This window comes from Diadema antillarum, unplaced genomic scaffold, assembly GCF_040938485.1.
Source record: "Diadema antillarum isolate AM-2024a unplaced genomic scaffold, OU_Dant_1.0 seq00000635_RagTag, whole genome shotgun sequence".
Lineage (NCBI taxonomy): Eukaryota > Metazoa > Echinodermata > Echinoidea > Diadematoida > Diadematidae > Diadema > Diadema antillarum.
The window spans coordinates 330966-442414 of NW_027271552.1; the positions used below are offsets into that span (position 1 = coordinate 330966).

Here is a 111449-nt window from a genome sequence, read left to right on the forward strand (position 1 = left end):
GGACGACATTATCGTGATGGGGTCGTCGGTGGACGAACACATCGACCGTCTCGACGAAGTCCTCTGCAGACTGGGAGAAGCGGGCCTCAAACTGAAGCCGAGTAAGTGCAACCTATTGCAAACCGAAGTCGCCTACCTCGGACACGTCGTAAGCCAAGACGGGGTAAGGCCTGATCCCGAAAAGGTCGCTCGAATTCAAGACTGGTCGACTCCGACATCGGTAACTGATGTCCGCTCCTTCCTCGGCCTCTGCTCTTATTATAGACGTTTCATCCCGGGCTTCTCTACAATTGCTGCCCCACTTAACAAACTGTTGGAAAAGAAAGGTCGCTTCCAGTGGGACGCCAGCTGCCAAGATGCATTTGAACAGCTGAAATCGACGCTCACCAGCGACGTCGTGATGGCGTACCCTCAAGACGAGGGACTCTTCATTCTCGATACTGATGCTTCAGCGACAGGAATTGGGGCAGTCTTGTCGCAGATGCAATGGGACGAACATACCAGTAAGGAGGTTGAACGCCCTATTGCATTCGCCAGCCGAACACTGACACGAACTCAAAGACAATATTGTACGACAAGACGGGAACTGTTAGCCGTGGTCTCTTTCGCTCGTCATTTCCGCCATTTCCTTCTCGGGAGGAAATTCCTGATTCGCACGGACCATTCCTCCCTTCGGTGGATCATGTCGTTTCGAGAACGGACAGACCAGATGGCGCGATGGATCGAAATCTTATCGCAGTTCGACTTCGTGATCGAGCATCGGGAAGGGAAACGGCATGGTAATGCTGACTCACTGTCTCGAATACCGTGCGACCCCGACAAGTGTGAGTGCTATGATGGAGCTACCATACTGCGCGACTTGCCTTGCGGTGGCTGCTCTACATGCCAGCGACGACATCGGGAGTGGTCTGATTTCTTCAGCGTCGATGATGTCGTCCCTCTATCTGCAAAGCGAGTAAAGTACACATGTTCTAATAATGCTGTCGATGATAATTCTTGCCTAACTGTCAATGAAAATGAACGTAGAAAGGACTCTACTTGTCGTCTCGCCGTGGTCGTGGCCGCTTTCGTTCTTTCCCTGCTATCGTGGTCGATGTGTAAATCGCGACTTGCGGTACTATGTGGACTGACGTACCTGTTTGCAGTGGTCGCCCTAGTAATTCGCATGATGAGAAACGCACATCAAAGTTTGAGGTGGGGATGCAGGACATCTCCTAAATTAGTTAGTCGTGGAATAAATGTGGTGCGTGCATGGGCTTTGCGAATTAAGAGGAGGCGAGGTCGCGAAAACGAAGTCAGTGTCGAGCAAGACAACAACCCGCGCTGCGTCCCTGAAACGGATGCCTTTGCCGGAATGACTACCGGGCGGCAGGGTGTAATCTTGACCGACATCAACCGTGACGAAATGATCGCTGCTCAGAAGGCTGATCCCGACGTCGGGCTCATATATCGGTGGCTGAATGAATCCAAGGACAGGCCAGATCGAGGTTGCGTCCACGACAAGAGCCCTGTGGTTCGCAACCTTTGGCTCATGTGGGGACAGCTCGACATCGTTGGTGGACTATTATGTAAGAGATTCACGGAGGGCATGGTGACTTCGAGACTGCAGCTCGTTGTCCCAGCCAAGCTCCGTGATCGCATCGTGGAGTCCAATCACTCGCCAACAATGTCTGGGCACCTAGGACTGAAAAAGACCCTAAGCAAAATTAAAAGACACTTCTACTGGCTGGACATGAAAGAGACCGTGCGCATATTCCTCGCCAACTGTGCTAAATGTGGAGCTAGAAAACGCCCGACGACGAGACCGAGAGCTCCCCTCGGCGACTACTCCGCCGGGTCCCCCATGGACCGTGTCTGCATGGACATAATGGGACCATTTCCCGTGAGTAGCAAAGGAAACCGCTATGTGCTTGTCATTGGGGACACATTTACAAAATGGACCGAGGCATACGCCATACCCGACCAGACAGCTGCCACTATCGCTGACGTAGTCGCCAATGAATTCATATCACGATTTGGTACGCCACATGAAATACACACAGATCAGGGCAGAAATTTCGACTCAGATCTGTTTCGTGATTTGTGTAGTCTGCTACAAATTTCTAAAACTCGGACCACCCCGTACCATCCATCATCCAACGGCATGATCGAGAGGTTTAACCGCACACTAGTGGACATGATCACGGCGTTCGTCGACAAGCGACAAACCGACTGGGATGAAAATCTACCCATGCTGACGTCCGCTTACCGCAGCACTGCCCACGAGTCAACCGGGTTTTCCCCTAACTTCCTGATGCTCGGTAGAGAAGTTAGGACACCGATAGAGGTCGCACTTGGAGTAGGCAGCCCAGACGACGAGGGAAAATCTCCAAACGACCACGCCGCTGATATCGTCGCCACCATGACGGAGGCATCCCGTACGACGAGAGAATACCTAGGAAAAACAAGGGCTCGACAAAAGAAAAACTATGATTCTCGCCTATCAGTAAATAACTACCATGTTGGTGACCTCGTCTACTATTTGGATTCCTCTAGACGCAAGGGACTTTCCCCCAAGCTAAATCCCAACAAGTGGGTTGGACCTTGCGTAGTGACCCGGCGACTCAGTGACCTTACGATAGAAATTCGCACCTGTCAAAATGGAAGTACCAAAGTGTTACATCACGATCGCTTGAAACCGTACACGTCGGCAGAAATTCCCACGTGGGCAACAAACATTTCTGCTAAACTGAAGCTGTCAGGCGACCCCGCGAAGCGTCATGTTAATACGCAGACGAGGGATAAGGATCTTATCGTGCCGCGACGTTCCAGAAGGACCATCAAGCCCCCGGAGAGACTGATTTATGGTTAAAGCTCTCGATGTCCCCCCCCCCCCTCCCGAGTTGGTCCTATTGCCGATTCCATCCCCTCGTCTCACGTCACTTTTCACCTGACACTTCGTCGAACAACATTGATTTTATCCTCCTCTCCGAACGAGCCCAGTGCTGGATTCCTACCATTCGTCCCTCTTTTTAACATGGCCTTCCAAGAAGATTTTGTTTCTGGGCTTATGACAACCCCTCAGCAGCCAGAATACTCACCAATCTCTGTGAGTGGTGACTCGTCACCTGAAAAGTCAGCTCCTTCTCGATTTACACCGACCCCGTTGCCGACCAGGCCTGACGGCGTTAGGCAATTTTCCAGTCGCCAGCACCCAGTAGGCCTACCACACTGCAGCGCCCCGACCACGCCACATGCGCCTTCGAATGGCGACCTACTTGCAGCTTAGCGGGCCATGGAGGGAAGATTTTCGGCTGAGCTCAATGCTATTAGGGGAGAGGTATCCAAGCTCCGTCATGCCGTCGATGAGATGGGCAAAAAGAACTCCCAACTCGCCGCTGATGCCAGGGCCGACGCGGAGTGCCTCCAGAGTAATCTCCGCCATGGGATCAACCACGTAGCTGGTCTCGTCACAAACGAGAAGGAGACGATTCAAAAAGCATCTACGTTGCTACGGGGCCCACTTTCCAGTTAATGGGCTCTACCCTCGCCTGTGCCATTTTGGATTATTTCACGTCTGATGATCCCCGAGGAGGATTTCCCCCCAGTTTTGTTAGTTAAAACGAGTGTTTTCTTTTCTTTTCTTTTCTTTAATCAATGTAATACCTAGCGTCCCGATCCATTGCCGAGAGAGACCGCTGCCCACGCCCATCCGGATTACATAAGGATAAAATAATACTTTTTTGACTTGTTTTGTTTTCTCATTTGCGGAGATGACGATAACTGATAATTTTTTTTTCTTACACTACGTGAACGGGGAATATATGATTAACCATTTCACATTTCGTCTCAACGGATAAATATGGACTTCCATTTGATGAGTGCATGCCTGCATTCCCCTCCTTTGGACAGTGAACTCTTGTTGACCAAAGGGACTCGATTGATCATATTGACGTTTTGATGTGCATGGAGTCGGCATATGACATGCCTGTGCGGTTACATTTTGTTACGGTTGTATTTCGTCTGTATGATACATGTACTTTCTCCTCGTTTCATTCTCCTTATCCTCTACTCTGAGCCATTACTCTGTTTTCGCTTGTTTTTGTCTGTATTATCATTTCCTCGGTCCTGTCACATATTCTTCCTTCTGTATTCTTATGGTCCACCTCTCAATTTTGTTGCTTGAATCGTTTATTCGCTTTGTGTTCCAGTCATGAAAAGAATTATGTATCTATAACATTGTTGTTTTCTATTAGTTTTGATATTTTATTTTTCAATAATATACATACATACGTGACGAGTTAAATTCATACACGTACTATAGATTTATGTTTTGTGACGGTTCTCAAGTAAAGGCCTCTACTTGCCCTTACGGGGTATTATCGCTTTAAAGTTGATTCTCTATTATTGCAGAGGACTAATCGATTGAAAAAAAAAAAACGTGATCTGGCAGTACTCAGATATAATTCTCCAGTCGGTTTGTCTGCAAATCTCTTCTGCTGTATATAGATACGTGTATATATTAGTATGTTTAGCTTCGTTAACATTCACTCGGTGTGTTCTAAACGTAATAAGCCACCTAGTGTATAATAATTATGTTATTTTGCTGATACGACAAAATTACAATGACAGATTGCAGTAATCCGACTGTTTTAGTTTCCTTCTTTTCAAATGTCATATAAGTGACATTTCGTTGATTGCTGTCCGATTACCATTGCTGAAAACGAAAGCAAAAAAAAAAAAATCTTGTGACTTAATAGCATAGGCCTATCATGTTAGTCATTACAAGTGTAAATATAATTATGATGATATGCGCAGCTGATATTCAGATTTTGTTTCGAATTGTCACATTCTCTTGCCTCATGGCACTGATAACTTTCCAGTTAGGAAGTTATCGTGATCACTTTCGTACTATTACGACGTATCCATGATTTTTTTCTCTCATTTGTTTCATACGTTGATATTATGCCTCATATAAATACCGTCTCAGTTCTTACGTTGTTTTGTCATATTTACATTCATTGTGTTTCGCAGTATTAATGCATGTCGTTATCGTGTGATTCTGAACAGAGCCGATTTTAGTGATTGTTCCTGGATATCGTCGTTGGACCTATCAAATTTGGGTAGAAACAGGGCATTTCCGTATATTACCCGTTTTTCATGATCTATCTGAATTTTGGCTTCTTCTCTGAAATCACCTTTACATCTCACCCCTCCCTAGCGACCCTGGCTGTTTCTTTCCGTCCTCTTTCTCCTTCTACATCTCTCTGCCACCTGTTACGTAAGGCCTGATCTTGCAGTGTAATCTCTTTCTAAAGGCCGACTGGCCTTCGACTCAACGTTCCCTCGTAGTCAGTGCACTCTTACGACTGTTTGGATAGGTCATTGGTTACCACCCCCAGGGACAAAAGTAGAAAAGTGTTGTCGTAAAGAGTTCACAACTATGCCATTATTTGCAACAACTGTTAATTGTTCGTTGTTTATTTGAACGCCTTTTGAAGACGTTTTTTGTTTCTTTGGCTGAATTTGTGTACTATTATGTCGCTCGTCGGAAGCTGTATAGTTTTTTTTTAATAATTATGCTGTCATATTTTTTTTTCTCACTCACGGTAAGCAGTTAGTCGTAGTCTACATTTTTGTGTGATTGCCGTTGCTGCATCCAGAGTAAACAAAAGAGCAAACTTGAATGAAATGATATTGTTTTCCAATCATGCCATTCAGAACCAGCTTGTTGGGTGACATAATATGGCGGTTTTACGTTTTCTATGATATTGTGATTTAACTGACTCTGTTTTGAAGATTGTTCAGACGATTTTGAGTAGGCGTCATTGCCTCAAGTGTAACGGTATTTTAGTTGGATTTTCCGTCATTTTTCCTCTTGTGTCATATTCACACACTTTTTTTGTGCGTTCGTTTTCAGATGGATTATTTTATGTTATGCTTGCTCTGTAGTTGAACTGTACGTTATGTGTTATTGTAGTTTCGTATCCTACGATTTTTCCTATTCAACGCACTCCCTCTGTGAAAATTTAGGCAAGCGACGTATTTCTTTGACTATTGTTGATTTTACATGTTGCATTTCTCGTTAACACTGATTTGTTTGTGTGTGTGTGTGTGTGTGTGTGTGTGTGTGTGATTTGTTTAAGGGGCTACACCCAATTACTTGCCGCTGCTCTAAAAGTGTGTTTATTTCATTTAACCTGGTACTTGTAAATATTCTGTATATGCGTTTATCCGGACTGCTGTATTTTGTACAACAGCATTGCTTACACGGCATTTTAATGACATTACTTTGAACCTGATTCATTACTCTCTGGTATACGTCCATTTAAAGTCCTTGACACCCAATCCAATGGTCTCTACTAAGTTGTACATGTTTAGTGAATCTTCTGTTTAAAAAAAAAAAAAAAAAAAAAAAAAAAAAAAACTTCCTCGTCACTGAGGACAGTGACTTTTTCTACGGAGGGAGGTAGTGTTACGGATTTTTGATGATAATATTACAAATAACTACGTCCTGTGTGTCAGACTATAGCCTGCTATCATGGTTATGTAACGCTTTGGAATGTAACGGTCTTGGCCTCGCTTTCCCTTTCCCCCATCTGCTATTCTATTTACTCTGTCTGCGACAAGTCCTCCCTTCCAAGTCCCTTTGATTCTCCCGACTGTTATCTTCTCCTTCGGGACCACAGTGTCCTCGCTCCACTGACCTGACTTGGCCATGTCCTCAACTTGCCCTCAGCGAATTAGGTCAAGGACTAAGTTCTTAGGTTTAGCCTTGTGACCAATTAACTGTACTCTCTTGAGGCTTGGTCGCGTGCCGCCCAGGCCAGGCCCAGGGACGTATGAATGGTATAAATACTGGCTCCTTGCAGAAACTAGAGAGTGTATCGAGTAGAGTCAGTCGGATTGAGATTGCGGGGTCGGACTAAACACTTTTCATCTTAACACTGCGAGTCGGGCTGAAGAGTCAGCCGAGAGATTCTGTGCTGAATTGTGTAACACTGAGAGTTGGAATGAGACAATAAAATTGCTGTCAGGTCCGGAAGACATTGTGTCCCCTTCACTTTCTACTAGCCGACTGAACTGCGTGCTGAGTGTGTGGTGCGATGCGTTACAATACATTTCTTATTAACTGATAACGAAGGCAATTTACCCAACTTTCGTTACAATAGCATGCAATGTGCTAGAAAAATAAATGATAATGATGTCCCGGAGAGAACCACAAAAGGGTCTTTGGACGGGTGATTTTACCAGAACTTTGTCATTTTTGCATGGATAAGTTGAGAGAAACCTTTTATGTGAGTGAATTGTGACTCAAATACCAGAGACTCCAACCCCAAGCACCTTCTGATCTGGAGATTCTCCAGCCCAAAACCCCTAGCAAACGGGAGACTCCAAGTTGATGTGTGCGAAGCGCGAAGTTCCTAGGGTTCTAGATGTTCTCTGGTGCTATCTAAGGCTTATTTTTTTCAACATACGATAGCAATAAGTAAGAAATCCTTTCCACCGGGAGACACAGAGCCAGGGCGGGAGAAATCAAATCTCAAACGGGAGAACGGGAGATTTTGCAAAATTGGGCTTTCGGCGGGAGATCTCCCGTCGAAAACGGGAGAGTTGGAGTCTCTGAAATACAGTGGTGGCGTTTCATTTTAATGTTTTTTTTTCATTCTTTTAAAGATAAAATGGAGTTGCCGTTAAGGTGCATTTCACCGAGTGAAACCATGATTCAAAGTATCAGGATATAACTGCTAGTCAGTATGATGCTTAGGGAGCATTATAACTCATGTTTGATTATTAGAACGTCAATTTAGATGAGAACTGCAGTAGTGACTCTCGCAAAATAACGGCTCGTTTAAACGGAAGGATTTGGTCTCGAGCGCATGATTCACAACGCCCCCTTGCGGTCCCGAGAAGAAAGTCGGTTTTCGGATACTACTGATACTATACTACTTACAGAAGTCTTGAGAGAGCTCTGTGATATACTACTGAAGTGTACTGTACACAAGCGCGACCGCATCCCAGAGGCTACGATCCGCGATCCGTTTATAGCAGAGCAAGCTGTCGACAACTGCGTACATTGTGTGTATAGCCACTGTGTGCGTTTTATGTCCGACGTCCAGTAGTGTACGATCGAACGATACCCCTGTGCGGTGTATGTTGTGTGTACGTATCATGGGGGCATGGATGGGCCAACCGTATACTGTGCATGTGGGTGGCCATGAGCATGCTATCTAGTACCCATATTGTACACATGCCCCACGCGCTTTCCCCACTCTTTGCCTTCCACCATCTCACCTCCCTGCTTCCACCAAAAAGTCGATACTCTTTGCTAGTCATGCTTCCACCAATGAGTGGATTCAGTCCACTGAACAATGTAGTCCGTGGCGATATCGTACTGGCTTCCGTTCGCTATGACAATGCCAATCACTGTACTAGTGGATGGTACATGCGTGGCCATGATGGCAAGCGAGCTGGCTTCGTTCGTTCGCCCCGTTGCAAGCTACTAACGTATTACACGTATTATGTACTTGGGTACTGTTAGTATTCATACGACCAGCTGCGAGGTGCGTGTTAGTGGACTGTTCTGCAGATCTATATAGAGGCGGTCCGAAATGCATGTTCAATTGCCATGTTTTCATGCTATAATAAACAATAAGATTCTCTCGCCATATTATGTGTTGACAAGAACAGATAAAATAACTGAAACAAACAATCAAAGGTAGCCCTCCCATTTTTCTTGTTTTTGTTATTCTGTCGATAAATGAGCTTCCAAGTAAAAAAAAAAAAAAAGAGTAAACAATAGTGGGCCTGTACGTTTTGTGAAGGACATGTTTGTTGTTCGTCGGGTGATTTGTTGACAGGCCATGGACCTAATATAGGCCTACTAGTACAAGGACATTCATCGTACACATTTTTGCACACGCATAATACCTTCCCTACAGGATATACCTGTCCTCTACGAATACCGATCCTTTTTTTTTTCTTCTTTTTTTTTGTGCTCTGGAATATGCTACGGAAAAGTGAAATATTGAGATCACAAGTGACAATCATTCTTCCATCATTTCTTTTAAAAACTGCCTGCTTTTCCCTAGCGAAAGTGTTTGCTTTGAGGTATGATTTCCTAACATACACCTCAAGACTGCACATTCACTTCATTTGATTTTTCTGCGTTATTTTCTTCTGCGCATATAGTTTTAGATTTATCGAATCTCCATCTTGTTCTTCTCCCGGCTTGCTTGCGGTGACAATCATGGGATCAAAGCAGTACCCTAAAGCATGCTAAAACTGTCTTTGAGACGCTTTTGAGATGTAGGCCTACAGGTGGCCGTGCATGATTGACACAAAATTTCTCATGATCTCAGGTATTGCTGCTCCTCATCATCTGTATCTATTCAAAGACATTTCTGTCTGAAAAAGGCACATCTGCAAAACAAGACTGAAATGAGGGAAACGATCCTTTTGTTAGTGACGATACATGATCACACAATCAAGTAAAGAAAAAATGCCAAGTAAACCTAAGAAAGAACAACAGCTCTCATGTATTTATTACTGATGATCATCTACACAGCCAAAGTTGCCATGCAGTCGGTAGATGTTGACGCTTCCGCACGTACCACATGCTGTTCATTTCTAATTTTAATTTCTTTTTATTTATTTTTTTAGTTGCATAGGCCTGATTGTCAGAGAAAGACATAATCCGAAATCGAAAGGATTTTTGTTTTGCTTTTTTTCTGTTTGTTTTTTTTTTTTTTACTGATTGTTTGTAATTTTCAAATTAGTGGGGCCTATTGAGATACGTTTTGCGATTGTAGGACATGTTTGTTGTTGGTCAGGTGATTTGTCGAGAGAACTGACAACCAAATTTGCTAATCCTGTTTGTGTTATTGTCGTTTTAGGGTTTTTTTTTTTGTTTTTTTGATTTGTTTGTCCAGCATGGTAGGGCCTACCTGTGTTCTGTGCGTAGTTACTGCGGCCGGCGTGTAATGGCGACAGGGTCTTGTTCAATTTGCCATGGTTTTTACACTATATCATTTGTGATGAAAGAAAAGCAATTCTCTCGCCGTAAGTGCTGACAAGCCAAATCAAAAAATCAATAACAATCTTTGCATCGTTTTTGCCAACTCTGTCCATAGCCTAAATGAGCAGTCCAATAAAAAAAAAATGCACTAAATATCGTCAACTAAACCTACAGAAGTAAAAACAGCTTGATGATCTACACACGGTCAACGTTGCCATAGTTGACGCTTCAGCCTGTATATGCTGAGCATTTCTTTCTTAATTTCATTCCTTTTCTTCTTCTTTTTTTCTCAGCGTACTTTTACTGATTATTTTTCAAATTAGTTGGGCCTATATGCGTTTTATGGAAGACGTGTTTAATTGTGTTTTCGTTTTGTTTTGTTTTGTTTTGTCAGGCGATCTGTTGACAGAATAATATTGATGACCACTAATCCTGTTTTGATTACTATTAATATTATTTTGGTTTTTGTTGTTTGAAATCAAAAATTGTCTGCACTTTTTTCCTTTTTTTTTGGCCGATTATGTCGATAAATCAGCTGTCAAGTAAAAAAAGAAAACAATCGCCGACTAAACCTAACTAAAACATCAACAACAAACCAACAACAACAAAAACAAACCCAGCTCGGTTGTTACTGATGATCGTCTATACACTATACGTTGCCAGAGTTGGTGCAGTACATGACGCTTGGCACGAAGCATTAATTTTATTCAAATTCATGAAATTCTTCCGTCGAGATGTTTTCATTGCAGCTGATTGACAAATTGCCCTACATCGACGTATATCAGTTGCAACGTAGCATTTATGCTTGACATTTTTCCATTTGTCCATTTTTTCTTAGCGTAAATAGCATAGGTCTGAGTGTCAAAGAATTATATGGATTCCGAAAGGTTCGGGTTATTTATTTTGTTGTTGTTGTTTTACAGATTTAGTAGGGCCTATATCCGTTTTGTGCAGAACGCGACAATGTTTTTTGTTTGAGCAGATGATTTGTCGACAGATTGTACAGAAATGCTAATCCTGTTTAGATTATTATTGTTTTCGGGTTTTTGTTTTCGTTTTTGTTTGTTTTTGCTTCATTGCTCCATTCACGTGGTACCTGTGTACTGTGTGCAGTCAAAGAGTGTGTAATGGAACTGTGCTGCAAGATGGTATACATGTAGCGTTCTTCTAGAATAATGTTCAATTGCCATGTTTATATGCTTATCGAAGAAAAACACTTCTCTCGACATATGTGTTGTCAGGTCAAGATTTAAACAAAAAAATGAAAGAAATTATTTTTAAAAAAAGTCTTCACAGCCTTTTTTTTCTTTTGCTCATTCTGACAATGAATGGGCTGTCTAGTTAAAAAGAAAAAAAAATCGCTAACTAACATAATATAGAAAATCCGATTGTTAATGACGATTATCTACATGGTCAACGTTGCCATCAGAGTAGGCATAGGCCTATCATGGATATTGACGCTTGGCATGTAGCATTTTATGCCGGACATTTTTTTCTTATTTTTTTTTTTTTTTCGTAGCGTAGTATGCGCAGGCCTGATTGACCAAGAAAGACGTATTCCGAAATGTTATGTTTTCTAGTTGTTTTACTGACTGTTTGTTTTTACAATTAGTAGGGCCTAATATGCGTTTTATGTATAACATGTTTGCTTGTTGTTTGGGCAGGTGATTTGATGGAATTGATTACCACAGTCATGTGCTGGTTCTGTTTGTATTATTATTATTTTTTGTTGTTGTTGTTTTTGCTTAGCGGCCAATTTTGTGGAGAGAATTGGCAGAAAAAAATTAATGTGAAGAGGACTGGTTTGTTTGCTTATCAGGTGATTCTGTGAGACAATTTTGTCAACAACAACAACAACAAAGCAAATCAAAGACCTCTTCCATCTGTGATTGTGCGACCGTCTTTTCCCTTTTTTCATGATGACAAATGTCATGACAAGAGCATAATCTTATGCAATCTCTTTCACATAACACAATCCCAATGGAGATCGAGGGGGCTTCGTGTTATAGTAAGCTATAATCAGTAGTGATCGAGGTGGCTTCGTGTTCGACCGGTATAACAAGCAACGGTGGACAGCTCTACACGTATGCCATCAGGTATGTATCACACGTATATATATATATATATATATAAATATATAAGATATATATATTGCATCCTTTCTTTTTTATTTCTTTCTGGTGCCCCACTCGGGATTAATCGGCTGAATAGGAAAAAAAGGCTCCCCCATGCATTTTTTCCCCTTCAGTTTCTCGTGCCACCAATGCCCCCTCGTTACGGGGTTGTTTCCTTCCTAAAAACAAATATCAAAAAATAATATACCCGTGGTCACTGCAGAACCTTGATGATATACATTTTAAAAGAAAAGAGAACTAACTATACCCTATAGGGGGCATGGGGGCAGTTTTCTTTCGTTATAACGAAGTTTCGTTATAACCGAACAAATACAATATTAAACGAAAACAAGGAAACCGCGCATATAAATTATGATGTTCTGTTTGCTGAATACACTGGAAAGCTATGTAAAATGGAATGGGACCTTTTAAATTTCGTTTGAATATTACAATTAAAAGAGAGCATAAAGTTGTTTGTAATGTCCGAAGGTTCGTCGATCGGAAATTAAAATGATCAAGTTCGTCATTCCAAAGGTTTGTAATTTACTAACTGAGAAAGGATCACTATTCCGAAGGTTCGTTGTTGCGAAGGTTTTTTAATCCGAAAATGTAATAAAGTTTGTCATTCCGTGGAAGGTTTGTTAATTAAAAAAAAAAAATGACACAGGTTACGTATTTCGAAGGTTCAGTTTTCTTATAAGACGATTATAAGGTTTGCAATTCCTAAGATTTGTTAGTGGACTTACCTTTTCTTTTCTGGATTAACGAAACGTTTTTTGTTTGTTTGTTTGTTTTTGGGGTTTTTTTTGTTTTGTTGTTGTTTTAGGTTGTTGTTTTTTTAATGTTCCAATCAATGAATGTTTGGAATTCCTATCATTTTCGGACAAACGCACCGTCGTAATAAGAACCATATTTTTATTTTTTTTTTCGGAATAACGAATCTTTGGAATAACGCCAAAATGTTCGTGAACAAACACTGTTTCATTTCCGAACTAACGGACATTTAGGTGTACCAGAATCTTTGTGTTTTGTAATAAGGAACCTTACTCAATTTCAGATTATTGTCAGATTGTTTAACAATAATGCAAGTTCTCCTCGAAAACTTGTGCGTGACACACGGATCGAAAACGCAGTATTGTGAAGCATTCGCCCACGCAGAGACGCTATAAATGCTTGTTCCGCTACGTATTTTCGGAAGCGATCCGCATTTCGTTATAACAGAGCACATTTCTTTTGTTTTTCTTTGTCAGTGGCGCTCGGAAAAGACTTCGTTATAACGAAAATTTCGCTATAAACGTGTTCGTTATAAGCGAATTTTTTTAACACAGACTTTAATGGCGAACATTTTGGGAACAGAAGTTTTGCTTCGTTATTACCGTGTTCGTTGTAACGGGAGTGCAATGTATTGCAAATAAGCCATAAACATCACATCTCATTATTATTGTCATAAATTATCGGAGGATTGTAATTTCCTGTGCACATATCGTTATGTATGTTTTTTATATTGTTTTTAACAGATTGAACAACGCTCCGTAAAAACATGACATGCTGTCCCTATATAGCACCAGTAAATGAACGTCACTGGAAACACGTCCTGATGAACTTCAAGATGATGTCAAGTCAAGTCGCATCAATGATCATTGATGTACCGCAAAAAATATGAATAACACATTATCCCTTCCCACACATTGTCATAATAGGAAATTAATCATGGTGACGTTATTTTGTTTTTCTTTAATCCGGAACAACAGAGAAAACGTAAACTTTTCACCTTTGTCACGCTGAGTGAAATAGGTCAGCTTCTAATTATTTTCAGCATCCAGAAATGTACGGTATGACATTAATTTTGGTGAATGTATGTTACTAAAATTTGTAGATTCTTTGCAAAATGGTAACATCAAGGCGATGGAAATGTCCGACCACTATACCCTTTATACCATTGGCTAATGTTTCTTTTGTGTCCATGAGTATACGTATGTATCAAAGAGAGGTCAGTCTTTATGCTCCACTGACATTAATTCGCTCCGCGAGAATGTGCTCCACAACATCACCCCAACGACATCTGCTCCGTCGACAATGATTGCTCCGCCGACGACTGAACCACTGACACTTGCTCCGGTGATGTTTCCTTCGAAGACACCACAATGAATTGTCCCGCGCCCCGGCGACATTTTACTCCAAGGATACGGCAATAACATTGATCTACCATTAGTTCCAGTGGAAATGGCTGCATTTCATTTACCCAAATTCTGCTGGCATGTCCTCATGAACGAGATCCGAAGATATTTTATGACATCTGCTGAACTCAGCTCAATATTGAAATTGTTCTTATAACTCACAATCTCATGTTCGCATTATATCTTGCCACATTCAAAAAATATGCAGGAATTGTTTTGCACAAGACATATAGTTGTTTCTTGAAATACTTGAGGGGTGCTGCCGATTATTTATAGGCAATTATTAATTCGTTTAAATGTTTTATTGGTTATTTAGAAGGCCTAGCTAGTATACATATGCTACGATTGTTTTGGTTTATAGGTAATGTTTAGACACTAATCTTCAACATATATCCGAAGAGTGTTCTTCGTAAAATAGCATTGCGTAAGCTTGTGATTCTAATTCATCGGAGTATCAAGCATTTGTACTTCATTGTCGGATATCACCTTCGGAATAAACATTCTACATCCGGCACTGGTGGATGTTTCAGAAAATTATTGTCAGACGGGAGGGGAAATCTTAAAAGCAAAAATGAATGTCATTCTTAGTTTGATATGTTTTTCCTTGGGCAGTGGGAGATATTTGATTGTCTGTTAATAAATGATTCACCGTAAAGTCCCAAGGTAACAATGATACATTTCAACTATGATAACATGGTATTATAACCAAAGGTAAACGTATTGATTGCCCTGCTCGCAACTCGGCATTCATGGTCGTGATGGTCTTCCGAGGAATCCAATTTGACATGAATAATAAAATTGATTGAAACTCCATTTAAAATGAAACTCTTATTATACGCACATAATCTACACATAACGAAATCATAATTATACAAAACAGTATTCGAATACCACCCACGAACAGCCCTCTTCATGTAACATAATCATTTACATTACGTCGGGATACCAGATCACATACATTTTCACAACATCCAGTGCAAAACATAATTATTAATTGCTTTCTTATATAGGAATTACACGATGGTGAGGGTGAGGATATCATCCAAGGTAACAGTATTGCATAGATGCCCCACGATAGGCGAACATGCGTTTATTCTGTTCTTGTTTATTTTGACGTTGTTCATTTCTTTTTCTTTTTCTTTATCGAGCAACGAGAGACAGACCTATACTTCCGAAGTAGGAGCCTTAGTATTGACGGAAGGGGGAATTGGCGGGAAACTAATCTCCCTTTTTGACATCGTTAATTTCTTTGCACGGTATCTATTACTTTGGGGGATAAGTACACGTCATGTATAAGGTTCGTCAATCCGGGTCCCCAAATTCCTGTTCCAGATCCATTTGTTGCTCCGAATATGAAGGCGTTAGTTATAATCCGAACATTTTTATTCTGAAAACGAATTAGGTCCTATACGTGGTACGAAATTTATTTCGTTTCAGGATGAACGAACACCCGTGTTCGAATCAAGGAACCATAAAAATAACGAAAGTGTTTCTCTCTCAGAACAACGAACTTGCAGAGTGACGAACAGTAACATGATTTTCCCTTTTTATAATCAAGCACCTCTGAGTCACCGTCAGAAAAGAAAGAATAATGATAGAGAATCTTCCCCCTTTGGAGGGCAGTGGGATATATTTCAGGAAAGATATAAAGAAAATAGAAAAAAATGACATTATTTTACGTCAATTGATTGAAAGAAATGTAGAATCAGGTAACGATTGCAATCCTGCCAGTGGTCTTCCCCGGAGTCTTCGACTTGAGCTCGCTTCGAAACATCCTTTTCATTTCCGCAGGCCCCAGACTGTTTATGACCTCAGCAGGAATGCGCCACCGCGCGGATTTGTGGTTTACCCCCCGCCCTCCCCCCTCCCCCTCCCCCTCCCCCCCCCTCTTTGCCAAGTCTGTGGCACCTTGCTATCGTGGGATTTTGCTCTTTTCTCTTTTCTCCGCCAACGAAGTGGCCGGAGGCATTGTTTTCGGGGCGTCCGTCCGTCCGTACGTCCGTCCGTACGTCCGTCCCGTTTTGTTTTTGTCAATATCTCAAGAACCATGAGGTGGTTTTGCATCAAACTTGGTATGAGGGTATATCCTGGGGGATAATACTTTGTTTGGATTTTAGGGTCACGGGGTCAAAGGTCAAAGGTCAAAGGTCACAGGTTATTTTGTGAAAAAAGGTTGAAATTTCATGTTTTTCTCCATATCTCGCTAATGGTTCAAGGTATCTTCATGGAACTTAGTATATATATGAACCGATGGGCAGTGATTATCTAGGGAAGTTGGGGGTCATGGGTCAAAGGTCAGGGGTCAAAGTTCAAGGTCAACTCCTCAAAATATCACTACTTTTCTTATATTTATGCAATGCCTGAAGGATTTTTTTAACTTGATGTATGCATGTATAACCCAATATATATTCTGCGGGAAGTTTCGTGCCAAAAGGTCAAAGGTCAAGTGAAAGTGCTAAATTGCACTTCTTCCTCCATATCTCAAAAGTAACTCAAGGTATTATCATGAAACTTACATATTTATGCATGTTCTACCTAACAGTGATTCTCTTTGGAACTGTGAGGTCAAAGGTCAAAGGCCAGGTTTAGATAATACTATTTTACCATTTGATACTGAATTTATATTTTTTCTCAATACCTTGAAAATTACTCAATGCATAAACTTATAAAAGGGTCAAAAGTCCAGTAAAAATCATCAGTTCCCCCAAATACCTGCACTCTGACGTTTTAATCATTCATCCAATTGATAGTTCTAGGAAAGTGAACATTCAGCACATTTGTGGCAAACCTGTCATTTTAATATCTTGCCAATTGTGTGAAACTGTCATCACACATGGTCAAGACATTGTACTATAGACCTGCATTATTGCGGAGGCATACACCTGTCGCCGTAGCGACATTTTTTTATTTTTTTTTTAAAGAAGATGTTCGCACGCAGTGTCTTTTCCCCGTACCACTACGCGTTCTGTTTCAATTCGTTTGGGTTGTAGGTTTTTTTTCCTTGAATTTTCACTATGCCCTATAAACACGTGGAACACGCACCAGCCATACACCACAGGTAGCTCACCGCAATTTTTGCAGCCAAATACTCGACTTTGTCAACACGAAACCCCCTAAAACAATAAAGAGATGATGGAGTACCTTGTATCGATGCATAAACGAAATACCATTGATGGAGAATAAAATATTCTTTAAAAAAAAATGAAATAGAGTTCAGCCAACATATGAGTTTGTCGTCCCACAAGTTTTACACGTGTTTTTCACAAATTTGATAACACTTATATAGTTAGAACATGCATGTCGCCAATTCTCGAGGATGTCGCACACAATGTTGCAGGCTTCTGTTGTGTCGCACAATATTATTACAGCGACATGCTCATACCCGTGGCTACACTGGCGTCGTAAATAGGTAGTTCATAATTACAATCAAACTGAAGCTTACTAAAGTACTAGTATACCACCCACAAGATCTTGCGATATTCCTCTGAAACTCACAGAACTTGGATTTACTTATGTTACCTCAACCTCGGTATGCGCAGCTTGATTTTCCTCCCTTTGGAGTTGAATGTGGAGGTTTTGTGTTTCTCTGAAGGAAGAAGAGCGTGTTCGAAAGAAAAAAATAATCCGGTAAGTCCATTTTCCTTGAAAATTAATCGATTAATGATTTACACTGTCAATCTGAATATAATCTGTATGTAAAAAAAATAAAATAAAAAAAAACACGTAACTCGGATTATTTTCAGTCTAAAATCATGTTTTGGGGCCAATAGGCCACTTATCATAGGCCTACTATAATGCACCATCTGCATAATGAAAACACCAACGTAACTTTGAAATACAAAAAAAAAAAAAAATAAATAAATGAATAAATTAGTGCAGGCCGAACTAAAGGCCAAAGAGTGACCTACATATCCTAAGCCCGCCGCACACTATTGGAATACGACTCACGACTATGACTGACCGACTTTGGATTTGAAAAAACAAAACAAAACAAAAAACAACTCGTTTATGCTGAAGCTGCTGTGACTTGTTCAGGATCCAAACTCTGTCAGTCCTATAGTCGTGAGTATGGGATGGGCTTTATTCCATCAAGGAGCTTCAAGCTCTGATTCCATCCTCGACTGTATCATGGAGCTACTGGCACTGTTCTCCACGATTGCGTCATAACGAGGCAGGTTTGTGAAAATGTGTCTTTCCCTCTTCCTCTCTCTCTCTCTCTCTCTCTCCCTGCAATCTGATCACTCCATCTCTGGCGTGGTTTCTTCTTCCTCTTTTTTGTGAGTCTGACCCGACTCAAGGTCAATAAACGTTCGATCTATTTCTGTACCCGTGTCAAGACAGGTGGACTGGAACACTCCCTGGTGTCAGTGTGCTTGTGAGTATGTGTGTGTGTGTGTGTGTACTGTGTGTGTATGTGAGTGTGTGTATGTGAGTGTGTGTGTGTGTGTGTGTGTGTATTGCTGTTCCAAACGTAAACCAGCGCGAGCGGGTATTGCATTCATGCATGCATCTGGTCGGGCTGGGAGCTGGTTGAGGTAATGTCTTCCTTCATGTACAGTACTGAATGAATAGAGAGTTCCCGTCTCCCCGGTAAACCACCTCCCTGGTAAAACGATCGACTGCTGAACAGGGCATGCTAAGGCTGCTTACAAGGTAGATGTCATCTATCTCATAGCAAGTCCGCGTGATAGTCTAGCACTGTGGTGGAGCCTCTAAAATCACGAGAGTTTACCAACATATGAATTCAGACAATATTAAAAATATCTAACTACATTAAAATACCATGTAGGAACTACTGTCTTATTTGGCAGCACAGCAAGTCACTTCTCACCACCGCAGTGTTGTCAAGTTGTGTGCGCGTACAATCTGTATGTATAATCCGTGCTTCGCTGCATAACGAGCCTCGATCTAACCAGGGTGGCCGGTGGTGAGTAAAACGCAGCGCCTAGTAGTATACAAAGTATACTGATGCATATCTGATCGCCTCAAAGTTGCCGCAGCTATACTCGTCTTTTTTCCCCTCCGGCAGGATTGACCACTGTTTATGGTCTTCGTATTTGTTTTTGTTTCCCTCCTGCAATGGCTGCTCTATGTCAAACCCGTCTTCGTGTACCATACTACTAGTCCTAGTACACACAAGTCGTACATCCTCGCCTCATGTACCATAATCTGTGATCACGCATTGTCGGCACTGTACATACCGCTCGCATGCATGCACGCATTACCGCATCGCACAAACAGCTTCAGAGGAGTGTTAGCGCTGCGGCACTGCCCGGATAACTGGCGGTCACAGAACTCTACACAAGTTCTGTGCTGGCGATCCGGTTCTCACGAGTTACACGCAGAATGATCGTTGAGGGAGCTATATAAAGATTCGAACGATTCGAACGAGCCGTTAGTATTTATTGACGTTGTACAGCGTCGATAATATCCGAAACCATTATTGCATGATTACTAAGATATGAGAGCACTTTGGGGCGTGTAAGTCTCACTGTGTTGGTTATATGAAAGGTACTTTAACCTGAAACACAAACTAAGACAAGGCAATCTCAGGGAAACTTTGTAAAGGTACCAAAACTTCATATCTTTAACCTTTCCTATTATGATTTCGTGTTTATGGAGGGACAACATGTTTCAGTGTCGAGTTTCTTTCTTGTTGTTGATTCACCCATTTTAAGGCAAAATTTGCGATTTGACTTGACTTTTATTTTTGTGATGATAAATGTCCGTACGACATGATTCTGTCTCGTTTCATTTTTCTTCCCTGATTCAGAGAAATGCAACTGTGTGGACATCTGTCAGAGATTTCACGATAAAAAGCGGTTTGGAAATGACAGAGAAAACACATAATAGCTGAAAATTATCTTTACCTATTCTCATGAACACATATTAAGCATGATTTTCTTTTTTCAATGGGTAGGGTAAAATATACTTTTCTTCGTATGACTTAATCAATACATTGTAGTTGGATGCTATAGCAAACAGATGTGAATACTAAATGAGGATTACCATGGAATAATCTCTATGATAAACAACATGGAAAATGAGAAGTCATGGAAAAATATTCTCACACTCTTTTGTGTGAATTAACTTTTAGCCATAACGATCGAGTTAGCCACCCGCTTTCTGGCGGTATTTGATAGTCACATCACAAATCTGCAGGGCCGACCATATAAACTGCAGATACTTCACGTCCTTTTCTAAGTCCTCCTCATTATCCGTAGTGGTGTAGTTATCAAACATCCAGATTCTCTTCTTGCCTCTGAACCTTGATATCTGATTTCGAACAGTCTTCGGATCGGCAATATCATCTTTGTGGGTTAGCACAGTCAGTGAATTTGTGCCTGAAAAGAAATACGATACAAAAGTAGAAAAGACAAAATGCATACTTTCACAATCTAATACTAGCCGATAAGTGCGAAATTACATATTCCATCCAAATATCAACGTGGGATACAATCCTCAGATTATTCCCTCTCATGGGCGTCACGGGGGGGGGGGGGGTGCGTTGGGTGCGAACGCACCCCCCTTCAGATCCTTAAAAAAAAGAAGAAAAAAAAAACAGTCTGAGAGCGACCTCAACGCCGGACGCAAAATAATTATTCTTTTCTATTTTTTTTTCATATTTTGCACCAGGGACACACACACACACACACACACACAAAAGAAAATCGTCGGCAAAAACAATTCGCACCCCTGGTTCTGGCAGCACTGATTTTATACATATCTATTAGTATTCTACAGTGTTTACTATTTATCGACGTACTGTACATCCGTACGATACGGACCACTTATACACGTTTGCATGTACGTGTGCTACTTACAAGTATGTAGGGTCTATGTACGTTACTTCTGACCAATCCATATTGCCAGCCCAAGAGCGAGCCTTAGCCTCATTAAAAAAAAGAAAAAAAAAATAGAGGGGCAAGCATATTTTAGTTTTGCCCCCCCCCCATAACTAATAATTCCCGAAATGAGAAGATTTTCTTGCTTTTGAAAGAAAACAAAAATGTTGCCCCCATTAAGATATTGGAAGGCAAGCGCACCATTTGCCCCACCCCACATAATCATAATTCCCGCGATGAAAAGATTTTCTTGCTTTTTTGTTAGAATCAAGAAATCTGTCCAATTATTTCACCCAAAAGCAGTGGCGTAACTACGGAGGGGGGGGGGTGCGCCCCCTCCTAATCCGCTGGTAAAAAAAAAAAAATACCGAAATAGTAGTTCAAGTGTTAGTAAACTGCTTTTGAATGAAAGGGTGATCCAGAAATAAGATATTTTTCTATGATTTCTTTTAACCATAAGTAAATAGGTATATAGTGTGAAACATTGTTCAAAAAGCCCGGACCCGACAAAAGATTACGATTTCTGGTTGGCATTCTGCATATAAGCAGGATGTGCGCAGTGTACTCAATACATCCGAACGAAGAGTCGCTACAATGTTGCGCAATGTGATGTAGAATGTACACCTTTGTACCTTACGCTTCGTTTTATCAAAGCTAGATCATTGCATTTTGCAGTGTTGCTTTACATACTAGTCTATGTAAAAATGTCTTGCATTGCCAATAAAAAGACTTGACCTGGGCTAATTCCCAACTTTTCCATGTATATAATACACACACACAAACAAACACGCACAATTAGTTTAGGGGATGCTCTAAAGTGCAGATTTTGGACATCCTTTCCCCGCTTTGTCACTTCGACGCCACCTAGCTGGTCATACCTCCCCCAGTCATGAACATAAACCCACACCCTGGACTACCAGTGGCGGATCCAGGGGGAGGGGCGCACCGGGCGTCCCCCCCCCCCTTTAATTTCCAAAGCGAAAAAAAAAATAAAATAGTTGCAAACGGCAGTTTTTGGACAGTAAAATGTCAAAATTTTCAAGCTCGCTCGCTCCTCTCCTCGCATTTAGTCGTAATGCCATTCTCCGAAGTTGCTGCCAGTAATTGCCGGCAGTTGCGCCTGGTGCGCCCCCCCTTAATTTCCAAAGCGAAAAATATAGCTATACAAACGGCAGTTTGGGGACTGTAAAAGATGATGTCAAAATTTTCAAGCACGCTCGCTCCATTCGCTCGCATTTAATCTTTATGCCATTCTTCTGATGTTGCTGCCAGTAATTGCCTGCAGTTGCGCCCGGTGCGCCCCCCTTAATTTCCAAAGCGAAAAAATATTGCTAAGAACGGCAGTTTTTGGACTGTAAAATGTAAGATTTTCAAGCTCGCTCTCTTCGCTCGCTCGCATTAGTTGTTATGCAATACACCTGATGTTGCTGCCAGTAATTGCAGCAGTTCCGCCCGGTGCCCCTCCCCCTTAATTTCCAAAGCGAAAAAATATGGCTAAGAGCGGCAGTTTTTGGACTGTAAAATGTAAAATTTTCAAGCTCGCTCGTTCCGCTCGCTCGAATGTAATCATTATGCTCTCCTGATATTGCTGCCAGCAGTTGCGCCCGATGCGCCCCCTTAGATTCTAAAGCGTAGAAATATAGCTATACAAACGGCAGTTTGTTTTTTACTGTAAAATGTCAAAATTTTCAAGCTCGCTCGCTCGCTCGATCGCATTTAATTGTTATGCAATTCTCCTGATGTTACTGCCAGTAATTGCCGGCAGTTGCGCCCGGTGCGCCCCCCCCCCCTTACTTCCAAAGCGAAAAATATGGCTCCAAATGGCAGTTTTTGGACTGTAAAATGTCAAAATTTTCAAGCTCGCTCTCTTCGCTCGCTCGCATTTAATTGTTATGCCATTCACCTGATGCTGCTGCCAGTAATTGCCGGCAGTTGTGCCCGGTGCGCCCCCCCCCCCCCCCCTCCTTTATTTCCAAAGCGAAAAAATATGGCTCCAAATGGCAGTTTTTGGACTGTAAAATGTCAAAATTTTCAAGCTCGCTCTCTTCGCTCGCTCGCATTTAATTGTTATGCCATTCACCTGATGTTGCTGCCAGTAATTGCCAGCAGTTGCACCCGGTGTGCCCCCCTTAATTTCCAAAGCAAAAAGATATGGCTACAAATGGCAGTTTTTGGACTGTAAAATGTCAAAATTGTCAAGCTCGCTCGCTCGTTCGCTGGCATTTAATTGTTATGCAATTCTCCTGATGTTTCTGCTAGTAATTACCGGCAGTTGCGCCCGTTGCGCCCCCCTCCCCTCCTTTATTTCCAAAGCTAAAAAATATGGCTCCAAATGGCAGTTTTTGGACTGTAAAATGTCAAAGTTTTCAAGCTCGCTCTCTTCGCTCGCTCGCATTTAATTGCTATGCCATTCACCTGATGTTGCTGCCAGTAATTGCCAGCAGTTGCGCCCAGTGTGCCCCCTTAATTTCCAAAGCAAATAAATATGGCTACAAATGGCAGTTTTTGGACTGTAAAATGTCAAAAATTTCAAGCTCGCTCGCTCGCTCGCTCGCATTTAATTGTCATGCAATTCTCCTGATGTTACTACCAGTAATTACCGGCAGTTGCGCCCGTTGCGCCCCCACCCCTCCTTTATTTCCAAAGCGAAAAAGTATGGCTCCAAATGGCAGTTTTTGGACTGTAAAATGTCAAATTATTCAAGCTCGCTCTCTTCGCTCGCTCGCATTTAATTATTATGCCATTCACCTGATGTTGCTGCCAGTAATTGCCAGCAGTTGCACCCGGTGCGCCCCCCCCCCTTAATTTACAAAGTAATAAAATATGGCTATAAAACGGCAGTTTTTGGACTGTAAAATGTCAAAATTTTCAAGCTCGCTCGCTCCCCTCGCTCGCATGTAGTCGTTATGCCATTCTCCTGATATCGCTGCCAGTGATTTGTCGTTTCACACCGTCATTCCATAATCCATTTATAGGGGGTACAACCCCCTCCGGCACTTCCACACCCTCCCCCTACCCTTGCTCGCTCCCTCGCATACTAACCCCCCCCCCCCCCCCCCCCCAAGATGAAATCCTAGCTACGCCGGTGCCCCTTCCCCGCTTGGTTTCCCTCAAAAAAAAAAAAAAAACAGTAAAAGTCTAGGGATTGAGAGCTTCAATTGAGAGCTTCCTATATTCCAAATGTCTGTCCAAAAAATCTCGTAAACATTTAGTCTCAAAACGCACCCCCTTGAAAAAAAGCTGGTGACGCCCCTGCCTCTATGCGACCAATATCTTGTTACCCCTTTGTAACAAAGGATAAGACCCTCAAAAGAACTAATAGAAAGTGTCACTGTCGACTATAAAAGAGGAGGAAGCTTGTCAGAGGGTGGTCACAGATTAATTCTATTTTGTAAGACATGCATAACTGTACTGTAAAGAAAGAGAAAGTTCAATCAATACGTGTGTAATTAATTCACAAAGAAGGATTTCACCAATGTAGTTCCTATAGTGTTCTGAAAAACAATGGAATTTTACAACTCAAAGTGTATATCAAAATATCCTTTGTATTTCTTTTTTGCTATCTCCATTGTCATGGTGACTGCGTTACATGAATTATGCGCATTCAGTCAGTCAAATGAACACCTCTCTAGAAAAACCAAGCCGGTAGCCCCTTGAATCTTGTGTACATGTGCATTTCAGTGCTCTTATGTTTGTCTCAGTGACATCATTTTGCATCCAATAACGTATTCACTTCATTTGTTCATTGTGATTTTATACACCATTATATCTTTCTCCATTCTTGATTTTTTATTAATATTGACTTAATTCATTTGGTTAATTTAAATTGGAATGTGTATACGTCGAAAGTAATGTGCAACTGATAAATTTCCTTTGCAATTATGTGTGAATAATAGTATTTTTTTTTGGGGGGGGTAAAAATCAGGATATATTTTCATATCTAAAGCCAATCTATTATGTCTGATTCTGTGAAGAGAGCAGATGTCATCTCTTTGGTTCCATTTTTTTTTTACTTTTACGTTAACAGCTACTAAATAATGTGAAAGACCTTATGACTAAAGATGTAAGAGACTCTGCGTATAAGTACATACCGAGATGTTGCTTTACCATGTTGCAGAACTTTTTAATGAACGTTCTTCAATCTTCTCCAATGTCTGGTCTGGAAGTATCAAAAATATTATTGTACATTTGCTAGATGCTCAGCGCAAGTTGTGTCTTGTGATAAACACATGACATCACTGAACTTACAGCCCCTACAGTTTCCACGCATTAGTACATGCTGTTTCTCACACCTTACTTTGCTGCCACAGATCTTTGATACCAATGGTAGCATTTAGGACCCACTTTTCCTCAAACCGTTTATTACAATACGTATATGATAATGATTTTTTTGTCTTTATCTCTTTAAGCTTGCAATGGTCTTGCACTCGTTTTTATCATTATTATGATATGAATTATTATGATGGTTAATTTAGTCAACAAAAATCAAATATTATGCGGACGCTGTCAAATGGTCTTCATTATGAGAAGATGTCATTGTAACAAAACCAAGTCGTATGTTAAGTCTCTATGTTATGCAAAGGAAGAAAAGCATAGGGACATTGACAAAGTAGCCCGTCATTCATGGAGAAAGTATCGTGCAACGTCTGCATTTTATTTTGGAGTCTTGTTTCTGTTATATTCCAATAATCATCGTATGATACAAATTATTCTAACTGACCTGACAACACAAAGGCATACAAGACTTTCTTCCACAAAGATAATATCTCCCGGGAGAGATATATTCAAAACAATGTCGCAGAAAACAAATAAACAGTAAAATGGTGACAAATTGTGTCAGATTAAGTGACGTCGTGCGAGGCGATGTCATTTTAGGTATCCAGGTCACCTCACAATCAAATGTGATTATTAATCATGAAACTACTATCTGTAACCACTAGTAATGTTAAGAACTGCATTGACATCCTCTCACAACAGAACCCCTTCCCAAGTCCAAGTGCTTTATTACGTTGTTACAGTAAACTTAAACATATTAAGTTATTAATTAATGTAAAATGATGTATTAACCCGGTATTATAAAGAAGGAAACTTCTTACTTTCGATGATAGACAAACACAGCACAGTGACATTCTTCTTCTTTTCTTTTGACGCCAACTTCCAGATGATTTACACGGAATATTCCATCTGGAAAAAAAGGAAAATACAGAGATAAAGTAAGTAGACCTAATCCTATTTGATGGCAGGACTGTACCTTGACTATCTTATAGACAGCAATAATGATGTCGCAAACTAAATCGTTGTCATGACAATTGTGGAAAATCTCCTGAAATGAAATATAAGTAATATGCATGATGTACCTAGTGGACAATCTTTATTCCACTACCTGTGTAGAATATTACAAAAATATTGTTCTGTTGAAGCTACAGTGTATAATGAAACAAATAAATGCAGAAAGATTTAAACGAAAAAAAAAAACAACAACACACACACACATGTAGAGCGTCCGTAAATTCTAAATAAAGGGGGGGGGGGACTTGCAACGGAGACTCCATGTGGCCAAAATAAAGAAAAAAAAATCGTGGGATTCGGACGGCATACAAAAACAGATAATACATTCTTGCGGGGAAACTGTGGCACAGTACCATAAAGCTGCACTATTAACAGACATTGGTAGAATTGAGGTAACTAAATCAGATACAAAAGGGAATGGGGAAAATGGGGTAGACGTAAAGTGAAATTCCAATAGTTGACACAATCCTTTGTTGATTAAGTTGCTATAGTACAATATTTCACTGACTATAGTATTTAAAGGTAACGATTATATTTATTTAAGGAATACGTACCGCAGGGCTTTTGTTTGTTTTTTGATTGAAGTTGTGCCTTCAAGAATAATTATTTTATTTTCAAGTTGTGTACTTACTGCACTCCTCCTTTAGGCGTTCCAAAGTGTCAGATGAGAAATCCTGTATACCACATGTGTCAATCAAGTCGATTCTCTCGGCTAATATGTGATGGAAGCGGCGCCGGGTCTTCCTTCCCCCATCTTCTTCTATTCCTTCCTTAGTCACGGTGGAATAATTCCCTGTTAGTGGATAAAGGGACACAGAAGGCTCATGATATAGTACATTCAGTAAGAGGAAGAGAGATCGCCCTTTACCTTTCTTTCTCGCTTTTTGTCTCCATCTTTTTAACCACCATGACTTTGAAGTCTAGCTTACAGTTGGCATACACACAAAGAGGGTAAGTTGATATGAGTCTGAGTCGGTAAGTTGTTCGTCTGATTGAACTACCATCTTGTATTGCGACTTAGTTGCAAATAAGGAAGACTGTATTCTGTTGGTGTGGTTGAGTATATTAAATTTATTTGCCTTCATGTCTCACTAGCCAATAACGTGTTCACTTCCTTGCAGCCCGGCAAAGAAAACAAGAAAAGGAGTATTGGATGTTGTACAAGAAATATCTGACTGGTGTAAAAGTGTCCTAGTTACCGAGTGTTTCCTTTCTTTCTATGTTTTTTTTTTAACGAGGCAAAGTGTATCTCAAGGAAAATAAATGTAATAATAGCATAATTACAATTTTAATATTTATTACTTATAACACGTAATGTAATATTTCTGTTCGTAGTTGCATCTTATATGTAACGGAGTGAATTATGCCGCATCGGTTAACGTTTAAGATTGCTTTATGATCTTATCTACTAACCCAAAATCCTACACAAGAGCACATACGATGTAAGAAGAAATAAATAAACTGCGCACACCACAGCTATACCGATGGATTATTATTATCATTTTTTTGGGGGGGGGGATTGGGGAATGAGATGAAAAAAAAAAAGGTTATATTTAACGTGGCAGTATTTTGCCTATCAAAATAATCAATAATTCGATGTACTGTCATCCTTTTACTATTTACTGGGTTTTTTGTGCCTTTTGTTGTACACGGGAGAGCAGGGGCCATTTCATGAAGGGTTTTATCTTTTTTTCTGACAAACTGTTATACGCTACTGAAATCCTTGCATCTGACTGGATGAGAGCAAATTTGTCCCACAAGTTTGTCGGACAAAACGCTTTTGAAATGTCCCCAAGAACTGATTACTTTTGAAACGGATGCTGGGACAGAATATGAATTTTTCAATGAAAATATGATAGTCTGTGATATTACCCTAAGTTTTATAGATGATCACCATGCACAAGCGAAAAATGCCAATACAGTTTTGCTGTACGACATCCATGTATAAAACTCATCAAGATGAGCGTACATGACGTGAAATGAAAAAAAAAAAGAATATTGCGCTCCCGTTGTTTTTCAAAGTGTGAAAAAATTCGATTAACAAACCATTAACAATCAATTACCATTCAGGGCAAAGTTGAGCGAATTGATGAGACATGATTTGCCAGCAGCAATTTCACCGAAGAAGCTGATGTTCACCTTCGATGGAGCATCGAAACGCTTATCATACCGTGCCTTTCCTGGTTGGTATCCCCTGATTTTCTGCCGAAGCTCGTCTCGTTGTTTACGCAAACTGTTCACTATGAGCAAAAAAGGAAATCATAATGAATAATATTCAAGTCTAAATACTGTCAATTATTTGCAGATCGTTAGGGTCAATGACGCACTACGAAATCGTTTTGCACTTATCGTGCAGTTACGATTTTCGTTGACTTCTCACATTTCATTTTCAAATTGAATGTTTCCCTTGATCCTGAAAGTGCATTTAAGCTGAAAAATTAACAAAGTAAGAAACACAATTCCAGTTCATGTAAACCCAGAAACATTCCTTCCTCTCAACATATCTTAAAATGCTTTTCATAGACAATTTTTCCTTGATTCTGTTGTAGATTTTTATGTTGTATCCCTTTAAAGGGGATGGCTAGTAACCGATCGGTGGGAATCAGTGGGAATGCTGAGGGATGATTGTTCCAATCCTTGTGGGATTCATTTAAGAGTACATTATATATCTACTGTTGTGTGAAAATTATTTGCTTCAGAACGGTCTCATATTCAAGTAATGTGCAGATTAAGCCCCGTCACTGACCAGGGATGCTTACCTGGAAACATTAAACTGCACATTACTTGAATATGAGACCATTCTGAAGCAAATAATTTTCACACAAGAATAGATATATAATGTACTCTTAAATGAATCCCACAAGGATTGGAACAATCATCCCTCAGCATTCCCACTGATTCCCACTGATCAGTTACTAGCCATCCCCTTTAAGTATATAATCTGGATGAAAGTATACAGTTAATCATCATCATTCTGACAATGTACTGAAATAACAGTGATTGGATATCATTTCACAAGATTCAGGTAACCTGAGGTAAGCTATTATGATCACCAGCCTATCATTCAGAAATAATGAACAGATGAACAAATGAAGAAATGTGAGAATACTTATATACACACATGATATAATATATATATATATATATATATATATATATATGTATACATGTATATATATATATATATATATATATATATACACACACACATATTATGTGGGTTTTTTTGCAATAGTTTATTTATTTCCATCATCACAAAGAAAAGAAAAGAAAAAGTTGACATAATCCAAAGTGATACAATTTTTTTTTTCATTTCTCTTACACTCGTCCGATAAAGGATTTTTTTTTTAATACAATATAAATTATACACGAATGATGTCGTAAAAAAAGAAACAATGCACTTTGTCATGGCAACAAAAATAGTAAATAATCACAATGATGGAAAACAGTGTTCCACTAAAAAAGCCACGCTTGTAAAACGTGGAACACTGGAACAAAACAACAACAGCACCAATTTGTTATACCAATAAGACATATTCATTTTAAATTCTTCTATATACTATTGTACATTTTACTCATTGATATAATGATGTTGATACTATGAACAATACTTACTAGGATTTTAGGATGCAAACGTATAAACTATATAACATATCACATTTGTGGCACAGACACTATGGGGCCAGGTGTGCCAGGAAAATTGAACTGAAAGGAAGATATGCAATCGGCCACAAAAAAAAACATAACGACGACAACAACAACAATAACACAATACACAGAAACAACAGAATTTGAGGAAATGCACTCAGACAGATACTGGACAACGAAGAACGAGGAAAAAGGAGCAGGGAAGAATAGAGAAGGAAAAGGAGAGGGATGGAAAAGGTCTGTGGACACACTACAAAATCTCAAGGAAAAGTGAAACATGACGGGTTTTTTCATTGAACAGAATTAACTGGTATATTTAGAAAACAAATATTTTTTGAGTTTATACCTAAATGTAATTAACTTCACAGATTCTTTTAGATCATTATCTAAGATATTCCAAAATCTCGGTCCGGTATAAACAAATGTATTTTGAGTTTGTACAGTTCTAACTAAGGGAAGATGAAATTCTTTAGATTGTCTAGTGGGATAGTTATGTACGTGGCTGTTACGGTGAAATAAAGAATAAAATATTTTGGGTAGATGATTGCAGTTGTAATTAAACATAAATTGACCAAGTTGAAACAAATACAACTCTTTTATTTTCAGAATTTTGTGCTCAAGGAAAAGCTTGTCAATATGTGCTCGGATATGAAGGTTAAAAACGATTCTGAGCGCCATCTTTTGCAGAAGAAAAAGTTTATCTAACAATGTCGAATATGTATTCCCCCAAGCAAGAATTCGTGTTTGTGTGTGTGTGTGTGTGTGTTTGTGTCGGTGTGTTAGCGTGTTTTTGTATATTGTATACAAAAAGAGAAATAAAGAAATGTACTAAAATCTTTCAGCGTCATGATAAGGCGTGCATCATATTGGAAACTGTAGTGCCCCATCACCCTCTGGACACAAATTGTATGTTAAGTTAACTTTTCTCATACACAACTCTGCTTCCACGTCAGCCGGATCTGGTTTGGGTGGTCTCCGCCAGCAGGGATTCCAGCTACATCCTGTAAAACAAAGTTGAAACATTTCCATGAATTAGATTGTGTTCATTTTCTTTTTTGGAGCACGGTTTGTTGAATATTGACTCTAGAGGGGCTTTCTGCATACGTGCAAGAATTCACTTTCCCAATGTTACTTTCTAAGGAAATAAAAACGTGTAGGATATAAGAAAACGTTTGGTGTGTGTTTATGTGTGTGTGTGTTTAATTTTGAAGTGGGGAGTACGGATTACGTGTTGACTCTATAGAGGGGGCCTATCTGACAGTGCTGCACATAATTATATGTGCGAGAATCCACTTTCGCGATGTTACAAAAGTAGAAAGTCTGATGACGTATTCATGCTTATCGTGTACACTATAGTGCATTGCCTATTGATTTTAAATCACACATATTCATGTTGAAATTGTGAGAAAACACTTATGCAGAACAATTTGTTTCAGAATAATCATGCCTAAAATAATTCGAAGGAACTGATTTGTTTGATAATTATATCGTTATTCTTCTCGGTATTTGTTGTCAATAAATGTTAATCATCAATACCTTTCGCAGGTAGGCAGTCCGGATAGTACTTTTGAAGGATCTTTCCAACAAGGCAAAACAGCGTGACAAGGGCAACAGTAACACCGATGACTAGTCCAATGATGAGACCAGAATAGTCATGTTGTCTTGCTGTTATTTGTAAAGGGTAATGTAAAGAACGAAATAAGTAATATTGCATCTTCATTTAGTTTCTTTTGCCGTGCTACACAAATACTGCAAAATGTTATGTTTACATCGAGAAACTCATCATCCAAGCTTTGTATGTATTGAACAGAGTAAAATCCATGGTTACTCAAGTTTTTTTTTTTCATTCCTGAGGAAAACCCCGTAAGAATTTTGCAAAACCCTCACTTGGATAATCATGTAGAGTCTTCTAGTACAAACCTTTTAACAAATCTGCGTATTTACTTAACAGCTCTCCCAATAATTTTTTGTTTGTTTGTTTAAAAATACTATCGAGAGATTCGGTTTTTCTATTAGAGTACGTTTGAGAAATTGTATTTTTTATCTTGTCCTGTCCCTTTGTCTCTTGGTTAATATCGTTTTAAAGGGAGCATTTTACCTTCATTGCTTGCATCTGAAGGCTGTGAAGAGAGGCCGATTTAAAATCGAAAATTGATATCCTACCTCAGAACTATTCCTAGTTAGATGAACGACTGATCATTCGCCAAACTGAACGAAATGTCATTGTCTTCAGCTTTTTGCAAGCTAAAATACAGCCACTAAACATTCTGAAATTATTTCACTCATGACAATCATATGTAAAATCTCTTTTCCACCAACCCCTCATGATTACGACATGATGCCATTTTTTTTACTCACCTGTAACTGTCAGGAAGGTGGAATTCGAGAAAACCTCAAAATTCTCCTGCAGAATTTGGCAGTGGTAGCGACCCTCATCTGCCATTTGCAAGTCGGTGATGACGAGACTAAAATTCCTGTTCATTTCGAAGCGTTCGTCCTTGCTTACAAGATTCCCATCGAAGTATGATGCCTTCCTCATCTGTAAATGCTGATGTGAGCTGTTCTCCTTGACCCAGATCGCAGCGAGTGGCTCCTCTTTGAAGTGACATGGAAGTCGGGTGTCTTCCCTTGTCCATACCTGGAATTTGGGGGTGGTGGTTACCATAGAGGCTAGACGATAGGAAATAAAGAAAAAGTCCTTTTCAATGATGGCTTTTGCAAGTACATTTAATAATATGTGAGCTTCAGCTATCTAAAATGAAAAAAGCAAACCATCAATTCGCCTGAACTCCTTGCCTGAAATTTAGCAAAGAAACTAATGTTTACAGCCTTTTCTTCTTTTTTTCCTTCCGATTCCTTGAGTTTCAAAAATTTGGTAGGTTAAATGGATAGTACATTATTGGTGAAGGCGAGGATTAGGCATTTAACTTTTTGTGAAGAACCAAGAAACTACTTATGAAATAGTACAGAGCATACCTTTCTAAGACGAATTCAAAGTTAATTTGCTGAAAATTGGTTTTCGAATAGCTGAGACATCCAAAAACAAAGTAATACACAGCGATCATAATAACATATGGGTCCCACACTTTATTAGGATTGCTCTATTTTGCGTATCTCGGTCATTTCAAAACCAATGTTCATCAAATAAACTTTAAATTCCTCTTAGAATCGCATGCTCTTTCTTATTTCATAAAAGGTTTGTCATTATCTCACCCCAAAATGTTAGAAACCTGGGCCCCATTTCATAAAAGATGTTCGGATGACAACTCTTGGTGGAATGACCACTTTCCACAGCAAACAACCAATCAGGAAGCTGTATTCTTGTCGTTACCATGACAATAGTCATTCCAGCAAAGAGTTGTCATCAAATAAACTCTTTATGAAATGGGGACCTGATGTTACGTCTCAACGGAACCTATACGTTCCCTACAAGCATTATTTCGAAGGTAATCTAGAGCTTATGTATTGAAGTGAAATGGCAATGGCAGCTATTCAAACACTGTTTAAATTGTTTGATTCCGTGGGTTTGCTTTGAAACACAACAATAGCACTGACTGACAAAGAAAGCGAGACGTTGATTCCTCTCCATGATTTTTATAGTTCACCGTGATGAAAGCACAGTAAAGTAAAGTAAAAAAGATTCGAAGTAAAACATCGCTACAACTTTCAATGATTATTATCTTGATAGTGCAATCACCTGACAACTGAACTGTTCTTACCTTCTGCAATGTTCAATATTGATATCACTTTTTTAAACATCCCTATATATTATACTTGTGTCTGCTTCGCTCTAAACAGCCTAGTTAGCACATTTATAACATCAAGAATATCAGGATGCAAAACGATTCCCTGTAAAAAGAAATAAAAAACAGAAGTACGAAAAACAACAAAACACCAAAGCAAAGAGAACATAATCCATAGCAACAAAAGAAAAAGAAGCAACAACAACAACGAAAAATGTCCAATGATGCACTCTCACCTGTAATCTTATCACACCACACGCCGTAATCTTCAAACATTTTGAAAAAAAAAACACACTTTAGAATGATATAACATAAACATTGCTTTTAATACCAATCTCAACCTAACATTATTATGTTACATTGTTTAACAATTTCCAGTTTGCCTACCTGAATAAAAGCCTACCTGCTAAATGCACTTGTTATAGGAAAAGGACCTCGTGTGTGTTCAATACCTTCAATTTGACCTCAAATTAATTGATCAAGTGTTGTGTTGGTATGTTAATTCCAGAGCAGATGCATATGCGTCTTTGATAACATAATGCTCTTATATAGCGCGATTCAACACAAAATAGGTTTTCAAAGCGCTTTACATACATACATACATACATACATAATGAAACATAGTTACAACTGGAAATTGGCAAACCACATATCATATTAATTCTACTATACTACTGCAAAAGTTACTGAACGTTGCACGCTAAACGAAATAAGTGAGTTTTCATTTGTTTTTGGAACAGTTCAGAGTTTTCTTGGGATCGGAGTGGCTGAGGAAGGGAGTTCCAGAGGACTGGACCTGCATAAGCAAAAGTCCTTTTATCGTATCTCTTGGTCCTTCTTGTGTTGAGTTGAAGCAAGTGCTGAGAGGCAGATCGAAGATTTCTTGTAGAGACGTATGGAGTGACGAGTTCAGATATATCTTTATTACAGAACCACTTATGTGTACGATCATTTCGTAATGTTCTGTACTACCTGTAAACTTCCGCCTTATTCATCACGTTCATAACGTACAAGGTTCAAAGTGCATTTTAGAATCCCAACTGCCTCAGGGCTGCCTCAATAGTCTCAATAGAACAAGTGCTTCGGTGACTGTGCGTATCATTATAATTGTATTCAATATGTCGCCAGACATATGCCAGACAGAACCCTTACCAAATGATATAGAGATAGGACCTAACTGCATGATTGGTCTCTCTCTCCCACTCCCCCCCCTCTCTCTCTCTCTCTCTTAAAACATAATGAGGAGTAGCCTCAAATGCACATGCACGTTGGCACGTTTGAACGTCTCAAATCATACTACACAGTAATTGACTTGTGAGTGGTAATTACAGACATTTACGAACTTGAACATGCAAAGCATTCACACATTCTGTCAGCTTTGCTTTAAAAAAAACTACAGACTTGAGAAAGAGATTTTTAGAATTATTGTATATTCCACATGTTTTTTTCATTTCTTTTTGTTTTATAATTATACTTTTTACAACTAGTATTTTTGTGAGAGAGGATCACAATTTGAAACTTCCCAACTTGATGTACAAAATGTCAACTACATTCACGGTATTCCTAGACACACACACACACATACACACACACACACACACACACTTAAAAATACACCTACTTCCATGATGCTTCTTGTTTTATCAGATACAGCCAGGTTCTGTCGTCCCTATCATCTCATCAGAGCTTGGTATATGATTTTTTGGTTTACTATAACAGTTTATTTCTTTGTTGGTGTTGTTGTTGTTTTCATTTTTTATTATAAGCTACATACACAAGCGAATAAAACATTACTAGCACTGTCTGCGAGCCATGAGACATAAAAATGTCATCTTGATTTAAAAAAAAAATCCTGTGCTCGTTTTATAAGAGATTACTGCAACATCGTACAAAAGGTGTTTGCATTAATTCATGCTATTCTTAGGAACATCACATATTGCAGCAGAACTTTGAGAATAAACCCATGAATCTGACCAATTTAGAGATAAACTTAGCTTGATGTAATAAAAAGTATATAACACACGATATAAATGGTTATCTAAGAACTTAAAGCAGAATACTAAAGAAAATACATATTTTGTTGGATTATTCCCCCATTTCAAGCATAGAGCATGTTAATCACAGCGGCCTTTAATTCATCCATTACAGAAAATTGCGTTTTGTAGAACGGCTGCTCAGAAAAATTGTATCCTGAATCATGCTCAATCGGTGGTGATCCGTGGTTATTTTGGGGGCGTGTCCATGACGTCATGGGATGAAAGGCAAACCCGGAAGTATCACACAACAGCCTAAGCTTACCTATGTATGCTCTCGATGAGAGCGTGATGTCGAGGCTCATACCCGAAATCCCAAGACATTTTTTAACAGAATGTCACACAAAATGAAATAATATTGTTTTCTACTTCAAGTCTCCTGTGAAATCACACATTTCCTCATTTAAATAGAGTCTGTTACGTGTTATTTAGGCCACGAATACAGCAGCTGTCAGGCCTAGTGCCTGTACGATGGTGCTTCGTAGTCGATCAGTCACATGCATGCGCCCATCACCGGCCACGTAGGTCGCAGTGCAGTAGCCTCCGTGTATCAAAGAGCGGAGAAGCCTGAGCTTCGTACCTCTTTGGTACATACAATGTATTATATGGGCAGTTCCTAGGTAGTACTACAGCTGTGTACTCCATATACATGTATTTAGCGAGTCTATTTTTTCGCGAATCGGGACTTGCCAATAATTTCGCGAGTGCTTAAATTCGTGGTTGTGGAGTACACCACGGAAGGGGAAATATATACGGAAAGAGAGTTAATATTTTCTCGTGTTTTTAAATTCGCAAAAAGCACCAGGTTCGCGAAATTGGCGAAAATAATAATTAAAAAAAAAAACTCGCGAAACGTTCGGCGTACGTGGATCGCTAATGCTAGATATCACGCAATCAATGCGCGGGCATCGGCTAAGTCGAAGTCTTGACTAGGCCGGCCTACCCATCTAAATTTTGAAGTCTACCTGGCATTGGTCCTGCGTCACCAACATTGTCCCCTGGCCTGCCGTGTGGCAAGCGCTCGTACTGCCAATCTCCGCTAAGTCCGTCCGCTTCAACCGGACCGCCCTGGGCCTTCCCCGCTAGCTCGCCCGTAGCGTCTCCCTCCTGCGCCCCGCCGTGCGGCTCGTCAGCAACATCTATCTCTCCAACTTCACCAGGGTCATCATCACTAGTTTCATCATCGTTATCATCACTAGTGTGTACTGTATCACTCAGTTCATCATCGCTCCCACATTCAAATTCCACCAAGAAATCATCCTGATCATCACTGCATGGCCTTAACGTACGATGTCGTGCATTATCGAAAAACAAACTTTTAAACGTTGTATGCAAATACTATCTACAACAATTTGTATGATACAATGCATGCATTATGCGCGCGGGGGCCTGCGGCGCTCGAGTCATTGCGCGATTCCTTTCATCCCGTGACGTCATCGGTAAAGCCTCGAAATTTACGCTGTGACCTAGATTTCAGGGGGTGACAGGTGTAAATTTTCAAAATCCTCTAACTCCACTTCAAAAAGGCCATTTTAAACGATGTAAACGACAAATTGTTCTATGTGTCCCACTCTTTCACTTCATATATAATTCTATTTCTTTAGTATTCCTCTTTAACCTTTCAATATGGAAAAGAATTGGTGTTGTGATTCCCCCTCTCATTTGTTATTCTGGATTATGTTGAATATTTTTGTTTTTTTCACAGACTAAAAAAAAAAGTTTTAGGGTGTTAGGGAGCACACCCTCAACGTTTAGCAGCCCTTTGTAAGGTTGAGCTTCAGTGGTTATCTCAAGAAGCAAAGCAAAATAGAATCTAAATCTTATGGATGGATCCTAATTTGTGGTTTACATTATTGTTCATGTAAGCAGCTTAAGAGGGAAATAATCTATAAAAATAATGACTTATCCTTCCAACTAGCACAAGAAGATCACCATGATGTCATATCTAACGAACTCTCTAAAATTTGAGACAACTTTTTTTGAATCTGTATTCGACATATTCTTTATATTTTGTTAATAAAATTACAAATCCTTCAACTCAGGTTGACTAATGTTACCCCGCACAAGCACGTTTTGCAAGACTGCATAGATCCAACCTTACTTATTATGTCGTTTTTACCCGTTTACATTTCAGCGACATGTCGGATCAAAGTTTTTGTGTATTTCAGAGCCCGAAACAATGTTAGTGTATGTAACAACGTTTTGTACTACGGCTGTACTTGGCAAAACATGCGAACACGACTTCCTTGTTCCACCACAAAAACTGCTCTATCTGGTTCCTGTGTGGAGCGCATTCAGTAAGGGCCTACAACCTTTGCACAAAGCACATGAGCACATCCGCATTGTACGATAAACAATTTTGATAGGAACAATCCTTATAAATGTCTACATACTTTTTTAAGGAAGGCGTTGATATCATTTGTAATATGCAGACTAGAAACTTACTCAGCTGACAACAGAATTAAATTGTATCACAGGAATTTTACAACATTTTCAGATTTATTCCAATCCACGTAATGATCAGTCTCGATGTCCTAACTTAAACACAATACCTTGTAACATAACACGAAATTGAATATGCTCTTACATCAATTATACCTACGCTTATCCTAGAAATTAGAAACAATGATCATCGATAGAATTCTGAAGCCAAACAAGGAACATAAATTCGTGTTTTTGGATGAATTTCGACATACAAACCACGGAATCACTGCTCAAGCAACATAAGCGAAAGGAGAGTTTTGCACATACCGCCTTACGGTCACATTTGTGCAGAATGAGTGTAATATTGTTCATGCGTTTGAAACAACGTATGACGTGTAAAAGTAATCTGTCTTTGTGAAGCAAATACAGATTTCCAAAATTCGTTATAGTCACCTTACATTGACGGGTTTATATTAATAACATATTTTGTTTTATTATCTAGAGATAAATAAGGCTAATGCCGACTATGATTACCGAAACATTAACCGACGATTCTAATAAAAAAAAACTTCCCAAATTCAGAGTCAGATTGTTCTGATTTATATTTCATCCCTCCCTCCATCAAACCTTTTCATGACGTCAGTTCTGTTATTCTCAAAGATGTTATGTACCACTGGTATGATTTCTATATATCTTCATTTTTTTGTTTGGTGACAATAAAGTTAATTATGTTTGTTTCTACTACCACCATCAGTTGACACAGATTAAAATGTATGACGGATTGTTGCATTACCAAGTGAACCCGCTGTTAACGTTGTAGAGATAAAGTTTAAGAAATTGAATGTCTCACCTCACTTTCCCCTGTATTCTGGCTTTGATATAATTCTCATAATTTCTATAATTTTCATATGTCTCTGAGAAGACATGACAATTGAATGAAATACATATATATATATATATATATATATATATACACGCACGCACACACGCACACACACACACACACACACACACACATGTTTGTGACCGTGCATCACAAAATGAACAAAAAGTCGCACGCACTGATTTAATGTCTGGCGACTTTTTGTTTGTTTTGAGGTGCAGGGTCACATATATACATACATATAATATGTGACCCTGCACCATAAAACAAACAAAAAGTCGCCAGACATGAATTTTTAGTTAAGACCATATTCTTAAAGAGCAGACTTTAAGCTTTAAAATGATGTATAACTCAAATCGAATAGACTCTCCTAACCTATCTAAATATTGGAAAGAAAGCACAAACTCAGGAAAAGTGTGAATTGAGAAAAGAGGCTCTGAAGTACAGTGTCTATCCACGCGCTTAATCTTTACCAAACCGCGCTGGATGTGCGATGAATGGGACAAAAAAAAAAACAGGAAGTAAACCACCAGACTAACAACAATGAAGAGATTATTAGATTGAACTGAAATTAAAATGCCTCATTAACACATTCTGTCCATAATCAATGCCAACTTTCAAAGCAGTAGCGCTATCCTTTCAAAAGTTATTAGAGTTGAAAGTGAAGAGTGTGGACAAGGTTTTTCAGAAATGAAAAAGGAACTCTAAAGACACACCTAATCACACTATTCTACCAAAAATGTTCGAGATAAACTGCTAAAAAACACACTTTCCCGCCCGTTTTATGATACCACATTTTAGCATAATGTAAAAGAAGACGTGCACTTTCAGAAAATATGGAAAGTCAAGATCGGCTAGGTAGACCCATTTCACTTATTTTCAGTCCTCACGCAAAATCAGTGTGTGCGACTTTATGTTCGTTTTGTGGTGCACGGTCACAGATTAAATATATATAAATATATATATATATATATATATATATATATATATATATATAGAGAGAGAGAGAGAGAGAGAGAGAAATAGAAATAATGCATACTCCCATTAATTCCACTCGTGCACAGGAACAGTTGTAAGGGGAATGGTAATTCCAAAGCTACATAGGCACCATTTTCTCTTTCGTTATATCTAATACGTAATACTGTATGACCATCAAACAGGCCAAACGTTCTATCGTGTTAGCAACAACATAAATCTTCACCTGGTCTTGTAGTATGTAGTACAAATCAATCAAAGAGGTTACCGTCACTTACCTTCTGTAACGTGTAGGTAGACTATAGAGAAGCAATCACAACTGACTGCAGCAGAAGAAGCTTAGTGCAGTATTTATCCATCACAAGATAATTTCCTTTTTCATTTGTCAAAAATCAGTATATTTATTTTCCCTACACAACCTATAGAGCGTGAACTTTCTGCTGACATCGGTAACACGTACGTAAACAGGCCGTCAACTGATCAGTTCTTTCACGCATGCAGACCCACGTTGTGTATAAACTGCTACGTGCGTGTCATTACTATCATTAGCGACCTTGTGGTTGGGTGGTTGTGCGTAATCACTATGAATGGATTTTGTAACTTTTGTATAACGGTACGAAGATACTGTATTGAGTGCGTGGAATTTATGATTGTGTGCACATCTTACTACTGGCGGAATGATGCATATTGAGATAATCTCTACCTCATCGTGATTTCATATTCAGCCTTTATGAACGTGCATATTACTCCAAAACAATTTTAACTATTTTCTTTTGGATCCGTATTTACACTTTAATGCTCATATTTGCATACTACGTGCTACATAAATGTAGGTACAAAGTTCCCTGATTGAACTTCAGAGCTCGACTGCGTTTCATGTTGCACATTAATACGACTTGGTCTTTTATACAGAAAACGACGCCATTGAGCCATTGCATGATACAGACTCGTTGTTGTTTATGTCGTTTGTATGTGTTGTATGCGTTACATTCTGGTATGCATTTATACTCACATGAACACATTTAAATGGCTGAATTTTAAACAGGTGTCTTCCTTCTGTTTCTTTGGTCACAATTTAATCTTAGCCACATAGAATTATTAGATATGTGTGTTAGTTATGTGTTGCTACTGAAGGTAATTGGTGGGGAAACACTAATGAGGGCAGTGTCCTACTTTGAGTGCGGTGTCACCTGAATGAGGGACGCTGTAAAATCCGAAGTCATTTGCTTATACTATAGTGATAGCCGGTGATAGCGTTGAAAGAGGAAAATTAACATTTGGATGCCATGGCAAGGTCACAACATTATCTCGGAACTCGATGAAATCAGCCCTAAAATCAGTTTCTACATGACAGTGGAGTTTGTGTATGGTTATGCGAAAGAAACATAACAAGTGATTTCATTATCACATCACTACAGAATGCTTCGCACCAGTCCCCCCACATACAAAAAGTAGGAAAAAAACAAGAACAAAACAAGATAAAGCAAAAGAAAACACAAATAAACACAAAATCGAAAAAGAAAATATACCATTAGCAAAATGACAAACATGAATTTACTCATATCGATAGCTGCATTAAAGAAAATGCAATACAAACGCACAAATACGCATTCTTGCAGCATCTGTCTAACTGCCAGAAATATCATTTCTGATTATTCTGTGGTCTTCCTTGAGGGTCTGTGATGATGTTGTCGTTTTCTTGTTTCACTGACTAAATATTGTTTGTTTTATTCATTTGATATAGAGGTATGCGAAAGTGATGGAGTTTAACATTCTCATAATAATTATGTCACAATTATACAATCATTGGTAGAATTACACGTTAAACTGTATAAAGTGAATGATGTGATGGCCACAAGACATTACAATAATTATTTTGTAGATGGAATATCATTTCCTCCCACCAACCTACCCCCCCCCCCCCACACACAAGAGAAATGTATAATTGCATCGGCATTTTCTACTGCTCTTATTTCTCAAGAATCAAGTGATGATGAGGCACGTAAACGCAAGGATTACAAAACAACACAGTCGAGAATAAATTGGATGCTATGAAATTCCAGTCAACTGAAAGGCATTGACATAACTCTATCTTTATATGGCGGGTATTGGAACACTTTTCTGTTGATATAATTCAAACATTCTTAACTCTTTATGTGCCATGGTGGAAACCCCCTGTGTGCCACGTTATTCTGAGACACGAAGGTAGTCATGCTTTGAGAAAGAATTTTGTTTTTCCAATTCGTATAACTTCTACAAATTTCTGTTAATTTCTGCTCTGTTTAGGCGGCTTTGTTTGTTGAGCAGAATATGCGAAGTTGGCACGCCGTCGACTGAGTCGGATGTGCGAACGTGGCACATAAAGAGTTAATTATGGCAGATTAAAATAATCCCCTCTTTCGCACCTATCTAAGTTTATACAGACCCTAGGTACCGTCACAATGGAGGAGAAATCTTTTGAAATATACCACAAAAGTCTCGATGAAGCTTTGCCTAGCAAAAATGTGGAGCTTAGTTTTAAATGAAAACGCGTGTTTAAAATGTTTGTAAGATCCACCCTCCCTCATCCCCCAATTCTTTCAAAATACAGGAAAATCAACCTCTTTAGCTAAGTTATTCATCTAGATTAACCAAAATGTAAAGGGAGTGGCCTTGAAATCAACGATTTTGAATCTTATTTGCCCACTCGGGCCACAAAAAAAGAGAAAAATAATAGCCTCAATGGATAGTTGGTGGTCCGGCACCTTTTTTATTTGTGTGTGTTTGTGTGGCTGATGTTTTAACCCAGATACATGTATGTAAGTATGCTTGTTCACTTTCAATCACACAGTTTGCCCAGTACACTTGTATGTAATTATTTTTTAAAGACTATATTATATACTGTACTCTCATACTCTACTGTCCACGTTTTCATGACAAAAAAAGGAATAAAGAAGAAAGAAAGAAAAAGGATAAAAAAGATAAAAAAAGGTTTTAAACAACGAAATCAAAATTTCACCGCCTTATCAGTGCTAAATTTCAGAACCTGACTTCACCAATAAACCACTGTCATCATCGACATCGCCAGCAAGGCATTACATTAATTTGTCTTCCGCACCTTGCATATAGGTCATTGTGAGGAACCGTCCTGGTCAGATCCGCACGCCGGATATTCTCTAGTACTCGACTGCCACAACGCCCACATCGAATGCAAGTTTGACACTCCACTGGAGAAGATTGACCGGTGGTCGGGAAAGAAACTGGAGGACAACCCAAAGATGGTCAAGAGTGGTGATTCCTGCATGGTCAAATTCGTGCCCTCGAAGCCGATGTGCGTGGAGACCTTCTATGAGTTTCCGCCGCTGGGACGTTTCGCCGTCCGCGACATGAAGCAGACTGTAGCCGTAGCGTGATCAAGGAAGTGGAAAAGGATGACGGCTCTGGAAGCAAAGTCACCCAATCTGCTTAAAAGGCTCAGAACAAATAACATTTTGATAAAATCGTGTAACCTCAAGGCCATACCAAATCACAGAAAAGATAGTTCTCTCTTTATTTGGGGCTTTCGAGGCTCTTTATTTTTGTGCTAATAAATTTTGGAAATAGAACACCAGAAAGATCACAATTTTGAGAATAGTTGTTGAAGTTAAACTACGCGTACACGAGATCAGAAATGCGTCGGTACACGGCATTGCGATAACATAATTCTTAAAAGTACCCAAACAAAACCCAACTTTTGATTTGAGATTACAAAAGTAGTTCAGATTTCTCTAGATTTCCCAATGTATATCAAATTATGTAGTTCTTTCCCAGCCAAATCGCGACTTCTCATTATTTTTCTTGTCATCAATATTATTTGTACCTTCCATCATGATACCATAGTGAAGATAACAAATATGTCGTATATAAGTCTTGATCCTTAATAATATTCCTTCAACGGGCATTTTCTCACACAGATGTCCATTTCATTGTGCTGATCAAAAGAAAAGACCTTAGTCGACTTTACCTAGTAAGTGTGTCATGCATGTTAAACATGTGAAGTTATGAGAAGTCAAATCACGCAGCGTTTGCGTATTGGAGAGATCATTAAGTGTGCAAATCACTTATGACATCTGCTGAGCTATTCAACATGATTTGATTTAACCTTAATCCTGAGGCAAAATACAGGTACTTGTATAGGCCTACGTAACAAATAAATTAATGAAACTGGCCATAAACGCGTTTCCTGCTGGTGTTTCGCTATGGAGTTGTAACCTAACATGCAAAGGTCAAATTACAATACCTGACGTCTCACCCATCAAGTCCTGGAAAACATTTATTTTTTATTTTCTATTTTTCAGGAGGAGGTGGTTTTATGCCGTATTTTCTTTTATGATTAATTCATTATCCATTGGTATAGTGTTTCACAGGATTGACTAAAGATTCTCTTTTGCTGGTGTCTTTTGTGAGACCTCTAAGTCGAGTTGGATTAACGACAAACACGAGTGATGTCCTTCTAAGCGTTCTCTGTCCTCTATTTGTTGATAATGATAACTAAGATTTATTTCATTTCTCAGACAAAAGTCATTAGGTATACTTGATTACAATTATGCAATGGGACCTTATATAGCAATGGTAATTACTGTTTATGATCTTAAAGTTACCCAGTTATGATTCAAACCAATGATTCTATAACTATAGCTTTCTGATTCTATAAAATCAACTTTAAAAAAAAAAATCTTTCTCCAAAGCAAGGTATGCAATACATTTAGAAAGTACAGTTTATATGAAAAGAAAAGGCAAGCTGTCTTCATGACTTTATCTGCCCGACAAGGTGTCTTTCGGAGATAAGTGTTTAAGGGTAAATAAATGGTGGTGCTTGATAGCACTTGACATTGCGTTACAATATCCATTGGCATCAACCATAGTGTGTACATTTATGCTGTATAGCTATATTGTACCTGTGTACAGTACTAGTCCTATCTGTTAATGATCTTGGTATGGTGACACGCATACAGACCCAACCATGTAATTTCATACGTCTTTAATGTAGGCTACATACTTCGAGCTTTCATAGTTTAAAATACAACGGTACCCGGAGAGATAACCTGGGATTAGCACAACTCAGCAGGATTGGGTCGCTAAGTAGTCATCCGTAAATATAGTGGATAGAACAACAGAAAAAGACGATTGAAAATGAATTGGCCATTCTCTTGAGCGAATCTTGGCGCTATGTCAAACACCAATGGAGAGTCATCATGGTTGTAGAGAGTAACCAAATCACACATTCACTTATCTAAATGTGATCTTTTACTTTGGGAAATAGTAATCACATGAGCAAAATAAGTTGTGTATACTTCCTATGGTAATAATTATAAATGTATATATATGTATATATATATATATATATATATATATATATATATATATATATAATTATACATACATATGTCTTTGATGACCACTATAGCAAATCGGATGGATTTTGCTGTAAGATGTGGATGATAATAGTTTCATACCCTGCAATTGTTTTTGGATTGATTTACTATATTTTAAGTTATCGTGGCGGATGGTTACGTTGTTGTTTTTTTCTTTGTTTTTTTTTTTGGGTGGGCCTATACGGTTTATATATATAAATATATATATATATATATTTTTATATATAATTATAATCATATATCATGTGTGTGTGTGTGTATGTGTGTGTGTGTGTGTGTGTGTGAATATAGTACCTGGATTACTCAAGTAATAATTACTAAAAATGAGGGTCATCATCAGCATTACGAACAGCTGATAAGGGTACAACCGTTATGTCTGCCAAACTCTTGGCACGCTTGGCATTCCGGCAAATCGACACAAAAAGGTTTGAAATATTCTATTTCAAGCATAATCGCGTTGGAAAGAAATGTCTCTACAATACCCTCTCACGGCAGCCTTTATCTTTTCCGTGTTGCATCCGTTTCATCTTACAGATATTCATGGTAAAAAAAAAAAAAGAGAACGGGCGAGAGTCGAGTGTGGTGGTTGATTCGTTTGTGCGTGTCTCATGTATTTGTTGTGTATGTTAGATTGCTTTAAAACAATACTGAAATCATACAGACATAGTTTGGTGCAAAGAGCAAATATTTATTGTTAGAAGAAATTTTGTCACAAAAACGGTAGGCAGTGGCGATATAACAAATGCACATAATATATCATGCTTGAAAAAAAAATACATTGTAGTTATAACATGAAAAATAGGTTTATTACTTCTTTACAAAACCTTAATCTATACATATCAGGAAAACTTGCACACGGTTTATTTAATCACACTCGAACTTGTCCAGAACTATAGATTTTTGGTGAAATGTTGGGAGCACAGACGTTCTCCATCATTTGTCACTTCCGTACTTCTTCCGCACTGTTATTATTGATCACAGAATATTAACATTACTTTCTTAATTGTCCATAGCTTCAGTCATGTGCACCTCATCGGGGGACGATGGACGAGAGCTTTGATACATTTATTGCATACGTTATAATGCTATTAAACAAGCAACACAGATCTAGTAATTCAAAGCCAGTGTGTTCTTAGGTCTGCAGGTCTTGCCCGTCTTGTGTAGTTTAGGTGCAAAATTGCCTGCTTCCCACTTTTTTTAAGGTGCTGAATACAGAACAGAGAAAAGAGAAGATAAAAAAAAAAATAGAACAAAACGTAGAGAGTCAAGCGAATTAAGGGGAGAGTCCATGAATCGCACTGGCTTTACAATAATGTCTTTGAAGAAAGAAGAAAAGAGACAATGCAAACACGTCATCTTATTAATTACATTTGCTACAGGAAAACAACCCATACTATAGCCATTGGTTTTCATGTCAAGATTGGCAGGGTAATGTTATGAAGCAGCTGTGCACATCAAATTTCTTTGACTCTGTTTGCATTGATAATACTTCAGAAATCAGTTACACAACAATCAATATTACTAGGCACAAATTTCGGGGAACTCGTATCAACTAAAAGTGAGAGAGAGAGAGAGAGAGAGAGAACGAGAAAACAATGTTCTGAATAAGACATGACTCTGCAATCGTACACGTTATACAGCGCAAGAACGATCTTAAATATTGTTCCTCCTGACTTCTTGAATGTACTTTCCCGAAACCCGAAAGTTTTTTCTTTCCTTTTTTTTTTTTTTACCCCAGTGTAAGCAGCAATGTGTCTGGCAAGGACCCACTCGGTATGCGTCTTTTAGCATGAATTGTGCAAACCCCTTACAATGTGCAATGAACGTCATGCACGAAATAATATCACATGCATAGATATATCATTGTTTATTTTATGAAGATAGTCGAAATTGTATTTTTGTTGTTGTTTCTTAATAGCTATTGATTAGAATGCCACTGACCGCCTCGATATATTTATTCCAAGCTGTTTGTAAGCATCGCCCTTTTTATGCAAATACTGATTCCCTCATATAAAAGAAAAGAAGAACATCAGTATCGGCTTTTACTTTTTTTTTTTTAAGCGAAACTATTTTTTTTTTCAATCATCCAAACAAAGATCCATGTTGTTTCATTAAAAACTAGTGGTATGTGCTTGGAACGTTGTTAACAGAGAGAGTTTTGCCTATACAGCTGTGGGTAAATTTTACCCGACCAACGTGGTGAAACGGGCCTTGACTAAAAAAAAAAATCAAGAAACGAAAAGATATATATATATATATATATATATATATATATATATATATATATATATATTTATATGTATATTGTACGAGAGAAAGAAAAGGAGAAGAACAATACAAAATTAATGTATTAGAGTGTGGTGTTAATAATAACCCCTAAAAGTTTCTCATGTTCAACACATTGCATGCTCCGTATTTCAATGCTTGCCACACAAATCTTCATTAATCCATAACGGATTTAAGAGGCTGTTAATCAACATCATTACTTGAAATCATTGGCATTGCTTGGTGGAAAATGAATAAGCTATTTACAACATTATACACCTAAACAGAAACATGCGAAGCAATACCCTTTTGCATAGGGACTTTTAAAGGAATATTTTCTGAATGATGTAATATGACTTTCATAGGTTTATTCGTAGGCAAGTCACCGATATCTGAGCGTCCTGTCGCACCTTTTCAGTGCCTCCCAAAGGAATTCTAGATACTCAATGTCTTTCTCAACGTCTTCCTTATAGTTTGCTTGGGTATAGTTTTCAAACATCAGGATTGTAGGCTTGCTATACCACTGTCGGAAGAGACTGTATATAACCTGACGAACGGCCTTCACATCGGGATATTCGTTCTTGTGGGTTACAAAGATGATCGGAGCAGCTAAATCTGAAAGAAAATGAAACAAACAAACAACAATAACATAACCGCCACCTGATTGCGCTAGGTCGTGATGGTTTAAATTATCTGACTGATATCTGACTGATAGCTTGGGACCTTCAAGGAACACGCACAAAACGACTGGAATCAAATCAAGCAAAAGAGTTCTGCTTGGAAATGATTGGAGAACTATAGTAAGAGGGAAACAATCGTGTTTAACGTGGTAAAGAGAGAACTCGCGGTCTCGATTGGTACTTTTTTTAATAAATTAATTTCATTGTTGTTAATTCATGACGTTATTAAAGGTCATGACAATATGTATGAATTGAACACAGGCCCCTGACATTAAATATGCACAAAACTTGAGTGATTTAACATTTATCGATACATCCATTTCAAGCCATAATAACCTTACAATGTCTATTTAGAGCAAGAAAATGAACAAAACAAGCATTGTCCTGCTCATGCTTCGACAACAAACCCTAAACAACTTATATCGACCAGAAACGACGCAAATGATACAAGACTGTAATTTCTCTCGCCGTCATGTAAGTGGTGGCCCCAAATCTGCTTCCCTGCAAAATGCTTACTCCAACCAAAACAATATTATTTTGTTGCCGAACTCAGTTACACTGTATACTATATCTTTTTTTTTTTCTATCAACTCATCCCCATTCAGGTATCTCCTTCTTGGTTCCTTAGATAGTGTCTGTCTCGTTATGTTCCTCTTGTGTTGTCTTCGTCGACTAAGTGATACTGAAAATATTTGCATGATCAAGTTTTATTTTTCTTTTAAACTGTGTGTATGTGTTTTGTTTATTCAGTTGAAAATAAAGAAACATTGTGAGAAACAATATCGCACAGTGGCCGCTTATCGATAATGGTCTCCACCTGTAAATACCTAAAGACAAGGTATAGGACCCCGACATGTACGTATTACATACGTAATCCTATACATTTCTTTTGAGTACTCTTGTCTGTATGTTAATGTTAACATTGCTGATGTTGTCATAATGATTTTGTAAAAGTGGAGAAAAATAAACCCACTGAAATTCAAACTAAAACTGAAACTGTATCGCCTTCCACATAGTGAATAACCTATAAATGGCGTCAATTACTAGACTGACTATCATCGATGAAAACTAAATATCATGACGCACTCGGAACGCACATCATCTATTCACGCGCACGGATATGTAGGGCGTAATACAATGACTTCGTTAATTCATTTCCTTCGTTACGCAAACTGAAATAATGTGTCCACAGCATGTCAATATCGGCACTACGTTGAGACCTTCGCAATAGATAACGCCCTCTACGGGCCAACGTTTATTTTTCGAGGAGTCACGCACCTCCCCACTGAGATGTAATGACGGAGCTCAGATTTAGCTCTGACATGATAATTAGTAAAATTTGACAATCAGTTCTGATATTAGCGTAAGACATAAATAGACTGGGCTGTTAAATTTAACAGTTAGTTTAACTGGGCTGGGAATTAAAATATACATAGTCGGGGGTTCTGTCAGTACTACGATCTTATCGGTCTTAATATTCTGCCCGGATAAATGATAAAAAAAAAAACACAAGCAAAGAGAGCGCATTTCATTTTTCCACTCACGTTTCCAGGTTCCCCAATCCAACATACAGTAATTTAGTTCCAACTGAATTTGAACAAATTGATATGGTTATACACTGTAAAGGCCAAGAGTATCTTTGACGCTTATTGTCCCTTACCTCTCAAAGATATTTACGCATCTAAACAAAAAAGGCCGTTTTAACACGTGAGTCATAAACACGTGTAAAATATCACGTTCGAAACAATGACATGTACAACCCACTTCATGGAGAGATTTGGTAGGAACTATATTCGTCATAATGTTTTTGCCCTACAGGAAACCTTGGCCTCGTCCTAGCCCACTGTCCTCAACCCTACCTGATTTCTACTTCATCCATTTAAATACCAAACGTGCGGCCTTATGCAGACCTGCGAAGAAATCGAAGGTGCCACTGACATGATGTAATAATGTTCTGTCAAGCCACGTGTAATTATCACGTTGTATTGGACTTCTGTTCATGCTACAGACGCTGTAACCCCCCCCCCAACAACAGAAAAATAAAACGTTCTTTGCAGCACGTCGAATATAATCGGCAGTAAAAATAAGTTCTGCTTAGTATGTGCGGAAGGATTAATTTCATTCATTGGGAAGTATAGCCGACTATAGGATTGAAGCTAAAGATATAAGATGATATAAAAACAGTGAGTGATATCAACAATCTTAATAGATTATGAAATCTTTGACTATTATTATGTAGCTATATAATAGAGAGAGAGACAGAGAGAGAGAGACAGAGATTACTAGCACTGCAAAAATGCATGGTATACTCTTGCTCACTTTCTGTGTGTTTTCTTTTTTGAGAAATTTGTGTCGCCCATATTCCTCTGCAGGGAATAACCTCTATTTTTGCCATGTATAGAGGAAAAAGAAGTATCTGAGCTGGAATGCGACTATTCACCAGTTCATTCATTTGCAACGACTTGGACTGACAGGTGTAATGTAACTTTAATTTTCATAGACCATTAACTTTAATTTCAACACAGAGATACCGTATGGCGGTCAAGTCGAATAGATTGTGAAATGTCTGCAAAGATTATACTCTACAAATTACAACATAAACTAGAGCACTCGCAATCGAGCACATGTATCCCATACCCCATCTGGATTACTTTTTTGGCCAGAATGTTGTATAATAATTATGGCAACTGTCACAGGATACAATAAAATCCGACGGGAAATGAGGTTAGTATATATAGCACATACAAGGAATATGACATGTCATCCTATAAAAGTTTGAACAATGATAGCACTGGTAATTAAAAGTTTTGTTACCTAAAATAACTCCCCATAAACCTCCATAGCAAGTTTGAATAAAATCCAACAAGAAATGTGGCTTATACAGCATATACAAGAAATGTGACATGGCCTCCAGGTCGGAACACTGAGGGCGCCGTCACCACAAACAGTTGTGTCCTTCATGTAGAATGATCACCCATACACCTCTTTAGCAAGTGTGAGTATAATCCAATAACAATCAAGCTATTGCCTAAAAAAGCATGCATTTTTGCAAATTTTGACATGATCAGGGTGACCTTTGACACTGCAAAAGGTGGAACAGTGAGGGCAGCATTATCAATAGAGTAGGTGTATAGTTTTGACTACGATGCATTTACATACCAAATTCGAAAAAAAAAAAAAATCGGTAAAGAAACAAGGCAAGCGTCGCACACACAAGCAGACCCTGTTGAATTTATCTTTTCTTGTATGAAGACGAAACAAGCGAGGGCGCCACCACCAAAAACAATATAGGCATCTTCATTTCACTATAATGCACCTTTTTGCCAAATTTGAAGAAAATCTGATAAGAAATGTGGCTGATAGAGCACACACAAGAAATGTGCATTGGCATCCAAGTCGGAACACTGAGGGCGCCGTCACAACAAACTGTTGTGTCCTTCATGTAGAATGACCACCCATACATCTCCTTAGCCAGTCTGAATAACATCCATTGAGTAACGATCAAGTTATTGCATAACTCTCACTTCTGCAAATTTTGGCATGATCGGATGACCTTTGACCCTTTGAAAGGTGGAACAGTGAGGACAGCATTATCAATAGGTATAGGTGTATAGATTTGACTATGATACATTTACATACCAAATTTGGAAAAAAAAAAAAAAAATCGGTTGAGAAACAAGGCCAGCGTCGCACACACAAGCAGACCCTGTTGAATTCACATTTTCATGTATATAGACGGAACAAGCGAGGGCGTCATCACCAAAAATGATAGCCTTCTTCGTCAAACCATACACCTTCATGCCAAATTTGAAGACGATCAAAGAAGAACTGCAGCCAGTAGAACGCCCACAAGAATATCTCTGCGGCGGAGGCGGCGCATTATGTTCGGGGGATACAATAACCACTGTCCGTTTAGGTATGTGTAACATTGAAGAAGGTATACATGCCATTGAGGGTCTTTATTTTGTACTAAAGATACTCCTTTTTAAAGCTATGAAATACCAAAAGAAATATCTATCCATAGCAATAGCAAGTGTGATGGTAGAGCTTTTGTTCGTCTTGTTCCATGTTTAGAGAACGAATTTCAAAACTCACTTTAAATATTATATACGTGGTTGCCAATACTATTGAAACATACCCATTTGCTCGATCCAGTTGATATGCTGTATATCTTTGAATTGTTTCATGCTTTAGCAGATTCAGCTGTTTATCTAGATTCTGATGCTTAACACTAAATTTGTAAATATTTGAATATTGATTAAGGTGTTTGGCAATAGAAATTTAAGGCAATAGAGAGAGAGGGAGAGACAGAGAGAGAGAGAGAAATCCTTACTCATGAATTCTAAGATTTATTGCTGACGAGATACAGGAGACTGCGTACTTACCGGCTTGGTAATACACCATGCGGCAGAAATCGTCTATGAAACTAATCGCGTCTTTTCCCGTGTCTGGTCTGAAATTAAAGTATCCAGGCAGATTTATATACAGGTGAATATGCCACTCTTTGGTAGATACTAAGGTCATCGGGTTACTGAGTCTATTGAGAGGATTTGCAACAGCAACTCCCTACAGAGTCAGACAGCCCCTCACACACCCGCACACAAGCACCCACACACCTATCATTTTTTTTTTAAATTCTGAGAAATAGAAGAAAAATACATTTGAGATCTGGAAAAAGCTAATTATCCTCTGAAAAGTCGTCTTTACTTGACCTAACGATGGACCCATTCACTCCTATCCCTAGGAATAGATCAGCCCAAATTCCTCTTCCACGTTGAATAACGTAAACGTCCACATTAAAGAATATAAGACCCATAATTTATGTACAACGACTCAAGGTGTGATTTCACGGAGCACGCGAACGATTTGCTAAGGATGCGAATGGGAAAATCAAGCATTCGTATTTTAGTCTGCAAAAGATCGCCAGACGAGCGTAAGGGTTCGGAAGCGTCGTCAATTGTTCGCGAATGTCGTTTTCACTTCGGCGAGAATTTAAAAATAAAAATAAAAAATGTTTGTGTGTGTGTGTGTGTGTTTGTGTGTGTGTGTTTGTATTAGGACAGCCCAGTGCTGATGCGGGTGCGGGTGCATGTGCAAGAGTGCAAAATGCAAGTGCGCGGAGCCCCCTGCAGACATGTTATTGTGTACGCAAGACACGAAAAAGTAAACAGATTCCTACGAGCAAAATGATTTTTGGAGGTGAAAAATCAATACAGCATTATTCCTATGAACCATACAAACAAAAAAAAGGGAGGGGTGAGATTCCCCTCCTAGTCCCGCAACCGAACCTTTCTTCCTCTGATGAGGTGCAGGTAAATGTCCATATTTCCCGGCGTCCAATGAAGAAAGCACAGCAGAATGCAGTGGATACTCAGTCAACAGTATATAACTGAGAAGAAGAGGAAGCAGCCCCCTCAGCTCCGAGTAAACTTGTTCTTTTTGTTTTGTTTCGTTCTTTTCAGAAATCACATTAATTTGCAGGATTTTTAATACAGTAGTTGCCATAGCAAAGTACATCGTTTTTCAAGTCACCGCCCAGCTCAAATACGTATATGTCAAACTACTAAGTTCTAAGCTTGAAAAATTATTTAAGTTATTAGAATTGGACCCTCCTAACCCATTCAAAGGGGACCAGGACTACTGCTATCTGAGAATCTCTCATAGCTTATATTGGAAGCAATAGGGCAAAGTTAATTTCAGCTGGTGTGATCGACCCCCGTCACGGTTAGCAGTTAAATAAGAAAAATCGAAAGCCGGCTTCCAGTTTATAACCTGTCCTATTTTCTTATACTTTCCGCATACCTAACCTATGTTGTCGGCAAGTCATCCTAATTGTCCTCTTTCATGATTTTTTTACCACTCCTGTTGTAATCTTAGATGTGTCCGCACTGTACGGCTACAATTATCATTTTCCGGGGTATTTTGCGCTCTTCCTGAGTGATTGGTAAAACACTCCTAGGAATGTCTGCAGTCAGTCCGCAGTGATTCCAAGGAATGTCCCAAGACAAGCCGATTCCCCACACTTTTCCAAATATGACGAGGAAAAGATGCCGAAATGACAGAATTTGATTCTGCAACCCTTTCTAGGCTTGTCCGCGCCCTAGTGGACGTCAGCCCTAAGGGTAATGCCCCTGTACTTTTAAACAAGATGCTTGCAATACACTTCTGTTTATTACATAAAACTGTAAAAGTAAAAGAAGTAGAAGAAATAAAAATGAGCTACACATGTACTTCCAAACCAATACAGTAAAGAAATATTATCTGAATGAGTTACATTGTGAAACGTGTAATGTGTAAAAGACACACTAAATTTGATTGCAGTCCTTGTTGTAAAGGTGTCTTATGATTTCAAAGGGATAGGGAAGGCTGCTCGAATTTCTTCATTTTTCACTTTTTTCTTGAATTACCAGGGTTGTGAAAATGTGTACATTTCGTCTCCCAGATACGTTGGTCCGGGCGAATGATCAGGGAGATGAGTCCCTTTTCCACCTCAGTGGAGTCAACTAAATCTGCGTTTCTCATTAGAAATCGGACATGGCTGTCTTTGACGTCCTCCTAGTATTAAAGTGAACAATTGCCATTGAAAATAGGCAGCAAGACCTCCGCACACCGAGTTCAGTAATGGCAACGGTTGTTGTTGTTGTTTTTTTTTGATTTGGTGCGCCAAAAGAAACCATGTCTTCTGCAGTTACAAAAGCACTTCCCCACTTACAATTTTGTTACAAAATAAATCTTCAAGTGGTGATTTTGTTGCTCTTGATTTTTATGAAAAGAATACAATTTTTTATTATTTTGTTCCCCGACATGGTTATTTTTGGCGCGCCATAGAAAAAAAAAAAAAACTTGTTCGGTGTGAAGAGATATTTAGAAGGTTTTAACATGCCAGTTTTAGTGAAATTTCACTGTATATAAAGGTTGATATCAATTTAATAGTATATATAGATCAAGACAAAGAACGATATGACATGATATGTTTTGTGAAAATGTTAATGAAAATCTGCATGATATGAAATGGGCGTCTTTACACACACACACACACACACACACACACACACACACGTACACACACACATACAAACACACTGTATTTTTTTTCTTTATTTATTTTAAGTTTTGCACGAAAAGCTGCATCACCGGTTGCTGTCACACAACATGTGATTACCTCATCTTGTTCATGTATCATAATAGGTGGTAGTTGACGCAATGATGTTATCACTTTAAAAATCTCATTAGCTTGCATTGCACATACATTAATACTGCATCATTTGAAATCACATATTTTTTGAATGACTGTCTCAAATTTGATAAATTATACAGACTATGCACAGCTCACTAATCAAGTGATGAAATATACGTACCTGAATCATTTTAGTCTTTATTCTATCTAAAATAAAAGAAAAAAGGTGTCGTTCTAATAACGCATATACCTTTTATTTTATTTTCTTGCATTAGGTAGACTGAAGACGAATAGCGGGATTTGACATCATTATCTCACCTTACGTGCTAACATACATTGAGAGTTGTATAAAAACATACCAGAATATGACGTTCAATATCAATATCTACTTTGGTCATATTCTCCGATTCTGTTCAATTGATGCTACTCAAATACATTCAGCTTAAGAATGTAGTGGCATTTTACTGTATAATGCCGAACATTTACTGCACTATTTGCCAAGAAAGAAAACGACATACAGGTAAATACAGTGGAACATTGTCTAATGAATCTCTCACCTGTGATGATAGACAAACACAGCGCAATGACATTCCGTATCCTTTCTCTTGACAGGTGTCATACCATTAACTGGGAATAAACCCTCTGGAGAAAAGGCAAGGGAGTAAGGAATTCATTGTTATGATAAATAAAGACAGTTCAAAAACTCAATTGTTGGTATGTGGTTTTATCATCATAATAATGAAAACGATCTAGTGCAGTGCTTCAGAGTTCAGAGCTGACTGCAACTTTGATACACAACCGTTGCACAATGTCAACTTCGAGAAAGTTTGTGAAAATGGACCCTAGCGCTGAAATAAAAATGGAAGTCTTTCGCTTCCTCGTGTTTGTTTCTTATTGTTCTCTCTCTCTCTCTCTCTCTCTCTCTTGAATAGCAAGATTGTTTTCGAACTGACAGCTTATCCGCGGTTTGCTCGAAACATGAACATGAAAACTGCATTCACGGAATGGAAATGATTGTGCCATGAATAACGCATAATTATTACGCCTGATTGAACACATTGCCAAACCTCTTTGAAAGGTTTGCGCTTCTCATTCAGACACTCGATATATCATTAAAAAGAAATGACAGTCTTCACAGTAATCCGGTTATCCTATCGTAGTATAAATATAAAACGTGCATTAATGTCGTTGTTTACGTTGATGGTAAAACATCAGTTATTATCTGCTCTTTTTCAAAGTATAATTTAATGATCTTGTAACCGAAGCGTCGGAGAGTTTACTACAATTGCTACATCGGTAAACAAACAAACAAACAAACAAACAAACAAACAAACAAACTAAAACCTCAGTAGATTAATATCACTGTCAACGGTTCATGTAATCAATGTGGTCAAACTCAATGTATGGTCATTTTAATGGATTTAAAAATATTGTAATGCAACAGATATTATCAGATACGGAAAGGGCTATAATCATTAAGCTAACAGAAAATACGGACAAGGGCCAATCATTGAACCACACATACCACGCAAGAACTGATTTCATCGCCATTCAAGTTAAAAGTAATTCATTTCCCCCCAACAGAACGTAGAAATTTTTTTATACGAAAACATAATGGAAATGACTCCTGAAAAGCTTACAAAATATACAGGTGTTTGACTGTACAATGGATCATGTCATAGAAAATATGACTTGTAAAAAATACATAGTGACATTTTCTTACAAAGCAACGTCTTTGCTACTTGGATGAACAAAAAATAGACGTAGACTCTTAAGCAAATTTGGCTGTAAAGGAAATATGTTTTCAAATAAAGAGTCACAATGACAAAGATTGAACAGAGAAGTACCATAAAAGATATGAAATATTTACAGTTTAAAACAGCGCTATGAATAGAATGGAGCAGCAAGTACACATGCAAAAGAGATAGGAAAGAAGAGAAAGTATAGGAGAGAGGTCGAATTTTAGTGACCAACGATTTGGTCGTTGGTGCGTAAAAGCATCCACATTGGAACGGTTACTGTATGGAAGCTATAATAGTGATAGCAATGTACACAGTCGTATATTTTGTATGCTACAAGTGAGTGATTACAAGATCGATAAGTAATGTTCCTGTTACATAACTTTACTCAACTAATTTCGTCCGTAAGGCGTTGTAAAGTCCAGTATGAGAAGTCAGTTATGCCACAAGTCTCGATCACATCAATTCTGTCAGTCAATATGTGGTGGGTTTTTCCTCCTGAGTGTTCTGTATACCCTTCTTCTGTTACCGTGGAGTATTTTCCTGTATGTTATCAAAATAAAGGAAGCAGCAAACATTGCGAAGTTCGGTGACTCGAAATCTAAGTTCTTTTTTTTCCCTTCCTCTTCTTCTCTCTTTCTCCCTATCCGTCCCTTTCTCTCATTCCTTCTCTCTCTCACAAACACGCACATATAGGTCATATACACGTAAGAGCGCAAGCACGTGCGAGAGACCGTGCATTTCAACTACTACTTCGGGCATCTCATATTTTAAAAACGCAAACCAAGCCAAACCAAACAAACACAGCGAAAATGTATTACAATATTTTATCGCCGATGTCCAGGGAAAGTACTCTGCTAACGGGGGTAATGGGTAAAAGCTTTATTAACAATATTCTTGCTTCAAAAGAAAGCGCTCAATAGGCAATGGGCTCAGACTGGCAAAAGATCGCGAAGTTCACGATCGCGAAGTCTTCGCGATCTTTGGGCAGTATGACCGCGGCTTGTGTCTGTGCCAAGAATCATCATTTTTATTTCACTCACTGAATGTTATGACTGTAATTTCGCTTGAAAGATGCTTCTCTGATGCATAGGTATTTCACTAAAGTTTTCTACCACACTTCACTGAAATGCTCTGTTTGAACGAGCACGATACAACACCCGGCAGTCAACTAAATTTCTACCGCTGGAAAATGGATACAAATATTCATTCGATATCGATTCGCTACCTTGGTCCCGCGAAATGTACAATTTAACGAGACACAAAACAAAACTGAAAATATTTCTCCTCGCCAAATATTCGTTTCGATTTGTATCACACTTGATTCAAAAGCAGGGGCGGATCCAGGAATTCCGTAAAGAGGGGGTGCGTTTACAAAATTAAAGGGGGGGGGGGGCGCACGCACTCCTCCCCCATTTTTTCTTTTTATTTCTTTTGTTTCAACAAAAAAATAAAGGGGGGTGGGGGTCCTCCCTGGATCCTCCTCTGAAAAGTCCAACACTTGTATGATTTAGCCTACAAGCGTTGCAATATCTTTCATTCATGCGTATTCCAACTCTTTACAGTCAAAATGATCCCATTAGTGCAAGCCCTTGGGTTATCTATTTATTCACTTTGTTATCACGGGTCAGTCTTTCCTTTTTCACTTTTCTACACTTCTCTTTTCTGGTCATTGCTCTTTATCTGTTTTATTTCCCCCTTGTTATAATGAAACCTCCCTCTATTGGGTGAAACGTGTGAATTACGTTTCATTTATTTTTTTTTTTCGTATGCCTTAAACGTTGAAAAAATTAAAGAAGATATTTATGCTCTCAGTCAGTCATATCATGTTAAATGATCTCACTCACTTGCATGGTCAACTACGCAGACAACTACACTACATATCATAGTTGTTCACGTACACAGTCCTGGACTAAAATTGTGATATTGTCCTTTCCCAGCTTTTGAACAGTTGTCTGTGCCTATTGCCTATCTCCGTCTCACTATCTAAGTAAAGCTGATAATTATCATACTTAGAATTGAGAGATGTGATGGTCACAGCAGCATATCATGGTCTGTTTACTATTCAGAATCTTTACTGACGAATGTGCGGGAAACTGAAGCGTTTCATATTTATCTGGATTTTTGATACTTTGCTATGTATGCTACAACATTAGTTGAGTTTCCCGAAAGGGTGAAAAAGGGGTTTCCCATACAACCATTAGTTGATGTACGAAGAGATTTACCCCCCCCCCCCAAAAAAAAAGTTTAGAACAGGTCGTTTATATATATTTGATAATCATGCAGTTCTTGGGCGTATACTATTTACTGGCTGGTGGGATCATGCGATAACGACGGAGAAAACGATGCTGCTGGGCATTTACCGAATGCAGTTGCGAGTAAAAGTGATTTTGTAATGTAAAATCATCGCCATCTAAAGGAACTGCACACATATTGTTGCATTCCTATCCCACTACCACTCGACTACGGTTTAGGTATATCGCACGTCTGCCACATTTAGTATAACACTCATTGAAGACGAATGTGATAAAAAAGCTGAAAGTAATAGTGGTTAATTACGTCACTGTCTCTCAAAACCACTCCATTTTTGTTGTTCTCTATCTCTTTTCACATACTGCATTGTAGGTCTACATGTAAACATCTTGTGCTTTGTTTAACATTCACAAGATGTCTGCGAATTATTGGAAATATTTGAACGAAATAAACTCTTCACGAGTTGGCTAACAAATTAGTATTAAGTGAATAATACATTAAATACAATAAAGGTTCTCGTGATATATAGGCTAAATAGCATGAGTTGTATGGGCCAAAGTTAGGCAATTAAATTGCAGCAAAATATTTATTATCAATATAAGCTATCTATTCGATACCAATGTATCGATGATGTCTCTTCTCAATGAAAAGGCAGTCCTCATTGAAAATTAAAACACTCACACAAACAAAAGTGAACAGATGATTCACCTTTACCGTTAAGGGCGAAGATGAGCGAATTAATGAGAGATGACTTGCCAGCACCAATTTCACCGAATACGCCGATGTTCACCTTCGATTTGGATTTAAAATGTCTACTATAACGCGCCATTCCGGGTAAGTAATCCCTTATTTTCCGTCGAAGGCCATCTCGCTTCTTCTGTAAAGCGTTCACTATTAAGAGTATAAAACACATCTTTCCATTGATTATTCATATTCAGATGATGCCAAGTGTTAGTTGATGAGACGACACATTACCAACTACTTTGTGTGTAGGCAGTAGTAGGTTACTGAAATAGTCATGACATGCATTGGGCGTTTTCAGCAATTTATGAATAGACGTGTCAGTTACATTCTTCAAGGAAGACACATTACAATTTAGACATTCCAGTCAGATCAATCATGATACAGGGAAACATTAACAGGGAACATGATAGCTATAAAATACAATGGTGAGATAAAATTATGTGCCTTTGCTTGTATTGGCATTTCACATATGGACACATAAGAAACATGTGCCTTTATATCAAGAGATACCTATGAAAAACAACAAACTAACAACATCCGGGTCCAATAAAACTGTTCATGTGAGATTTTGATGTCCTCATGGCTTATGTCCACGGGCTAAAATGATCTAAAAAAAAATCCTTCAGGTTGGGGTTTACACTAAAAAATATGTATACATTCTAGGAATTCCTCGAAGCGTTGTGGAAGATGAAAATTACTAGCGTATTATTGCACAGCATTACAGGATACTTCTTAAAATGTTATTATGTTCTTATCTGCACTTGACATACAGTGTATATATTTTTCTTAAGCCAACATTTTACCTTGATGTTAAAGAGGTCATTTTTTTTTGGGGGGGGGGGGGGGTTGGGTGTGGGACATCTTTTATAAAATAAAAAAATGAGTAGAACACATTCATATCCTGATAATGTTTCCAAGACTGTTCCGAGACTTCTGCATCCACGATAAGATACAAAATAATGATGCTTTTCGTACTCTGTATCAATTCTTTTTCCGCATCAGATCGCTCAGTTTCGTGTTGTCTCCGCCAGCAGGGATTCCAGCCACATCCTTTGAAACGTAACAACATGAACAACGACAACAGTAAGTAGTAAGAACTATATTCGCGTCTGTACATGTAGTTTATACAAACAGTAACGTCTTCATGTGTTTATGCTGATGTGTATGTTGTTTGGATGGAAAACATGATTTTGTCAATTATTGACGACTGTAATACGCATATAATAGGGTCGTTACATACATATCGGATAATTCACTAGATTACATTATTCCTTCTCTCACAGTCCTAAACTCTATGTTATCTTATGAAACTATTCAGCGATTCAGCCATTATTAATAGAATAAAATATTCAATTATATACATACACCTCTTACAAAAATAAATGACGGTACATTAATTCTTATCTACTCGTTTTATGTACGGGTTAAGGAAATGTTATTCGCTTCTAAATGATTTGAATTGGTTACCAAATAAAACATCTCAACACCTTTTCGCGGTAGGTAGTCCGGGTGGTATTTTTGTAGATATTTTCCAACGAGGAGAAATGCGATGACCAGCAAAACAGATATGCCCATGCCAAGTCCAATAGCCAGACCTAAATTGACACTTTTACCTGAAATATGACCGAGATAAAATCAAACACGCGATGCATCTATCATTACGTAAATTTGTGAGATATATTTTGTATGTTGAGAGAAGTGTTTAGAATATAACATTTAATTGTCGTTTTCTTTGTTTGTTTTCTTTTTGCAACGCCAAAAAAGAGAAGTTAAAGGGGAGTATTGAACTGGACACGTATCCCATGTTTCTAGTTAGCATAGGTTTATTATAGTCTTGAAAGGAAGCATATTTTTGTGGTACTATTTATTATACAAGACTCAACAAAAGATATGGCCTGGTGGCTCGGGGCCTCTAGAAATAAATATCAGGCTTACATTCTTTAGGGAATGATATATTCTGATATGTATATTGTGTTTATAATTTTTTTCTCATCCAGGAAATGGAAGGATGACTCACGGCCCATAAGTGCTCGATAGCTTCATGCATTTCAGCTGGCTGCCGGGACCAGGGTTGCCAGTTTTATTTTACGGCCAATTTCGGCCAAATTATTTTTCTCGCTTCCAAGTTCTATCTATCTAAGAACAGAAGTAAGTATACATCGACGTTGAATAACATGATAATTGCACGATTACGTACCGTCATGGAAAAGTCATTTTTATGTTTCGATTCTCATTCGCAAGAGGTGAGAGTCAGTTACGGTACGTGGTATTTTAAACCCTTTTCACGCTTCTATCATACTGTTCCTTTCCTGGTTTATGACTATGTCCATATTTATCAAATTATTTCATTTTTAACGTCTTTGCCCTTTCTCTCTTTCTTTCTTTCTTTCTTTAAGACACAGTACGAGGTATATTAAGCATCTCGTATACAATTATTTTTCACAAAATTATCATGCTATATTGTATTCTTATTCTTTATTATTTGAATGTTTTACTAAATGATCATATTTTCAGGCTTTCCTTGATTTTATAGGGCCACCAAAAATGAAAAGATATTAATTTTGATAATTTAGAAAAAAAATAGTGTTGAGCCATAAGAGTATAATACCTTACTATACATATACTGCATGTATGTGTGTGTGTTATAGATATCGTTCTCTCCTATGAAAATAGTAGCTCAGAATAAACTTCACAATAAAATCAAAATCGAAATGTCTCTTATATTATTTCTTACTTTGTCGAGAACATAAATCAAACGACGGTTTGGCTTATAAAACATATATAATTGGACAACTCAATATTGACAAGGTTTCCCCATAACCTGATAAAGGTAGAACGATGATTTCTGCGGTAGACGTTTCATTCAAGGAGTCTCCGGTAGCCGTGCACTTGAAAGTCTGCTCCATGCCGTGTTTGGCTGAAACAGTGATTGTCTCGAACCGTTCGTGTGTGTCGCTAGATGGTGCTGTCTGTTGCGATAACACGGGGTACAGCATCTCTCCAGACTCTTCTGTCCAAAGCATAGATATTTTAGACTTGAATCCACTTACTACGCACGTAAGGTTGAAGAAAGAAGTCTCAGAGGGTGTTCGATGTGTACACCGGTCTGGATTCAGCTTGTTCTCGTGAACGCATTCCTCCATTCCATCGGTTATTATCATTGCTAGGGGGAAAGTGTGCGTGAATTAATGTAAATTAAAATTCGTTTAGTCAGGAAGTACGATAAATTTGTAACAGACATATATCTTTCGTATCAAGAGATTTGTATTGGAGCGCTTGTCTAGAACTGAAACAAAAATAACGGCAACCGTTATTTCCCCCGACCAGGCTTACAATGCTCTAATAGGCTTATCATGTACTGCAAAGGGGAAGGGGGTGTCAAAACACACGGGCGTGGCAAAAATGACTTTCTATATGGCAGTGGCTCTACAGCAGAATTCCAGAGTATATGTCAAAGCGACTGTAAATCGATAAAACAAACGATATCAAATGTTATTCCATTAACACCATCCAGGCAAACTGGTGAAATGTTCTGTTTAACGCCATTTATTGGTATGTACAGAAAATACACTCAAAATGCTTGTAAAATGTGTCTGTCGTCGTTATCTTCGAAAGTAAAAAATGAACCACATGTTTCAAATGTATTTTCTTTGTGTAATATCAAAGTTGGAATTTGAGTGATTACGTGGTGACAATCATCGCTACCACTTCAAATTAACTTTGAAATATCGAACATAATTATCAAACATTAAATCTTATTCAAAGATTTTAAAAGATGTGTCGTGAACCTTCATTAGTAACAACGAAAATCAGGCATGACTCAATCTTTGAAAAACAAAAAATTTATACAAAGCAACCTGATATAGGCAGGACTGTGATTTCTGTGGTAGACCTTCCATTCAACGAGTCTCCAGCAGCTGTACACTTGAAGGTTTGCTCAGCCCCGAGTTTAGCTGAAACGGTGATTGTCTCGAACCGTTCGTATGTGTCGCTAGATAGTGCTGTCTGTTGCGATAACACGGGATACAGCACCTCTCCCGATTCCTCTGTCCAAAGCATGGATATGTTAGACATGAATCCACTTACTACACAGGTAAGATTGAAGGAAGAAGTCCCAGAGGGGGTTTGATGTGTAGGCCTACACCGGTCTGGATTCACCCTGTTTTCGTGGACGCATTCCTCCATTCCATGTGTTATTATCGTTGCTAGTGGGGAAATGTGCGTGAAATAAATGTAAATTAAAATTTGTTTAGTGAGGTGATACGATATATTTGAAGAGTTTGTTCGCAAAAACCGATAAGTCCATATTTGCCAAATGAAGATATTTGCGGTTAAAGATCAAGAAAAATAAAGAGAATAATAAAAAAAATTGCTTCTTTTGACCATAACTTCAAAAATGTACCTATTAGTGGCCAATATATCATTTAAAAGGTATTATTTTGTACTTTATGACAGAGACCGTACTTCAAAATCTTCAAAAATGGACATTGGTTTTTGTGAACAAACTCTTCATTTGTAACAGACTTCATGCCTTTCGTATCAAGAGATTTATATTGGAGTGATTGTCTAGAACATGAAACAAATACAACGACAACCACTTTTTTTTTCCTGACGAGGCTTGCAGCGCTCTATATAATAGGTCTATTATTTACTGCAAGATGGAAGGGGGCGGCTGTGAAAACACACGGGCGTTGCAGAAATGATTTTATAATGCATTGGTTCTACAGCAGAATACTAGAGTATATGCCAAAGCGACTGTAAATCCATAAAACAACCGACAAGTTTTTATTCCCTGAATCCCATCCAGGCAAACTGTCGAAGTTTGCTGTTCAACGCTGCCAAGTTGTTTTAGCCCCAACATTTGTTTTAAAGATACATATTGATATATTGCACAGAAAAGCCACTCAAAATACTTGTAAGGTGTGTTCTATTCCTTATCTTTCAAAGTAGAAAGGAACCACGCGTTTATTATATCATTTGTTTGTGTAATATCGAAGTGGAAATTTGAGTAATTGCGTGGTGGCAATCATCGCTACCACTCAAATTTAACTTTGAATTATCGAACAATCATTATCAAACATAAGATTTTATTCAAAGATTTTAAAAGACATGTCATGAATCTTCATGAGTAACAACGAAGAAATGGCATAACTCAATCTTCGAGAAACACATATTTATACAAAGCAACCTGATATAGGCAGGACTGTGATTTCTGTGGTAGACCTTCCATTCAACGAGTCTCCAGTAGCTGTACACTTGAAGGTTTGCTCAGCCCCGAGTTTGGCTGAAACGGTGATTGTCTCAAACCGCTCGTATGTATTGTCAGCGAGAGTTTTTTGTTGCGAAACTACAGAATATAGTTTCTCCCCCGATTCCTCGGTCCACAGCATGGAAATGTTGGGCCTGAATCCACTAACGACACACGAAAGGTTAAAGTAAGACGTTTCGGAAGGAGTTTGGTGTGTACACCGGCTTGGATCTTGTTGGGTCTCTTCAACGCATTCCTCAATTTCATGCGTTAATGCCATCGCTACGAAAGCAAACAAATATAATCTATGTGACAATCATTCTAATTTCTAGTAGTGCACTTTTAACAGACTTGACATCTTTCATAAAAAAGACCTACATATTTGTGCACTCGGTCAAATACGTGTACAACATGAAAAACAAACAGAAAACTGGAAATGTATGGCGACTAGTATGCCTCCACATTAATGCATGGGTCTCCTAATGCCTTGACAATGTGTGATGACAGTTTCACATAATTATAAACTGACATATTAAAATGATAGATTTGACAAAAATTGTTGAATTCCATTTTCTTTGAACTAGGTTTAATTCGATGAATGGTTATATTATTGTACCAGACTGCAGGTATTTGCGGATTTGAGGATTTTTACTTCATTTTTGACCCTTTAATAAGTTTATTCTTGAGTCATTTTCAATGTATGGAGAACATTAAAGTGTAATTCTTCGGGAGTTCGTGTATACACTAAGTTTCAAGAAAATATCTAATAGGGCATTGCATAGATTTGGGGGGAAATAATTAAATTTTGAGTATTTGGCACAACTTCGTCTACTCATACATATGCATGCCAAGTTTCATTAGGATACCTCAAACGGTTTTTTTTAGTTACGCCGTCCAGAGATTTAATTACGGATGGAAAGACGGACGGGCGGACACCCGAAAACACAATGCCTCCGGCGATACTTCGTGGTGGAGGCACAAAACCCACAAAACCCAACAAAAAAGAGGCAACAAACACCATCCTTTTTTTTTCCTGATCAGGTCTGTCACGCGCCTATCAAAGTTCCACAAATATCAAGTCGTAAAACTTGAATCCTATCTAGGGTATCTAGAAATATAAATGCTGAAGTATAACGCTGCCATGTTGGTGACCATTACCGGACCGTTGCAGTTACTACATCAATAACAAGTCAGTTATAAACTTCGGTTAAAAACAAGTACTCACAGCTTACAGTCATAAGGGTGGAATTCTCAAAATTCTCGTAATTCCTTAGCACCACTTGACAGTGATAGAGACCCTCATCTGCCACTTCTAAGTCGGTGATAATCAAGTTAAAGTTCCTGTCGATGTCGAACCGTGCCGCCATGCTCACATAATCCCCGTCAAAGAATGCCTTACTCGTCGACAGCTCGGGATGTAACATGCTCTCCTTGACCCAGTATACAGCTAGAGGCTCTTCGTGGAATTCACACGGCAGTCGGATGTCTTCCCCTCTCCAGCCGTGAATGGTTGGCAAGGTGTCTACCGCTGGGGCTAGACATAAATGTGTCATATCGAAGTATGTGAACGTGATCTTCCACTAACTGATGAAGTGCTATCTTTTTATGTAATATATTTTGGGAGCGACTCGGGGTATAGTCATGGATTTAACGGTGTATACGAAATAGTGTTTTCATTTAATATAATTATGGGCTGGCAGTCTCGCATTGGCAAGATGTTTTGAAGATGTGTTACGATAACAGTACGAGATGGTTATTAAAGAGAGCCAGCTGACAAAGTGATATTGCTAGTTCTTGTGTACAAGAATTCTATTGGCGTATATGATAATAATATTGGTCAATTTGAAACTGTCTATATTAAGTTTTGATTTGTGCGTGTGTGTGTGTGTGTTTGTGTGTGTGTGTTTGTGTGTGTGTTTCAGCTATTCCCTGATACGCTTCCTTCATTTGGTTGGAAAGGCTCAAGGGCCATAATGATTTCGATTGCTTTTTTTTTTCCCCAGACCGACAGCTTAGGAAGCACATCAGACCTTGTATTATGTGCCTTTGTTTGTTTGAGCATTCAATTGTTTTGCCTTGCTAATACCAAACAAATTATAATGGTAATGATGATGATAATGATATTAGAATGTATTCTTTCTTACACTGCATATTTCGTTGCACAGTGTTTTGTTCACTCCGTGGGGATAAATCATGGCACTCACAAAATCTTGATTTGGAAGTGGGTGTGTGTGTGTATATATATATGCGCATGCGTACCTGAATAATTTAATGGAAAGTAATAATAAAGAGATTTATTACATGCATAAGATGAATTAAGAACTTTGGAGATAGAAGCACTTAGGTCAGTACTTTGTACGATCGTTTCGTATGCAAGGTTACTGAAAAATGATAACATTGTGAAAATTCTTCTCATAATGTCTTAGGGGTTTGCAGCAAAAGTCACCATGCAAAGAAATACTTTGCTTGCATAGTCTCCTTATTGAGAGAAAAGATGGGCACACGATAAAGGAAATGTACAAATTCGACTCTGATCGTATAACCTTTCAGTAATTCGTGAGACCATGTAAGACCATTTTATGAACACTGATAGAGTTTCTCATGATGCGTCAGCAACTTCATGAGCGGCAGCAAAATCCTTTATCAGAAAAAAAATAGCCAAAGGACTTTTCGAAGATATATTGTGTAGTGAACATTTACCTCCTCGAGTAGCCTTCTAGTGTGGTTCGGGTGTCATCGTGTGACTTTCTGTAAAACATCTGATATGCTTCGGCTGTCGATTGGATTTAACCAAGGTCAGGATCAAAATTGAAATTCCATATTCGTTTGGCCATCTTTTGTCAAATATTGGGCAGCATGACGTCATCTTTGCGTAGAACTTTTTTTTTTTTTTTTTTGGGGGGGGGGGGGGGGGGGGGGGGGTCTCACTTTCGCTTTCCCATGAACGCAGCTAAGCATGTATGCTTTAACGCTGATTTTTCTACAACACGCATTTCCCATAGACATTTGCCCGAGTATACTCGGGACTCGTTCTCAATGGGTTACAACAGATTCAACATAAGGTTTACTCCTAGAATAAAAGTTATAAATGTATAGCTGATTCTCATTATACATCCAGGTTACTTTTGACATATACATTAAAGGTAGGACACTCTGTCGTGATATCATCATGATGAACAAGGAGTCAATTTGATGCCTTCCTTCGTACAGATCCATTTAATGGTTTCTCGATGAGGACCAATACTACGGCCAACTCATGGATTTCCTTTAGCTACCCTGACACTTGCACGAATTTAGGTTTGCCTATCATTGCGTGCAAATGCGAGAAACATTCGTGGCAACCTGCGGGAGGATGCTGCCTAATGCCGTCAATGCGTGAAACATTTTAGAACTGCTCAAAATTTCGGCACGACGAACTTTTTTTATCAAGTTTCGCGAACCCTTCGTGAACTATGCACAACCTATGCCCAAAGTAGCAGTACCAGTGCGTACTAATGCGTGTCCATCAGCCTAGTGGCACGCAGGTCACGACCAAATCACGACTAAGTCCCCACTAGTTCACGACTAACTTGCCTATCCTTAACGCATAAAATGTGACCGTGCATCACAAAACAAACAAAAAGTCGCACACACTGATTTTCTGTGAGGACTGAAAATAGGTGAAATGGGTCAACTGAGCCGATCTTGACTTTTTCATATTTTCTGAAAGAGCAAATCTTCTTCTAAACTATGCTAAAATTTGGGATCATAAAACGGGCGGGAAAGTGTTTTTTTTTTTTTTTCAGCACTTTATCTCGACTTTTTTTTTTCGGCAGAATAGTGTGATTGAGTGTGTCTTTAGATTACCCTTTTCAATCCTTAAGAACCTTGTTCACTCTCTTCACTTTCAACTCCTATAACTTTTGAAAGGATGATGCTACTGCTTCGAAAGTTGGCATTAATTAAGGACAGAATGTGTTCATAAGTCATTCTCAATTTTAGTTTAATTTGATAATCTCTTCATTACTGTTACTCCAGTGGTTAACATCCTGTTGTTGTTTTTTTGTCCCATTCATCGCACAGCCAGCACGGCTTGGTAAAGATTAAGCGCTTGAATAGACACTGCACCTCAGACCCTCTTTTCTCAGTTTACACTTTTCCTGCGTGTGTGCCTTCCTTCCAATATTTACATAGATTAGAAGAGTCCATTTGCTTTGAGTTATACACCATTTCAAAGCTTAGAGTCTGCTCTATTAGAATGCGCTCTTAACTAAAATTTCATGTCTGGCGACTTTATGTTTGTTTTGTGATGCAGGGTCACAAATACGCATACTCCTGCATAGTTTTCGCATGTCAATCGCATAGTCTACTCATGATGTGCGGGTTAAAGGAAACCAAAACCCAAATTTGAATTTGGATTAAGTGGAAGTATCAGTATTAGCAGATCATATAGTGTTTAAGCCAAATTTTGAGGAAAATCGGATGTCGACTCAAAAGTCATGAAGAGTTTGTTCGCAAAAACCGATAATTCCATTTTTGAAGATTTTGAAGTAACGTCTCTGTTATAGAGTACAAAATAATACCTTTTAAATGATATATTGGTCACTACATATAAAGGTACATTTTTGAAGTAATGATCAAAAGACACCAATTTTTTCTTATTATTCTCTAAATTTTTCTTGACCTTTAATCGCAAATATCTCCATTTGGCAAATATGGACTTATTTGTTTTTGCGAACAAACTCTTCATATAATTGCTGCTGCTGGATATTGAGGCTACTATGCAATTCGTGAAAATGTGTCACTTTTTTATGAAAAGAACACATTCAATCGACAAGCTACTGACATAGGTTAAAGGTGATAGTATTTACTCCACTTTCTGAAAGAGGTAAGCCAGATGCTCTATCATAATGCTAAAATGTGAAAATATGTTGATTTTCTTTGTGCTTTTATGCATTGTTGTCCATAATGATGTCATGAACTGTGGGAGTCTCGTTGTCCAACAATGGCAACAATGAAACATTAAAAATTCATAACTTTTGAATGGAATGTCCAATTTTCCTCTAACTCTCACTGGTGAGATATATTATCATTGCTGCTTCCACTCAATCCACATTTATAATTGGGTTCTGGTTTCCTTGAAGTGATCAAGAGCAATAGTCACAATAAATACTGATGATAATCTGTTTTTTATCATGGCACCAACAAGCTCCTCATAGAACCTTTGGAGTCCAAGACCAGCTGTTCAAAGGCCAAAGACAAGGGAAGGAAGACGGTTAGCGGATCAAGGAAGGACATTTCGTGATACACGATAATGTTGTTTGATGAATTTTTCAAATGCATTGCATTAAAGGAAAAGAGAGAAAAGAGTTGGTTATATAGGATGTATAAATTAAGCTAGGGTGCAACTAGGATCATAATTTCTTATACCGAAACAATGTTTATCAACATATTATTAAATGTCCTTTGGATTAACTAACCTTTTTCATTGTCGGTTTAACGAGATTTTGGAATGAGGAATATTCGGAACGCAACAATTGATGAGATTTTATTGAACGCTATTTCATGTTAGGACTACCGAACTTTCGGAACAACGAACGTATTTCATTTTTTAGACTTACCTATCTTCGGAATAACGAACATATCGGCATACATCATCGCAACTTTACCCACCTTCTTAGACTTCTTGCTCCTTTAAAGATTTAGTGTTTCTCGAAAACAATGATCTCTACAGTCACTATACATTATAAATACTTTCTTTGCTCTCAAACAGCTTTACAAGTATTGAATGTCTCTAATGTTGTTGCATTTCTTATTATCATTAGATACAATCAACTAGGCCTACTTGGATGAGGAAGCAAGTTGTATGACCTAAAAAAAAGAGAGGAGAAAAATACTGCAAGTATGTTGTCCTGGCAACGAATACGAATGCGTCGATAATTCGCAAATGTGTCGTAAACATGACGTATTATTGAGTTTCATTGAGAACGCTCATTTCTTGAACTACTCGTAAATTCGAAATGACTAAACCTGGCCTGCGTGCCACTAAATACCACGTACTGGCGTGCCATAATGCGGTGCAGTGCGCAAGCCCAAATTCGTTCAATTGCAGGGTAGCTATGAAGCTCAATACCAGCGAATCCGATATATATGTACATGTATTAATGGTATCAATCCCTGCAAACATATAAGCATTTATGTACCTATTTTTTTAACTTTCTTCACCATTTCCTCTCTTTTTTTTTTTACATTCGGGGTTCACTAATGACCTTGTAAATATTTTTCCAGTAGGTCAACCCCTTCCCCATTGTGTTCAGATGATGAAATGTTACTTACAGTTCACCGACAGGAAGGTAGAATTCAAGAAAACCTCGAAACTTCCCAATACAAGCTGGCAATAATAGCTGCCCTCATCTTCCACGTGCACGTCGCTGATGATGAGACTGTAGTTCTCGTCGATATTGAACCGCTCAGTTTTGCTTGCAAAATTACCATCGAAGAAGGAAGCCTTTCTTGTCTCTAGCTGCTGATTTGACATGCTCTCCTTCACCCAGAAGACAGCGAGTGGCTCCTCCTCGAAGTGACATGGCAGGTGAATGTTTCCCCTTGTCCATACCCGAACGCTGGGGGCAGTGTATACTACTGGGGCTAGACGAAAGGAAAATGAGAAAAGTTTAAGGGTTTATACACTTGGCGCCTGTATAATATCATGGCATGCAACAAGCTCTTGAATCCCGTATAAACAGATTAAGTATAGGCACATTCATCACTGTATATGTCACGAGTGCCAATTGTATTACAATGAGGCATTTTGTATTCTTGAATCTAGCTACTTTTTTCCTTCTTTTATTTTTAAATCTCTATCGACCAGTTTAATCCTTCTAGCATAGTTTAAAATCACAGTCATACCGGCGGGTAATCAGTTTACATTTAAAGCCATTTATAAGTGTTGAATTTGGAATTTAGAATAACTACGAACTGAACGCGCGATGTAATAGTGTTTTTTAAGTAATGTACACATAAAAACACTGCAAGTGTCACCCTAAAACTGTAATGTAGCAAAACGCTTGTATCACGACGAATGAATAAAAAGTATTAATTATACAATATACATCTGAGATAAAACATTTTTCCCCACTCAGCTGAAAAGTGTTGACACTCTCCTTATTGAAGGTGATGTCAGCTATGTCAGTAATCATAAGCATCGCACAATTTTTTTTATAATGTTCATATCATATCCGGAAGGATACGACGTACTCCGGAAAATTGTGCTAGGAAAAGAATTAAGACGAAGGAACATAATGATCTGCGATGTTTCTCCCATCATGAAATGGTGATTTTCATGTGGAGAGGATTAATAGGCTGAAACAGTCAACTTTAATAGTGTACAAAGTGGCAGTAATAGAATAAAACAAAAACCAAAAAAATGAAAACTACAAATAAACAAACAGCCAAACAAAAGACAATCGACCACACACAACACACAACACACAACACACAACACACAACACACACACACAAACACACAATAAACAACAACGTAGTAAATTTCACAATGCACGAGAAAACGTACTTTAACTTTATATCTTTTTTTTTGTCAAACAATCTGTTTTAATATTTGCGGAACAACGAACCCTTATATCAATTTTCCATAAAATTGAACCCTTCTCAATTTTAGGGTTACGAACCTTAATTTTTGTATGAACGAATTTTTCCTTCTCATAAATCCTAATTCGTTTTCGGATAGGTAAACCTCTGAGTATATCGAACCCCTATTTCATTTGGAAAGAAAGAGCGACACCGTGGAATGAAAGCCGTTTGGAATAATGATCGGCCAGAGAGAAAAAAAAAAGCACGAATCTTCGAAATATACGTAAACGAATCCCATTTATTTCTATTACCGGGGTTAGTCTTTCGGAAAGACGGCAATTTAAGGAAAAATCCAGTCCAAATATAAGAAAGTCTAAAAAGAAAAACTGGAATACTACGAGTTCAAAGGTAAACTTTTGATAAAAATCGGGTGAAAAATAAGGAAGTGTGACATTTTAAAACTTCGCTTATTTTTGAGGAAACAGTTCTTGAACGGTCAATATATGCAAATGGCAAATTGAGCATGTCACCCCCTCACAACTTGTCATATAAACTTTATTTTGTACATGAAATTTGGAAATTTCAAATTTTTCATTCAAATGCAATTATGCCCGAGGCATAAATCATCATTATAATCATCTGATCACAATTCTGAAGCTATTCAATAGGAATAGCATGTTTCAGACTTCAATGACAGAAACATTGACTTCCGTTATTTTTTTTTTTACAGAATCAATGGAAAATTGTGAGGTTATGCCATTGTCGCTCACTCACTTGTATATTCATACTCACTGTACAAGAACTGTTTTGCAGAAAATTTAATTAGGAAAACTTCTAAATTTCATAACTTCCTTATTTTTAATCCGATTTCAGTCAAGTATTTACCGTTGAACTCGTGAGATTATGCCCTCTTTAATTTTTAATCAAACTAACTTATTCTTGGACTGGATTTCCCTTTTATGTATCGTTTCCTCATAATCCTTTTATTATTCTCCCTCCCAATGTGAAAACCTTAAAGTAGGGCTCCACACTAACTTTTATTTTTGGTGGCCCAAAGGTAAACATCCGACCTTTTTTGGTGGCCCGATCGGGTCACCAAAGTCTTCATTTCAGAAATGTTGGTGGCACGACGTGCATTTTTGGTGGCCCCGGGCCACCGTTAGTGTCGAGCCCTGCTTAAAGGTATGAAGCATCAGATTATAAGGTATTTCATCCCAACTTCTTGATTGAAGATGATTGAAACGCCCACGAAGCAATGTTTAAACCGAAGCAGGACCTAGGTAGCAGCTTTTATACATTAACATGATAATCTTATCTTTCCATTTTCTTGAATGATTATATAGGAAACAAAATGCTACAACAGTTATGATTATATTGTGAAATTATGATTTAAGGTATATCTTTATAATAAATTACAACTAAATGAGCGAAAGCCCACTTCCAAAAACCAACAACAAAATGAAAGCTATCAAACACACGCACACACAAACCCCCAAAAATCATGACTGAGCTGAGTGATTATGTTCAAAACTTACTTCCTTCCATCGCTTGATGCCCACACAATATCACAGAATAATTATGTTGTGTCTAAAAGTAGGGGTTGTACTAAAGCCTCAAAGATTTATTGTTTTCTCGTATGAGCTATGTGTGTAAGTGTGTTTGCGTGTGTGTGTGTGTGTGTGTGTGTGTGTGTGTGTGTGTGTGCGTTGCTGTATTATAATTCAGCAGACCACCATAGCAGCTTCGACGGCGATATGAGGAGCCCCCCTCCCAATCCCGAAGAAACACATGCCCAACAACATTGTTTACTTCTAAGTCTTGATTAACCCTCCATCCTCACCGACAGGCACAAGAATATCAAAGTCCGTTCCAATGTACCATGAATTATGTTGGCACATCATTGTTTCCCGCCATTGAGTGCCTTTGGACCTATAAATATAGCTGCCAAGAGTAAATGAAACATTGACAAGCAGACACATCATTATAATTCAACGTAAACATTTATAATGTTCTCACAACGGACAGACGGTTAAGGGGTACGCAGACGCCTTGTTATCACATTACAATGGACCGAAGATCAATTTTCTTCCGTATCGTAAATCATCTACTCTATTCATAAAGTTCTCTAAGTTACCTATGTTTATGTTACCTAGGTCTAATTAATTTGTGTACATAAACAAACGTGAAAGAATCCTATTGATGATTCCTTCTACCAATATTCATTTGAACGTTGTACTCTGTACACGCATCATTTCGAACATAATATGCAAAAGCAGGACCATATATGTTTGATTTGAAACTGCCTCATTGCTGTAACTGTAACCTAATATCAATGTCTGTTACAGTGCTAAAGGTGTAACGATATCTCCACACGAAACGTCCCTCTAATGTTCCCTTTTAGTGTAGTCACGGACAAAAGAGAGAATGACAGATATTGTCAGAATTGTCAAAAAAAAAATTGATACATATTTTGCTTGTAATTCACTTTGAATGAATATAAATACAAAAATTTGATCCTTTCTGCTGATAAACAATATTGATAGATTGTTGACCCGCCAAACATGAATTCTAGAAAATGAAATTAAAAAAGAAACCCGGATATATGTTGCAAGGAGGCAAAACGGAAGGACAACGTTTCGAACTATGTATAATTGTCCAGGCTGGAAGAATTGCAGACGGAGAAATCGTGTCTTAATGCAAAGTATTGCACGCTTTAACGTACAATAAGTATATTATTATCTTATCAGGAAACAAAAGACGATCATACTAACAAGAGAAAAGATATTAACCACTCTAAAGAAACTGAGAAGTTATTGGTATTGGGACTCTTATCAGAAGTATAGCTTTGGTTAAATAAACGTGGTCGATGATAAAACAAACATTTCGACAAGGAATCACCAGATGCCATCATCATTCAATTAAGTCATATATTTCATTGACCTACGCAACAAATACAACGGAAGTTTACATGTGAAATCGTACAAACCTTTTTACCATTTGTTTTGACCACTAGAGGAAAATACTTCTGAAATGTTGATAATTTGTGATGAGATGACGTTGGGGTACATGCAATCTCCATTGGAGATGTATCACGTGGCCTAGATATGTAACTGATTGTTGTTTCAAGAATGAGCATCTTATTTGTATCGTTAGATCATGATGTTTAAAGGTAAATATTAACATTCTATCATCAACAAAATTTAGATGTTCAATCTATAAGTTCGGGGGGGGGGTGTCTTGGTATACCTAGTCAGTTTCACCTGTCACTCTAAGGTGAGCCTTCAAGTGTGGTGCTGTTACTGTTTAACGATGAAAGGGTACTGTAAAGAATTACTGAATAAACATTACAGTAAACTCAAAGAAATCATACGGGTTGACTTGAAATTTCCAGGTGAAGTTTAAAATTGCAGACGATCCAAACAAACACCAATGAGAGTATTGTCCGACTTCCAGGAAGACGCGTTAAACAATTGTCATGTACTACGAACAAATTGAAATGAGGGGAAATGTATACTGACTAACAGACAATATTTAAATGGTTTGACGAAAGCGACCCTTCAGTTAGATGTTCCTACTCAAGCCACCCGTTAGGTAAAAAACAAGCAAAAAAGCAAACAAGCAAACAAAAACTTACATAAAGACGTAGATTTTCGCTTCAATGTGCCAAAAAAGTGTGAAACAACTTACCAAGTTATTACAGTCAAGGTGTGTCTTTGTCTCCATTTGGATATAATAATTATGGTTAGTACGTATTCCAAACGAAGATTATACAAATGAATATTACGGTCTAATAATCTTATTATGTCTTATGACTTTACGTTAAGATAGCTTCAATTTGTATCGTATTTTTTGTAATGGAAATTGTTTCAGAAATTTGTACTTCTGCGTTTCGCTATTATCACACTCTTTGTGGTTTTAGTTTATGTAACCACTGCTGTATACATTCTAGTATGTTTGCTTGATATGTATCTTAAGAAATGAATCTGATAAATCAATTGAATCATAGTTCGATACTTATTATATTGATTATAGTGATTATTATTTTGTTTTATTGTCATACACTTTATACAGTGTATGCTATGTATGAAATGCCGTCTTAAGTTATTTGTTTTATTTTTACCGCTTCAAGGGCTCACTAAAAAACACGCTTTTGCTTTACGTGAGTGATTGTGTCATAATTAATTCAGTAAAACCTCAAAATCGCAAATTTAGTGACATATGGGGCCTACAAGCTTCTATCATGTCCCACAATGTCTATACGCTATTATAGCGTTCCCGCCTATTGTCAATGCACATTTTCGCACAAAACATTTTGGGATCAAAGTTCGAGGCTGAATGTGTGTCTCTGTGTTGTACATGCTATGACTTGGTAGGCAGAATGCGACGCCATTCTTCCATTACATGGTATAGACTTTCTTGCCTGTGCTTTACGCATTCTAAAGTACACACATGAGCAAATAGGCGTTTAATACACCTGATGCGTTGTGTGAATCCGTGCCACTCACTTGTGAATGCAGTAGTCGTTTTCTCCACAGGGACGGAATTTGATTGCTGACACAATTTACAACAGAATTTAAACATTGGTATTACTCGAGAAACATAATTTGAAAATGTGATTTTTTTTTCTGAATGCTTTGCAAATTATGAATGATTGCTTTCTTATTTTTTGTTTTGTGTTGTTGTTGTGTTTTACAGGGAATATTAATAAAGTAAGGAAAAATCCACATAGATTGGTATTTAATATCGGCTTTTCTCACTTCGATGACTGCATGATTCATTTTTCCCCCTTTGAATGGTGCCATCCATGTTTTTTTTTTTTTTCCGGGGGGGGGGGGGGGGGTGATATCATGCGTATTGTCCACGCACCTGTCAATATTTTTGTTTAATTGAGACTTTATTCAAGTTTACTTCAATTTGAGTAGAAAACAAAAACAAAACACACACACACAAAAAAACAGGCCCACTGTTTCATCCAAAACGACTGGCAGATTAGAACAAGTACGAGTTACAAAATAAATGTTGAAGTTCACACTGCCACAACACAAAGTACTTGGGTATTTCAGACACAAACTCTCCAATATGAATTACTCAATCAACTATTAATGATATCCATGCATTACAAAGGCAACAGTGACCGCCTGAACAATTGTGTAATCATCTACCGCAGTAGCAATACAATAATTCTCGTTGAAAAATGATAATGATGAAATCATGTAAACATAAAATATATAATGAGCCTGTCATCATTATCACCATCATTATCTCAGTCAAGGGTGTATCAAGGCTATAATGTGTAATGCATGTGCATAGAAAAGATACACTTCTTACCTTCCGCAAGGAGACAATGGGTTACAAAGACAGTCACTGTTAAAAACAAAGCTACATTCTTGCAGTGTATTTCCATTTCAACCAGAAGGAAGTGATGTTTTACTTGTCAAAAAAAACAAACAATTTCGATGAAACCAAGTGCGCAGACGTTAATAACGACGACAGGGGCAGTGTGGGCCAGGCCTGGTAGCTTACAGTATCTTGTTCGAACTAGCGGGTGTGATAACTTCCGGAAGTACTGCACATGTCATGTGATCACTAGACCATTATTCGCTACATTTTATGTGGCGACGGTGACGGGGGTCTTGGAAATCCCGTTGTGGTCCGCGACGGATTGGTAGCTTTGAACAGACCAAACAACTCTAATTACTGCTGATGGATATGTGACCGTGCACCTCAAAACGAACATAAAGTCGCACACACTAATTTTGCGTGAGGACTGAAAATAAGTGAAATGGGTCAACCTATAGCCGAACTTGACTTTTTCATATTTTCTGAAAGAGCGTGTCTTCTTTTACATTATGCTGAAATTTGGTATCATAAAACGGGCAGGAAAGTGTGTTTTTTAGCAGTTTATCTCGAACATTTTTGGTAGAATAGTGTGATTAGGTGTTTCTTTAGAATCCCTTTTTCATTTCTGAAAAACCTTGTCCACACTCTTCACTTTCAACTCTAATAACTTTTGAAAGGGTAGTGCTACTGCTTTGAAAGATGGCTTGAATTATGGACAGAATGTGTTAATGAGGCAAGCCTAATTTCAGTTTAATCTGATAATCCCTCCATTGTTGTTACTCTGGTGGTTTACTTCCTGTTTTTTGCCCCATTCATCGCACAGCCAGCACGGTTTGGTACAGATTAAACGCTTAAATAGACACTGTACTTCAGAGCCTCTTTTCTCAGTTCACACTTTTCCTGAGTCTGTGCTTTCTTTCCAATATTTAGATGGGTTAGGAGAGTCCATTTGATTTGAGTTATACATCATTTTAAAGCTTAAAATCTGCTCTTTTAGAATATGTTCTTAATAAAAATTCATGTCTGGCGACTTTTGTTTTGTTTTGAGGTGCAGGGTCACAATTGATATTTTACATAATATTGTGTAAAAAGTACCCATTCAAAATAAACAGGACAGGACCTTTTCCAGGATCACTTTGTTTTATATTATTTTGGATATTTCAGTCATTTCAAAACCATTTTTGATCAAATACACTTTCAATCCCTTGATAGAATTGTTTTGATCTTTACTATTTCTTAGAGTGGTTCATAAATAACTCGCAAAACGTTAAAAGCTGAATCCTCGCCACAACCGGTACTACACCATAATTGTAGCTTCACCACAATTACCCATTAAACATATATATATATATATATATATATATAATATATATATTTTCATTGTGTGTGTTTGTGTGTGTGTGTGGGGGGGGGGGTGTGCTCACTGCCTGTTCAGTCTATTTATTCAAAGAAAATTATGATGCAGCAATTTTTTTTGTTATACATTGTTATCATCGTACTACCCGATTTCCCCCTTGAGAACTAACCTGATAACTACCACCCCGAAAATTACTGCCGAAAAGCTCAGTTTAGGAGCAGAGCAGATAAATGTACAAACTAAAAATCTAGTTTATCATTAAAAAAAAAAACAGTCTATTTTTTTTTGGGGGGGGGGGGAGAGAAACACTGTTTATCGAGTAAAAATACTATTTTTTTCAGGATACAATTATTTTTGTTTATCTTGATCTTGATCAACTGCCCTTTTTTTAGTGTTGATAAACATTTTTTTTCGATCAACTAAGTTTATCGCCCTATAAATACAGTTTATCAATTGATAAACTGTGTTTTTCGGCATAAGTAAAAAAATCGGTTTATCGGAATTATTCTGCAAATAGCGTCTCACAAATGTATCTCCATGGTTCGTAGTCTCACAGCTGCCTTTTCACACTGTGCGAGACAACAAACGTGGTGGCGCGCCAGAATTGACAACTACATTCTCCAAGGGAAAACTATCTAATTTGCCTAGTGTTTGTCGGTCTCCCGAGCCTCTTTTGCGTAGTGTCAGTCTCGTGTGGTTTAGTCCATGGGCCAGGCCAGATATTGGTACCACCTGAGGTGGCAAAACCTTTTTGGTGTCATTTTCTTTGTCGGGCATAAATATGCTTATCAAGCTGTGATAGCATTTCCAAATGAGTAGCATAGTCATAACAAATGAATTTTTAACCAATTTGGTCTCGTTGTTATATCCCTATACTTCTGAATCGAGACTAACCGTTATACAAAGAAGAGCACTGTCTTCTGTAGGCTCACTGGTGTTCTGTTGTAAACGCGGTGTGTTTAGTCTTTATTCAAGGCAGCGAAGGGAATATCCAAAGGTTATGATGTCCACAGCGCTTAGATTTTATTCAAGACGGCGAAGGGAATATCCAAAGCTTATGATACAGTGTATATCCCTTTATCTAAAAACAACAATAAAAAGCACTTCCTCGTGAATGTTACCGTATTTTTCAATTATTTATCATTTTCCGGTGAAAACGCTATGGCGAAAACGCTAATACCACGCCAATGTCGCCTTATTTCCATCCAACAATGAAAGATAATGCAAAAACAATGTACCGGGACATTACAATACAACTGAATGATTTTTGTTTAAAACTGATGTATTTGTTCAGAGGGTAGTATAAAAACAGTATAGATAATCCCTGTCATTAGTAACTTTAGATATGATAGCGGCACATTGTTTTAGATAAAGACTAAGCGCACCGCGTGACAGCTGTGGACATCAAAACCCTTTGGATATTCCCTTCGCTGCCTTGAATAAAGACTAAGAGCACCGCGTTTACAACAGAACACCTGTGGACATACAGAATACAGAGCTCTTCTTTGTATAGCGGTTAGTTTCGATTCAGAAGTATAGGGATATAACAACGAGACCAAATTGGTTAGAAATTCATTTTTTATGACTAAGCTATTCATTTGGGAATGCTACCATACCTTGATAAGCATATCTATACCCGACCTCAGGTGGTACCAATAACGCATTTTTCGGGTCTTGGCCCATGGACTAGTTCTTTTGATTTAAGTGTCGGTCTCGGGAGCCTTTTGTGCGTATTATCGCACTCATGGGCCTTTTTTTTTTAGGTCTAGTGTCGAATTCATGGGTTGTTTGATTCGTGAGCTCTATATCTCATGGGCTGTATGACTCATGAACCTGTTTTCCATGTCGGTCTCGTGGGCCGTATGACTCATGTGTGTCTATCCATCGTGGGATGACCCTTTTGTTTTATCACGAATGTTTGTGACCCTGTACAACAAAACCAACAAAAAGTCCCTAGACATTAAGATTAAGAGCACATTCTGAAAGAACAGATTTCTAAGCATTAAAATGATGTTAACTCAATTCAAATGGACTCCCCTAACCTATATAAAAATTTTAAAGAACACACACATTCTGGACAAGTGTGAACTGAAAAAAAAAGGCCCTGAAGGAATGAGTTTATTTAAGGCGATTAATCTTGGCTGTGCGATGAATAGGACAAAACAGGATGTAAACTATGGTAGAAGCAAAAATGAAGGGATTATTAGATTCAGCTGAAAATAAGAATGATCCATCAACACATTCTCTCCATAATCGATGCCACCTTTCAAAACAGTAGCATAATCGTCTCCAAAGGAATTAGAGTTAAAGTGTAGAGTGTGCAAAGAATTTTCAAGAAATTAAAAGGAGCCTGTAAGACATACCTGATCACACTCCTCCACCAGAAAGAGAGAGAGAGAGAGAGAGAGAGAGAGAGAGAGAGTTGTAGAAAAAAATGAATACATACTTTCCCATTTATTTTATGATCTAAAACTCAAGGATGATGTAGAAAAAGAATAGCTCTTTCAGAAAATTATGAAAAACTGGAATTGATTTCGTTGACAAGTTTTACTTTTTTTTTGTCCTAGCGTATAGTAAAATCAGGGAGTGCTACTTTTTGTTATTTTTGTGATGCACCACCACATTTGACTTTTACGTTTTTATCGTGTTGGGTCTCGTTCAGGTATCTGACAAATTACATTTCACGAGTGAAAAATGCTAGGGGAAAATTGTTCACAGTCATTTGCAGGTTGGTGTCTTGTATATTTTTCACGTACTAAATACAGTTCATGAGAGCAAAAAAGAAAGAGCACAATGTTGTGAATTTATGCTAGTGCCTATGTATGTACGGCCAAAAAAAAAAAAACACACACAAATGAAAGAGCACAACGTTGTGAATTTATGCTACTGCCAATGTATGGCCATGATAAATCGGTTTAAAAAAGAAACGGACTCGAAGGAATGAAAAAAAATAAAAAAATAATACAAATGCGGTCTACTCATATGAACTTCGCTGAAGAGAGTGACATATTTCGCGTATTAAAATACATGACATGAAAGGGGGCGTGCGCGATATGTTTTTCCTGCTTTTTATTGGATATACGTTGCATATCATTTACATTTGCAAACAATTACAAAATGAAAGTTTGGGAAACACACAACTAAAAGTAATGAAGAATAAACCAGGTATAAAGGCAAAGGTGACGCAGCCATGAAAAACACCTTCAACGAGTATACAAAAAATATAAAAATATAAAACTATGTGAACGTTGTGTTCTTGAGCTTAACATCGACAGCTGGGATTACCATTGCTACTTCTTGCCAGAAGGTTAATCAATAAAGAGGAAATATGCAATACCTGTATCATTGGCGTGTTTTATACTCATGCTCCAGCAATTATATCCCATCTTCCCCTTCCCCCAGAACGGTATTATAGACCTTCGCTTCCACGTAAATGTGTACGTAATAATAACAGAAGAATTCTGGTGTTATAGTCATCAAAGGTTGCTATCAATGTACTAGGCAATAGTAGCAAAGGAGACAAATGCAATACTAGTAATACTAAGATAGTTCTTAAGATTTATTAATATTTTTTAGGCTTATTTTCAGTTAAAAGAGGTTGAGTATCCTCAACATTTTATTATGTTTTGGGAATTCTTTGACCCTTATGTTTGAAAACCATTTGAAATAAGCTATATTGTCGATGTGTATTTGTACACATTTTTCTCTTTCGCCCTCAATATATGTATAAATACATATAAAGATATTTTGAAACAAGGGAGGGAAAACTGACCAGAAACACTTGTAATAATAAATAATGATAATATATATGTGACCCTGCACCTCAAAACAAACAAAAAGTCGCCAGACATGAATTTGTAGTTAAGACCTTATTCTGAAAGAGCAGACTTTAAGCTTTAAAATGATGTATAACTCAAATCAAATGGACTCTCCTAACCTATCTAAACATTGGAAAGAAAGCACAAACTCAGGAAAAGTGTGAACTGAGAAAAGAGGCTCTGAAGTACAGTGTCTATTCAAGAGCTTAATCTTTACCAAACCGTTCTGGCTGTGCGATGAATGGGACAAAAAACAGGAAGTAACCAACCAGAGTAACAACAATGAAGGGATTATCAGATTAAACTGAAATTAAGCATGCCTCATTAACACATTCTGTCCGTAATTAATGCCAACTTTCAAAGCAGTAGCCGTATCTTTTCAAAAGTTATCAGAGTTGAAAGTGAAGAGTGTGGACAAGGTTTTTCAGAAATGGAAAAGGGATTCTAAAGACACACCTAATCACACTATTCTACCAAAAATTTTCGAGATAAACTGCTAAAAAAACACACTTTCCTGCCCGTTTTATGATACCAAATTTTAGCATAATGTGAAAGAAGACCCGCTCTTTCAGAAAATATGAAAAAGTCAAGTTCGGCTAGGTTGACCCATTTCACTTATTTTCAGTCCTCACTCAAAATCAGTGTGTGCGACTTTATGTTCGTTTTGAGATGCACTGTCACATATATATATATATATATATATATATATACATTATATGAAGAAATTGCTTCCAAAAGGCTGTAGATCGATTGAAAGAATGCTTGATTTAGCGCCTTTTCGAAGCATATATTTATATACATACATTATATCATTTGTATTCAACCTTGTGTGGTGAAAACGGGCATACTCACCGAAATAAGCACTAGCTGAATGGGTGAGACAATCATAAAAGGGAAGTCTTCAAATGCAGAGCAAAGTCACAATGACTGAGGAAATGAGTCATGTTGTCATATTAACAAAATTCTTTAAAAAAAACCCGATTATTATTTAGTATAAAGAAGGTGACCCTCATGCTGAGATTGTCACACTCTTTTTATGACTACTAGTTGAACGGATGAGACAAATCATAAACGGGAAACTTTCAAATGAAGAGCAAAGTCACAAGGACTGACAAAAAAATCTTTATTAAAAAAAATAATTCTATGTGACCCTGCACCTCAAAACAAACAAAAAGTCGCCAGACATGAATTTTTAGTTAAGACCATATTCTGAAAGAGCAGACTTTAAGCTTTAAAATGATGTATAACTAAAATCAAATGGACTCTCCTAACCTAATCTAAAAAAATCTAAATATTGGAAAGAAAGCACAAACTCAGGAAAAGTGTGAACTGAGAAAAGAGGCTGTATAACAGTGTCTATTCAAGCGTTTAATCTTTACCAAACCGTGCTGTCTGTGCGATGAATGGGACAAAAAACAGGAAGTAAACCACCAGAGTAGCAACAATGGAGGGATTATCAGATTAAATTGAAATTAAGCATGCCTCATTAACACATTCTGTCCATAATTAATGCCAATTTTCAAAGCAGTAGCACTATCTTTTCAAAAGTTATTAGAGTTGAAAGTAAAGAGTGTGGACAAGGTTTTTCAGAAATGAAAAAGGGATTCTAAAGACACACCTAATCACACTATTCTACCAAAAATGTTCGAGATAAACTGCTAAAAAAACACACTTTCCTGCCCGTTTTATGATACCAAATTTTAGCATAATGTAAAAGAAGACCCGCTCTTTCAGAAAATATGAAAAAGTCAAGTTCGGCTAGGTTGACCCATTTCACTTATTTTCAGTCCTCACGCAAAATCAATGTGTGCGACTTTATGTTCGTTTTGAGGTGCACGGTCACATAAATTATAGTATAAAGAGCGTGACCCTAAACCTTTAGATTTTAACATGCTGAGATTGTTACGTTCTTTTTATGAGTACCGGTATGTGTTGTATACATGCTGCAATAAACTGATATATATTGAAATATTGAAATTGAAATTATGATAGATGAACTGCAATCGGAAACTTTCTAACTGAGAAATCTATATTCTGTCTACGTATTCACACACACACACACGTATATAAACAAACACACGGAACACACTTAAAAATGCGCACACCTATTGTGTAGATCAAAAATATCGGTACACGCCCTCAATGTCAGATTACTCTTGGCATGCATTTAGCAAAGAGTGGACAAAAATCTATAAAAAAAAGACCTGAAAAACGACACACTTATTTCCTCAGCTTCGAATGTAGCAATAAACCGATGATCAAAGACATGATTCATCAAAAGACACAGTCATTTTTTTTTCATCAATATCTGAAATAGTATAGCTTTGTTTGGTTTGGTTTGATTTTATTTCTGCCTTTTCCAAATAAATCATAATAAAATAATTCATATATTAAGAAATTAACAATATACGACGTATAACTCAGCACACTGTCCTATAAATTGATACAAAGTACATGTATACATACACTGTGAACATGACAGTATTCAACGTATGAGACGTAGCATAACATCACTCACAAAAAAAATGTTCAGAAGAGAATCGTAGAATTAACAGTTGTAAATGGTATAAATAATGATTGATTATTCATTCACAATATGGCATGTCGTTACAGTAAAGGAATTTCAGAAAAAAAATTAAAAAGGGGAATTCGAATAAATTGAATTTAGATTTGAGCATTTTAATCTATTATAACAATAAAACAAAGCAAGAGACCGCGATCATAGCAGCAGCTTCACATGGATCGAGGCCTCGGGGTAAAATATGAAACTTAAATTCGATTTACATAACTGTATAGGCCTAACAGACGTGTCTACGAAATAGAATACATAATCAAATCCAAAATATCGTAGTAATTTGTGAGGTCAAAAATAAAAGGAATATTCAAAATAGTTATCGTTTATTTATTTTCAACAGGCATTCTTTAAATATGACACTGTACTGAGGTGAGTGCTGTGCTTCCGGTGCTGTGCATCCGGTGCTGTGCATGCCATGAAACACAACTTTGTTAGTTTAACGTTTGGGCATGTAATGCATAATTGGGTTTGTGCCTAATGTATTTTGTGTCATCTATTTGTCTGTTACATATTTCTGTTTACAATATCAATTTTAATATGCAGCAAATTACTTTTATTTATTTACAACATGCATTTTTTACTACAATACTGTGCTGAGGTGAGTGCAGTGCTGTGCTGTGCAGTGCTGTGCATGCCTTGAAATATAATTCTGTTAATTTAACGTTTCTGAATGTAATACACAATTGGGTTTGTGTCTAATGTATTTTTGTGACATATATTTGTCTATTACATATTTCTTTTTACAATATCAATTTTAATATGCAGCAAATTACTTAACTCCTGATATGCCGGTATAAACTGTTTGCGAGTTAAAATAAAAACCCCAAATTCTTTTTATCACTCATACATTGTTATATTTCGATCCAAGAGATATATATTTTTATCACAAGTGCCTTAGAAGGATATAATGTAGTGGTTGCCTTGATTTGCTCAGGGAGATTGTTCCAAACGTCTGGTCTATGGCGTCTAATTGACTTGTGAGCTACCATCAGCTTGAAATTGTGAAGATGAAAATCTTTGGGATGTCGAGTTGGGTAAACGTGGACGCTGGAGTTCACAGTGAATAGGTTGGGGGACGAGGAAGGAAGGGTAGTGTATGCGTATTTGTACATGAATATTGCGCATTGCAAAGTATGAATTTCGTATATTACAGAGTTTGCAAGATAATGTGAGTTTGTGCAAGGTGAACTGTCTTGTTAGAATATGCCCATAGCATATTCCAGTATGTTTCTCAATATAATACTAATTTTATTGTTTATATATTTATTTCAGGTAAGATTAGCATAAATAATTGCAAGAAAAAAATGGTAGACCTTTTTTCTACAGGGGGTAACCCATCAATGTATAAATTACATTCAATATCACAAGAATGAACTTTACGAAATAATTGTATGAAATTAGTTTAATCAGTATTCACAGATAATCTATTGCATTTAAACAAAGAAGAAGCTTTTCACAATTCAAAATTAAGTGTGCTGATAAGTATCTGTGGATCTCTATGTGGATAACATATGTGACCCTGCACCTCAAAACAAACAAAAAGTCGCCGGACATGAATTTTTAGTTAAGACCATATTCTGAAAGAGCAGACTTTAAGCTTTAAAATGATGTATAACTCAAATCAAATGGACTCTCCTAACCTATCTAAATATTGGAAAGAAAGCACAAACTCAGGAAAAGTGTGAACTGAGAAAAGAGGCTCTGAAGTACAGTGTCTATTCAAGCGTTTAATCTTCACCAAACCATGCTGGCTGTGCGATGAATGGGACAAAAAACAGGAAGTAAGCCACCAGAGTAACAACAATGAAGGGATTATCAGATTAAAGTGAAATGATGCATGCCTCATTAACACATTCTGTCCATAATCAATGCCAACTTTCAAAGCAGTAGCACTATTCTTTCAAAAGTTATTAGAGTTGAAAGTGAAGAGTGTGGACAAGGTTTTTCAGAAATGAAAAAGGGATTCTAAAGACACACCTAATCACACTATTCTACCAAAAATGCTCAGAATAAACTGCTAAAAAACACACTTTCCTGTCCGTTTTCTAATACCAAATTCTAGCATAATGTAAAAGAAGACCAGCTCTTTCAGAATATATGAAAAAGTCAAGTTCGGCTAGGTTGACCTATTTCACTTATTTTCAGTCCTCACGCAGAATCAGTGTGTGCGACTTTATGTTCGTTTTGAGGTGCACGGTCACATATAATTTGTATCGTCTGCGAACAAAATGAACGTTAAAATTGGTGAAACATTGGTTATACAACTGTATTATTAACATAGTTGAGAAATAAAGAAGGGCCTAAGATAGACCTTTGTGGTACTCCACAATTTTTTTAATGTCCGGGAGGAACATGAATCAAAATCAACGTATTGGTCACGGTTAGATAAATAATCGGTGAACCATAACAAATGTATTCATTGAACGCCATGATGTTTTAATTTTCGAATGAGAATTTTGTGATCAATATATCAAATACCTTACTCAGGTCATTAAAAAATCCCAATGATACGTTCCTTATTGATACAAGCTTCAACTATTTTGTCACAAAGGTGAATAATGGCGGAAACTGGAGAATGATTTTTTTTTTCTAAATCCGAATTAATTCGGAATAAGAATTTCATTTTCATTAAAAACAAAAAACAAAATCTTTCACAATCAATTTTCTCAAAAAAAAAATATGTGTTATGCTTGAAAGTAGGAATATTGGGCGAATTTTTTTTTTAGTTGTGTTTGATCGTCTTTTTTATGGGTGGGAATCACTTTGCAATTTCAAGTGAGTTTGGGCAGCGGCCTGAATTGAGAGAGAAGTGGAGCATGCGTACTAGTGGGAGTGCGATTAATAAATAATTTGTTTAAAGAGATAAACACTTTAGCCATCGTAACCTGAAGACTTGTTGGATTTGAGATGTTTTACAATGCTAACTATTTCATAATATGAAGTTGGTGAAAAAAAAAAGAGAATTACGAAGTGATACTGCATAAAATTACTGTCGATTATATTCTAAAAAGATTCTAAATTTGAAAAGAAATAGCAATCACATTTGGGGCCGCAATTTCATATCCATTTTCATTAATTTTAGAACAGGTAGTGTGTTCTTTTTTCAAAAGATCCTTAATTACCTTCCAAAGTGAGGTTGTATTTGATCAATGCCTGTACAGTGACGTGGCGATCGTGAACTGCCCGGTAACGATCGCCCCGTCACTGTAAGCCTACAGGCATGCTAACCTGGAAGCATTAAGCTGCACATTACTTGAATATGAGACCATTCTGAATCAAATAATTTCACACAACAATAAACATTTAATGTACTCTTGAATGAATCCCACAAGGATTGGAACAATCACTCCCAAGCATTCCCACTGATTCCCACTGATCAGTTACTAGCCATCCTCTTTAAAACTGTTATTATTTAATTTAGAGGGTAAAATATCAATATTATAATCACCAATAAGATAAATATTTTCATTTTTACGTGCCAATATATTATGAGCATGGAAAAAAAATGAAATCGGCTTAATTACATACAGATATAATATACGCACTTCGTAAACAGATTTCTAACAAAATATGATTTTGTTCCTTTGTTTTGTTTTTAAATAATGTTAGAAATAACATTATCACTATGAGAGATTACGTCATTTACGAGCAATAAAGGATATTAATGTCGCAACCCCTCAGGGCCAACCAGAGGAATTGTAGATACGCAATATCTTTTTCAATGTCTTCCTCCTTATTTTCTGGGGTGTAGTTGTCAAAAATCCAGATAAGTTCTCTCCGCCAGCCTGTGACTGTTATCATTTCCCGACGAACAGCCTCTGCATCTTCATATTCATTCTTGTGCGTTATTACAATTAACGATGGTGTACCTAGAAACACACACACACATAAAAAATACAACTTTTAAAGCGTAAGATTTATCGTTTTAAAATCATAGGGTTGATGTCTGATGGGGTGGCATTTCTCTCGGTGGTGGAGACCCATGGGATACTATTCACAAAATATTGTCTAGTTTGGGGAATCAGTAATCAAATACTAGTAGCCTTAAGTCAAGTGGCGCAAAACAGTTCTGAGACAGAAATGAAATGTAACTATAGCGTCAAAGGAACACAAGCGTCTTTGACTCCATGTAACGATATACTCGTGCTGGTAAACGCGGTTATGCATAGTTCTGAGGTGATTAGATGTCGGAAAGTTAAAAGGGTTCTTCTCGAATGAACTTTCTGTTTCTGTAAGCTCATTAATTCTGCACTGTATTACAATATTTATCAACCTTCTACAATCACGAACTGAATGGAAACAGTCTCCACGGCACTCATTTTGTCTCGAAGGTCACATGAAGCTCTTCAAATTAAGTTGAAATATAAAAGAGCTCATGTTCGGGTTTTTTTTAAGTTAGTATCATCTGAAAACACATTAGGTCGTGAAAAAAAAAACACATTTAAACTCTAACACGACTGCAAAAGTGCGTATCACAAAAAAATAGCTGAACACTTTATTCTACACTTAGTCAGCATTTGGTAAAGAAGACAGCATTATCCCGGAGAGATTCCTGGACCTTGACTATGAGCGTTATGCAAATTTCTTATTCCGGTTATTTTGCTTTAGCAGTTGAACCATGTTTTTCTCTTGGTTCTATTGCAAAGTGGACTATGATAACTTGATTAATATGAATACAATCTGTAGTTATTGGAATAAGATCAGTTTGGCAATATGAATCTATACCACATTAACTGCTTCGTCAAGCATGGATTCTGAGATACATGGCTGATGATGTGTAGGATACTACGTACTTACGGGTTGGAAACAGCGCCATTAAACGACAAATTTTTTCGATGAACCTCATCGCGTCTTCTCCGGTGTCTGGCCTGACAGTATTAAAGGTTAATGTGATATTGATTTGATTTTTTTTTTAATTATTCCAATAAGTTTACATTTGATATGTTGTATCTTGTTTCTTTGTCTTCAAACATGTCAAATAAAAGGAAATATACATTTGGGATCTGGAAGAAAACGAATTGAATGACCTATAAAAGAAATAACTCGTCTACAAAAATTGCCTTTTCGCCTCCTCGATCATAAACTCGAGAACGTCTCCAAAATATGATAACCTTGGACTGCATTAAAAATATATTTCTCCCACTAGACCGTAGGGCATATGCGACACAGATCGACCGGTACCTCTTAAACACTATAGTAGGTCCATTCATTTCACTCCCCTGCTAACAACGATTTTTAGCTGCGCCATAATGTTGCCTCGAAAACTCGCAAAACGTACTTCTCATATTAAAGCAGAAAAGAACCGTCTGGTGAATCAAGGAAAGTATTATTCTCTCCAAATCAAAACACTTACAGTTGTTAGTATGAATAGAAACGTGTAAGAAAAAAAAACAAAACAAACAAAACAAACACCCTTACTGTGGTCCTTATAAATGGATGTTTGTTGTCACATTTTGCTATTTTCCTCTCGGCTTTTATGGTATTATGTTTGGAAAGTGTGACAACAGAGTTCTTAGAAAAGTTTAAATGAATTCCACCTATCTGGCAAAATCGTCTGAGTGTATAATGAGGGAGGGGTATCTCCTTACCATCTCCCTATGGTGACATCGAAATTGCACCATTTCTCAAGTTTCTTGCTAAAAGTAGGGGATTGCTGTAAGGGATTAATAATATGTCACTGAAAGGGCCTACGCAATGCATATAATGCATTTTCATTTTATGTTGATTTGTGGTAATATCATCAACACTAGTATGTGGCCAAACGAATATCTGAATATCTGTCATATAGGTGGTAATCATAAATATTTGCTTAGAAAGGGAGACTGCATTATCAAAAATATCTGGGAACATGATCTGCAATTAATCTCTCACCTGTGATGATAAACATACACAGCGCAATGACACATTGCATCCTTTCTTTTGACAAGGGTCATATTATTAACTGTAAATATGCCATCTGGAAACAAAAAAGACAGAGCAGAAAAAAAAAGAAAGTTATCATTTTGATTGTTAAACACATCATTATATCTATCGCAATTTGTGTATTTATTTTGAAATTTATACGACATACAACGAACTCGCAAAACATAATTGTTTAAGATTTCAGATTTGACGGCTACGTTTATACTGACCGTCATCTCACCATCAATTTGGAGCAACTGATTTGTAAAACTAACAGACTAAAGTCCTTTGCAGACTTTCTCTTTTCTTCTTTTTCTTTAACCAAGGATTGTTCTCGAAGTGATAGCTCGTCAACAGTTTGTTTACAAGCTCTTCTTCACTCGTGAAGTGAAAAATCAATGCAAAAATACGATGGAAGAGTGTGAGAAGCGGACGTCACTGCACAAAGTGACCAGCCTTTTAAAAAAGTTTATCTTTGACACACTTGACATAATCATACTAGTAATAAAAAAAAACTGTTTGTTGATAGGATGTGGTAGTGTAAAAGCAATCACATATTGACGGTGACTGCGTGGAAAGTAGTAATAATAACGATGCACACACTGACAGTGGCACATTTTTTTTTTCTTTTGGGTGCGAATCACAAGCTAGACAGTCGCAGGACTCATACAGTCCACGAGTTACACAGCTCACAAGTCATACAGTCTATGAGCTACACACTCAATAAAAAAGGGGTCCACGAACTGGTAAACCTTCTCTGCCTAAAATGTTCCTCGTCACATTGCTCGTGGGCCTGATATACTTGTCTAGGTATGTGACTCGAGGGCTGTACGACTCATGGGTGTACGACTCATGTTATTCAATACGTCCAGTTCGTCGGCCGCATGAATCGCTGTTATCTAGCTCTTTGGATGTTTTTGTTTGTTTGTTTGTTTTGCTTTGTTTTGTTTTTTGTAGGTAACATGTAGAAATGAGTGATTCCACGATTAATAACTGAATTTCCTGTGACAAGTTTACTCACGCATTTCGTCCATAAGGCATTCCAAAGTCTCGGAAGAGAAGTCTGCTATTCCACAGGTGTCAATTAAATCAATTGTTCCAGTCAATATGTGATTGGTCTTCCCTCCTGGATGTTCTACGTACCCTTTGGCGTTTTCGATTGAGTATTTTCCTGTCCATTGAATATAAACAGAACCAAGAACAGTTACACCTTCAGGGAGAGGAATAAAGTTCTTTCTTCCTCTCTATCTCTATACATCCGCAGCTTTGACAATGTCTTCCAGTGTTCCTTGGTCTTTTGTCCCCGTGATTTTTTTTTTTTGTTATTGTCATAAACACAAATTTCTTATCTAATAGATGAGAGTGTGCACAAAGGCAGGCACACACACACACACACACACACACACGACAGACTATGCATTGCACTAGCTGCTAAGCATTCCGTAACCTTCAGCTTGCATACAAAAGAGAAGCAAACATAAGTCGTGGGGGGGGGGAAATAAGTGTTTTTTTTTTTTTTAGGGGGTGTCGGGATGTCAGGGTACAATGTACATAATCATCATAATATGACGGTGCAACTAAAAATGGGCATAGCGTTCCGGCAGACTTAATGTTCTCTCAGTCTCCCTTACTTATATGCACTATGTTTACATTCTACGTAGCCCTTTCACTAATCTTACTGATTTATTTGTGAGCTGGTAAAGAATCTATGGTCTAGGTGTTGGAGTATGAACAACGACATACATGTACAACAAATCGTCGAAACTTAATGATAGGTCTGCAGACAAAAAACATGTGTTTGATAAGGAAGTTTTACAATTTTGGTTGCATTGTAACAAGTGTTTATTGGAATTGTATACTTTTTTTCCACAACCCCCCACCCTCAAAAAAAGAAAGAAAGAACAGTCGCATTACCGTGAGAGATGGAAAAAAAAATACATCTCTACCCCTCAAAAAGCAGCAAAATGAATATCTTTTACCAGTGAGAGCACGCTTCAGCGAGTTGATGAAACACGATCTGTCAGCACCACTGTCACCGAACAAACCGATGTTCACCTTTGATTGGCTTTCAAAAGGTGTTGTAAACCACGCCATGCCCGGTACATAATCCTGTATTTTTCGTCGAAAGTCGTCGCATTCTTTCTGTAAACTGTTCACTAATGATAAAACAGACCATTATGCTGATTGACCAGATCCTGTGGTTGCCATGTATTTGCAGATTATTCTAAGCACTGAGAAATTCCCTAAATCATCCAAAACGGAAAATCTTAGACACTCTATAAGGTGTTGTGAGCGATGTATAATGCTTGTCTTTTATAGTGAAACCTTACTAAATTCATCCGACCATATAGTTCCACAATTCATTGTCTTCACTCGACCATGTTAATCTATTTTTTTTTTTTTTTTGGGGGGGGTAGGCGGTATAGAAGAAAAGTGATCATTCTCCATTGGGAAATTAAGTACCTTACAAGTGAAAAAGTGAGTAGCACATACTCATATCACGGTTGGTACACTGTAAAGAAGAAACTGTAATCGCATAATTATAAAGTGAACACATTTTTTAAAGAAATATTTTCCCTGCTTTAAATGGTAAATCACATCACTATTCTTTTCGGGAGAAAGGGAAATAATGGTTATAGAAATAACCTTGGACTATGATTGTCTCGGCTTGTGCCGAAAGGGTGGGTTGGGTGGTGGCGATTCGCGTTAATGGGAACACCACCCTTCGTCCAAAGCCCCCCCCCCCCCCCCCCCCCCCGGTTTTGCCGAAAGGGTGCGTTGGGAGCGTTGGGTCGCGTCGCGTTGACTGGAACCCCACCCTTCGTCCAAAGCACCCCCCCCCCCCGGTTTTGCGGAAAGGGTGCGGTGGTACTTTTTCTCATGTAATATTAAAAGACGAGTTTTGAATTTATATTTAATCTTCAAACAACCATTTCAAAGAGGCTATCGTCCGGATCGGTTTACACTCTATTACCACTTGGTCTACAGCCAGTTGGTCTGGCATCATGGGGGAGGGGCGAGGGACCCTTAACTTTACCCTAATCTTATTTCATGTGTATGAACATCTGTTTTCTCCCTCAATGCACGGTCAGAGGGTAGTCCGTAGTCGTAGAAAGAAAAAAAAAGGAAGATAGCCCAGTTGGTCATATAGACGAAACGATGATTGGACCAAATGGTACCTGATTAGACCAGGAGGCTGGCTATCAGACCAAATGTGACCCTGCACCTCAAAACAAACAAAAAGTCGCCCGACATGAATTTTTAGTTAAGACCATATTCTGAAAGAGCAGACTTTAAGCTTTAAAATGTTGTATAACTCAAATCAAATGGACTCTCCTAACCTATCTAAATATTGGAAAGAAAGCACATACTCAGGAAAAGTGTGAACTGAGAAAAGAGGCTCTGAAGTACAGTGTCTATTCAAGCGCTTAATCTTTACCAAACCGTGCTGGCTGTGCGATGAATGGGACAAAAAACAGGAAGTAAACCACCAGAGTAACAACAATGAAGGAATTATCAAATTAAACTGAAATTAAGCATGCCTCATTAACACATTCTGTCCATAATTAATGCAAACTTTCAAAGCAGTAGCACTATCCTTTCAAAAGTTATTAGAGTTGAAAGTGAAGAGTGTGGACAAGGTTTTTCAGAAATGAAAAAGGGATTCTAAAGACACACCTAATCACACTATTCTACCAAAAATGTTCGAGATAAACTGCTAAAAAACACACTTTCCTGCCCGTTTTATTATCCCAAATTTTAGCATGGTGTAGAAGAAGATTTGCTCTTTCAGAAAATATGAAAAAGTCAAGTTCAGCTAAGTTGACCCATTTCACTTATTTTCAGTCTTCATGCAAAATCAGTGTGTGCGACTTTATGTTCGTTTTGAGGTGCACGGTCACAAATGACAATAAGATCAATGGTTTTAGACAAAATGGGTGTAGACTAAATGATGATAGACAGAGGCTAGACCAACTGGGCAATGGACCAAAATTAATGATGTCTACACCAAATTTATATTGGACAAATTTGGTTTTATTTTAGACCATTTGATGATTAGGCGAAATGGAATTACTTGTAGACTAACTCATAATAGACAAAATCGGTATTTGATGATATAAATTGGTGTTAGACCAAAAATAGACCAAATGGCTATTATTAGACGAATTGACTGTAGACCAAGTAGTAATTAAACCAAATAACAATTAGACTAAACAGTATATATTGGACGAAATGATGACTAGACCAACTGGTTATTAGACCAACTGATATTAAGCAGTCTATTAGACCAACTGGCTGTAGACCAAGTGGTAATAGAGTGTAAACCGATCCGGACTATAGTCTCTTTGAAATGGTTGTTTGAAGATTAAATATAAATTCAAAACTCGTCTTTTAATATTACATGAGAAAAAGTACCAACGCACCCTTTCGGCAAAACCGGGGGGGGGGGGGGGCTTTGGACGAAGGGTGGTGTTCCCACTAACGCGACGCGCCACCACCCAACCCACCCTTTCGGCACAAGCCGATTGTCTCTATCTTATCATAAGAGACGTTATACCATTGTGTAAACGTTTTTTTTTTTTTTTTTTTTCATACCGGGTAAGAGTTCCTCTTCTTCTTTGTATATTCTCCGCCAGCAAGGATTCCATCCACATCCTTTGAAACATGACATCAACAACAATAAAAAAATGAAATTGTTCTTGTATGTATCATTTTATAATATTTGATATGTTGGACACTCTAACTACTTATTTGCTCATAATTGATAACATTCTATATGTTAAAATTTACCATCGTAAGGTTACACATTCCTTCACTCATAGTTGTGAATTCTATGGTATACGTTATGAAGCTTTCATTCTGAAGTGACATGAAGAGCAAGTTATATCATAATAACTCATACGACCTTTTAATGGGTAGGCCAGAGAACAGGCATCTTACCACATTCATTGTTTGGGTTACATTGAGTATGGATTAACAAAAATCGAATCGCGATACCTTTTTGTGGTAGGTAGTTCGGATAGTGTTTCTGAAGAAATTTTCCAATGAGGAGAAATGCGATGAAAAAGCAAACAGATATACCAATGACGAGTCCAATGACAAGACCTAAATTGCTACTTTTCCCTGAAATATGACGTGGAAACAATCAAACATGTAATCATCTCCGTATAACATTTGCAAGAAATTATTTGTAGAGAGTGAGAGAGAGAGTGAGGGAGAGAGGTGTCTTGGCAACATCACAATATCTATTTTTTGATTTTTTTTTTAACGCCGAAAAAACAATTTGGAATAATATGTGAATTTGCCAAAAAAAAAACCTAAGAAAAGTCGTACCCCCTGATTTTACGTAAGGATTCAATATAGGTTAAATGTGTTAATTCAGTCAATCTTAGGCTTTTCGTACCTTCTAATAGAGGAATTCCTCTTGTACATTATTCTTAAGATTGGGATCATGAAAGGAAATTGTGTTGTTAGCATATTTTTTTTTCTAGAACCTCTATATACTTTGTAGAATTTTGTAGTGTGATTATGTTTGTCTTGGAGTGCCCTTTTCATATCGTAAAAAGCCATTTAAACAATCATCAATTTCAACCCCAATGACTTTTGAAATATAGGGTGCTACTGCTTTGAACGTTGGTGTTAGTCATGGACAGAACGAGCCAATATAGCAAGATTAATTTCAGCTTAATTTTAACAACCTCGACACATACGAGTCTCTTATCTCATTTATACACAATTTTCCAACGCGTGTGAGTTTGTCTTATATTTAGACAGGTTAGGAAAATCCATATGAATCGAGTTGAACATCATAGAATTATTTTGCCCGTAACTAAAAATCCATGTCTGGCGGCTTTTTCTTGGTTTTAGTGATGCAGGCCACACAACGGATTATCGGAATAAACATCGTAAGAATTTGCACTGTTTAAAAAAAAAAAAGACTCTGAACGATGGAGGTAAGGTGTACCGTTTTCACTGTTTTTTGCATGTATTGTTAAATAGAAAAGAAGCTTGCTTGATTGGGTTGACTAAACAAAAGCATTTTATACTTATTTCCACATGAATACATATGTGTGTGCGTGTGTGTGAGCATTTGTGACCGTGCATCACAAAACTAACAAAGAGTCGCACCCCTTGATTTCAACTGAGGACTCAAAAAAAGGTGAAATGGGTCAACCGAATCAATCTTGAGTTGGCATTAATCATGGATAGAAAATGTGGTAAGTCGACATGTTCAACTTCAGCTTAATCTGATAATCTCTTCACTAGGCGTTTTCACATCAGCCCGATAAAAATCCAAGCTCGAGAAATTTTTCGCGATTGCGAGTTAGCGCGCTATTCTATTTCTTATTCACATCAGCCCGAAGAGAATCAGCCCGAATTTTTGTCGAGCTAATTCGACAGCTGAGTATGTGCAAACATCATAAGTAATGTGTGTGCCCTCTCAAAAATTCCTCGTGATTTGTGTGCAGTTTCCCTCGATCGATCGGATCACACACGCTAGGCATAATGGGATGCATCGCGCTAATTTCTCGAGTCGTTTTCACATTATCAAATAGCGCGCTACTATCCCGCTATTTCAGAAATTTCCCGAGTTGGACTCGAAAAATTTTCTCGATCAGACCGATACAATTAGCGCGTTAATTTGTGTTCACATTATCAAATAGCGAGCTATTTCGAAACATCGGGCTGACGTGAAAACGCCTATTGTTGTTGCTCCGGTGGTTTACATCCTGTGTTTTGTCCCTTACATTGCACAGCTAGCACGACTCGGTAAAGATTAAGCGCTTGAATAGACCCTGTACTTCACAGCCTCTTTTCTCAGTTCGCACTTTCCCAGAGTGTGCACATTTATTCTAGCATTTAGATAGGTTAGAGGAGTCCATTTGACATGAGTAACACACAATTTTAAAGCTTAGAGTCTGCTCTTCAAGAATCTGTCCTCAACTAAACATCCATGTCTGGCGACTTTTTGTTGGTTTTGTGATGCAGGGTCGCATTTATAACGTTAACTCTGTGATGGTTAATTACAATAAACCCCAGAATAAATTAAAATCACAACATGTGTTTAAAGATTTTTTACTTGATCATGAAAGACAATTTTGTATTGGCGCCATATCATTTGGAAAGAAAAAAAAAAGAGTGACGAAGTTTAATAAACCTGAAATAGGTAGAACGGTGATTTCTGCGGAAGACGTTCCATTCAGTGAGTCTCCAGTAGCCGTGCATATGAAGGTTTGCTCCATCCCGTGTTTGACTGAAACAGTGATTGTCTCGAACCTTTCGTATGTGTCATCAGAAAGTCTTGTCTGCTGCGAAACAACAGAATGTATTCCTTTTCCTGTCTCCTCGATCCACAGCATTGAAACGTTAGGCTTGAATGCACGTACGAAGCACGTAAGGTCAAAGGAAGAAGTGAGGGAGGGAGTTTGGTAGGTGCACCGGCTTGGATTTGGCTCGCTTCTATCGACGCATTCCTCGATTTCATGTGTTGATGCCATTGCTAGGGAAACAAGAAATAACATGCCTATCTGGAGAATATTATTTGCCATCTAACAATTCTAACAACTCTTTTTTTTTTCAAAGACTTGTTCTATGTGGTTACCAAATACGTCACCAGCACGAACGAAAAAAAAGTCAAGAATTTGCCGGACTATAGGCATGCGATTGGACTAGTAAAGTCCATAATAAACTTTGGGGAGGGGGTAGGAAGATATGATGGAGTACACACAAACATTCCAAACATGAATATCTACAGAATTTCTAAATGAAAAAAAATCATTCAAATTCACATGTGAAAATGGATCCAGATATCTACAAGACAACATAGAATAAAGACATTCTTATTTAGAAAACACATTGAATTGTATTTTTAGACAAAAACTTTAGCTGCAGTTGCATTTCTATAACGCTAAGGATTTATAACCTTGTTTTCTTAAGTAAAGACGGAAATAAAAAATGATGAAAAACCACGGCTGTTGAAGACAGACTGGTAATTAATTCAATAAAGAAATATTCAAGTAAACAAGCTGACCCATTGATATCTGTCTGTGGAATGCGCTTTATTAGCGGTGTGTTTAATAAGCTATAAACTCAAAACAGGATTGATCGTGCTCACAGTATTTGTGAAGCTTTTCAACTCGGGGTCAGTAACAGGAAGGACACTTTTGTAAGTACACACACTTCTCTTTTTAGATAAAATTGAGTTTCATAATCTTTAATTACTAGCTTCTGGTATTCTATTCTTCATAATTCAACAAGCTTGTCGCCAATACTAATTAGGTCACATGGAAGGTAAGTCGGGTTTGCGTCCATCCACGTGATGTCAAGTTTGAAGCAATAGTATTGTTGCCACCCCTCATGGAAAAGAACGCTTCAATTGGGAATAGCTCCTGGTGGTACCTTTGACCGACTACTTCTAACGTATATAAAGTCGGACTGGTCAGCATACTATCTGAATGATTCCTAGATACTGACGACCATACTAAAATTAATGATCCCGCTGAGAAGTTTGAGAAGAGTTTCAGGTTGCAAGATTTTTTTTTTTTCAATGAGAGAGATCACCGCCTAATTGCCGCCAACAGATTGCCACTCACTGACAACATAGGTGCACGGAGAGCAGTAATTGACGTTCTCAAGACCCGGTCAGATCTATTATGGAACCGGTAACAGACCTGGTTGATTCGATATCTTTATGGAGAAATATAACAACACTTGCTATCACCATTGTGCGCTGTTTCCATGAACGTCATCATTCATCCTTAACTTTCTTTTATGCTATATTATATCGTGTCTTATAATGTCCAATACTGACAAGTGAACATGGTGACACTTTCGCATTTGTATAGTTATCTTCACTGAATTGTTGTTAAAAAAATCATTTGAAAGTTGCTCGGAGCCTTCGATACAAGCAAAAATTACTTACAGAAAACTGTCATAAGGGTGGAATTCGAGGAAATCTGGAAATTCTGAAGCACCAATTCACAACGATAGAGACCCTCATCTCCCACTTCTAAGTCAGTGATGATTAGGTTGAAGTTCCTGTCAATGTCAAAGCGTTCCTCACGGCTGACGAAATTCCCGTCAAAGAATGCCTTGCCAGTCGACTGCTCAGGGTTTGAAATGTGCACCTTGCCCCAATACACAAAGAGCGGCTCATCATGGAAGTTACATGGTAGTCGGATGTCTTCACCTTTCCATCCTTGAACTGTAGGAACGGTGTCTACCACTGGGGCTAGACGATGGAAAGTGCGTATATCAGTTTTGTGTCATTTATGCATGTTATACTTGCACGGTTCATGGTAGGAACAGGTTGCTTTGGGCATCACACAAATTAGATAATGATATGCAAATTCATGGATGCGTTAGTTTCTCCTACAAGCCTACGGCATAAAATATGACTGGGTTTGAATGTTCAGTGTTTATGAAAGGGCTCGTAGAAACTACATTCCATATGTTTAGCTTTAAGACTGTTTAGACGTTGGAATACCTCCCAGTTGGGGGGGGGTGATTGAAAAAGTACCGCGCCACTTTGAGAACGACAGAGTAGCAAGAGAGAAAAAGAGAGAGAGAGAGAGAGAGTGAGAGAGAGAGAGAGAGTGAGAGAGAGAGAGAGAGAGAGAGAGAGAAAGGTCCTTCAAAGTTTTTGCTCAGTTTGAGAACCAAACTGCGATTTTACCAGATATTCCTCAGACGCGCCTAACACGTTTCTTTGTAAAGGATGTTTGATTTTTTTAAAATGCATGGAGGTTGACTGTGTTGTGCATATTTAATTTACAAAATGATATAAGATATTTGTAAAGTCAAAATATTTAGTGTAAATCGATAAAATGATCGATAGCAAGTTGAGGATTTTGACTTTATATAGTCACGCTTTCTCGTTGGTCTGACTTCAAGTTCGCTTGTAAAAAATGACTAAAGTTGCATTGATTATGTTTAGGCATTGTTGATTCATGAAACTGGAAATTGATATGAGGTACTACAACTTATCATGAATGAAGGTTCTGTTTCAAAGAAAGAAAGTTAAATGGACCCGCCAATCAATTTTCATTCTATAATATAGTCACCGTGGTTTGGTATCGCGTGCGCGCAGCCAGCGTCTGCGTCGCATCAACGTCTCACGTACGATCCGTACTTATTAAATTTACACCAATGCATTTCGGTATCCTGGCTCACTTTCATCACGGTCGAACTTTCCAGATACGTCACACGCTTCACACACAAATGAGACTGGGAAAACGATTCCTTACAAAACCCTAGACAGACATTTGATGGGGGGGGGGGGGGGGGAGGGGGAGATCAATCACTCACAGGTGATAGACAGTAGGGTTGAATTTGAGAAAACCTTCAAATTTCCCAATACAAGCTGGCAATGGTAGCGGCCCTCATCTTTCACTTGCAAATCGGTGATGACAAGATTAAAATCCATATCCATTTCGAAACGCCCCTCCTTGCTTATGAAGTTCCCATCGAAGAAAAACGCCTTCCTCGCCTGTAGTTGCTGATTTGAACTGTTCCCCATGACCCACAATACAGCGAATGGCTCTTCCTCGAAGTGACATGGCAGTCGAATGGTTTCCCTCGTCCATACCCGAACTAGTCCAGCGGATATAGAAAAAATCATGCACTTAATGGTAAAAGCACCATATTTGGTACACATCTACATGATGCCAATACAAGTCATTTCTGATATGGAAGCCGCTCTGATTCTGCCTGTGGCGGCCGTGGCGGCCATTTTTCAAAATGGCCGCCATGTGATATGGCAATGCTGTGTATTTTGGAAACTATAAGTCCGATTGTCGTGATTCTCGTACCAAAGTATAGGTTTTGAGGGTCAAGGATTCCAATAAAATGATTTTTGAGAGGATAAAACCATGGCAACCTACTTATTGGCGGCCATTTTGAAAAAATATGGCCACCATGCTAGATATAACATATCCTTAAAACGTATGGACAAAGGGTCATGACTCTGGTACCAACTTATATGTTTTTGGGTCAAGGATTCTGATTAATTCAACTGTAAGTGAATATGAATCGTTTCATCCTACGTTTTGGCGGCCATTTTGATAAATATGGCTGCCATACAACAGATGATGAATATTGTATATCTTCGAACTCAAAAGATATATAATCACGATTCAAGTGTAAAAGTAAAGTTTTTGGGTGAAAGTTTTCAATATAATGATGTTTTAGCAAGGTGAATAGGTTCATCACATCCTTTGTTTTTGGCGGCCATTTGATAAATAGCGTACGAGTGTTATGAAAGCGGGATGCCCATTGTGGATTGATTCTGGTGTAAACGTTTGCTTAAGGGGTCAACAATTACTTGTTCACTCATTTTTAGTATTCTAAAGTGGGACATCCGGGCATAGTTAACTTTGTAAGCATTTTGGAAAATATGCTCAACTTCCTTTATAGGATTTATGTGTGTACAGTGTATGTGAAAAACATGATCTTCACAATTTTATGTCTGAAGTGCATATTAATCAAGATTATATATTTTCTAGAAATATAGACTCTCGCTTTCTCTGGTCCCTGGACATGGAATGAAAATCATAGTTTTCAACCAATTAGTACATCTGTTTTCTTTGGAAAAATGACACTAAGTGTGAGAAACCTTCTAAAACTTCTTGGGTCACTTACATCAAATGAAAACACACTATATGTATGTCTATAAAATCCATGATTGACCAGGCTGTTCTGATACTTATAACTACACTGAATCTTATACATCAAACGATAAAGTAAAATTAATAGTGGCAGTGGGCAGGTCTTTCTTGTCCTGTACGGGTAGAATGACGTTCCCGCCCTCCACGAGTCTTCCATTTCCTTGCGGGCAGTTTTCTGGTTAATCAAAGGCTAGGGAGAAAACCTTATTCAAATCCGGAGCGGAACCCCTAAGGCAGTTAGGTGTTGTAGTTCATCATCTCTCCGGCAAATATGATAGGTATTATACAATACATCTTTATAGGTTTACATCTAATTGTCATTTGCAACTCCACATGAGTCTACTAGCAAAATATAAACTACAAGAAAAATTATGCTAATTATGAATTTAAGGAAAACCTCAAAGAAATACAAACTTTTAGGTTCATAATTATTGGAAGATAAAACTGCAGAATAAAATATTCAGTAAATCGATCTTACTTACCGGCACCAGTAGAAATACTGAAGACATTCTCTAAAGCGCACCTGCATCTATATATGCATTCACGTTCATCACCGCTCAGCAATGGATGATCAGGAACAATAATTGTTTTGGATTGTCAGAGCAGGGAGGTGTCTCACCTCCCTGGTCAGAGCTAATTCGATTCCTTCATATGATTCCTTATAATTTTGTGCAACAGTTTTGACAAGGTCATACTGTGAAATAATGAACAAGAACTTAAAACAAACTGTAGAAATCAGTAGGTCTTATAAGGCTGCAATAATCATGTCTTTGTGGCTGGAAACTATGCCAGTACACTTATTGTACTCTTCTGTCTATGCATCCAAAATTGGGGGGGGGGGGGGGGGGGGGGGAGTCTTCTATTCCATTCTCACCATTTTATTCTACCTTTGACATTCAAGATAATTATCTTTAGTATTCCACGTATGCAACAATTGTACTTATGTGATGTTCAATACCTACTTGAATAGTGAATGTGATAGAGGTATGGTCAATCAACAACAATCAATGAACAATAAAGAACTAAACGCCGCAACGACATAGGAGGTTCATTTACCAATAATAGGTGAACGATTCTTGTCAATGGGACAATACATAATGGCAACTGAGGGTGTATATATAATACATAGAGGGTGGCCCCTCAGAAAATGGAAACGAACATTTTTCCAAAACCAACACGAAATTGTCCAATTTGGTTGAGTACTTTTCTTTCTAGACATGTTTTTGTTAATCATTAATTTCTTACTTTATTTTATCAAAGCTCAGCAACGGAGACTACCCAACAATTGAAGGTCAATCTTCGACAATAATCCTATTCAAGCATTCCACATTGTGATGTGCGGCCTCAACTCTTTGTTAGTCTCCCAAGTGGCTTTTGTTCAATGCTGAAATTTGTTGAATTGAGCTAAGAAATTTACGCTCGACCCGTCTTTACAAAAAAAAAAAAAAAAAAAATCTGTAGAATGAAAACTACTCAACCAAATCGGATGATTTTGGTGTCATTCTCCTCACAACTCTATGTCATTCATTTTGGCATCAAAGTAATGCAAATGTGCAAATATTTGCGAAAACTCGCGTTTCCGTTAATTCTAGGCCACACTGTATATAATGTGTGTGTGTGTGTGTGTGTGTGTGTGTGTGTGTGTGTGCATACTCTATGTAGTGCGGCAGGCATATTTATCAAAATGGACATGAAAACGAAATATGTTAGTTCTATTCATCAACAAATGCTTGTTTTAAATCATTGACCCCAATTACTTTCAAAGACGTACAGTATAGTATATATTGCGGTGGCCATTATTATTCTAAAATGGCAGCCAAAACATAGGATGTGATGGTTGTATACACGAAAAGATGTATCCATTTAAATAATTGAACCTCAAAAACATATTTTTGTACCAGAATCATGAAGATGCATCCATTGGTTTTAAAGATATATGAATAGAATGTACAGCGGCAGCCATGTTTAACTGGAGGGAGGCCATATTTATTAAATGGCCACCAAAACAAAGGATGTGATGAACCTATTCACTTTGCTAAAACATCATTATATTGAAAACCTTCACCCCAAATCTATACTTTTACACTTGAATCGTGATTATATATTCATTGAGTTCGAAGATATACAATATTCATTATCCGTTGTATGGCAGCCATATTTATTAAAATGGCCGCCAAAACGTAGGATGAAACTATTCATACTCACTTACAGTTGAATTTATCGGAGTCATTGACGCCAAAAACATATAAGTTGGTATCATAGTCATGACCCTTTGTCCATACGTTTTAAGGAGATGTTATATCTAGCATGGTGGCCATATTTTTTCAAAATGGCCGCCAATAAGTAGGTTGCCATGGTTTTATCCTCTCAAAAATTATTTTATTGGAATCCTTGACCCTCAAAACCTATACTTTGGTACAAGAATCACGACAATCGGACTTATAGTTTCCAAAATACACAGCATTGCTATATCACATGGCGGCCATTTTGAAAAATGGCCGCCACGGCCGCCACAGGCAGAATCAGAGTGGCTTCCATATCAGAAATGACTTGTATTGGCATCATGTACATGTGTACCAAATATGGTGCTTTTACCATAATGTGCATGATTCACCCTATATGTGCCCTATATCCGCTAGACTAAACGGTGGACACAGTGCCTACTACTGAGGCTAGGAGATAAACAAGGGAGAAGAGTACCCCTGAAGTTTGTTAGTGAAACAGAAAAAGTGTCTTTATTGTTAATTTGACCTTTAAATAATTGATTTATTATTTGTTACCTTTCAAGGGGCACATGGGGGTGCAAAACCCCGTTTTGACGTTTCATGGCTTTTGTAATGACGCATAACAAAATAATATGCAAACGAGAATTTGAATTCAGAAATTCAACCTACAGCAGTAGGGGCTGGCGCGATGAAATGTTTAATGGCTAAATGTTATTATTTTCACATAGAAGACCTTCAACTGGGCTACTAAACATTGCTGCAGAGAAATAATAACTGTTACCCCCTTCCTTATTCGTTTTGCCACAGCTGTCATCTATACTTGTATCCCCCGCTGAGAGCATCAGTTCTTCTATCACGTGTTTACGATTGTAACATGATTTTTTATTCAGACCTAATTTTCTTTTGTCAAACTTGCATTAAGATTTGTCCTCTGATGATATGTGGGATGTCGGATTTGAAGTAATAATTATGTGAAAATAGAAACGTGAAACTTGTGCTACTCTTACAAAGCGAATCCACACAATATTGTCGATGGAATAAGGTAAGCTAAACAATGATGGTGGATAATACTTGAAAATGTACAAAATGCCAGCTTCCCTTGTTAGATTTACACTCATCCTACTATAACCTACAGTGTACACGTTACCCCATTAATCGTCAGCTATATACACTGCCGTAATGCTATACGTTTTATACGGCCAATGGTACTGCTCAAAATATTTGCTAATTGTAGGAAGATACACTAAGGCTATTAAAGGGGACCTCCGGGTGATTTTCAGATTTTTACACTTGAACAACTATAAATTACTTAAACTAAGTACAGAGTTTCAGAATTTGTAGTGATTGGGGTGAGGAAAGAGAATGTTTTCAAAATCTATAAGGAATTGCAATGAACAATGATGATGACATGGCAGCCTCACCATAAGAATGTGTGAGTTGGGGCTCAAGGAAGCAGAACAAAAGAAGAAGGCATGCATAAATTTTTCACAGGTGAACTTGTTGAGCAAGTGGTATTGTAATGGAAATACACTGCTACATCTCTGAAATATATGAGGCTCTGATGTCATCAACACTGTTCAGTGTAATTTGTTTAAGATTTTCAATTTATTGGTTTCTCTGCTCAAAGACCAGAATAAATTCCACGAATCTATACATGGAGCTGTCGATTTAGGTACTACATGATGTGAAATTATGAAAATCGTCCGGAATGCCCCTTTAAGGTTACAAATTGCATTTTGGACCTACCACAGGCACTTGTGACAGAGATTTCTCTTTGTAATTTCTATTATTCATTCTGTTTGGTGCATGCTGTCAACAAATACCGTCACACTAGGTTACTGTGAATAATAGCTTCCCATTGCAATTCACATACTCTCATATGGGGGATCAAAGTTCACGTGGCTTTCGTAGTTTGAATATGTATCTTTATATTCCAAATGCTATATTATGACTCGGGTGAACAAAACGCGACGCCACCGTTCGGTTGCAAGGTGCAGACTCTTCCTTGTTTATGCACTGGGTGCATCCGTTACATTCCAATGCATGTAGTGCACACTAACACAAAGATTTACACGTGATCAAAATGGGAGTGAGTCCGACACGTACAGCTGACTTGACTTGTAAGTGGCACTTCTTTCGGACTCTCGGGACTTTCGTGAGGATGCAAATTGGTTCCTAACATAATTGACCAAAAGGTTGAAACATTGACATTACTGGCAAAAGAACAAGCTTGCAAACGTTTGTCTCTGGTTTCCTTTCATTCTTAGTTTCGACCTCCCAACATGGTTTATCATTATTAGCTTTGACACTACCCCTAGAAACCTACAGTCAGATTACTCCTAAATATTAAGGCAAAATGTTTTGAAGAGTAAGAGCAAGATGGCTGTTCAACCGGGACAAAACTATAACATCATAACATATTGAAAAGTAAAATCAGGATAAACGCTAATTCAATGCTAATTATTTTACAGCAATGGCTGTGCCCATGTAAGAGGTGTATACACTCATTAAACGTTAATATATGAACGTGAGTATAGCCCACATTATGATTATCTTTATTTGAATGATATTTTGAAAATGGAATCAAAATGAAGGAAAGACTGTAGAGGATAACTTGACACCTGAATTCTTCATGTCGATTATCCATGCATCATCACGTACATGATATTGATGTATTAAGACGCGTTTTGCTGTTGTTGTTCGTCAAATGGACATGTTAAAGCGAAACATGCACAACTTGATGCTTAAGTTGTCCCCTTGTCTCTGTTATCTATTGCCCTTGTCTGACGGTGAATACGAATGAGAATAATTCTACGAACGTAGGGCTTACGTTCATCACTGTGGTGAATATGTTATTTAACTTTTTTGTTTCAGTTCGTGCATTTTGGTGATATCATGCCTACTCCTCAAGCACCTATGTCAACCCTGTTTTATGAAGAGTTATAATTGATTGAATAGTTGGTTTCTATGGTACGTCTATAACATGATGTGTTTTAAGGAAATTTACAATCGAGTATATCTTTTGATAAAATGGGGTCTACGTCTACTGTGTAATTAATATTCATGTGAAAAAAATATCACGCTTACCTCCTTTGGTGGGACAATAGATCACAGAGACCGTCACTGTAAGTAACAGAACTACGCTCTTGTAGCCTCTATCCATTTTGCCCGGAAGAAAATGATTAGCTTCTTGTCCAAAATTAGACTGGAATATTTTCAGAGCCCGTCAACTGATTTCCCCCCTTTGCCTGGGAACTACAGGACGCAAAAAAAATTGAGAAATACTATACACCCGATAAGTAATCACTAGACCATTGTATGTGATGTTCATGGGTTGGCAGTTCTCTATGGAAGATGGTAGGCATTGCCTGAATTATAATGTTTCACAATTCGCAGCACGCCAAAAGCTTTGTGTTGACTGCACTGCTTCAATGATTGATTCATAGAATGATTATTTTTTTTTATTTTCGTGCTGAATATTTCATCAGCTTGTCTACTATGAATACAATGATGATGGAGCAGCTTTCCTTATGTCAACATTAATCTTTCGCGACTGACAATTCCATGTAACTCGTCTTCGACTGAGATTTCAATCTCTTGAAGGGGGTAGGGGCAATTCATTTTATTCCCATGGGACTCTGTCAGGACCATTAAAGATTATATTACAAAACATGATATTAAGTTTTGAACAAACATATATTCATTTTCTTTTAATTCTTGTAGTGAATGCCCTGGATACTATGGTGCAAAATCAAGCCAAGGCTATGAGATAGCTTGATGCTATATTATCACCTTATGCTGCATTAGTAATTATTGATATCGGGAAATCAAGTGAGTTGAAAGAAGCAATGGGGCTAGTCATGAGAAGTATACAGTGTATCAACAATTTATCCTGATCGAAAAAACGAGTTCATCCCAAGAGTTCGACATCATCGAATCTAACAGTCTCTCGACACTAAAAAGAAAGAATCATGCTTCCCATGAGTCATACAGTCCACAAGTCGGACAACCCACGAGCTCAACGGGAGACAGAACAAAAAAGATGCTCACGGCCCGGTTGTGTAATGTCGGTCGTTTAGCTAGTGATAGAGCTCGTGGGCCTTGACTGCTTAGTGTCGACAATTTGACTTGATTTTCTTTCCCCGTTGGTGTGTGCTTTACCCAATTATTTCTTCAATGTATTTGAACAAGACCTTCGGCATGAACGCCTGACTATCAATCACTAGAACTAGCAAACAAAACGAGCTTCCTTTATCTGATGTGTTCCTGTTTATTTGCTGTTTTTTGGTGTATTAGTTGTCCAAGTATTCATTAATATTGGTTATTATAAAAACGGCTCTGAATTTTAACCATGTACATATGAATATTATTTAAAGAAATATTTTGTCTATGTGTATTTTTAAGGATATATTATTTTACTGTATTAATGTGTGATAACTATATTTTGGAACCTCACTGGACTTACGGTTCTTTTAATTCTATAAATGGTCGTGGGCATAGAGACAATGTTTCATTTAGGGGGTGTAAAAGGGAAAGGGCCAAAATATAGATCTCGAAGAGATTTCATAGGCCTGATGATCTCCACAAGAAAGATTGTTTGAAACATTGAGTTTACCAATTTTCCTTTATCATTAATAACACATATTTTCCTCTTTTATATTATGTAAGCTCTTATATCGCACTTTAAAAGAATATAATGTATTCAAGCACAAAATATTTAAAGTTACGTTTTACCATATTTATAATGTGATATTTTATTAATTTCCTGCTGTTTTATACATTGTAGCGACTGTGTACTAATGTTTATGTGTGTGTGTGTGTGTGTGTCTGTCTGTCTGTCTGTGTTTTTGCATTGTTCATTTTTTTAGAAGTTTGTTCAGGTTCCACTGCAAATTCTTCAAACGCATGGATGAGTAATCATTAAAGTTCTTATAGAGACGACATCGAAAAAAAAATATGTTTGCAAGGAGAGTTTATTCACAAGTTTGAATTATCGAACAAAGGTATAAAAAAGTAAAAATGAGTAAAGTGAAAGAAATGTATCCTGGGCCCACCAAAGACTACAATATGCGTTAAAATATTGTATGAGAAATGAAAACATGCATTGCAAACACGACTTCATAGTAACCAGAAAGAGTGTACAATAAGTCATGTACGATGATATCACCTGCCCATCTATAAGGCTACAACCGATACGTGAATTCAAAGGCGTGTCACCACAAATCATTGTTCGACATTCACTATTTTTCTAATGCATTATGCAAGCACAATTCTTTTTGGTAATAAATGCAAAATATTTTTTCCAACCTCACACTTTTTTAGGATGGTATATTATGAAAACTGTTCCCTCGAAAATGATTTTCTAAAGTGA

At 37.9% G+C, this 111449-nt stretch overlaps 1 protein-coding gene and 1 long non-coding RNA gene across 2 annotated transcripts; both read right to left on the bottom strand.

Moving 5' to 3' along the window:
• Positions 1-20450: 20450 nt before the first annotated feature.
• Positions 20451-26295, bottom strand: LOC139736292 (uncharacterized). Its single transcript, XR_011711252.1, has 3 exons — positions 26230-26295; positions 25225-25292; positions 20451-20632 (listed from the first exon to the last, which is right to left on the bottom strand). It is a non-coding gene; the product is annotated as an uncharacterized lncRNA (long non-coding RNA).
• Positions 26296-48168: 21873 nt separating this feature from the next.
• LOC139736264 (uncharacterized) lies at positions 48169-109241 on the bottom strand. Its single transcript, XM_071646995.1, has 11 exons — positions 109166-109241; positions 101111-101419; positions 71943-72254; positions 66853-67161; positions 65568-65909; positions 64237-64584; positions 63201-63542; positions 61867-61992; positions 61300-61429; positions 52852-52919; positions 48169-48401 (listed from the first exon to the last, which is right to left on the bottom strand). The coding sequence occupies exons 1-11, from the start codon at positions 109239-109241 to the stop codon at positions 48169-48171; spliced, it is 2595 nt and encodes an 864-aa protein (XP_071503096.1).
• Between the last annotated feature and the right edge of the window lie 2208 nt (positions 109242-111449).

Coding starts and splice junctions, on each gene's coding strand:
- LOC139736264 (XM_071646995.1), bottom strand. CDS start 109,241: ATGGATAGAGGCTACAAGAGCGTAGTTCTGTTACTTACAGTGACGGTC. Junction 67,162..71,942: donor TACCTTCCTGTCGGTGAACT/GTAAGTAACATT, acceptor ATTTATGTCTAG/CCCCAGCGGTAGACACCTTG. Junction 52,920..61,299: donor GATGCAGAAGTCTCGGAACA/GTCTTGGAAACA, acceptor CTTTAATTTCAG/ACCAGACACGGGAAAAGACG.